Below are 119,528 nucleotides of genomic sequence, written 5' to 3'. Positions count from 1 at the left end.
TTAAAGATCTGAGGGGCAGGTTTATCACACGGAGAGCGCCAGTTATTTGGAACAAGCTGCCAGACAAAGTGGTAGAAACAGATACAATTACAGCATGTAAAAGGAGTTTGGACAGGTACAGAAGGGAAACGAGTCGAGTGATAACAGCATAATACAGGTAAACGGGAATAGCGCAGATAGGGATTACAGACGGCAGGAACAAGTTGGGCCGAAGGGCCTGCTTTTGTGGCAAACAGCTCTACGACCTCAGCCCTCCAAGAGTCTTGCATTCCTCCAACACTGTCTCACTTTCTCTGTCCATATTTGATGCCATGCTTGGACGGTAAGGTTTGGATTTCCTTCCTTATCTCTTTGATGAAGATCTTAGAAGAGAGGCTTGCATTTCTATAGCACCTTCACGATACCTTTGTTAATTCATGTTTGGACATCACCAACAAGGCCGGCGTTTACTGCCCATCTCCAAATACCCTCAAGAATTTGGAGGTGAGCTGCCTTGAACCTCTGTAGTCCTTCTGGTGGGGGTGCTACCACGGTGCTGTTGGGGAGGGAGTTCCAGGGTTTAGACCCATTGTTGATGAAGGACTTGTGATATGTTTCCAAGACTGGATGGTGTGTGATTCGGAGGGGGGCCTGGTGGTGGTGGTGTCCCCATGTTCTTCCCACCCTTGTCCTTCTTGGTCATGGTGGTCATGGGTTTGGGAGATGTGGCCACTGTGTACTGGTGGTGCATTGAATGTATGATGCATGGTGGATGTAACACTGGCTGCTTTGTCCTGGATGGTACTGGTATTGGTTTATTATTGTCACTTGTACCGAGGTACAGTGAAAAGCTTGTCTTACAAGCCGATTGTACAGGTCAATTCATTACACAGTGCAGTTACATTGAGTTAGTACAGAGTGCATTGATGTAGTACAGGTAAAAACAATAACAGTACAGAGTAAAGTGTCACAGCTACAGAGAAAGTGCAGTGCAATAAGGTGCAAGGTCACAACAAGGTAGATCGTGAGGTCAGAGTCCATCTCATCGTATAAGGGAACCGTTCAATAGTCTTATCACAGTGGGGTAGAAGCTTCCTTAAGTCTGGTGGTACGTGCCCTCAGGCTCCTGTACCTTCTACACGATGGAAGAGGAGAGATAATGTCCCGGGTGGGTGGGGTCTTTGATTATGCTGGCTGCTTCACCAAGACAATGAGAGGTAAAGACAGAGTCCAAGGAAGGGAGGCTGGTGTCTGTGATGCACTGGGCTACGTCCACAACTCTCTGCAGTTTCTTGCGGTCCTGGGCAGTTGAGACGTGTTACCTTACTTTTTTTCGGTACCAGGATGATAGTGGTCTTCTTAAAACAGGTGGGAACCCGAGCTTGAAGCAGGGAGAGGATAAGTATGTCCGCAAATACTCCTGCCAGCTGATCAGCACAAGATCTGAGCACACAGCCAGGGACACCATCTGGGCCAGGTGCTTTCCTCGTGTTCACTCTTCGGAAGACTGATCTTATGTCGTCCGCTGTGATCACAGGTTCAGCTGCATTGGTGTTGAGCTTCTTGAGAGCTGACGGTGCTGCACTCTTCCAGGAAAGCGGAGAGTATTCCATCATGATCCTGACTTGTAATTGGTGGGAGAGCCTTGAGGTGCCAGGAATGAGTCACTTGCCACAGGATCCCCACCCTCTGACCCACTCCTGTGGCCATTATCAGTGGTCCAATTGAGTTTCTGGTCATGGTAATGCCATTGAATGCCAAGGTATGTGGTTAGACTCATTCTTGTTGGAGATGGTCATCCTCTGGCAATATTGTGATGGGACTGTCCGCCCATGCCTGAATGTCGTCCAGGTCTACTGCATGCAGACTTGAACTGCTTCCTTCGCTGAGGATTCTGAATGAAGTTGAGCATTGTGCAATCATCAGCAAATATCAGCAAGTCTACAAGTTTGCAGATGATACCACCATAGTGGGCTGTATCTCAAATAATGATGAGTCGGAGTATAGGAAGGAGATAGAGAGCTTAGTGACATGGTGTCATGACAACAACCTTGCCCTCAATGTCAGCAAAACAAAAGAGCTGGTTATTGACTTCAGGAAAGGGGGCGGTGCACACGCTCCTGTTTACATCAACAGCACTGAGATTGAGAGCGTTGAGAACTTCAAGTTCCTAGGAGTGAATATCACCAATAGCCTGTCCTGGTCCAACCACGTGGACATCACGGCCGAGAAAGCTCACCAGCACTCCTACTTCCTCAGAAGGCTAAAGAAATTTGGCATGTCCCGTTTGACCCTCAGCAAATTTAATTCGGGGATTTAAAATGGGCAGCGCGGACTTGTTGGGCCGGAAGGGCCTGTTACCACGCTGTAAATAAAAATTTAAAATTTTATGGATGCACCACAGAAAGCATCCTGCTTGAATGCATCACGGCTTGGTATGGCAACTGCTCTGCCCGAGACCACTAGAAACCGCAGAACGTTGCAGACACAGCCCAGTGCGTCACGGAAACCAGCCTCCCCTCCATGGACTCCATCTGCAATTCTCCCTGCCTTGGTAAAGCAGCCAACGTCAAAGACCCCTCCCACCCCAGACATTCTCTCTTCTCCCCCCTCTGATGGGGTAGAAGATACAGGAGCCTGAGGGCACGTACCACCAGGCTCAAGGACAGCTTCTATCCCACCGTGATGAGACCATTGAACGGTTCCCTTATACAATGAGATGGACTCTGACCTCACGATCTAGCTCTTTATGACCTTGCACCTTATTGTCTACCTGCACTGCACTTCCCTGTAGCTGTGACACTTTACTCTGTATTCTGTTATGGTCTTTACCTGTACTACGTCACTGCACTCTGCACATTAGGTCATTAGACGTGCTGGGAGATCATTAAAATAGGAATAATTCATGGCATAATTCATTGGCTCTGAATTGCATTTGGGCCCACTGAAAGGCACCAAGTTGATGCAAGTTCCTTCTGAGTATTCAAGGTAAGACAAACACATGCAAATGAGAAATAAATAGAGAAACTGTTGGAAAAACTCAGCAGGTCAGACCCACACTCAATGATTAGGGAACAGCTTCTTCCCCTCCGCCATCAGATTCCTGAACGGTCCATGAACCCATGATCACTACCTCGTTAATCCATTTTTTGCACTATTTATTTATTTTTGTAATTTATTGTAAATTTTATGTCTTGCACTGTACTGTTGCTGCAAGACAACAAATTTCACATCATATGTCAGTGATAATAAACCTGATTCTGATTCTGACTCTGATTCTAATTCCAACGAAGGGTCATTGACTTGAAATGGTGACTCGGAAGCTGGGATATAGCAGGTGAGCAGAATGATCTTTGACCTGGGTTGCCCAGCCCAGCCCAGCCCAGCCTTTTTCCTCTGATGTCTGCTGACATCGTAATTCCTGAGATTCAGATTTGCTTATAACACTGTGTCAACAAACAATCAGTCAGCAGCTATAAACCTTGCGGAAGTGACAGCCACATCCACAACCTTTGAACTTACGGGAGATACCTATGACATGCTCAAATAAGGATTCTTAAAACCTTGAAGTCCAAAATAACTGGCACCTCACCTCTCTCTGTTACAAACTTCAACATAGTCGAGTCATTGAGTTCAAAAGCTAGGAAGTTATGTTGCAGCTTTATAAAACCCTGGTTATGCCATATTTAGAGTATTGCATTCAATTCTGGTCATCTCATTATAGGAAGGACGTGGAGGCTTTGGAGAGGGTGCAGAGGAGGTTTACCAGGACGCTGCCTGGTTTGGAGGACATGTGCTATGAGGAGAGGTTGGACAAGCTGGGGCTGTTTTCTCTAGAGCGGCGGAGGCTGACGGGAGATTTGATAGGAGTTTATAAAATTATGCGAGGCATAGACAGAGTAGACAGCCGGTATCATTTTCCCAGGATTGAAATGTCTAATACTAGAGGGCGTGTATTTAAGGAGAGAGGGGGAAAGTTCAAAAGAGATGTGCGAGGCAAGATTTTTACACAGAGGGTGGTGGGTGCCTGGAATGCACTGCCGGGGGTGGGGGTGGAGGCAGATACGATAGAGGGGTTTAAGCGGCTCTCAGATAGGCACATGAATGTGCAGAGAATGGAGGGGTATGGTCAATGGTGGGAAGTGGGATTAGGTTAATTAGGAGTCACTGGTTTAATTAGTTTGGCACAACATGGTGGGCTGAAGGGCCTGTCCTGTGCTGTACTGTTCTCTGTTCTATATACGGAGGAGACCTGGTGAAGCACAGTGATGAGAACATTGAGGAAGAACGGAAAGAATTAGAGAAACCAGCATTGCAGCCTGGAAGAATTCCACTGCTGACAATTATTGATAACTGGCTCCAGCAATTCCGGACTTGGTTATTGCAGAAGAATGCGAGATCTCATTCCGACCAGAAGTAAGGTTCTGCTGCAATATGACTGTCATCTCCCTGTTATCAACTGTAACCCATATTATTAGCTACAATCTTATTACAGGAAGGGTGTGGAGGCTTTGGAGAAGGTGCAGAAGAGGTTCACCAGGACGCTGCCTGGATTAGAGGAAGTGAGTTATAAGGAGAGGTTGGACAAATTTGGGTTGTCTTCTCTGGAGCATCAGAGGCTGAGGGGGGACCTGACAGAGGCTTTTTTTAAAATTATGAGAGGCATAGATAGGGGAGGCAGTCAGAGTCTGTTCCTGAGGGAACAAATTTCATATGTCAGTGATAATAAACCTGATTCTGATTCTGGTTCTGAAATGTCAAACACGGGAGGATGTGCTTTTAAGGTGAGAGGAAGGATTTTAAAGGCAACATGAGGGGCAAGTTTTTTATGCAGAGAGTGTTAGGTGCCTGGAATGGGTTACCAGGGGTAGCAGTGGAAGCGGGCAGCTTGGTGGAGTTTAAGAGGCTTTTAGACAGACACATGAATATGAAGGGAACGGAGGGATGTGGATGATACACAGGAGGAGGACATTTAGTATAAATCGGCATCAAGATCAGCACAACATTTTGGGTCGAGTGGCCTGTCCAGTGCTGTACTGTCCTATGTAAGACCTTTCCAAGGAAGCAGTCTATACCAAGGAGATCTAAGAGTGTTGGAAAGTGATGTGGGGAAAGATTCTCACTGACCCTGTGATGTGACTAACCCATTCAGATTCAGAATCAGATTACTTTATTGTCATATATACACCAGGGTGCAATGAAATTCCTTGCTCGCATGATGCTCACAGAGTAAACAGTGTACATGGTAATGATAAATACAGCAATAAATACAGCAGTGAGGGCAAAAGTAAGGAATGGTGCAAAGATTGTTAGTGCAAACTGAAGTAGTGGAAAAAGAAATGCTAACATGACGATAGCGGAATGACCAAGAGAGGTAGAATTAAGAGCCCGGGAATGTGGCAGAACCACCGGGAGGTGGTGTGAGAGAGGGGACTGGTTCAGGAGTCTGACAGAAGTGGGGAAGAAGCTGTTCTTGAGTCTGGATGTCGGGGCTTTCAAGCTCCTGTATCTTCTCCCAGAAGGTAGAAGAGAGAAAAGGGAATGGCCGGGGCACCAGGTATCCATGACGATACCGTCAGCCTTCTTGAAGCAACACACGGTGAGGAGGGAGTGCATGGAAGGAACTGACGAGCCTGTGACAGACTGGGCAGTGTTTACCTACAGGTTCTGTCAGTCCAGAGTAGAGCAGTTGCCATACCAGGCCGAGATGCAACCAATCAGGATACTTTCTATAGCGCATCTGTAAAAGTTCGAGGGAATCCTTGTGGACATGCCAAATCTTCTCAGACACCTTAGAAAGTAAATGTGCTGATGCACTTTCTTGAGCACCTCATCAGTGTGAAGGTACTTATTTTGTATTGGTGATTATACTAAGTCTGGGCCAACCTGTTTTTGGTCAGATCAAGCCCTTAAGGATTGGAGACTGCATTGTAAATCCCCAAGCAGCTATGTTTATAAAGGCAGTGGCTGCCTTTAGAGAAACCTAGTTCCTCTGTCAACTCTCCCCACGCAAGTATCTGGCTGACCTGCAGGACAGGCAGCAGAGGTTAAGGTGAGTGCAAATTGTAAGGTAGCCTGCTCCCATTACTCTTTCGAGCCTTGCAAGGACTGACAGTGGTAGATTTTAATAATACAGAGTCCAGGATATGAATAATCCTGTTCAGTGCATCTGTTGGGAGGCTGTGTTTGTGGGTAGAATGTGTCCTTTTGATCCCTGTGGTTTCCTTACAGACAGCAGTGAAGCAGCCACTTGTTCCTTGGGTCAGGTCTATTGAGAGGTTGAAAATAAACTGGGAAAACATTGATCTGAAATATTAATTCTCCTTCTCTCTGAGATGGACTTTCTTTTGTTCTAATTATCTTTCATGTAAAAATTGTGTATAATTTATGTTTATCTTGTCAATGCTGCTTATATGATGCTATGTGTCTGTGATGCTGCTGCAAGTGAGTTTTTAATTGCACCTGTGCACACATGTACTTGTGCATCTGACAGTTTGGTTTGGACTCCCCACAAGAGCTGCCGGACCTACTGAGTAACACCTCTCACTGTCTTGGTGAAGCAGCCAGCATAATCAAAGACCCCACCCACCCGGGACATTCTCTCTTCTCTCCTCTTCCATCAGGTAGAAGATACAGGAGCCTGAGGGCACGTACCACCAGACTTAAGGACAGCTTCTACCCCACTGTGATAAGACTATTGAACAGTTTCCTTGTACAGTGAGATGGACTCTGACCTCACGATCTACCTTGTTGTGACCTTGCACCTTATTGCACTGCACTTTCTCTGTAGCTGTGACACTTTACTCTGTACTGTTATTGTTTTTACCTGTACTACATCAATGCACTCTGTGCTAACTCAATGTAACTGCACTGTGTAATGAATTGATCTGTACGATCGGTCTGCAAGACAAGTTTTTCACTGGACCTCGGCACAAGTGACAATAATAAACCAATTTACGTACTGTGGAGGCAAAAGGCGTAGATTGACACTTTGGGTCAAGGCCCTGCATGTGGACTGGGAAAAGCAATGATGTAGTCTGAAGAGGGATGGGATGGAGGGTAATACATAGGGTGGTGGTAATACATCTTCTGTTCTGTTTCAGCTTCTCAGCATCTGCAGTTTCTTTTTGCGTTTATATGTCCACCCCTCAAAGGTCAGCCTTCTAAAGTATTTCTTAGATTTGCTTCAAAATTAACAAATAATTTTGAAGGCTGAGCGGTGCAGTTCGCCGGTGACCAAATGAAGCCCAATTGATGAAAAGAAACTCCAACTGGGAGCTGGGACAATGCATTCCAGGAGAACTACATCTCCCAGAAGCCCCGGTCCCCACAGGACGCATGCGCATGAGGGTGGGCGGGAGGGGGCGGGCCCTGTCGGCGGTGACGTCACGGCCGTGGCTCAGCAACCAGCGGGTCCGGGGAGGTGGTTGGTGGCTGAGCTCGACCCCCGGCCCGTTCCCGGGGCAACGGCGGCGATGGGCGGCAGCGGCGGCGGAGTGAGGCGGCGGGGGCAGAGTGGCGGGAAGGTGTCGCGGACCCTGAGCCACAAGGATCTGAAGGAACTGGAACTGAAGGAGGAGGAGGAGGAGGAAAACCGGGAGTCGTACGGGCTCAGGTACCGTGGGCGCGGGGTGCGCCCGGTGTCACCCGGGTCCGCGCCCCCCCTTCCCGGGGTCAACCTCCCCTCCCCCTCCGGGGGTCAACCCCCCCCCCTCCCGTGTCAACCTCCCCCCAAGCTCCTGGGGTCAACCTCCCTCCCCCTACTCCCCCTCTCCCTCCCTCCCTACTCCCCCTCTCCCTCCCTCCAACCCGGGGTCAACCCCTCAACCTCCTCCTCTCCCCTCCCCCAGCCCTTCACCTCCCCCCTCCCCTCCCCCCCCTCCCCTCCCCCACTCCCCCTTCAACCCAGGGTCAACCCTTCAACCCCCCTCCCCGGGGTCAACCCTTCAACTCCTCCCCCCGGGTCTCCCCTCATCCTCCCGGGGTCAACCTCCTCATCATCCTTCCCCCCCCCCATCCTCCCCTCCCCCCTCATCCTTCCCCCCCCCCTCTCCAGGGTCAATCTCCCCCTCCCCTCCAACCCGGGTCAACCCCCCCTTCCCTCCCGGGGTCAACCCTCCCCTCTCCCTCTTCAATCTGGGGTCAACCCACCCCCTTTCAATCTAGGGTAATCCCCCTCCTAACCCAATCCTGCTGCCGGGTCCTCCCCTTTTCCCTCCCGGCGTGAGCCCCCTCCTGATCCCAGATCAGTGCCGGCGTGAGTCCGATCCTGGATTCATCCCAGTTCTGCCGCAGTGTAATCGCACTCAGGGTTCTGGTTTCTGCCCTCTTCCTTTCCAGTCCTGATGAAAGGTCTTGACCCGAAACGCCCACTGTTTATTTCCCTCCGTAGATGCTGCCTGACCCGCTGAGTTCCTCCAGCATCTTGTGTGTGTTAATCCCACCCAAAACCCAGTGCGTCCCAAGACACTCTCTGTGTCTACCCCTCCAGTTATGTTGTATTAACAGCTGGGAAATGGCCTTAGCAGGCAAAATCTCCACAGTTTTAGGATTACCTGAGTAGTGGAAAATGGGAACATGGAGTGGGCATTGTTAAATGTCCTAAAAAGTGCCATGTGGGATTAAACCGGTTAAAGTCTACTGCACAAACGCTCTGTATAACTTCACTGAGAGTTTATGTAGCAAAGAACCATTCATAATAACTTGCATAATTCTCTCCAAGTACTTAAAAGTAAGCAAACACTTTTCCTAGTAGTCGGTATTTTAATGTATGTACATTGTAAATCTTAGGCATATTTAAATGAACAGCACATTAATTTCTAATCAACAGGACAAGATGAGCATTGAGAATTGAACACTATCAGAATAGAACGTACACTTGTATGTTGAGCTGAGGAAGACAATCTGGCTGAAGAAATACATATGTTTGGTCTTATCAAATCACTGTTTAGACTCTAGTTAAACAATGAGTTTAACTCGATGGCTAATGAGTTCATTTCTGCTCTGCACACTTTAGGGACACTGACCTTGTAATTATGAGGGGCATAGATTGGGTGAAGGCACACAGTCCTTTTCCTAGGGAAAGGGAATCAAACATTAGAGAGCATAGGTGTAAGGTGAGAAAGGAAAGATTTATAAGGGACTTGAGGGGTAATTTCTTCGCGCAAAAAATGGTGAGTATATGGAACGAGCTGCCAGAGGAAGTGGTTGAGGCAGGTACAACAACAACTTACAAAAGACAATTGGACGGGTACATGGATAGGAAAAATTTAGAGGGATATGGGCCAAACGCAAGCAAATGGGACTAGCTTAGATGGGCATCTTGGTCAGCATGGACAAGTTGGGCCGAAGGGCCTGTTTCCATGCTGTGTTACTCTGACTCTAGGAAGATGTTAAGCCCTTGGTGAGGGCGCGGAAGAGAGATATTACAGAAGTCTTCCAGGATGAGGGTCGTGTGCTCTGAGAAGAAATGGGGATTGTTCTTTTCAGAGCTGTTTAACTCGTGAATCATCTCAGTATTGATTTATTGTCACGTATACCGAGATACAGTGAAAACCTTTGTGTGCCATCCAGGCAGATTGTGCCATACAGAAGTATATTGAGGTAGTGAAAAGAAAACAGAATGTGGAATATAATGTAGCTACAGAGAAAGTGCAGTGCAGGTGGACAAATAAAGTGCAAGGGTAGGTTGGGAGATTTTCATCTTTTAGCATTCAAGAGTCTGATAACAGTGGGATAGGAGTTGTCCTTGAGCCTGGTCATGTGTATTCTCAAGCTTTTGCACCTTCCGCCCGACAGAAGAGGGGAGAAGAGAGGCAGTGTTTCCAGTATCTATGGAGGAAAATAAACAGTCAACGTTTTGGGTCAAGACCCTTCATCAGGACCCGAACTGCCGACTGTTTATTTCCCTCCACGGATGCTGCCTGACCTGCTGAGTTCCTCCAGCACTTTGTGTTGTTGCTCCAGATTCCAGCATCTGCAGAATCTCTTGCTTCAGTGTTTCCAGTGACAGGAAGATGACAAATTTTAAGATGATTCACCAAAAAAAATCAGAAGTGATTTTTAAAAAAAAATTTCTGCACAGCAAGGTGCCGTGATCTGAAATGCCAGAATCATTAATAACATTCATAAGGAAGTGAATGGATGTTTTAACAAGACTGAGGATCAAGTAGGGGAGTCCCCCGGATTCTATGCAGTCATAATGGCCAAATGGCATTCTGATGTTGGTCATTAATGTCTTAGTTGCAGCTTCCAGGATTGTTTGGCTTGGGAAAAGAACCTTTTGTCACAGGCGTACGTGTGCCATATATGAAGGGGAGGGAGAAAACACCTTTAGTTGAGAACTGTAAGACAAGATTGTGTCGACTGTTAGGAATACAGCCATTTTGTATTCATTAGCCACAGTAATTGCTATGTGCCCGTCTGCTGGAAATGAAAACTAATATATCTGTTTGTATTACTATACCACAGTTATAAACTGGAGAGTGGAAGAGAAAAGCAGAGTGTAACCAGGCCAGACTCAAATGGAAACGAAGGGAGAGGTGATGCTTAGCGACAGTAATGAGAGAGAAGAGTACAAGCACATGCCACCGTGCGTCAGTAACCGCAGAGAGAGAGAGAGAGACCCCCAGCAGTGAGCAAGAACGGCCAGTCAGAATGATCAGGCAAAACAACGAGGCAGAGAGTGCTCTCCTTATTACTAAATAGTTAGCTTGAGAAGAACTATGTGAAGAGGAAGTCTAGGCTGATAATTTCACGAGAGGTGTTCTCGTGACACGAGTAGTAGGGAATGGAAGGAATTCAGGTAAGTGAGATTCTTCAGTGTTAATGATGTTGTCGCATGGGAGAGGACCAAGTTTGTGCTTGGAGCCACTTACACCGACTTTGTGGAAATAAAGATAAAGCTTCAGGATAGAGGACCACTGGTCATTCTCTCTTCTCTCCTCTTCCATTGGGTAGAAGATACAGGAGTCTGAGGGCACGTACCACCAGACTTAAGGACAGCTTCTACCCCACTGTGATAAGACTATTGAACGGTTCCCTTATACAATGAGATGGACTCTGACCTCATGATCTACCTTGTTGTGACCTGGCACCTCATTGCACTGTACTTTCTCTGTAGCTGTGACACTTTACTCTGTTCTGTTATTGTTTTTGCCTGTACTACCTCAATGCACTCTGTACTAACCCAATGTAACTGCACTGTGTAATGAATTGACCTGTACAGTCACTATGCAAGACAAGTTTTTCACTGTACCTCGGTACAAGTGACAATAATAAACCAATACCCCTTTAACCTGCAATCTAGCAGAAAGAGCAGTGGTATCCTTCGGCTAATGTGACTGGTGCATTACAAGAGTGGGCTGCAATATCACCCAGTGTTGCTTTTGTGCACTGCAGTAAAATATCCTTTCCTTGCCACCTGTTGTGCAGGAATCCCTGCCCTGATAAATTTGCTTTCCAATCTGTAGCATAGTAAATGCAGAAGGTTCCTTGAGAAAGTTGTCACAGTTCCTGAGTGTTCATTTACTGTAGCCTTTTGGAAGGAACATTCAACGAGAAATGTAGAACTTTACTGCCTCAGTCCTACGTGATTTAATTAGTTGTAGTGGGATGCAGTTGTTGGTTTGCAAGACAGTGCGGAGATGTCTCTAATAAAACAAAATGGCACGTGATTAATGGATGAAAAATTACTTTGGCAGTTTATTTTTGAAAGGAAGGGGAGAAGTGCAAATGTTCTCATTGTCGAGAATTTAAAGTTATGCTTTGTCTTAAATTATATAATCCTGCATTGCCCTTACACCTCTGGAACCCCGTTACTGTATCCATCCTCTGCTGTTCTGTTCCTGAGTGAAACGTTTTTGAGTCAGCGTCGGTCTTTTGAACAGGGTCCACAGCACAAAAAAACACTGTGCAGGAAAGACTTTACTGTTAGACACCTCCAATATTTGGTTGTCTAAAATCCAAAGCTACTTTTGGTTTGATCAGAATATTCTAAAAGCACTACATCAGCATTGATTTCCCCTGCTGTCAGTTGCGAAAAAGAGTGGAAAAATTACTGGAGTTAGTTGGAGATTGTTGCAGAGTTTTTGGTTCCAGTCAGATGATATCAGCTTGGGCCCATTCCCAGCACTGTAAACATGTGGTCAGAGGCTGCAGTCTTTTTTCCAGTTTACTCATGGAATGCTGGCGAGGTTAGGATTTGTTGCCATTGGGGTGATCTGAGCCACCGCAGTCCTCGTGAAGACAAAGGGAGACTGCAGACGTTGAATCTGTAACGAACAAACAAAATGCTGGAAGAACTCAGCAGATCAAGCAGCATCTGTGGAGGCAAAAGGTGTGTGCCTAGGCAGGCTATCTTGTTGCTTACTGTTCATCTTTAAGGAAATGGCATATAGTTGGTTAAGGCACTCTTTCATGCCAATTTCTGTGACCACCTGTGGTCACCCATTTTGATCACCTATTCTAATATGGCTTGCTACCAAGTTTACCAAGGTCGCACCTCTTGGGAAACAAGGACATAGCCTGAGTTCAAGGTATTGCAGTCATCAAGAGCATGATTTTCCTGCCCAGTGAAGAGCCCCTCAGGAACACAGCATCATGTAAAATGAAGCTACAGAGGATGGACTAAATTCAATTGCATGGTCCTCTCATGGTAATGGTTGGTGGGTGTGTCCTGGATTTAGCAACCCAGAGTTTGTGTTCAGATACCACATCTATTGATGCTGAAGCTGATTTTAATAATTGGACCAGCATAAATAAACACCTTGCAATCCTAGCTGATTTAGCCATAAATCCTCAGTGTTGCACATTGTGGTTACCATTTAATGCAGTAATTGCAGACCAGACACCGCCACCCACGTGGGAAGGAAAAAGGAAGGCCTAGCTGCCCATACGGAGCTTTTAAGAGGCAACAGCTGGTGTTGGACCTGCTGATTTAAGCTGCCTCCAAAGCATACTTTCTAATCCCTTGGATAAGGTTACTGCTTACCTATTACATCAGCTGTAGTCTACCATTTAAAGGTTGCTGCACAAGCAGCAGTGACATTTAGATCAGTGATGACCTACTGATCAATGACAGAGTGCTAACCTCTTGTTCTTGGTTTATTTAAAAATACAGGAGTGGATAACTCTGTGTGTGTTTTTAAAAAAAGCAGTTAGAGTCTTAGAGCAATGTGGCATGGAAACATGACCTTCGGCCCAACTCATCAATGCCGACCAAGATGTCCATCTGAGCTAATCCCACTTGGCCCATATCCATCCAAATGTTTCCTATCCATGTACCTGTCAAATGTCTTTTTAAATGCTGTTATGGTACCTGCCTTAACCACTTCTGGCAGCTCGTTCCACATACCACACTCTGTGAAGACCCTCTGTGTTGACCCTCAGGTCCCTTTTATGTCTCTTCCCCCCTCACAAACCTATGCCCTCCAGTTCTTGATCTCCCAGCCCTGGGGGGAAGAAAACTGTGTTCATTCACCTTTATCTATGCCCCTCATGATTTTATACATCTCTATATTTTGGAAAAGTTGAGCTTGTGGCTACTGACGAATCAAGTTGTGCTCTAATTTATTGACCCAGGGTGCTATAGCACCCATATCAACTTCAACCAGCACTTTTACTGTGGAAAAATGGTTCATAGGAATTTTACAAAGAACTATGTATGGAGATACTAAGGCAGGTGAACGAAAGCTTGACCAGAGAGAAAGGTTATGGAAGGGAGACACATGAAGGCATTTACAAATGGTTTTCCACATCTTAGGGGTCCTGATAGAAGTGATAATTATGAGGGGTGCAGATAGGGTGGTAGTAGGAAATGTTTCACAGTAGAACACTACAGCACAGAAAACAGGCCATTCGACCCTTCTAGTCTGTGCCAAAACTTAATTCCGCTAGTCCCAATTACCTGCACCTAGTCCATAACCCTCCAGACCTCTCCCGTCCATGTATCTATCCAATTTATTCTTAAAACCTAAGAGAGAGCCCGCCAGATGGCAGCCCATTCCACACTCCCACCACTCTCTGAGTGAAGAAGTTCCCCCTAAATCCATGTCCTCTCGTACTTATCTCTCCCAGTCTGGGTGGAAAGAGCCAACTCGCATTAACTCTGTCTATGCCCCTCATAATTTTGTAAACCTCTATCAAATCTCCCCTCATTCTTCTATGCTCTAAGGAATAAAGTCCTAACCTGTTCAATCTTTCCCTGTAACTCAACTCCTGAAGACCCGGCAACATTCTAGTAAATCTCTGCACTCTTTCAATCTTACTGATATCCTTCCTATAGTTAGGTGACCAGAACTGCACACAATACTCCAAGTTTGGCCTCACCAATGACTTATACAGCCTCACCATAACATCCCAACTCCTATACTCAATACTTTGGCATCCTGGCATTCATAAATCAAAAGCCTTTTTTTTTACAACCCTGTCTACCTGTGATGCCACTTTCAGGGAATTATGTATCTGAACTCTTTGTTCCTCCGCACTCCTCAGTGCCTCACCGTTTACTGTTCACCAGTCCAGAGGTATCTAAAACTAGGAAGCACAGATTTGGGGTAAGGGAAAAGAGGTTTAGGGGATCTGAGGAAGAATTTTTTCACAGAATCTGGATTGCACTGCCTCAGTGTGAGACACTCTTCTAACATTTATGAAACATTCAGACAAGCACTTGAATAGCCAAGTGCTGGTAAATGGGATTTGTGTAGATAAATGCTTGATGGTGGGCATGGACATGTTGGGCCGAAGGGACTGTTGTATGACTCGGTCTCTCGGGGCTTTGGCAGCTGGAGCTAGTGGTAGTACACCAGTGGTAGAATGTAAATATTAGGTGTGTGGAGAAGAGCAGAGGTTTAGATGGATAATAGATTACAGAGGTAATGAAGTTTTTAAATTGTTAATCCAGTTTCCTCCCCATAACCAGGGCAAACAACTAATCTCCAAGATGCACCCTCCCAAACAAAGGGACAAATAGCTTTAATAGGGATGGGGAAGTCTATATTTTTGATATTGATGTGATACATTTGTAGTTATTAATTTGTCTTTAGAGGGATTAATTGTTACTGGACTAGCAGCTATAGTTCTGGACCATCAAACAGGAACATGAGTTTCAATCCCTCCAGTTGGGGAACTTAAATTTAGGCAATCAAATGAATAAGAAGCAACAAACAATCTGCTGGAAGAACTCAGCGTGTCGAGCAGCATATGTGGGAGGAAAGAAATTATTGACGTTTCAGGACAAAACCTTGCATCAGGAGTGGAGAGGGGAGATGGCCAGCAAGAGAGTCTTTCTCCTTGTCTGCCTCCATCCATCATTCACCTGCCACTATCTCCGAACCACCCCCACTCACCTCCCCTACCTGGTAAACCTGCCCGTCATCTTGCACCCCTCCTCAGTCCACCAATCGCCTTGGACTCCTTTCTTACCACACCCCTTCTTCTCTCTATACCAGCCATCTTGCCTCTCCACTATCAGCCCTGATGTAGGATTTTGACACGAAACTTCGACAGTTCCTTTCCTCCCACAGATGCTGCTCGACCCACTGAGTTCCTCCAGCAGGTTGTTGGTTACTGTAAATTCCAGCATCTGCAGTCTCATGTGTCTCCAAGTGAATAAAGAATTTAAACTCCGTAACAGAGACCATGAAACTTCTGGATTATCATAAAAACTCATCCAGTGGCTTAAACCTCCGGATGCCCTATGTATGACTCCGGACAAAATAATGTGGTTGCCTCTTAACTGCCTCCATGTCTCAGGAGCAATTAGGGATTTGCAACAAAATACTGGTGTTGCTAGCGATGTCTGCACTTTATGGACTGGTAAATTAACAAAAAAAAATTAATGAGGTTCTTTGATTGAAAACCTTTGATTTGAACCCATGTTCCTGGCTCTTGTGACAGTGGGAATTTTTTTGGGTGGGTGGAGTGGACAAACATTTGAGATTAATAGAAAGGTAAGCCAGATGGGGGAAAAATAGTCATCCCATGACAGGTATGTTGGGAGTACGGTGTTGGTAATACAAGTTATCCAACCTGCACAGAGCCAACTCTGCCACAGGTCCACCCCACTTATTTGATCTCCTGAAGGAGTTCTGCATAAGGTGCTTTCAGATTGCATGAAGAAGGATAAAATAGTCCTTTCACTCTGGCTGCCTGCTTAAACAAGAATCTGACTTGGATTTAGGAAGGGGTCATCATCATGTCCCAGTGGATCTGAAGGGAGGGGTTGGACTGTTTAAAAAGAAGTGGAAGTCTCTCCTGAAACAGAGCCCGAAAACCCACACTCAACAAGTCAGGAACAGCTTCTCCCCTCCTGCCATCGGATTTCTGAACGGTCCTTGAACCCATAAACACTACCTCATTATTCCTTTTCTTTGCGCTATTTATTTATTTTCATAATTTATAGGTTTTTATGTCTTTGCACTGCACTGCTGCCACAAAACAACAAATTTCTCATCACATGTCAGTGATAATAAACCTGATTCTGAAGTTGGAGAAGGGAAACTTTCACATTACATGCAAGGTCACATCTACGAAAAATGTTTTGCATGCTTGCATCCCCATTCATCCTTTTATGATGCCTTTACTGAAAATTTACTGTCTGGTGAAAGGTTACTGCATAGCCCAACAGATCAGCATCTGGATACAATTTAGTAATGTGTATATGTGTCACTGTCTGGGTCTCTGTGCACACTGCTGTACTTATTCATAGGTGTCTATGTACATTGACTTCTTGCGGTTGAAGAATAGTGTGCCACACTGGGAAAGTTTCTGCACAAATACTTCTTTGTGCCAACCAAGGCTTCGAATTAAACATTTATAACACGCAGCTCAAGAAAATTATGGTCTCCCTACCTAGGGAGGATGTACTTGTGGAGGGAATGCATAGAGAGTTCACTACATTGATTCCTGGGACAGTGGATTTCTTGTATATGGTGAGGTTAGCCAGACTGGGTCATGCTTGCTGGAGTTCAGAAGAATGAGAGGTGATCTCATTGAAATTTTTTAAATTCTCCTGGGATGTGACAGTAGATATGTTGCTATTTCCTGTAACTGGGATGAATAGAACCAGAGGTTGTGGTCTCAAAATAAGGCTATTCAGGGGTGAGTATAGTGACTAATCAGCCCCTCAAACCTGCTCCACCATTTGCAAATGCAATCTTATCCTCAGCAGCATGTTTCTGCTCTTTCACCGTACCCGTCAACTCCCGTGTAGTTCCAATGTCGGTCAGTTTCAATAAGGTCAGTTCTCATTTTTTTTAAACTCCAATGAGCATAGCCTTAACCTTTCTTCATCTCAGGAAGTAACCTAGTGATCCTTTTCTGAACTACCTCCAAAACCAAAATCATAAGCAGTACCCCAAGTGTATTCTTACCAGTGTCCTGTAAAATTGTATCAAAGCCTCCCTATTTTTATTGGCAGTACCCCTTGCAATAAAAGCCAACATTCCATTAGCCTTTCTAATTAATTTCTGTACCTGCATGTCAACACTGTGCCTCGGAGTTATACAGCACGGAAACTGCAACTGGTGCATGCTGACCAAGTGTCTTCCTGAATTAGTCCTATTTGCCTGCACTTAGCCCATATTCCTCTAAACTTCACCTATCCATGTACCTGTCCAAATGTCTTAAACATTGTACTTTTACCTGCCTCTACCACTTCCTCTGGCAGCTCGTTCCATGTACTTACTGCCCTCTGTGTGGAAAAAAACTTGCCTCTGTTCCCCTTTAAATCTTTCCCCTCTCACCTTCAACCAATGCCCTCTAGTGTTAAACCCACATTACCTGGGGGGGGGGGGGGGGGTAAGAAAACTGACTGTGATCATCCACCTTATCTATGACCCTTGTGATTTTATAAATCACTATAAGGTCATCCCTAAGCCTCCTTTGCTCCAGGGAAAACAGTCCGAGCCTCTCCATTCCCGACAACATCCTTGTAAATCTTTTCTGCAACTTCTCCAGTTTAATCACATCCTTATAGTGTGGTGACTAGAACTGCACACAATACTCCAAGTGCAGTCTCACCAACGTCTTGTACAGCTGTAACATGATGTCCCAACTCTTGTACTCAGTGCCCCAACTGTTGAAGACACGTGTGCCATTGGGTATATTCATGACGCTGGTATGCCTAACCAGTGATTAAGTGGATATGGGATTAGTGCAGCAAAGTGATGCTGAAACAAAAGATCGGCCATGATCTTATTGAATAGCAGACCAGGCATGAGGGTCCAAATGGCCTACTTGTCCTAATTCATATGTTTATTTGAGAAGTCCATTCATTACCTTCAATAGTATCCTTGACTCAAGTTAATGTATCATTGAGTGGGAAGAATGGGGATTCACATCTCATTACAAAGACAGTCTTGCAGTGCTCAGGGCCAGTTACATTGTCTGAAGTACTGTCTTTTAGATTGGACATTAAGCAAATGGTCCACTTACCCTTTGACTGGACGTAATAGATTTTTTGGCAAGCAGGCAGGTTGATCTCCCTAGGTCTCTTCAAGAAGCGAGCACTTGGAACCAGCTGTTTCAGTGGAGGGAGCTTTAGAATAAGGAATAAGAATCGGTGGAAAAGTGGGGGCTGTGCAATTTGACTGAAGTAGGGTGTTATGTAGGGCACTGGTTCGATCACATCTAGAGTGCTTTGTACAGTATTGGTCTCCTTATTTAACGAGGGATATTAGTGTGTTGGAAGCAGCTCAGAGGTTTACTAGACCAACAGACAAAATGCCAGAGGAACTCAGCGGGTCAGGCAGCATCTATGGAGGGGGATGGACAGTCATCGTTTCAGGTTGACACCCTTCATCTGGACTGGATTGTTGAAAACATCTTCAAAGTGGGCATACCTTGAGGAGACCTCACAGTGGGGTAGCAAAATAGAGACACGAGACTGCAGATGCTGGAATCTGGAGCAACAAACAATCTGCTGGAGGAACACAGTTGGTCGGGCAGCGTCTGTAATGATTATAGATCTGTAACAGATGTTGCCTGATCTGCTTCCTTTTAAAGAATTCTCTTCTCTCTTTCTTAAAACCTCGCCTGTCAGGTGAAACCTTCAATCACCAGTCCCAATTTATGGTTTGGTATCAACTTCTATCCAATAACACCACTGTGAAATCCTTTGGAGTGTTTTACTACATTAAATGTGCTATATAAATACAAGTTGTCATTCAGTTGTGCCCTACACAACAGTACAGCTTCAAATCCAACCGCTTCTAGCTAGGAGATGAGTTTGATCAGGATTAGATGACATTACTGATGACGGTACAAAGATCTGATCAAGCCTTTTTATTTTTTTACAGTTGATTAGAAAGGATCCAAGTACGGAATTACTTGGCAAGTTAAACAGCTTTTCTGTAATTAGCTAGGAAGGACAATAAGTTGAGTAATAACCTAATACCTTTAATCTTTGAACAGGACAAATGGGGTTGTTACAAAATAATTAAATGCTGTCCCTTTTGAAGCATACAAGAGCAAAAAGTAACAGACCATCTTAGTTGTGGAATGGAGAGAGATGGAAGTCATACTAACTGTGTGAGGCAGGTTGTGTGGACTAGGCTTTCATTCTCTTGAGCATAGATGTTAAGGATATTCCAATTAAAGTGCTTCGTGATTTGATGGGTAGAAAGCAGGAAACTTTCTTCTGATAGAGAATGAGATCATAGAAAATATTGGGGTAGGCTATATGTCTTCTCGACCGTGTTCAACTGATCATTATTATCCTTCCTGATTTTTCTGCCTTGTTTACTCTCCTGCTCTATCCATTTATTTCTTGATCACTGGTTTCCAAACACCTTTGGATTGCAATCTTCAATATACTCAATGACTGAGCATCTGCAGCCCTCTGTTGTGGAGCATTCCAAAGACATATAACCCTCTAATTAAAGAATCTTCTGTTCATTTCAGCTGTAAGTAGGCCACTGCTTATCCAGATGTCATGCTCCCGGTTTAATCTTCTTCAGCCTGAGGAAACACGCTGTCAATCATTTATTTGCCATCCCGCTCCCACTCTGATTTGTTTGTTATGTGATACATGAGACCCAGCACAATCTTAAGGAACAAGACCTCATTCTTCCCTCGGGGCACTTTGCAATCTTTGGACTATGTACAGAATTCTCCAACCTTAGATAATTTTCTCTTTCCAAACACTTGTATAAGACAGGAAAAAGTACTATCCCAATAGGCCAGAACCACATCAGCAATGTTACACAATCATAGCAGCTTTGTCTGACCCTATCTGCCATAAGAGGAACTTCCCTTGTTCTTTCCACCCCCCTCCCCCCCCCCACCCCCTTATTGCTGCTGCCTAGAACATAGAACAGCACAGAAACAAGCCCTTCAGCCTATGATATCTATTCAGACCTGTGCTGCCTGGACTAACTAGTCTCTCTCTTCCTTGGGTCTGTTGAAGGGATCCTGAAACATTAACTGTTTCTCTTTCAGCAGATACTGCCTGAACTGCTGAGTTTTTCCAGCATTTTCTGTCTTGCTATCATGTCAGCTCACTTTTTCTTATCCTACTGGCAGGTCCCACAACCTCGTCGTAATCAACACATTACACAGACGTGCTGGTAACTACTCCCATTAAGCCATTTCAACTCGCCCTATTATAGACATTCCTGTTGTACAACACATCCCTCCCCCATCTTCTCTCCTAACTTGTATTTCTCTCTTTCCTAGTTCTGATGAAGGGTCGCAGATTGGAAATATTGACTGTTTTTCTCTCTTCACAGATGCTGCCTGACTTGTTGAGTTCTCCAACCTTTACTGTCTTTTTTTTCATATTTCTAGTATCTGCAGTTTTTTTTACTTAGTTTATCAATGAGACCACCCCCCATTGAGGAGCATTTGATGGCTCTGGGCATGTACTTGGATGGAGTTCAGAGGGATGAGGGGGGATCTCATTGAAACCTACCAGATACTGAAAGGCCTGGATAGAGTGGACATGGAGGGGATGTTTCCATTAGCAGGAGAGTCTCGGATCCGAGGGCACAGCCTCAGATTAAAGGGATGTCCTTTAGAACTGAGATGAGGAGGGATTTCTTCAGCCAAAGGGCGGTGAATCTGTGGAATTTGTTGCCACAGAGGGCTGTGGAGGCCAAGTCATTGGGTGTATTTAAGGCGGAGATTGATAGGTTCTTGATTGGTGAGGGGGTTAAGCCTTATGGGGAGAAGGTAGGAGAATGAGGTTGAAAATAAATTTTTATCAGCCATGATTGATGTTAGAGCAGACCCGACGGGCCAGATGGTCTAATACTGCTCCTGTATCTTCTGGTTTAGTCTTTTAAACCTAACTGAGTTTAGGCACATTTTCCACGATCTCTCCACAGGAATCAAATTGTTGATTCCACATTGCACTGTTTTGAAGTTGAGACTGTTCGTCCTTGTATACACAGTGTCATAGGGTACCTTCCTTATCCTTGTACTCCATTCCTCTTGCAATCAAGTCCACATTACCACTTGCCTTCCTAATGGCTCCATGTACCAACAAGTTAACGTCTTTTTTCCTGAATCAGCACACTAAGACCCTTCATTTACCAACATGTATCAAGAGTCATACAGCCTGGAAACAGGCCCTTCAGCCCAACTCATCCATGCCGACTGTGTTGCCCAGCAAGCTAGTCCCATCTACCCACGTTTGGCCCATAGCTCTCCAAACCTCTCCTATCCATGTACTTATCTAGGTGGCTTTTAAACATTGCAAATATGCCCGCCTCAATCACTATTTCTGGCAGCTCATTCCAAATACGCACCACCCTTTGCGTGAAGAAGCTGCCCCTGATGCCCCTTTTAAATCTCTTTCCTCTGATCTTAAATCTATGCCCTCTTGTTTTTAGCATCCCCTCGCCAAGGGAAAAGATTCTGTGCTTTCACCCTCTTGCCCCTCATGATCTTTACACACCTCTATCAGGTCACCCCTCAATCTCCTATGTTCTAGGAAATAAAGTCCTAGTCTACACAACCTCTCCTTGTAACTCAGGCCCCCAAATCCAGGCAACATCCTGGTAAATTTTTTGTACCCTCTTTCTAGTTTAATAATATCTTTTCATATAATGGTGACCAGAACTGTATACAATACTACAATTGACTAGACTTTTTAATATACTTTTCCTTCTCCACCCCTCCTCCCACCCCCCCCCCCCCCCCCCCCCACCGACATTATCTCCCATCTTCACATCTTGACCTGTCGATAGTAGAAGACAGACTCTGGATCCCTCTTACAGCTCACTTTTAGTGATAACTTTGCATTATCAGCAAGTTCAGTTTTCTATTTCCTCTGTGGTCTGGTTTCCGTGCTGAGCTGCCGACTGCTGGCATGGATTAGAACCATAGAACACTACAGCACAGAAAACAGGCCATTTGGACCTTTAGTCTGTGCCGAAACTTTATTCTGCTAGTCCCATTGACCTGCACCCAGTCCCTAACCCTCCAGACCTGTTCCATCCATGTATCTGTCCAATTTATTCTTAAAACTTAAGAGTGAGCCTGCATTTACCACGTCAGATGGCAGCTTATTCCACACTCCCACCACTCTCTGGTTGAAGAAGTTCCCCCTAAACCTTTCCCCTTTCGCCCTAAAGCCATGTCCTCTCGTACTTATCTCTCCTAATCTAGGCAGAAAGAGCCTACTCACATTAACTCTGTCTATACCCCTCATAATTTTGTAAACTTCTATCAAATCTCCCCTCATTCTTCTACACTCCACAGAATAAAGTCCTAACCTGTTCACTCTTTCCCTGTAACTCAACTCCTGAAGACCCGGAAACATTCTAGTAAATCTTCTCTGAACTCTTTCAATCTTACTGATATCCTTCCTATAGTTAGGTGACCAGAACTGCACACAATACTCCAAATCTGGCCTCACCAATGTCTTGTGCAACCTCATTTGTTCTGTGAACTTTGACAGCGGGGATTGTCTGCAAGGAAGTGGGAACAGAAAATGCAGGCCAGGCAGTATCTGGGGAGAGAGGCACTGAAACTCTTCAGTCAGATGTCTTTTCATTGGAACTGGAAGAAGTTGAAGATGTGGGGATGGAAGGGTGTGAAGGGAAGAGAACGATGAAAGGAAAGGTCTGTAATTGTGGGAGATAAGGAAGACACAATGACATCTTAAGGCATCTATAAATGACTAATACATACATTACCAGCATTGTACACATCACATTTTTGGCACAGAATGTTCTGCACAAGTTGTTGTGGGAATTATTTTCTGATCATCCTTTCATTTTTTTTCTAGTTGCCATAAGCTCCAGGAGTCCTTGTTAAGCTCAGCAAGTGGATACAGCAATTACAGAGGAATTCTCAACTGGTGTGTGGTCATGCTGGTGAGTCCCAGTAGAAACACAAGAGGCTGCAGATGCTGGAATGTGGAGCAACAAAGAATCTGCTGGAGGAACTCAGCAGGTCGGGCAGCATGTGTCAAGGGGTGGGAGGAACTGTCGACGTTTTGGTTCAAAACCCTGCATCAGGTCTGAGAGTGGAGAGGGGAAATCGATGGTATAACAAGGAGAGGGGGAGTGGTGAGAGCGAGGCCAGAGGTGATTGGTGGACAGAACGGGGTGTGTGGAAGGTGGACAGGTGGGGCTGAGGGGGTGTAATAGTTGACAAACAGAGGTGGAGGGGTGTGGGGGGGGGGAAGGAAGAGGGGGTATGGTTCTTCTAGTCTTGGTCTCACCACTCCCCCTCCCTTTATACTAGCTATTCCCTCTCTCCACCCTGTCCTGATGCAGGGTTTAACCCAAAACATTGACAATTCCTTCCCTCCACAAAAGCTGCTTGACCTGCTGAGTTTCTCCAGCAGACTGTGTGTTGAGTCCCAATGGAGCTGCTTATAAATGTATATTCTAGTTCATCCAGTTGTGCAGGAGAGGAAAACACCCTCAGCAGAAGAAGGGTTTTCAAAAGAAATCTTCAAAGCAGTGCACCACTTCAAAAATTGAAGTTAGTTGATGTTGAAAGCAGTTTTTTGTCAACATTATTATTGCCTTAATTTCTCTGCGCAATAGACCTGTGCACAGTCTGCAGCAGGCCAAAGGTGGTTCAGTCAATCTGATGTTGTAAACGTGGAGGTTAAAGTGCGATTGCTCCCCTAGTTCACACTCAAAGTTTGTGCAGAAGATCGTAACAAAAAATTGTACATATTACCGAGGCTGCATCTGGTCAAAAGCAATTTTTTTTTTGTTGGTTTCTGCCAAAGTTTCTGTGGAGTAAAATATTGTACCACACCCTCTGATAGAACAAGCTGCTGTGACTAAAAGCAAGCTCCCAAAAGGGTGGATATCAAGAGCTGCAATGAAAGATGTTATCTGGATGATGATGCCTGTGGATATCTCTCACTGCTGGATGACCATATAGGGGGAATTGGAGAGATTTCCTATCAAAGTTCTGCCAATCTAATGTGAATGTAATGTTTGTTGACATTACCTGGCACTCAGCCACTGATAAGACCAAGTCCCAGTTTATTGTTGTAGGCAGTGATCCACAAGGTACCAATGCCATGAGAGTTAGCTATTTGCAGCAGCAGCACTGTACATTACAAGATGAGGACAGATGCAATTAACGTAAACTTAAATTAGCATAAATTATACATAATTTATGTCTTATGATAGGTTGAGTGAGCTGGGGCTTTTCTCTTTGGAGAGAAGGAGGATGAGAGGTGACCTGATAGAGGTGTACAAGGTGATAAGAGGCATAGATCGAGTGGACAGTCAGAGACTTTTTCCCAGGGGGACAATGGCTAACACAAGGGGACATAATTTTAAGGTGATTGGAGGAACGTATAAGGGAGATGTCAGGGGTAAGTTTTTTTACACAGGGAGTGGTGGGTGCGTGGAACACACTGCCAGCAGAGGTTGTGGGGGCAGGTACGTCAGGGACATTTAAGAGACTCTTAGATAGACACATGAATGATAGGGAAAAAAAAGGGGGCTACGTGGGAGGGAAGGGTTAGATTGATCTTGGAGCAGGATAAGATGTCGGCACAACATTGTGGGCTGAAGGGCCTGTACTGTGCTGTAGTGTTCTATGTTCTAACTTGCACGTGTGCCAAACAAACAACAAAATGAACAACGGCACAAATACATGTTTTCTTTACAGTGTGGGTTACTTTATTGGGAGGTTCCAGAGAAGGTCCAAGGTACAGAATACTGCCAAGAATAGAGAAGGTGAGGAACTTGCATTTAAAAAGCCTGTAATTGCCTAGTTCAGGATGGTGTGATTGTTTTGCCTGCATTCACTGGTATGCAAGCAAACGCAGCCTCTACAGGACAGTCCCAAAAAGCAGCAAATAGAAGTAAACTGTTGGTTCAAGAATGATAGTTCGGCAGAAGAACATCACTGTTACGTCTCTGAACATTCAATCTAAATTTCTTTCAGATAGCTTTTACAAGTAAGTCCTCATTCCCAATGAAGAGTTTCACACTGAGCGGGTTGCTCAACCCCTTGACCCTGCTCTACCGTTAATAAAGTCACCCACTGTGTCCACCCCCATCTGGTTCTGGTTCTATCTGTCCTTCACCTCTCCCCTAATGGTTCCCATTATCACCCTCCTTGCTTATTGGATTCTAACACCTGGTCGCCTTTGTGTTCCTGGTTATCACCCTTCCAGCTGTCTCCACCTTCACCCTCACCTCCTCACACCTGACGCCATCTGCCTTTTGTTTAATCTGTATGTATTATCCAACTGCCTCTGTCTCCCAACTCCACCCATCCCCTACCTAGTTTGACCCTATCCATCATCTTTCACTCCTCCTCAGTCCACCACTGTCTCATCACTCCCCCGTATCTCTTTATACCAGCTATCTTCCCTCTCCACTCTCAATCCTGATGCAGGGTTTCAACCTGAAATGTCGACAATTCCTTTCCCCCCCAACAGATGCTGCCTGACTGGCTGAGTTCCTCATGCAGATTGTTTGTTGCTCCAGATTCCAGTATCTGTAGTCTCATCTCTCCAGTAGTAAAGACATGACTGATCTGATTGCAACCTCAACTCTGATCATCCCTAACCCCTTGATTATCAAGAACCCATCTATTTCTGCCTCACAAATATTCAAAGGCTCTGCTTCCACTGCCCATTGAGGAAAAACAGCTTCTGGGGAAAAATTGTCGCCTCATCATTGTCATAAATGGGCAACTCTTTATTTCTCCCACAAGAGAAATCATCCTCTCCACGTCTACCTTATCAAGATTCATTGGGATCGGAGAAGGTCTCTAATTGTACATATCGAAAAAAATGAGTTTTTGGTAAACTGTATTTAGTTGACAATTGTTCAAAGGAAGAGAGATTTCCTCCAACAAACAGGTCCTGAAAACAAGTACACACATTTCCTATGTGAGTCCTGATAAGAACTTACTAGATGTAATTTCTAATTTGAAGCCTTTCTATGATGGCTTAATATCTAATATTTATAGCAGGTTACTAGGAATGAGTAAGGCTCCTATGGATAAAATTAAAAAGGCTTGGGAACAAGACTTGCAGATTTCAATTTCTGAGGAACCTTGGAATGAAATTTTAAAACCGGTCAATACTACTTCATTATGGGCCCATCACTCTCTCCTTCAATTTAAAGTGGTCCATAGAGCTCACTTGTCCAAAGACAAGCTATCTCGTTTTTATTCGGATGTATCTCCTTATTGTGATAAATGCAATAACAAAGATTCATTGAGAACTTGTACTTCTTAACCTCTCACTCTTCAGAACTACAGCATATACAAGCCTGGCCTGTCCAACCTTTCCTTAGAAGACAGTCCGCCCATTCTAGGTGCAGTCAATCTCTGAACTGCTTCCAGTACATTACAATCCTTCCTTAAAAAAGGAGCCTAGTGCTGTGCCCAGTACTCCAGATGTGGTCTCATCAATGTCCTATATAACTGCATCATAACCTTCCTACTTTTGTGTTCAATCGCCCTAGCAGTAAGCAATAACATTCTGTTAGCTTTCGTGATTACTATTGTACCTGTGTACTAGTCTTTTGTGAATCATGCACTCGGACACCCAAACACCTCTGCATCTCGGACCTCTCCAGTTTCTCACCATTTAGATAATGTACTGTTTTTTCCTTTGCCAAAATGGGCAGTTTCACTTTTTCCCACCATTTGCCAGATCTTCGCTCACACTCTTAACCTTTCTTTGTCTCCCTCTGGGCTCATAAGTTACTTTTATACCTTTTTGTCATCAGCAAATTTAGCATCATACCTTCTGTAGTCATTATATAAGTAAAAAATTCGAACTCCACCACCGATACCTGCAGCACATCACTTCTTGTATCTTGCCAACCAGAAAAAAGCCAACTTCAGACTCCTCTGCTTCTTATTAGCCATTCTGTTTTTTATCGTACCAATACATTACATGCTGCACCATTAGTTTTAACCTTGTGGCACCTTATCAAATGCCTTCTGGAAATCTAAGTACAGAACATCCATCGATTCTCCTTTATCCACAGAACATGCTACTTCTTGAAAAAATTCCATTAAATCAGTCAAACAGTATTTTCGTTTCACAAGGCTACATTGACTATGCCTGATTATCTTGGATTTTTCTAGGTGCCATGCAATATCATCATTAATAATGGCTTACAACAACATTCTTGCTATAATAGACGTTTTGCTAATTGGCCTGTAGTTTCCTACTTTCTGTCTCCCTTTTTGAATGAAGGAGTTAATCTTTGCTATTTCCTAATCTAAACAAACCTTCCCTAGGTCCAGTAAAATTTCTTAAATTACAAGAACACAAGAAAATAGGAGCAGGAGTAGACCTCTCGGCCCTTCAAGACTGCCCCGCCATTTAATATGATCATGGCTGATCTGTACTGGTCTCAACTCCTCTTCTGTGCCAGTTCCCATCACCCTCAATACCTCAACCTTACAAATATTTATCTGTCTCCACCTTGAGATAGTTGGGGGTGAGGCAGAGAATTTCCAGAGTATTGGTATTGGTTTATTATTGTCACTTATACTGAGGTACAGTGGAAAAACTTGTCTTGCATACCGATCGTACAGATCAATTCATTACACAGTGCAGTTACATTGGGTTAGTATAGAGTGCATTGAGGTAAATTTAAAAGTGTAGAATGATCGTAGTAAGCGTAATGAGTAGATCTGTAGAGAGCAACTTGCAACGAGTCGCCACGCTCTGGCGCCATCTTGCTTGACCACCACCCTCACCACTCTCTGACAGATGACATTTCCATGCAGCCCACTTTTAAATGACCGCCCCCTTATCTTGTAGCTGTGTCCCCTTGTTCTTGACTCCCAACATCTACTCTGTCAAACCCCCTCAGGATCTTGTATATTTGAATAACACCACGCCTCATTCTTCTAAATTCCACAGAATACAGACCCAAACTGTCCAGTCTGATAGGATAACACACTCATCCCAGGAATTAGCCTGAGAAATCTCCTTCGGACCGCCTCCAATGCTACTATATCCTTTTTCAGATAAGGGGACCATAACTGTGTGCAGTATTACAGCTGTGGTCTCACCAACACCCTGTACGACTGGAACAGAACCTCCCTATACTTAAGCTACAAACTTTTTGCAATAACGGCCAAAATGTTGCTTGAGTTCTTAACTATTTGTTAGACCTGGCTGCTGACTTTTTGTGGTTCATGCACTAGAACGCTTAGATCTCTCTGAACTTCACTCATTTGCAATCACTCTCCATTTATATAATAATCCATCTTTTGATTCCTCTTACTGAAGTGCATGACCTCACACTTCTCCCTGTTAAACTCCATTTGCCAAGTTTTCACCCAATCACTCAATTTGTGCGGAGGAACAAAGGGATCTGGGAGTTCAGATACGTAATTCCCGGAAAGTAGAGTCACAGGTAGACAGGGTTGTAAAAAAGGCTTTTGGCATCCTGGCATTTATAAATCAAAGTATTGAGTATAGGAGTTGGAATGTTTTGGTGAGGTTGTATAAGTCATTGGTGAGACCAAATTTAGAATATTGCGTGCAGTTCTGGTCGCCGAACTACAGGAAGGATGTCAGTAAGATTGAAAGAGTGCAGAGGAGATTTACTAGAATGTTGCTGGGTCTTCAGGAGTTGAGTTACAGGGAAAGATTGAGCATGTTAGGACTTTATTCCTTGGAGTGGAGAAGAATGAGGGGAGATATGATAGAGGTTTACAAAATGATGAGGGACATAGACAGAGTTAATGCGAGTAGGCTCTTTCCACCTAGATTAGGAGAGATAAGTACGAGAGGACATGGCTTTAGGGTGAAAGGGGAAAGGTTTAGGGGGAACATTAGAGGGAACCTTCACTCAAAGAGTGGTGGGAGTGTGGAATGGGCTGCCGTCTGATGTGGTAAATGTGGGCTCGCTCTTAACTTTTAAGAGTAAATTGGATAGATACATGGATGAGAGAGGTCTGGAGGGGTATGGGCTGGGGGCAGGTCAATGGGACTAGCAGAATAATGTTTCAGCACAGACTAGAAGGGCCAAATGGCCTGTTTTCTGTGCTGTAGTTTTCTATGGTTCTATCCGATCATGTGGCAGAATCACAACGTCCTCATTCACAACATCCTCTCCCATCTATTTTCATATCATTGGTAAACTTGGAAACTTTACATTTTGTTCCCTCCTCCTGGTCATTAATATAAACAGTAAACAATTGAGGGGCAAGGATTGATCCCCTAGTTACTTCTCTCCAGCCTGAAATCAAGGCATCAACTCTCTCACTAATCACATCTTTTAAGAACCTGGAATAAAGTATGTAGGAGATATCCGCTCACAGCTCCAGCAGTTTGCTAAGTACCACTTTCCTGGTGATTGTAGTTTTGCTGCATTCCTCGCTCTGAGTTCCTGATGTACAACTGGGATGTTACTTGTATCGTTTATAGTGTAGACTGATGTAGAATACCTGCCAAGTTCATCTGCGATCTTTTTGCTTTTCATTATTAATTCCCAGACTTGCTTTCTATATGGCCACTTCTTACTTTGACTCTTTTTTTATATAGAAGAAATCTATAGAAAATCTGTAGTTTACAAGGATCTTACTGGGACTGGAGGGCTTGAGTTACAAGAAGAGGCTGGATAGGCTGGGACCTTTTTCCCTGGAACTTAGGAGGCTTGAGGGGTGACCTTATAGATGTATGGGCTTAAATAAGGTGGATGGCCACAGTCTTTTTCCCAAGATAGGGGGGGGGGGTCTAAAACTAGAGGGCATAGACTTAAGGTGAGAGGGGAAAGATTTAAAAGGGACCTGAGGGGCAAGGTTTTCCACACAGAGGGTGGTGGGTATATGGAATGAGCTGTCAGAGGAACTGGTAGAGGCGGGTACAATTACAATGTTTAAAAGACATTTAGGCAGATACATGGATGGGGGAGGTTTTGAGGGATATGGGCCAAACTCGGGCAGATGGGACTAGTTCAGATAGATTCAGGATGGATGAGTTGATTCGAAGGGGCCCATTTCTGTGTTATACAAGTCCATGACTCTGTGTATTTCTACTCTTTGTCAATCAGTTCATTAAGTTCTTACTCATTCCTACCAGAATAATGCGGTTAGTTCCACTCGCCCATTCTTTTACTTCAGGTTCCTATCCCATTGTGTATTCACCACCCTTATTGCAGATAAGAAAAGATTTTTTTTTTGTTAGTCACATGTGCATCGAAACACACAGTGAAATGCATCTTTTGCGTGGAGTGTTCTGGGGGCAGCCCACAAGTGTCGCCGCACTTATGGTGCCAACATAGCACGCCCACAACTTCCTAACCCCGTACGTCTTTGGAATGTGGGAGGAAACCGGAGTACCTGGAGGAAACCCACGCAGTCATGGAGAGAACGTACAAACTCCTTACAGGCAGCAGCTGGAATTGAACCCGGGTCGCTGGCACTGTAATAGCGTTATGCTAACCGCTACACAGTTTGAGATCAAACTGTTCTCTGTTTAACAAACAAAAACTTTTCCCTCGTATCTCCTTTGTGTCCCTTGCCTGTATTTTTAAATCTGTATCCCCTGAACCAACCACTAGTGGGAACATCTTGCCTCAGGCCACCTTTATCTAAACTTGTGCACCTCTTGCCTACTTAAACAGCTTATTTTCCCATTTCCAATATTTCTTGGAATGTAAGAACATAAGATATAAAAGGAGAAGCCATTCAGTTCCTTGTCCCTTCTTTACCATTTAATAAGATCATGGAACATCCTTTGCCTCCATGCACTAACCCCATACCCCTTGATTTGCTTAATATCCAAAAATATGTTGGCATTTGTCTTGAGTGTATTCAGTGACAGCCTCCACAATATTCTTGGGTAGAGAATTCCAGTGGCTCATTTCCCTCTGTGTGAAGAACTTCTTGCTCATCTCAGTTCTGACTGGTTGACCAGTTATTTTGAGACCATGACCTATGGTTCTGAATATCCCAGCCAAAAGAAACATTCCTACAAATACCCTGTCAAGCCATGTCACAATTTTGTATGTTTCAATGGGATCACCTCTCAGTTTTCCAACTCATTCTTGCTGAGTTCGAGAATTGAGGAGTTACACTTGGAGTATTGTGTTCAGTTTTGATCACCCAGTTATAGAAAGGATGTGATTAAGTGGAAAGAGTGCAGAGGAGATTTACAAGGATGTTGCCAGGACCCGAGGGACTGAGTCATAGGGAGAGGTTGGACAGACTAGGCCTTTACTTGGACCGTAGGAAACCGAAGGGTGATCTCATCGAGGTATATAAAATCATGAGAGGCATAGATAGGGGAGCGGTCTTTTTTCCAGGGTTGAGGAATCAAAGGCTAGAGGACATAGGTTTGAGGTTAGAGGTAAAAGGTTTAATAAGAACCTTTATAGTTTCATAGGCTGCCCAATAGTGACAGGGTTATTGGGGAGCAGATAGGGAAGCAGATCCTAGAAAGGTGTGAGAATAACAGTGTTGTTGTGATGGGGGAATTAATTTCCCAAACATTGACTGGCATCTCCAGACAGTGAGGGGTTTAGATGGGGTGGAGTTTAATGGGTGTGTTCAGGAAGAGTTCTTGACACAGTATGTAGATAGACCTACAAGAGAGACCTACAAGAGGAGAGGCTGTGCTTGATTTGATATTGGGAAATGAACCTGGTCAATGTCAGATCTCTCAGTGGATGAACATTTTGGTGATAGTGATCATAATTCTATCTCCTTTACGTTAGCACTGGAGAGAGATAGGAACAGATAGACTAGAAAAGCGTTTACTTGGAGTAAAGGGAATGATGAGGCTCTCAGGCAGGAAATTGGAAGATAAGATCGGGAGCAGATGTTCTCTGGGAAAAGTATGGAAGATATGTGGCAAATATTCAGGGGGTATTTGTGTGGAGTTCTGCATAGACATGTTCCGATGAGACGGGAGTCACGAGAGGATACAGGAACCGTGGTGTACTATAATAAATCTAGTCAAAAGGAAAAGAAAAGCACACAAAAGGTACAGAGAGCTAGGTAATGTTAGAGATCTGGAGGAGTACAAGGCTAAAAGGAAGGAACTTAAGAAAGAGATTAGGAGAGCCAGAAGGGGACATGAGAAGGCCTTGGTGGGCAGGATTAAGGAAAACCCCAAGGCGTTCTACAAGTATGTGAAGAGTAAGAGGATGAGATGCGAAAGGATAGGGCCTATCAAGTGCAGCAGTGGGAAAGTGTGTATGGATCCGGAAGAAATAGCGAAGGTACTTAATGAATACTTTACGTCAGTATTAACTACGGAAGAAGATCTAGGGGATTGTAGTGGGGACTTGCAGTGACCTGAAAAGCTTGAGCATGTAGATATTAGAAAAGAGGTGGTGCTGAAACTTTTGGAAAGCATCAAGTTAGATAAGTCGCCGGGACCCGATGAGATGTACCCCAGGTTGCTGTGGGAGGCGAGGGAGGAGATTGCGGAGCCTCTGACGATGATCTTTGCGTTGTCGATGGAGACGGGAGAGGTTCCAGAGATTGGAGGGTTGTGGATGTTGTTCAGTTATTCAAGAAGGGGAGTAGGAATAGCCCAGGGAATTATAGACCGGTGAGTCTTACCTCAGTGGTTGGTAAGCTGATGGAGCAGATCCTGAGAGGCAGGATTTATGAACATTTGGAGAGGTATATGATTAGGAATAGTCAGCATGGGTTTTGTCAAGGGCAGGTCCTGCCTAATGAGCCTGATTGAATTTTTTGAGGATGTGACTAAGCACATCGATGAAGGGAGAGCAGTAAATGTAATGTATATGGATTTCAGCAAGGCGTTTGATAAGGTACCCCATGCGAGGCTTATGGAGAAGGTGAGGAGACATGGGATCCAAGGGGACATTGCAGTGTGGATCCAGAACTGGCTGGCCCACAGAAGGCAAAGAGTGGTTGTTGAAGGGTCGGATTCTGAGTGGAGGTCAGTGATCAGTGGTGTACCTCAGGGATCTGTACTGGGACCCTTACTATTTGTGATTTTTATAAACGACCTGGATGAGGAAGTGGAGGGGTGGGTTAGTAAGTTTGTGGATGACACGAAGGTTGGGGGTGTTGTGGATAGTTTGGAGGGCTGTCAGAGGTTACAGAGGGACACAGAAAGGATGAAAAGTTGGGCTGAGAAGTGGCAGATGCAGTTCAACCCAGATAAGTGTGAAGTGGTTCATTTTGGTAGGTCAAATATGTTGGCGGAATATAGTATTAATGGTAGGACTCTTGGCAGTGTGAAGGATCAGAGGGATCTTGGGGTCGGAGTCCATAGGACGCTCAAAGAGGCTGCGCAGGTTGACGAGTTGTGGTTAATGAGACATATGGTGTATTGTCCTTCATCAAGCGGGGAATTGAATTTAGGAGCTGAGAGGTATTGTTGCAGCTACATAAGTCCCTGGTCAGACGCCACTTGGAGTAGTGTGCTCAGTTCTGGTCGCCTAACTACAGAAAGGATGTGGAAGCCATAGAGAGGGTACAGGAGAGATTTACAAGGATGCTGCCTGGAATACGGAGCTTGCCTTATGAAAGCAGTCTGAGGGAACTCGGCTTTTTCTCCTTGGCGAGACGGAGGATGAAGGGTGACCTGATAGAGGTGTATAAGATGATGAGAGGTATTGATAGGGTAGATAGTCAGAGGCTTTTCCCCAGGGCTGAATTGGTGGCCACAAGAGGACATAGGTTTAAGGTGCTGGGGAGTAGATATAGAGGAGTTGTCAGGGGTAAGTTTTTTTTACTCAGAGTGGTGAGTGCGTGGAATGGGCTGCCGGAAACGGTGGTGGAGGCAGATACGATAGGGTCTTTCAAGAGACTGTTAGATAGGTACATGGAGCTGAATGAAATAGAGGGCTATGGGTAAGCCTAGTAATATCTAGGGTAGGGACATGTTCGGCACAGTTTTGTGGGCCGAAGGGCCTGAATTGTGTTGTAGTTTTTCTATGTTCTAAGAACCTGAGGGGCAACTTTTTTACACAGTGGGTGGTAGATATATGGAACCAGCTGCCAGAGTGAGTGAGGCAGGTACATTAGATACGCTTAAGAAGTATGTGGACAGATATATGAATAACAGGAGTTTTAGAGGGATATGGGCCAAGTGCTGGGAAATGGGATTAGTTTGAATATTCATCTTGGTCGGCATGGACAAGTATGGGCCGAAGGCCCTTTTTCTATGCTGTACAGCTCTGTGACTGTAATTCAGGATCAATCTCCTAGAAATCTGAAGGGTTGGGAACCGCAACTGATGACAATCTTAGATGAATGTAGAGCTCATCGAAGCATCAAGTTGAAATTTCCTTCATGACCGGGCAGCATCCCAGAATGCTGCTTGCACAAGGAGTAATTTTGGTTGAAGGAAGCAGTGGAGTTTCTAAATTTCTGCATAGTTCATAGATGTATTCCCTCTTCTACAGTGCTAAGCCATCCATGCAGGATGGGTATGTATTTATAAAGCTGCACGTGCGGCTTGTAATGTGATACAGTGAGGAGCCAAGCATTACTGATTCCTGTAATAACTGTTTCATCAACTAATTGCGTGAAATGGAGCACATAAGCCAAATGTACAATGGAGTTAATTCTGCACAGGGATTTTTGTTCTACAAGCAAACATTTCCTTTGGTTTTTGTAAGCTTGTATTCTCGTTTGACAATGTAAGTACTAAAGGTCAACTAGATAAAATTACCAGGAAAATAAAACTAGTTTATACTCTGCCTGTTTACCAGAATAGAAGTTATACTGGTTGATGGTACCAAGGTTTGTCTAGGCAGATGCTTTCAGAAATGTAGTTTCTGTTCCTGACCATTTTTGGATCGCTTTCATTTGTAAATATAATTTGAGAATAATAGTTCAGGCAATTAGAAATAGAAAATGCAAAGGAAATTTTCTGCTTCTTCCTTCTGACCAGGCTGGAAATCTACTTGACTGACAACCTTCTTGCACCTGGTAACATATGCTTAACATATGAGGAGCATATGATGTCTCTCGACTCGTACTCGACGGAGTTCAGAAGGATGAGGGTGGACCTCATTAAAACCTACTGGACACTGAAAGGTCTGGATAGAGAGGATGTGGAGAGGAAGTTTCCATTAATAGGAGAATCTGGGATCTGAGGGCACAGCCTCAGAATAAAGGGACGACCCTTTAGAACTGAGATGAGGAGGAATTTCTTCAGCCACAGGGTGGTGAATCTGTGGAACTTGTTGCCATAGAGGGCTGTGGAGGCTGTAGAAGACAATGGGAAAGGAACTCTGGTGAACAAAGGGTTACTAGTTATTTAACTGCTGTAATAGGCAAAAGCCATCTGCTTTCTATAGAATGTGGAGTGATTAATAAGAAATTACTGAGCTATGAGGCCTCAAGGAAACAGGGTTGTGACCAACTGTGAAAGATGTGTTAACCTGTCTGGCTGCACACAGCAGCCTCGGCTTGACCAATGGCAGCGTGAACTGGCCAAGCATACCCAAATATGGGTATCCCTGTGCAGTAGGTGGACACCCGCCAGAGAACAATGTATTTAAGCTAAATTAGCACCCTATATTCCTTGAATCAGGCCACGTGCAGGGAAGAGCAGCACTGACTGTTTGCTCCTCCATGTACCCCCACTCCCGCTAGTGTTAAAATAATAAAGCATTAATTGTACGCTCCTTGGTTCTGCTGTTGTCTGCTTTATTACGGCGCGAGTCGACTTTCACAAGGCCAAGTCATTGTGTATATTTCAGGCAGAGATTGATAGGTTCTTGATTGGTAAAGGGGTTAAGGGTTGCATAGAGAAGGCAGGAGAATAGGATTGAAAAAAAATCAGCCATGATTGAATGGCAGAATAGACTTGAAGGGCTGAATGGCCTAATTCTGCTCCTATGTTGTATGGTAACATTTCATAGCTATTGGATATCTAGTTAACTGAAAGCCAAAAGCATCTAGTTAAACAAGATGCAGTACATAATGGAAACACCTAGCAATCACTCCAATTATAAACAATGTGTCTTCCAACAAGGTTTTATTTTTCTTTTTAGTCTGGATCTAAAACTCTGGTTAGGCCACATTTAGAGTATTGTGTGCATTGGTATTGGTTTATTATTGTCACTTGTACCGAGGTACAGTGAAAAGCTTGTCTTACAAACCGATCGTACAGGTCAATTCATTACACAGTGCAGTTACATTGGGTTAGTAAGAGTGCATTGATGTAGTACAGGTAAAAACAGTAACAGTATAGAGTAAAGTGTCACAGCTACAGACTGCAGTGCAATAAGGTGCAAGGTCACAACAAACGAGATCATGAGGTCATAGTCCATCTCATTGTATAAGGGAACCGTTCAATAGTCTTATCACAGTGGGGTAGAAGCTGTCCTTAAGTCTGGTGGTATGTGCCCTTAGGCACCTATATCTTCTACCTGATGGAAGAGAGAAGAGAGAATGTCCCAGGTGGGTGGGGTCTTTGATTATGCCGGCTGCTTCACCAAGACAGCGAGAGGTAAAGACAGAGTCCCAGGAGGGGAGGCTGGTGTCCATGATGTGCTGGGCTGTATCCACAATTCTCTGCAGTTTCTTGCGGTCCTGGGCAGAGCAGTTGCCGTACCAAGCTGTGATACATCCAAATAGGATGCTTTCTATGGTGCATCGGTAAAAGTTGGTGAGTCAAAGGGGACAAACCGAATTTCTGTAGCCTCCTGAGGAAGTAGAGGCACTGGTGAGCTTTCTTGGCCGTGGCATCTACATGATTTGACCAGGACAGGCTGTCGGTGATGTTCATTCCCAGGAACTTGAAGCTCTCAACCCACTCGACGTCAGCACCATTGATGTAGACAGGTGCATGTACACTGCCCCCTTTCCTGAAGTCAATGACCAGCTCTTTTGTTTTGTTGACATTGAGGAAAAGGTTGTTGTCATGACAGCATTCCACTAAGCTCTCTATCTCCTTCCTGTACTCCGATTCATTGCTGTTTGAGATACGGCCTACAACGGTGGTATCATCCGCAAACTTGTAGATGGAGTTCGAGCAGAATCTGGCCACACAGTCATGAGTGTATAGGGAGTAGAATAGAGGGCTGAGGACGCAGCCTTGTGGGGTACCAGTGTTGAGAATGGTCATGCCTGAGGTATTGCTGCCTATCCTCACTGATTGCGGTCTGTTTGTTAGAAAGTCAAGGATCCAGTTACAGAGGGAGGTGTTGAGTCCTAGGTGTCGGAGTTTGGTGGCAAGCTTGCTTTGGATTATTGTATTGAAGGCAGAGCTGTAGTCAATAAACAAAAGTCTCACGTAGATGTCTTTACTGTCCAGATGCTCCAGAGCTGAGTGTAGGGCCAGGGAGATGGCATCCGCTGCAGACTTGTTTCAGCGATAGACGAATTGCAATGGGTCCAGGTTGTCTGGTAGGCTGGAGCTGATGCGTGTCATGACCAACCTCTCAAAGCACTTCATGATGGTGAATGTCAGAGCCACTGGTCGGTAGTCATTGAGGCATGTTACCTTGCTTTTCTTTGGTACTGGGATGATAGTGGTCTCCTTAAAACAGGAGGGAACCTGAGATTGAAGCAGGGAGAGGTTGAATATGTCTGCAAATACTTCTGCCAGCTGATCAGCACAGGATCTGAGCACACGGCCAGGGGCACCATCTGGGTCAGGTGCTTTCCTCAGGTTCACTCTCCGGAAGACTGATCTTGCGTCCTCTGCTGTGATCACAGGTTCAGCTGCATTGGAGGCTGTCAAGGTGGATGTTGACAATCCACCTCCCTTCTGTTCAAAACGTGCATAGAATGCGTTAAGTTCATCAGGAAGGGATGCACTGTTGTTAGCTATGCAACCCGACTTCGTCTTGTAGCCTGTTATGGCATGTAAGCCCTGCCATAACTGACGGCTGGTCAGGGATTCTATTTTGAGTTGGTATTGCCTCTTGGCATCCCTGATAGCTTTCCAAAGGTCATACCTCGATTTCTTGTACAGATCAGGAACACCAGATTTGTGTGCAGCATTTCTGGTCACCTCACTATAGGAAGGATGTCGAGGCTTTAGAGACGGTGCAGAGGAGGTTTACTAGGATGCTGCCTGGATTAGAGGGCATGTGCTATCAGGAGAGGCTGGGCAAACCTGGCCTCTTTTCTCTGGAGCAGTGGAGGCTGAGGGGTGATCTGTTGGAAGTGTATAAAATTATGGGGGGCATAGATAGGGTGGACAAGCAATATCTTTTTCGATTATTGAGCAATCCAATACCAGAGTGCATGCATTTAAGGTGAGAGGGGGTAGGTTCAGAACAGATGTGAGGAGTAGTTTTTTTTACTGAGAGAGTGGTGGATGCCTGGAATACGTTGCCTGATAGGCAAATTCATTGGGGGCTTTTAAGAGGGGCTTGGATGGGCACACGAATGAGAGGAAAATGGAGGGATATGGGCATTCTGTAGGTAGAAGGGATTAGCTATGTTGGCAAAAAATTGTGGGCCGAAGGGCCTGTTCTGTGCTGCACTGTTCAATGTTCTATGTTAAAAGTTGATTCAAGCACTCCTATGTAAAAGCGAATAATTTGGGTTGACTGGTAGTGTTGAGTGGACATTGTCAGAGCTCTCTACTTGGGATACAGGTCAAGCCCAAGTTTGAATGAATGTCAGTACAATGAGACAGCAGGGTGTTTTTTCCTGATGTCCTTCTCTCCTGTAAGATCGTCAAGAATAAATTGGCTGAACAGCAGAAAAACTGCCGTGCTGAAAATCTGACATATAAATAGATGATACAGTACAGGAAATAGACAATAGACAATAGGAGCAGAAGTAGACCATTCGGCCCTTCCAGTCTGCACCGCCATTTTGAGATCATGGCTGATCCTCAACAATCAATATCCTGTTCCTGCCTTGTCCCCATATCCCTTGATTCCCCTATCGATAAGAAACCTATCTAGCTCCCTCTTGAAAGTGCCCAGAGAATTGGCCTCCACTCCACTGCCCTCTGAGGCAGTGCATTCCACAAATTCACAACCCTCTGGGAGAAGAAGTTTTTCCTCACCTCTGTCCTAAATGGCCTAGCCCTTATTCTTAAATCATGCCCCCTGGTCCTGGACTTCCCCAACATCTGGAACATATTTCCTGTCTCTATCTTGTCCAATCCCTTAATAATCCTGTATGTTTCAATCAGATCCCCTCTCAATCTTCTCAATTCCAGCGTGTACAATCCCAGTCTCTCCAACCTCTCAGCATAAGACAGTCCCGACATCCCCGGAATTAACCTCGTAACTTTCAGTGACTGATGAACAAGGACTCTTAGATCCCTTTGTATTTCCCCCTTACCTAACTCCACACCATTCAGATAATAATTCGCCCTCCTGTTCCTGCTCCCAAAGTGGATAACCTCACACTTATCCACATTAAACTTCATCTGCCAAGTATCTGCCCACTTACCCAACCTATCCAAATCACCTTGAATTCTCCTAACTTCCTCTACACATGTCGCATTGCCACCCAACTTTGTATCATCAGCAAACTTGCTAATGTTATTCACAATGCCTTCATCTAAATCATCAACATAGATCATAAACAGCTGAGGTCCCAGCACCGAGCCCTGTGGCACCCCACTAGTCACGGCCTGCCATTCTGAGAAACATCCATTCACCCCTACCCTTTGTTTACTTGGCAAGTCAGTCAGCATCGGTGGGGAGAGAAACAATTTATGATTCAGGCCATGACCTTTCATCAGGCCTTTGGTCAGAAATTAACTGATCAATTTCTCTCTTGGTAAATTCATTTACAAAAATAGATAATTTAACAGATGTGATGTAGGTAATTTTGAGTTGTGAAACAGCCACTATATACAAAGCAATGGGGAGTGGCAAGGACATTGACTTAGAAAAAAATTCCCATCTTCTTGAAGTGGAGCACAGAGCTCCTTTTGCAACTTGCTATTTATAAACTTCTGTTTCTAAAATAATCCTTTTCGGTGCGAGAAGCACTTGCTGTGGTGAGAGATCAGACTGCTTCACCTTGTCCAGGATAACTGAACAGAAGGCAATTTTCCCCTCTTGATTGAGAGCAAATGGGAGTTCTCATGAGTAACTGGTCAATCTGTGGAACTGTCTGTCTAAGGAAACAGATAGTGCTAATTCATTCAAAACTAAATTAGATTTCTTTCAAAAATATTTTGGGATCCTGTATATCAATAACTTGATACATGATCTGTGTGGTAAGTGTAATGTGGGAAGAGCAGGTGACTTTGGATTGATAATTCACAAAGCTCTGCTGTAGACTAAGTAATGGAGATCGACTAATTAGCCAACAGCACCATCATTTTAGTGCAATGCAGCTAACGGCTTGAGAGATGAATTGGATGTTTTTTTATCATCTAGCAAATTCCTGTGTCTTGCCACAAATTCTGTTCCTCTCTTTGGAAGCTATCTGAAGGTGAGTCTTTGCAGCCTCTGTCATGCTTTCCACGGGATGAGCTTTCGACCACATCTGTGCCATCACCGACACTACCTGCAGCCTCTTTCGTAAGTTGGCCAAACTCTGCCCTTGCTCCCTCATCCTTGCCTCAAGACTTCTGACCTTGACCCTTCCATTGACCCGGTTCCAGCTTGCATAAACTTGACATTGTTTTCAAGTCCCTCTGTGACCTTACCTCTTTTTTTCAGCCCTACGAACTTTGAAATCTTGCTGCTCTTCCTGTTCCTGCTTCTCTTCACGATCATGCCTTCAGCTACTGATACCTCAAGCTCACCCCTGCCAACTTTACTCCTCAAAACCTGCCTTGTTCTTCAAGCTCTTGGACATTTGTCTGAAAGTGACTCAGTGTTTGGCATCTGTCCAAGAAGTGATTGGGCCTATTTTGTTAGGTTATAGGGGCTAGATTAATGTCAGTCATTGCGCCATGCACCTATTGGAATGGAAAATAAAGAACTAGAAATCTGGAATAAAAACAGAAAATTCTGGAGACACTCAGCAGGTCAGGCAGCATCTGTGGAAGGAGAAACAGAGGTATTGTTTTGGGTCAAGGACTCTTCATCTTCAATCTGAAACGTTAACTTGAGTCTTTCCACAGCCGAGGTTGCACTGTTGAAATGTTCTGGTTTTGACCTTTTGCCTTCTATCTCTCATAACCATTTATGGTCCAACTGTAACTCTGTGTATTCAGTCATTTTTGATCCAGGCCAATGTGGGGAGGTTTTTAAGATAAGATTAAGACTGAGTACATCTAAATTGCCTCTTATAGAGTCGTAGAGTAATACAGCACAGATACAGGCCGAATCGATACAGGCCAACCATGGTGCCCACCCAGCTAGTCCCAATTTCCTGCGTTCGGCCCATATCCCTCCAAGCCCCGCCCCTCCGTGTACCTATCCAAGTGCTTCTCAAACGATATTGTTGTACCTGCCTCACCCACTTCCTCTGGCAGCTCGTTCCATATACTCACCACCCTCTGCGTGAAAACGTTGCCCTCAGGTCCCCTTTAAATCTTTCCTCTCTCACCCTAAACCTATGCCCCCTGGTTTTGGACTCCCCTACCCTGGGGAAAAGACTGTTACCGTCCACCTTATCTATGCCTCTCATAACTTAAAACCCTTCTATAAGGTCGCCCCTCATTCTCCTATGTTCCAAGGAATAAAGACCCAGCCTGGCCAACTCAGTGAAGACTCCACGAAGAGTCTGTTTCGTGGGGCACTGGATAGCTTTATGTTGTGATATTGTATACCAGTATAACATGGTGCCTAAGTGTCAGGTGATATTAATGTGACAATTTCGTACCTAGCCATTATAATGCCCTTTAACACACACAAAGTTTAAATTTCAGGAGTAAATAGCAGGTACTCCCTATTGCTTTATGCTGCCTCAGTTTGATGCTGCTCCATCCCCTCTCTAATTCCTTAATCAACTAGTTTGCAGCATTGCTTCCCATTGTGTGACACTGTGCCCCTAATCACTGGTGCTGATTACACTAATCAAGGTAACCATTATGCTTACATAAAATCTTACCTACAGCTAATTACCAGATTGCACCTGGGACGTTAATTGCTTTTGAAGCACATCTTTATTCTGTTCGGGTTCTGAGAACTTTTGGTACTTTTCCTGAAGTGTTTGCTTCAGAATGTTTTCTCACCCTCTTATGAAAGGTGAGCAATCTTGTTTTGTTTCTCTTAAACTGTTTAGTTTGGACCACCTCCCACGTGCATTGTTGGTAGTAGAATTTAGAGATCCAGTGACTGCGATACCAGAGAGCGGAGAAGCAGAGCAGGCCATCACAGGTAGACAGGGTGGTTAAGAAGGCTTATGGAATGATTGCATTTATTCATCAAGGTATTGAGTATAGGAGTCAAGAAGTTATGATGCATCTCTATAGAACTCTGGTTAGGCCGCATTGAAAGTATTGCGTGCAATTCTGGTCACCTCACTATAGGAAGGATGTCGAGGCTTTAGAGAGGGTGCTACCAGGATGCTGCCTGGATTAGAGAGCATGTGCTATCAGGAGACGTGGGACAAACTTGGGCTCTTTTCTCTGGAGCGGCGGAGGCTGAGGGGTGATCTGTTGGAAGTGTATAAAATTATAAGGGGCATAGATAGGGTGGACAAGCAATATCTTTTCCCCATTATTGAGCGATCCAATACCAGAGGGCATGCATTTAAGGTGAGAGGGGGCAGGTTCAGAACAGACATGAGGGGCACATTTTTTACTGAGAGAGTGGTAGATGCCTGGAATGCGTTGCCTGATAGAGTGATGGAGGCAGATTCATTGGGAGCTTTCAAGAGGGGTTTGGATGGGCACATGAATGACAGGAAAATGGAGAGATGTGGACATTCTGTAGGTGGGAGGGATTAGTTATGTTGGCACAAGATTGTGGGCCGAAGGGCCTGTTCTGTGCTGTACTGTTTTATGTTTTATTATCTACTAATGTGCTTTCTATGGGTGATCCATACATCATTTCCCAGCCTTCACTTCGTACACCTTGACATTGACTATCAACTTCCATCTTGGCAAAATACAATTGATTCAGCATCCACAGATTTTGGGGATGGTAGTTCTGGATTTACACTGCTCTTTTGTGGCAGAAGTGACGTCATTCCTAATGGATCATAGTAAATGTTTTCTCTGTGCTTCTATGTGGAGTTTGATCCACCAATGCAGATCCAGTCTGGCATCCATGACCTTCAGGACTCGGCCAGCTCAAACAGCTATTAAGCCTAGAATCAGGCGGGTTGTACAACACAGAAATGGGCTCTTCAGCACAACGCATCCATGCTGACCATGAAGTCTATCTATGCTAATCCCATTAGTACCCGTCCAGATGCATTTTATCTGCATCTGACAGCTTGCTCCTTAAAATCACCACCCTCTGTGTGGGGGAGAAACCTCGTCCTTCAGATCTCCTGGTGATGGAAATTGAAGTCCCCTGCCTGAAGTATTTTGTAAGTCCTAGATGTTCTCAGTGCTTCTTCCAAATGCTGTTCAACATGTAGGGGTACTGATTCCACAGCTGAAATTGGGTACTCGGAAGTTTCCTTGCCTATATGTGACCTGATGTCATAAGATTTGACAGAATGATTCTTGGAGCCACTTTCTTCTGACTGTAGACCTATAGTGGTGGTTCTTTTCCATTGATGAGACAGGGCATAGCCAGAAATCATGGTGGATAGGTCAGGGTTTGCACAAATTCAAACTGATAGGCTTGTTGCTTGACTGGTCAATAGGGCAGATCACCCCATTTAGGTGCAGTTCCCTGGATATTTGTGTGAAGAACTGCAAAGTTGAATTGGGTTGTTATTGTCATGTGTACCAAGGTACAGTGAAAAACTTTGTTTTGCAAGCCATCCATACAGATCGTTTCATTACAACAGTGCATGGAGGTAGTACAAGGGAAAAGCAATAACGGAATGCAAAATAAAGTTACAGAAAAATGCAATGCAGGCAGACAATAAGGTGCAAGGGTCATGATGAGGTTGGTTGAGAGGTCCGTTCAAGAGTCTTATAACAGCAGAATAAAAGTTGTCCTTGAGCTCCTTTACCGAGGCAGCGAGAAGTGTAGACAGAGTCCACGGAGGGGAGGCTTATTTCTGTGATGTGCTGAGCTGTGTTTACAACTCTGCAGTTTCTTGTGGTAGAGCAGTTGCCATACCAAGCTGTGATACATATGAATTGGATGCTTTCTATGATGCCTTGATAAAAATTGGTGAGAGTTGACGGGGACATGCCAAATTTCTTTAGCTTCCTGAGGAAGTTGAGGCACTTGTGTCTATGTGGTTTGATAGTGTCTCCTTGTTTACAAGATAAGATTTCTTTATTAGTCACATGTACATCGAAACACAGTGAAATGCATCTTTTTGCGTAGAGTGTCCTGGGGGCAGCCCGCAAGTGTCGCCACACTTCCGACGCCAACATAGCATGCCCACAACTTCCTAACCTTTAAGTCTTTGGAATGTGGGAGGAAACTGGAGCACCTGGAGGAAACCCACGCAGACACGGGGAGAACATACAAACTCCTTACAGACAGTGGCTGGAATTGAACCCGGGTCGCTGGAGCTACAGGTCATAGGGCCAGTAACAGAACATATTTTATCTAAGGAATAAAATATCCAGGCCACAAGGAGAGTTTTTTTTTGGATACATCAAGTAGATAGAATCTGGAATGCATTAGAGAGAGCAATGGAAGCAAATTCAATAGCAACTTCCAAAAGTGAATCAGAAAAATAGTGGTGTCAAGAGCCAAATTGCTTCCTGCAGTTGCTCGGTTCTTTATAGTGGTTGCAGTTTAGTTCTTTGTCATCGCATCTTCGCTATTCCCATCTTGCGGCTGCGTGGTAACGTGCTGAACTGAAATAGAAATAGAATTGATTGGGGAACAGAAGAAAACTGATCTGTAATTGTATCCAAATGTGTGATATGTTCATTGTGGACAATCAAAACTGCTATGAGGAGAAGTTGGACAAGCTGGGGCTGTTTTCTCTAGAGCGGCGGAAGCTGAGGGGAAGCTTATAAAATTATGAGGCATGGGTAGAGTAGACAGCCAGAATCTTTTTCACAGGGTCAAAATGTCTAGTACTAGAGGGCATGTATTTAAGGTGAGAGGGGGTAAGTACAAAGGAGGTGTGTGGGGCAAGTTTTTTTACACAGAGTGGTGGGGGCCTGGAATCTGCTGCCAGGGGTGCTGATGGAGACAGATAGCACAGGAGCATTTAAGAGACTCTTAGACAGGCACATGAATGTGCAGAGAAGGGAGGGATGTGGTCAATGGTGGGGAAGAGGGATTAGATTAATTAGGAGTCATTGGTTGAATTAATTCAGCACAACATTGTGGGCTGAAGGGCCTGTCCTGTGCTGTACTGTTCTATAACTGGTGCAAGAGACTTTAAGTACACAGAATGTTATGTAGCATGATGATCAAGTCAAGCCAAATTAGCTTTCTCCATTTTCTTCTTCCCACCCCCCCCCCCCCCCCACATTTCATTGCTTCTAAATCAGAAAGATTTAACCAGAGAAGTCTCAAAGGCTTATTAAATCCTACACAGCCACCAAAGCCCCCCTTGACCAGATGTAATGGGTAGACAACAGAAGTGCTCTGTAAATAATGAATTGGATTGGCCGCCTAACTTTCCCCCATCAAATCTCCCCGTGGGAAATTTTCTTGTCTCTGTTGATGCAGTCATCATGGTTTCATGCCTGGGTTTGCTTCCATTGAGAGAGAGTTGTGAACACAAGCCCGAGTTCTCAGTGCCAAGGCAGTTGCATTGTAGGAGGTTTTAGGTTTTTTTTCCCGCAACAAGTACTCTGTGAGTATTGTAGGTTGCTCTGGCAACTGCCTGACATTTTGCTCTTTTGATCGAAGGGAAAGTATTTCTTTTGAGAAGTTGCTTTGGGAATTGGAAGTAGATTTTGCAAATAAATCTCATATGTTTCAGGAGCCAAGATTTTGGTGGCAATGTGAGCTTCTGGCTTGTTTCTCATGGAAATCTATTATTAGATTAATTATTTTTGGATGCATTGCTAGAGAAATGGTAATAGTCAACTTAAAGTAAGAATTAGATTGGGCAGAGTCACCATGGATTTTTGAAAGGAATATCATATTTGACAGATCTGTTAGTGTTTTTGAGATTGCAACTAGCAGGATGAGTAAAAGGGAATCAGTGAATGTAGTGCACCTGGAAATCTAGAAGACTTGCATGGTAACTAGAAGGGCCCTGGAGAGTGTTGTAGAACAGAGACCTAGGGGTACAGGTACACAGTTCCCTGAGAGTGGAAACACAGGTAGACAGGATGGTGAAGTAGGCATTTTGCACACTTGCCTTCATCACGCAGGGTAGGAGTTGGGGTGTCATGTTGCAATTGTACAAGACTTTGGTGAGACCACAGTTGGAGTACTGTGGGCAATTCTGGTTGCCCAGCTATAGGAAGGATGTGTTTAAGCTGGAAAGGGTGCAGAAAGGATTCACAAGGATGTCACTGAGGCTGGAGGGTTTGAGTTATAAGGAGAGAATGGATAGGCTGGCACTTTTTTCCCTGGAGTGCAGGAAGCTGGACCTTGTAGGATGATATAAAATCATGAGGGGTACAGATAAAGTGGATGATCAGTCTTTTTCCCGGGGTAGGGGAGTCTAAAACCAGAGGACATGGATTTAAGGTGAGGGGGGAAAGATTTAAAGGGGACCTGAAGGGAAACCTTTTCACACAGAGGGTAGTGAGTATATGGAATGAACTGCCAGAGGAAGCTGTAGAGGCAGAATGTTTAAAAGACATTTGAAGAGGTACATGGTGTTGGTTTATTATTGTCACTTGTACCGAGGTACAGTGAAAAACTTGTCTTGCATACTGATCGTACAGGTCAATTCATTACACAGTGCAGTTACATTGAGGTAGTACAAAGTGCATTAATGTAGTACAGGTAAAAACAATAACAGTACAGAGTAAAGTGTCACGGCTACAGAGAAAGTGTAGTGCAATAAGGTGCAAGGCCACAATAAGGTAGATCATGAGGTCATAGTCCATCTCATCATATAAGGGAACCGTTCAATAGACATCACAGTGGGGTAGAAGCTGTCCTTAAGTCTGATGGTACGTGCCCTCAGGCTCCTGTAATTTCTACCCGATCGAAGAGGAGAGAAGAGAGCATGTCCCGGGTGGGTGGGGTCTTTGATTATGCTGGCTGCTTCACCAAGGCAGTGAGAGTCCACGGAGGGGAGGCTGGTGTCTGTGATGTGCTGGGCTGTGTCCACCAGTTTCTTGCGGTCCTGGACAGAGCAGTTGCCGTACCAAGCTGTGGTGCATCCAGATAGGATGCTTTCTATGGTGCATCAATAAAAGTTGGTGAGTGTCAAAGGGGACAAACCGAATTTCTTTAGCCTCCTGAGGAAGTAGAGGCACTGGTGAGCTTTCTTGGCCGTGGCATCTACGTGATTTGACCAGGACAGGCTGTTGGTGATGTTCACTCCCAGGAACTTGAAGCTGTCAACCCTCTCGACCTCAGCACCATTGATGTAGACAGGTGCATGTACACTGCCCCCTTTCCTGAAGTCAATGACCAGCTCTTTTGTGTTGTTTTGGATAGAAGGATGCGAGCCAAACACAGTGAAATGGGGCTAGTTTGAATAAACATCTTGGTCAGCATGGACGAGTTGGGCCTGTATCCATGCTGTATGACTCTGTGGTCTTCGAGGATGCCAGGTAACAGGTTATTCAACAAACTTGGGAGTGCAAGATGCTGTGGGTAATATACTGGTATGGATTGATGATCAGTTACCAACAGAGACCAAAGAGTAGGAAGAAATGGGTCATTCTTTGACTGGGAGGCTGTACCGGTGGGATACAGCAGATATTGGTGCTGTTTATATCAGTAGTTTGGATGAAGGGCATCAAATGTAATACATCCAAGTTTGCTGATAGTACAAGACTAGATAGTGTGAGCTTTAAGGCAGATGCAGGGAGGACTTTGGGGGTATAGGCAAGTGAAGTGAATGGGCCAAGACATGGCAGATGAAATATCATGTAGAAAAATATGAAGTCATATACTTCGGTAGAAAAAAATTAGAAAGGGCATTTTTTAAAAATCGTGAGAAATTGAAAAGTGTTGGTATTCAGTGGGTCTTCTGTGTCCTTGTATAAGAATCATTGAAAGTTAGCATACAGGTTTAAATAGAAAAGCAGAAACTAGGAGCAGGAATAAGCTATTCAGCCTTTTAAGCCCGCTCTGCTGTCCAGCATGATCAGGGCTGAGCGTCAAAATTCAGTGACCTGTTCCTCCATTCTCCCCATATCCCCTGATCTCTTTAGCCTCTATTCATGGAGTAAGGTATGGTATTATATTTAATGAGGAGGCCTCAACTACCTTCAGTGTGGAGAATTCCACAGGTTCACCATCTTCTGGATGGTGAAATTTCTCCTCCTCCCAGCCCTAAATGGCCTACCGTATATCCTTAGCCCGTGAAACCTCCTACCTCCTACCCTGGTTCTGGACTTCCCGCCATCAGATACATCCTTCTTGCATCTTGTCTGTCCAGTCCTGTTGGGGCTCTAAGTTTCAATGAAGTCCCAACTTGTTGAACTTCAAGCAAATGTAAGCCCATTCATCTCAGTGTTTCTTCATACATTTCTGCCATGCCAGGAACCAGACTAGTGTATCTTCGCTGAACTCCCTTCAAAGCAAAAGCATCCTTCCTCAGATTAAATTGCACACAGTGCTTGAGGTATATGGTCTCACCAAGGCTCGGTACAATTGCAGCAAGATATCCCTGTACCTGCAGTCAGTTCCTCACGCCACGAAGGCCAACACATTGGGACAGTGGGTTTGTCAAAGGAGGAGAGATTAAGCAGGCTGTGGCTATAGTCTCTAACATTCAGAAGGTTGGGAAATGATTTAATTGACACAAAATTCTTAAGGGGCTTGACAGGGTTCGTGTGGATTTCACCCTGGCGAGGGTGGATGGAACCTGGGGTCACATACTCAAAATAAGGAGTCAGCCATTCAAGTTTGTTGTGAAATGTCTTCACCCAAAGAATGGGGAATCCCTGGAATGCTCTATGCAAGAAAACAGTAGAGGGTTAGTCACTGAGTGTATTCAAAACTGATTGATGGATTTTTAGATATTAAGGGAATCAAGGCATGTACCTTTAAGTTACAAGAGGGGATTCTGAGGGATAAGGTATACAAGCATTTGGAAAGACAGGGTTTGATTAGGGATAGTCAACATGGCTTTGTGCAAGGGAGATTAGGTCTCATGAATTTGATTGAGTATTTTGAAGATGTAACCAAGAAGGTCGATGAGGGCAGGGTGGTAGATGTGGTCTGTGTGGACTTCAGTAAGGCTTTTGATAAGATTCCGCATGGTAGGCTGCTGTGGAAAGTTAGATCGCATGGGATCCAGGGAGAGCTGGCTAATTGGATACAGAATTGGCTTGATGTTAGGAAGCCAAGGGTGATGGTGGAAGGTTGGTTTTTTGAACTGGAGGCCCTGAATAGTGGTGTTCCCCAGGTGCTGGTGTTGGGCCCATTGCTAATTGTTATCGATATCGATGATTTGGATGAGAATGTTCAAGGCACAGTTAATAAGTTTGCAGATGACATTAAAATAAATGGTAGAGAAACAAAGGACTGCAGATGCTGGAATCTAAATGAAGAACACTATGATGCTGGAGGAACTCAGCAGGCCAGGCTGCATCCGTGGAGAAAAGCGTTGACCGCCTGCTGAGTTCCTTCAGCATCATAGTGTTAAAATAGCTGGTGTCGTTGACAGTGAAGATGGTTCTCAGGAATTACAATGGGATCTTTATCAGCTGGATAAGTGGGCCGAGGAATGGCAAATAGAGTTTAATTCTAATAAGTGCCAGGTATTGCACTTTGGGAAGACAAATCAGGGTAGGACTTTCATAGGGAATAGTAGGGCCCTGGGGAGTGTTGTAGAACAGAGGAACCAAGGAGTAGAAGTACATGGTTCTGTGAAAGTGGTGTCACAGGTAGACAGTGTGGTAAAGAAGGCTTTTGGCACACTGGTCTTCAGTCAGGGCACTGAGTATAGAATTTGGGATGTTCTGTTGCAGTTGTACAAGATGTTGGTGAGGCTGCATTTGGAATACTGTGTTCAGTTTTGGTCAGTCTGCCATAGGAAAGATGCCATTAAGCTGGAAAGAGTGCAGAGGTGATTTACGAGGATGTTACAGGGACTCAAAGGACTGAGTTATGGAGAGAGGTTGAGCAGGTTGGGGCTTTTTTCATTGGAGCGAAGGAGACTCGTGAGTGATCTCGTAGAGGTGTATAAATCATGAGGAGCATGGGTAGGATGAATATGCACAATCTGTTTCCCAGGGTTAGGGAATGAAGAACGAGAGGGCATAGGTTTTAGGTGAGAGGGGAGAGATTTAACAGAGGCCTGAGGGGCAACTTCTTCACCCAGAGAGTGGTCAGTATGTGGAATGAGCTGCCAGAGGAAATGGGTGAGGCAGGTACATTAACAACAATTAAAAGGTACTTGGACAGATAAATGGATAGGAAAGGTTTAGAGGGATATGGGCCAAACCCGGGCAAATGGGATTAGCTTGGTGGGCATGGACAAGTGGGGCCGAAGGGCCTGTTTCCATGCTGTATTACTCAATGATTCTGACTCTAATGTCATCCTTTCCTGCCATACATCACACTTTACAGTTTTAACTCCTTCCAGTCACTAAATGTAAGTCTTATGGGTCATTCTGGCAGTAACAGAAGAGCCACTGACCCTAATGTAAGGAACACAGCAGAACAGGCAAGTGGGACTAGTTCAGATGGGAATCTTGGTTAGCATGGACCACTTGGGCCAAAGGGCCTGTTTCCGTGCTGTGTGACTCTGACTCTAAGGGATGTTAGCCAGGAAAGTGATGCTGAGGTAAGACATCAACCATAATCTCATTGAATGGTAGAGTGGCAACAAGGGGCTGAAATGGCCAAATCCTGCTCCTATTTGTTATGTTCATATATGAGCTGCTTGTTGTGTTCAATGTTATTTACTTGTTACAACACAGGAGGAGTTCATTCAGTCCATCAGGTCCATGCTAGTTTTCAGTAGAGCATTCCCATTTGTCCTCCTCACTCCTTATCTTCTCAAGTTCTGTAAATTCTTTTCTCTTTCACAGGCCTTTCAACTCCCCTTTAATTCTTTTGCCACATACCCGCAGCGAGGGTTCATTTACAGTAGCAAATTAAACCACTGGCTGGTCTTTGGATGTGACAGGAAACCATAGCACCCAGAGGGAAACCCATAGTCACTCGGGAGAATGTGCAAACTCCACACAGCAACTGAGGCAGGGCTTGAACCTGGGTCCCTAGAACTGCGGGACAGCTGCACTAACGTCTGTGTCACTGAGCTGACTTTCATTCCCGCTAACCCACAGCTGTTTGGAGCACTCTTGCAGGAAATGAGCCAGTTTTTAAATTGCAACTCATCTGACAAAATGTGTTCTCAAAACGTGTGAGCTGCACATAATGACTAGCTGTGACTAACGCAGTTCTCCTGCAATACCCAATAAGGAGATGATGCATTCTGTTACTGATACTGGGCTACCTTGTGAACAGATTTAGGTGAAGGGTAACGTTGCTGCTCTGCAGCTGCTGGTATGAAGTGGCTGATGAATCACAACTTTGGGTGTGAGACAAATAAATATATTGCTAACTAGAATGATTACACAAGTCAGGAAATTTTGCAATAATTTTAGTGAGCATAAAATCTGCAGCTTAAATTGCACCAGCAACCACTTTAATTCCATACCATAGAATCATAGATTCCTCTCTTCCTCAATTGAATTGCTCCACAGTAACTGAGGAATCTGGCTCTTGACTTTCACCAGCATGGTGGGTGAGCTAGCTGCAGCAGAAGAAGATACCGCCTTACTCTTTTACAGACAGGATCAACTGCATGGAACATGTTCTTCCAGGTGCAATCAACTTGTAGCTCTAAACCATGATCAGGATCCGTAGTTTTATGAATTATTTTATGAATAATGCTGTAAAACTTCTTTCCCGCCCTCTACTCCTTAAAGTCCAGCACCTTGGAGGATTTCAGTGGCTCAGGTTTTGCTCTAAAACATCTTCACAGACTGTGATAGTTTGCAACATCCAACCTGCTCCCAAAAGACTAGCTGACATCTTCTGTGTCTTGAAGACATTGTGGCAGAGTACACGGTGGTAGCAACTTGATCCTTTAATTTAAAATTTGGGAAGTTTAATCACACAACAATGCAAGTTGTAGCTGTTATGAATCAGCTGCCCTCCCATCTCCATGCTTACTGAGACTTGATCTGTACCTGACCTTCCCCAGGATTCTCATTTATTCGCCTGTGGAATATTCCATTTGTATATGGAATTATATGCCAGAAAAAGTGGTTGAGGCTGGTACAGTAACAACATTCAAAAGAGATTTGGATAAATTAATGGATAGGAGGAACTTGGGGGGATATGGGCCAAACGTGGGCAAATGGGATTAATTTGGTGGGCACCATGGACAAGTTGGGCTGAAGGGCATGTTTCCATGCTATATGAGCTATATGTTTGAAATTATTTGCAAGAACTCTCAGCTGATGTACTAGTTACATTATCTAGGCTGTATTGGTTTATTATTGTCACTTGTACCGAGGTACAGTGAAAAACTTGTCTTGCATACTGATCGTACAGGTCAATTCATCACACAGTGCAGTTACATTGGGTTAGTACAGAGTGCATTGATGTAGTATAGGTAAAAATAATAACAGTACAGAGTAAAGTGTCACAGCTACAGAGAAAGTGCAGTGCAATAAGGTGCAAGGTCACAACAAGGTAGATCGTGGAGTAATAGTCCATCTCATCGTATAAGGGAACTGTTCAATAGTCTTATCACAGTGGGGTAGAAGCTGTCCTTAAGACTGGTGGTACGTGCCCTCAGGCTCCTGTATACTCTATTCGATGGAAGAGGAGAGAAGAGAGAATGTCCGGGGTGGGTGGGGTCTTTGATTATGCTGGCTGCTTCACCAAGACAACAAGAGGAGAAGACAGAGTCCAAGGAGGGGAGGCTGGTGTCCGTGATGCGCTGGGCTGTGTCCACAACTCTCCGCAGTTTCTTGCGGTCCTGGGCAGAGCAGTTGCCGTACCAAGACGTGATACATCGAGATAGGATGCTTTCTATGGTGCATCGGTAAAGGTTGGTGAGAGTCAAAGGGGACAAACCAAATTTCTTTAGCCTCCTGTGGAAGTAGAGGTGCTGGTGAGCTTTCTTGGCCATGGCATCTACATGATTTGACCAGGACAGGCTGTTGGTGATGTTCACTCCCAGGAACTTGAAGCTCTTAACCCTCTTGACCTCAGCACCATTGATGTAGACAGGTGCATGTACACCGCCCTCTTTCCTGAAGTCAATGACCAGCTCTTTTGTATTGTTGACATTGAGGGAAAGGTTGTTGTCATGACACCATTCCGCAAAGCTCTCTATCTCCTTCCTGTACTCCACCTCATTTCTGTTTGAGATACGGCCTACAATGGTGGTATCATCTGTAAGTAGGCAAACCAAGACCCTGATTTTTGTAAAGATTTTGTGTTCTTATTGTGATGTCCTTATTGTAGATCTAAGGTCTAGATAATCAGAGAAAGACTTGCATTTAGAATTATAGAGTCAGAAACAAACAGGAACAGGTTCTTCAGCCCACCATGTGTATGCTGACTATCAAGTACCCATTTATACTTATCTCATTTCCACAACTTGGTCCATAGCCTTCTGTGCCTTGGCAACTCGTGCTTGTCCAGGTGCTTAAATATTGCGGGAGTATCTGCCTCCTGCACCACCTCAGGCAGTGTGTCACAGATACCAACCACCCTCTGGATGAAAAAGTTCCCCTTCTGAATCTCTCTCAGCCTCTTACTCCTCACCCTAACCTATGAGGAGTCTGTAATGGGGAAGAATTTCTCACTCTCCACCCTCTGTTTGCTCAATTTTGTGTATCAAATCTCACCACCACCACCACCACCCCACCCCCCCCCAACCAGCTGCTGATGACAAACAACAGTGGACCCAACACTGATCCCTGTGGCACACCACTGGTCAAAGGCCTGAAAAACAACCAATTGTTTGACTTTAAGAACGTATAATAAATGCTAATTGTTGAGCTTAGTATTTTTCATAATTATATAACTTGCTAATAGTTTATTAATAACTATATTGGTCTGAGCATAGTGTAATAGACTCGGGGGAAAATTGCCTTTAAATTTTGATATTTAAATGCTTGAGTGCTTAATTACAGTAATGTATTCTGAACCTCTTAGTAAAGGCAATGAGTTTTTAATGGGTTTAAAATATGTGCCAGAGCTATTAGGCAGTTTGTTTTGAAGTTCAGTAGTTAAGCTATTCAGTTATTTGACTGAGCTCGTTTTGCTCAGAGGATATGAATCTAGCTCTAATACCTCATACCTTTTAATATGGTTTCAAGAGAATTCCAAAACCCTTAATAAATGTATTAGAAGCAAGAGGGTACCTAGGGAAAGAGTAGGTCCCCTCAGCAACCAAAGGGGAAGTCTTTGCGTGGAGCCGGGGGTATGTGTGGTGTCCTGACTGAATGCTTTGTGACAGTATTCACCAGGGAGAAGGATGGGGCGCATGGAGAGTTAGGGGAGGTGTATGCTGAGACTGATTAAGGGGAGTCAGCATGGTATTGTGCATGGGAAATCCTGCCTCGCAAATCTGATTGAGTTTTTTTGAGGAGTTACTACAAAAATTGATGAAGGTAAGGTGGTAGATCTGGTTTACATGGACTTCGAGGCTTTTGACAAGGTCCCACATGGTTCGCTGGTCCACAAGCTTAAGGAACAAGGGATCTGTAGAATTTTGGCAAACTGGATCCATAATTGGAGCAACAAACAATCTGCTGGAGGAACTCAGCGGGTCAAGCAGCATCTGTGGAGGGAAAAGGAATTGTTAATGATTAGGGTCGAAACCCTCTATCAGGATGGTCCATAATTGGCTGTGTGATAGGAGTCAGAAGGTAGTGGTGGATGGGTGTTTCTCTGACTGGAAATATGTAACAAGTGGTTGAAAGGATTGGTAGAAAGAGTGCAGAAGAGATTCACCAGGATATTGCCTAGAATGGAGGGCTTTAGTTACAAGAAGAGATTGGATAGGCTGGGATTATACTCACTCGAGTTCATGTTCAGCCCAGCTCATAGTTACTGAATTGCAATACTACAGTAAAAAGATTTACGAGGATGTTACCGGGACTGGAGGGTTTGAGTTGTAAGGAGAGGCTGGGACTATTTTCCCTGGAGCGTAGGAGACTGAGGGGTGACCTTATAGAGGTTTATAAAATTAATTAAGGTATTGATAATTTAGATGGTCACAGTCTTTTTTCCAAGGTAGGGGAGTCTAAAAATAGCATTGGCTTAGGGTGAGGGGGTAAGATTTAAATGAGATCTGAGGGGCAAGTTTTCCCACACACAAGGTGGTGGGTGTATGGAATGAGCTGCCAGAGGAAGTGGTAGAGGCAGGTACAATTAGTGTATAAAAAGCATTTGGACAAGTATGTGGATAGGAAAGGAATAGAGGAATATGAGCCAAATGCAGGATAATGGGATTAGTGTAGGTAGGCATCTCACTCAGCATGGATGAGTTGGGCCGAAGGGCCTGTTTCCATGTTGTACGTCTATGACTCGACCAGTTTGCAGAAAATTTGTGTTGCAGGGTCAATCCAACTGCTCCCATAGTACTCTGTATACAACTTATTGGCTTGGATGTTGTGCTGTAGGAGATTGAGCTTCCTGTGCCATTAACTGTTCCCGGGTTTAGCAGTTCCAACACAGCTTTGTCCTCATTTGACCTGCAAATCTCTCATTAGGTGCTTTTTGGCACAGACGTGTGTCTCAACCATGTTAAACACACTGATAATACTGTTTTTCTTGTCATTTCCTCTCCGGTCCTGTTTTGACTGAAATTAAATTTATCCAGGGAAGTGCAGGTGCTGATGCTTCAGTTTGGACCTGGGTGGTAATAGCAAAGCTGATAATTGCCCATCTCCAGTTGCCTGGGGGCATTTAGGGGCAGACAAAGATATGTGGAGCCTTATGTACCAGGCAAGCTGTCAGATGCCTTCCCTCAAGGACAGTTGTTTCTAAATTCAGTTTTGGATCTTGCCCTGGAAGGATGTGAACTTGCAACTTCTGCTTTGATGGTCCACCACCAAAGCTAGAGGGTGACCCTTCTAACAGTAGCTCTGTAGCTCGCTGGTACCGTGGTTTCCAATCTTTTTGAATAAAAGTTTCACTTGTTCACAATCAGTAAAATATCCAACAACTATCCCCAGCCCAATGAGTACCTGATGATATCACAGGCAACTCCCTAAAATGAAGGAGTTGGGGCTCACCCAGACTTGCTAACAGCCCCAATGATGAGGTGGATAATGTACCAAGTACTTATTTCACTCTTCTGTGAGCTTGCTAACTGAATATATAGGGAATGGAGGGATATGGATGGTAGACAGGAGGAGGCACTTAGTATAAATTGGCATCAAGATCGGCATAACATCATGGGCCGAATGGCTTGTCCAGTGCTGTACTGTTCTATGAATTGCCTCAATATTATTAAACCCTCAGAGACCCCCTGTAACCTCTGAAACACACCCAGGACAGGAGTCAGTGCACTAGTAAGTACAGGCTGTCCCTGGATAACGAATGGGCTCTGTTTTTACATACATGCATAAGTTCATTTTGACGTGTCAGAAAATACACAATCTCTTCATATGGTAACCATACCTCCACAGTATTGTAGTGAATGGAATCAAAAGCACAAGACTGATAACAAAGAGCAATTACTAAAAGTGGGTGGAGAGAGAGAGGAAATTAGTTTTGCCATTCATAGGAACGAACATATGTTCATATGTAGGGGTGTCCACGTCTGGTATTAGTAACCTGGGGATAGCCTGTATTCCGTTGGCTTGGGGTTAATGGCTCTGCTAGAGGGTTTATTCTTTTGAATGTCGAAGGGAAGGATTTGGTTAGTGAGAATGGCGGAAGCAGTGAGGATATTGGCTACCAGTTTGTGCCAAAGCAACTCTGCAGTACTCAATCTTGTTGGAAGCAGTTTCCTCTCTGCTGTAGTACCACAGTGCAGGGTGTCAGCATGCAAAGGCAAAGTCAAGTTTATAATGTACATGTGTGCACAGGTACAATGAAAAACTTAGTTGCAGCAGCATCATGGACACATGGCATCATATAAGCAGCATTCACAAAAAAAAATAAATCAAACATAAATTATACACAATATTCACAAGGAAGAACACAATTAGTCTATTTTAGTGCAGTGGTCATAGTGTTGCTATAGTGAGGTGGTGATTAGGGATGTGCCGGTTGGTTCAAGAACCAATGGTTGAAGGGAAGTAGCTGTTCTTGAACCTGGTGGTGTGGGGACTTCAGGCTTCTGTACCTCCTGCCCGATGGTAGCTGCGAGAAGATGGCACGGCCCGGATGGTGGGGATCTTTGATGATGGATGTTGCCTTCTTGTAGTGCCTCATGTAGATACTACCGATGGTGGGGAGGGATGTGCCTGTGATGTATTGGGCTGAGTCCAATACTCTCTGCAACTTTTTGCATTTCTGCATATTTGAATTACCATACCAGACCATGATACAACCAGTCAGGACACTTTTAACAGTACATCTGTAGAAGTTTGTTAGTGATCACTGACAAGCTGAACCTTCTTAATCTCCTAAGAAAGTAAAGATACTGGTGTGCCTTCCTTGTGATTGCATCTATGTGCTGGGTTCAGGACAGGTGAGCTTGGCAACATGGGAGCTTGATGCTATCCCAAACGTTCCTCTTCCATTTCGAATAGGCATGTTACACTTCTTCAAGGAGGACTTGAGGACATCCTTGAATTGGTTCCTCTGGTCCACACCTTGCAAATGATTTAATTCGCTGTACAGAACTGACTGTGTCTAATTATTGCCTCAGTGCTGGGAATGTTGGCTTGGGAAAGGACATTGAAGTTGGTTTGCTTATTCTGCTGATGGACTGGAGGGTTTTGTGGAGACAGCATTGGTGGTGTTTGTTCACTGCACTTAGCTGCTGTTGATATCTTCATCAGATATGAAAGCTGGAAAAGATGAGTCTGTAGGTATGTCCCATGTTATTGTGAAAGAAGGTTGGAGTATTAATTCCTTGTCAATTGTTCGGCTTCTTACTGAGGCTACAATATTGTTAGATAAGAGAGGTTCAAAGAGTAAAGGGCAATGCACAGATTTACTCTCACTGATTGTTAAATTAATAATTGATGAAGATAACAAGGAGGGTAAGTGCTGTGTAACTAAGGAAATGATAAAGAGCAGTGAGGTGATTGATCGTTAGTGTGGTCGACGCAGCAGTGTGGCAAAAAAGATGGAGGGTAAAAAGTAGTAGGGCAATGACACGGTTTTGCTTGACACCAGTCTGTGTGGAGACAGTCCTTTACAGACCTGCTTGGTTAAGGTCACAGCCTGCATATTGTTATATATGATTGATTACTGAAAGCCAGATTTGAAAAGGATGGTCCACACTCCCCCGGGTTGACAGAGAAACTTCCTCAAATTTGCATAGCGGGTGGTCCTGCACCTTGCATTTCTCCTTGGAGCTGAGTGAAGAGCGTATCCACCGTGTCTCAAGTTGGATAGAATCCACATTACCTTTTTATTCCTTTTCTTTTGCACTATTTATTTATTTTGTACTTTATGGTACTTTTACGTCTTTGCACTGTACTTCTGCCACAAAACAACAGATTTCACATCATATGTCAGTGATAATAAACCTGATTCTGTGCCTCAAAGAGCCCCAGACACTGGGAGGAAGTGGTTGAGGTGGACCGTGACTTTCCTTGTGGTAGACAGCAGGTAGATCCTCTCCTTTCTTTAGGATGGTCATGATTACAGCATCTGAGATCCCCGGTACATCCTCATCTTCCCAGATGTGGGAGATGAGTCGGTAGATTTGTGACGGTTGTTCCTCCCCAGCAGATGTTAGAACTTCAGGGATATTGTCTACTCCAGTAGCCTTGTTCTTTCTCAGTTGGAATATTCCTTTCTGATGACATCATTCTGTGGTGAAGCTGAGTCTGGACCAGATGGTGTGTTGAGGAGTTAGATACTCGTGTCAGAGTCAGAATCGTGTTTGAGGAGTTCCTCTTAGTGCTCCTAGCAGAAGGCCCTTACTGCCTCTGGGTCCTCGATAAATTCGCCTCTGTCCATGGCTCTCATTGGGTGTTTAAGCCAGAGATGATTTTGATAGTGCCAAAGAATTTGTGAATGTCATAGTAATCAGTGAGTTCCTGCACCTCCTTTTGTCCACATTTTGTACAAGGTATTTAGATGTGTGTTTGAAAAACTGGACGGCTGCCACAGATCAGGTGCATAGCCCTTTTATTGACTGGCGTGTACGTGATGGGCCAAATGTCCTTGTACTTCCCACATTTTCCCTTGTATCATTGTTATGAGTGAGAAGACAGATTTGGAGGATCTCAAAAGTAAAGGACTCTGAACACAGTCTGGCAGGAAAGGATTTTATTTACAAGGGAGAAACGTGGGAAAATAGTAACGGGAATGACAGACAGACAGACAATCAAAGAAAAGCAATATGATACCCGCCACCCCTTGACTCAGTGCAGGCACGGCTCTGTGCTACAAGGGACACTGACCAAAACGCTCCCAACCCTTAAACAGTGCACACCCCACCAATGATGTCTCCAGCGCCATTTCACGGTCCTCGGCCTGAAGTGAAGCAGGGTGATCCCTCGAAGACAAAAAAGAGAGAGCCAAACACGTGGCGCTCTTTATAGTGCTGGAGGGCTGGGGGGTCCAGCCCAGGTAATTTACAAAGGCCAATGGCCCAAGGCCAAGTTCAAAGATGCTTAAAGGAACCAATGGTCAGGTGTGTGCTGATGGGTGGGGCGGGGCCAAACCTTGATTGGCAGTGGTGTGTCTTTCGACCAGGTTATGGGCAGTGCTGTCACGTGACAGCCACGACCCTCCACAATACAATCATATATACTGTGGGTGACTCAGCAACAGGGGACAACCCTTAATTGGTTTCTGAATTAGTCCAGCAAACCACATTGGACAGCATAAACCTGGAAAATGCTGGAAATACTCAATTGGTCAGGCAGCATTTGGGCAGAGAGAAACAAGGTTAACGATTCAGATTGATGGTTGTTTTTCAAAATCACCGACCTGAAATGTAATTCTATTTCTGTCTCACAGATGCTGTCTGATCCACTTACCTGATCCAGCTCCTTCTGTTTTTATTTCAGGGTTCCAATATTTGCAATATTTTGCTTTCCTAATAGTAAATGCTGAGCTTTTAAGGAAATATTGTCACCATTCAAAGACGACTGAGCAGTAAGGCGAGCCTGCAAAATTTATAAAGGTCACTGGGTATAAATTCCTGCTAGCTTGTCCCAACAGAAAAAGGAAAGCAGTGTGGATCCTTTCCAATATTACATATTGGGCATTCCCATTCCCACTGGAACCTCTGAGCTAAATGTGGCACTATCATTTATGAAGGTGGTTTAGAGCAGCACTGCCACAAAAGCAGATTTGTTTTAATTGATTGCACAATCCAGAATGTCTACATTTAAAATGTTTGGGGTGATCTTGCTGCAGCTTTTCGTGGGTATGAGCCCGACTACTATCGCCAATCCACTGGGTAGTTAGGTGTAAAACAGCAGGGGTGCTGGGCTAGTACTTGCGTGAGCTCGTTGTTCTTCAGCTGCACATACCTTTCACCCTCGCCCTATTTGAGAGGGTGGGGAATCTGCCAAGCTTCTGATAAAGGGAAAAGTTTAAAGGAGAATATGTGGAACAAAGAATTCAACGCAGAGTCGAATAGGGTAGGGTCGACTGTCACTGTACCTTTCGAGTAGATGGGGTTCACAGTCAGAATCTTTCTCCCAGGGTAGAAATGTCAAGTATTAGAGGATATGCATTTAAGGTGAGAGGGGGAAAAGTTTAAAGGAGATGTGTGGGGCAAGATTTTTTTTAACACAGCGGTGGGTGCCTGGAACAGGCTGCCAGGGGTGGTGGTGGAAACAGATACAATAGTGCGGTTAAGAGGCTGTTAGACATGTGAATATACAGGGAACAGAGGGATGTGGATCACATACAGGCAGAAGAGATTTAGTTTAATTTGGCATCGTGTTCAGCACAGACATGGTGGGCCGAAGGGCCTGTTCCTGTGCTGTCCTGTTGTATGTTCCAATACAGCCTCAAACCAATCATCTTGGTTATAGATGGAAGGGAAGTGTGCAATTTCGTAATGTCTTTCAGAAATTCTTTTCAGAAATTCCCAAAGCACTTTACTGTTAATCAAGTAATGTTGACATTTAGGCACTCTTGTAATAAAAGGTTCCTTTTTCCCACCTTTCCCTGAGGAGCAGAATGAGCAGTGCTATAAATATCCCCAACCTATAATGTGCTTCGCCTTTTTAAGTTTGACACAGCAACACTCCTCACAGCTCACTCCACCCTTGCCTCACTCCCTGCTTTGGCAGTGAGCTTGCGACAAAAAGGGATTAACCAACAAGTCAACTTCAAAAAGCATTGGGTTGAATTCCCCTAACCTTTGGCGTGGCATAGTTTCATAAGCAAGGCAATGCTTGCTTAGCCTGTACTGCTTTTCACTGGTGCGCACAGAAACGGTACATCAGTCCAGCTGCACAAGTGAACCTTTAGCTGTTGTGTTTGCTGAGGATTTCCCAACTAATTGTGCTTGGATTTGTACACAAGTCAAACCATTCCCCCTCCCCAAAAAAAAGCAGCTTAATGTCATAAAGTGAATTGATTTTATTTTGATTTTAATAAAACAGTTGAACGAACTGTTGGTTTATAATCTTCAACGACTGGGTTCTGTGACATTTAAAAGCTTAAGATTTTCTTCTTCCTTCAACCCCCTCCTCACCACAGCCTTGAGTTGCGAAGTGGGTGAACCTGAAGTGAAATCTTCAAGTACCGGCTCTCCCCAGGTTACGGCAGGGTTCCCCACCTGTGAACTGTTCGTAACCCAAACAGTTCGCAAGTTGGAATTGCAGCCACGAAGCGAGTTCCCACACAGCAGAAGTTGCCTACAGCCCCACAGCAGCCGGCAAATCCATCCCGCTGGTATGGTAGTGTAGTGGTTAGTGTTAACGCTTTACAGCACAGCAACCCGGGTTCAATTCCAGCCATTGTCTATAAGGAGTTTGTATGTTCTCCCCATGTCTGCGTGGGTTTCCTCCAGGTGCTGTGGTTTCCTCCCACATTCCAAAGATGTAAGGGTTAGGAAGTTGTGGGCATGCTATGTTGGCGCGGAAAGCGTGGCGACACGTGCGGGCTGCTCCCAGAACACTACGCAAAAAGATGTATTTCACTGTGTGTTTTGATGTACATGTGACTAATAAAGATATCTCTCTATCTCAATCTCCCAAACGCTAGCTCGTAGGTACGGGCTGTACATAAGTTGGGTGTTCGTAAACTGGTACTGGGAGAATAGAACAGTACGGGCCCTTCAGCCCACAATGTTGTGCCAACCTATATAAACCTACTCCACGATCAATCTAACCCTTCCCTCCTACACAGCCCATAACCCTCCATTTTTCTTGCATCCATGTGCCTATCTAAGAGTCTTTTAAATGTCCCTATTGTATCAGCCTCTACCACGGCACCGGCAGTGCGTTCCAGGCAGCCACCACTCTCTGTATTTGGGGAAAAAAAACTACCTCTGACATCACCCCTAAACTTTCCTCCACTCACCTTAAACAGATGTCCTCTGGTATCGGCCATTGCCACCCTGGGGCAAAGGTGTTGGCTGTCCACTCCTTATACGTGTTAAGTGTCATGGAATTGAATATATAATTTAAGGTCACATCAGATTTTTGCCCAAAACTAGTCGTGATATGTGGAATATCTTGGGATGTCAATAATGGTTCAGGATTATAGAATGTATAACTGAATAGGGAGCTGGGGTGTTGTGGAATTGAGACCATGTTGATTAGTTGGGGTTGACTCTGAAAATGATAGACCCATCTGGCCAAATGGTATTTTCTCTTTCTCAGATTTGGAGTCATAGAGTAATACAGCATGGAAACATGCCCTTCGGCCTAAAGAAGTATACTTGTTGCAGAGGGGAATGGCCACAGGGGAACTGACTGCATACTCCCTTTATCTTTCCTGGTGGTTACCCAACTGCCTACAGCCTGCACATTAGGTGTGTCCACTTCACTAAAACTCTTGTCTATGATGCTCTCAGCTTTCCGGATGATCTGGAGTGCATTCAGTTCCTTGACTTAGTCAGCCAGGAGCCACAGCTGGGCGCAAGTCCCACAGGTTAGAGTCACACAGCACGGAAACTGGTCCATGCTGACCAAGATGCCCATCTAAGCCAGTCCCATTTGCCTCCATTTTTCCCATATCCCTCTAAACCTGTTCTATCCATTTACCTGTCCAAGTGCCTTTTGAATGTTGTTATCGTACCCTCCTCGATCACTTTCTCCAGTGGCTCATTTCACATATGCACCACCCTCTGCGTGAAGAAGTTGCCCCTCGGGTCCCTTTTAAATTCTTCACTTCTCACCTTAAACTATGCCCTCTAATTTTTAGTTCCCTGTCCCTGGGAAAGAGATGATGTGCGTTCACCCTGCTCTTGTTGCTCTTTCCTGCTCTTGCAGATGGGGAGCTGACACCTTGTTTCCACTCCTGTTCCCAGATGCCGTAGGGAAGCAAGCATTCAGACTTTTATATACAAGTGCATTTGGGTTTGTCGTGGATCGAGTCTGGTGGCGTTGGTTGCTCCTGAATGATGCCTCTCTTGTACTTCGTGGCAGGGACATTAACTATCAATATTTATACAACAAGGCCAGTAATCTGACACCCACAGACCTGCCACCACTTTTACAGCACCAGTTACATGGAGTCCCACAGTCAAGAGATGGCATTCCTCACAATATTTAAATGAGACACCCACAGTGCAGTTTTGAGACCTCTGGTTTTCTTGGGACTTGGGTTACAGACTAGACCAATTGCACTAAACAGCTAAATGTGTTCTTTAAAGCCATAGAACGATACAGCACAATACAGGCCCTTTGGCCCACCATGTTGTGCCGACCTTTAAACCGCGCCTAAGACTGACTAACCCCTTCCTCCCACATATCCGCCTATTTTAAATTCCTAAAATTATTTCTTGTACAATTCTTGTGTATTGGTTTATTATTGTCACTTGTACCGAGGTACAGTGAAAAACTTGTCTTGCATACCGATCGTACAGGTCAATTCATTACACAGTGCAGTTACATTGAGTTAGTACAGAGTGCATTGATGTAGTACAGGTAAAAACAATAACAGTACAGAGTAAAGTGTCACAGCTACAGGGAAAGTGCAGTGCAATAAGGTGCAAGGTCACAACAAGGTAGATCGTGAGGTCATAGACCATATGTATAATTTATATTTTTTGAATTTTGTGCCTCTAATACTATGTGCCAGTAATGCTGCTGCAAGTAATTTTTTCATTGTATATGTGCGTACACGTACTTGTGCACATGAGAATAAACTTGACTTGACTTGGCTTAGATCACTGCTTGTGGGCCAGAAGGAGCTGAAATGCCCATGCAGACACTCGGGCAAGCCGTCTCCGTGATTAGCCAATCATATCACCAAATCACATTTGCAAGAACACAAGAAAATAGCAGCAGGAGTTGGCCACCCGGCTCCTCAAACCTGCCCCACCATTCAATGTGCTCATGGCTTCTCATAGCCCCCAGCTCCTATGTTTCCAGTGAGACCTGATAATACACTGATCATTGAAATCCGATTTTAATTATATGGGGCATCATTTATATTGGAATTAGAACAAAGAACAGTACAGCCCCTTCGGCCCACAACATTGTGCCAAACTAATCAAGCTAATAGTGTCTTCACACTAATCCCTTTTGCCTGCACACAGTCCCTATCCCTTCCTTCTTTGCATATTCGTGTGCCTATCTAAGAGCCTCATAAACACCTCTACAGTACATACCTCCACCACCAGCGCATTCCAGACACCCACCACTCTCTGTGTATATAAAAAGAAAACTTGCCCCGCACAGCTCCTTTAAACTTTCCTCCTCTCACCTTAAGTGCATGCCTTCGAGCATTAGACATTTTGATCCTGGGGAAAAAATTACTGGCTGTCTACTTTATCTATGCCTCTCATAATTCTGTAAAAAAAAAATTAGTGACCATGGATTTTAATGCTGACACACCATTAATAAAGACCAACAACCAAAATAGCAACAGAATTATCTAACCAATTTTTAATTTTGTTACAGATTTTGAGCAATGCGCGTCTTTTCCTGGAGAACCTTATTAAGTAAGTATCACTGTTGCTTTTATGAAGTACATCGCTGGGATTGTGGGGTAGATGGTGGTGAGCTTGTAAATGGCCAGGGAGAGTTAATCAGTCCAAGGACTCGGGTGTTCTGCAAAGTTCTGCTTGTATTTCTCAGTTCAATACCTGGTGCATCACCAGATGTGAACCCGACTCGGTACACCCTAACCAACCAATTTATTTGACAACCAGGCAAAGCATTTCCAAATGCCCATGTAAGAAGAAAGCAACACATGCAACTACTCTAGCTGTGGCCTAATATTGTGCACAACTGTATAAAGTATTAGGCTGCAGTTGGAGTATTGTGAGCAGTTCTGGTTGCCCCACTATAGCAAGGATGTGATTGCACTGGAGAGAGTGCAGAGGGGATTTACCAGATGCTAGAGGACATGTGTACAAGGTGAGGGGCGGAAAGTTTTTCGACACAGAGAGCAGTGGGTGCCTGGAACGGGCTGCCAGAGGTGGTGGAAGCAGATACCGTAAAGGTACTTAAGAGGCTGTTAGATAGACACACGAATATGCAGGGAATGGAGGGATGTGGATCGTGTGCAGGCAGAAGGGATTTAAGTTTAATTTGGCATCGTGTTCAGTGCAGACATTGTGGGCCAAAGGGTCTGTTGCTTTACTGTACTGTTCTGTGTTGCTCAGGATGGAGTGTTGTGGCTATGAGGAGAGAATGGAGAACTATGTTTTTCTTGGAGCAGAGAAGGTTGAGGGGGGACCTAATCTAGGTGTGTGTGTGTGATATATGTATAAATAAAAAAAAAAGGGGAATAGATAGGGTAGCTGGCAAAAACTTATCCCTTAAACTAGAGGGGACAGGTTTAAAGTAAGGAGTGGGACATTTAGGAGGGAATTGAGGAAGAACTTTTTCACCCAGAGGGTGGTTGTGATGTGGACTGCATGGCTTGAGGGCTACTGGAGGCAGAGATTCTCACCACCTCGAGTGTACAGCACAGAAATGGGCCCTTTAGCCCACCACGTCCAAGCCAACCTTTTTGCCCAACTACAGTAATCCCATTTTACTCAATTGGTCCATATCCCTCTACACCTTGCCTATGTGTGCCTGTCTAAATGCCTCTTAAATGTAGTAATCATACCTGACTACACCAACACTTCTGGCAGCGAGTTCCAGATATCAACCACTCTATGTGTGGCGAGAAAAAAGAGCTTTCCCCTCAGATCCTCCTCAAAAATCTTAAACCTATGCCCTCTTGTTTTTGATACCTCTACCATGGGAAATAAATGTTGACTATCTACCCTATCTATGCTACTTATAATTTATTTTATATCTTGATCAAGTCACCCCGAGCCTCCTTTGCTCCAGAGAAAATATCCCAACCTGTCCAATCTCTCTCCATAACTAAAGTCCTCCAATGCGGGCAATGTCCTGGTGAATCTCCTCTGCACGCTCTCCAGCTCAATCACATTCTTCCTACAGTGACCAGAAGTGCACACAATACTCCAACTGCTGTCTAACCAGTGCTTTGTAAAGTTGCAACATAACCTCCCAACTTCTATATTCTCTTCCCTGACTTACGAAGGCAAGCATGCCATAACACCTTCTTCACCACCCTGTGTTGCCAGTTTCAGGGAACTATGGATGTGAACCCCAATGTTCCTTTGTTCATTGGCATTCCTTGACACTCTACCATTTACTGTTTATGTCCTACCTCTATCTGACTTCCAAAAAGGCATCATATTACACTTGTTGGGATTAAATTCCATCTGCCAATGCTCCACCCAACTTGCCATCTGATCTGTATCCTGCTGTAGCCTTAGACAACCTTCCTTGTATCCACAACACCATCGACTTTCGTGTCATTTGCAAACTTAGTAATCGTGCCTCCTACATTCACGTGCAAGTCGTTGATATATACCACAAACAGCAAGGGTCCCAACACTGATCCCTGCATTATACCGCTAGTCACAGACTTACAATCAGAAAAGCATCCTTCCACCACTATCCTCTACCTCCTACAATTTCGGATCCAATTAGCCAGCTCCCCTTGAGTCCCCTGTGCCTTAACCTTCTGGACCAGCCTGCCTTGTCAAATGCCTTCCCAAAGTCCATATAGGTAATGTCTACCACCCAACCTTCAATCTTCTCAATCGCCCTCCTCAAAAAGCTCAAATCAAATTTGTGGAGCAGGATTTCCCCCTCACTAAGCCATGCTGACTGTCCCTGATCAGCTCCCACCTTTCCAAATGTACATAAATCCTGTCCCTTAGATCTTTTCCCAATAATTTCCCTAATAGTGATGCAAGGCTCACCAGCCTGTACTTCAGTGGCTAAACCCACTGCCCTTAAATAAAGGAACATTAGCTTTCCTCCAATTTTCTGGCAACTGACCTGTGGCTAACAAACCTAGCATCAGGGCCCCAGCTATCTCCTCTCTCACTTCCAATTCCATCTAAGTTGCCAAGGCATTAAAAAAACTATGGGACAAATGATGGCACTAGATACTTGATGGTTGGCATTGACATGGAAACAGACTCTTGGCCCACTATGGATACATAAGAGACTGCAGATGCTGGAATCTGGAGCAACACGCAATGTACTAGAGGAACTCAATGGGTCATACAGCATCTGTGGGAAGAAAGAAATTGTCAACGTTTCGGGTCGAAACACTGCATCAGGACATGTTGATGTCCTGACGTAGAGTTTCGACCTGAATCTCCCATAGATGCTGCATGACCTGCTGAGCTCCTCCAGTACATTGGTTGTCGCTCCTTGGCCCACTGTGCTCTGACACTGAGAGTCCATGACTCATTCATGGGTGTGAGAATCACTGGTTAGATTGGTATTTTCTGCCCGTCCTTAATTACCACTAAACTGAGTAAGTTGCTCGCTATTTCAGAAGCAAAAACAGATCAGACAACACCTGTGGAGAATGAAGACCTCTGAGAAAGAAGTCACCAGTCTGAAATATTACCCGTTATTTTCCTCTCTGCACAGATGCTGCGTGATATGCTGAGAATTCCCATCAATTCTGCTTTTGTTTCAGATTTCCAGTGTGAGAGCAGTTTTTAAATTATTTTTCTTCCAAGGCCATTTCAGAAGCCCTTAATCCTAACTCGCCTCCAGCTGCCCTTTTCTAGTCTAATGCTAAATTACCTGCCCTCAACTCTCCTCCTCCTCATCATCTCCACACAGAGAAGTCTGTAAACAGCCCAGCACAGGTCCCAGTCTTTGTGTAGGCTGCCTTGAGACAAGACGTTGCCTCGACTGCCTGTTTATTGTGCAGGTGTAACCCTGCTGATTTAACAGATAAATTTCAAAGCACTGTGGCTTCCAGTCGTATGCTGGTCATCATCAGTGTAAACAATAGAGAGCAGTGTTCCTGCAGAGTACTTGTTCTGCTTACACAACTTCCTCCAGTCATCCTATGGATGATTGTAGGAGGTTGTGCAAGCAGAAGCCCATCTGATTGCCAGGGCTCAGAGTGCACGTAATGGAGGATTATGCAAGGACTGCTTCCTTCTCAAATTATTTACTTTGTCTTCTGCCTACCCCTAACTCTTCCCCTTTCTCCTCAGCCTTCTTCTCCCCCCCCCACCCACCCTTACCCCCTCCTCACCCCCTCCCCCAGTCTCCCCCGCCCCTTTCCTCCTTCCTCTGTTCCCTCCTCCCCCCATCCTCTCCTTCTTCTCCCCATCCAAAGCTCTGCCTCTTCCTCTCTTTCTCCCCGTCCCTCCGTTCTACCTCTTCCTTCGTTGCCCCCTCGCTATCCTTTCCCCTCCTCCCTGCTCTACAGCTGCAGGTTTCAGTCTTTTAAATACAGAATTCTCATATGACCCCAGTGGGACCTAAACTCGTTTCTTTGATCGCTGGTCCTGGCTTCTGGGCATAACATTCCTGTACCCATGTAATTGAAACTGAGAGCTGCTCTGGAGAAGAGCTCACTGTATGTAATGGAGCAGCAACCTGGCAGATGAAGGGTTCTTTCAGATGTGAACTGAGCAAAGACTTCCTAGTTTATCTTTCTGTTTACAGAGAAAGACAGTTTTACTATTTCAGAGTGAAAATAATACAAATACCATTTTAAATTGCCTCAGTTTATTATCCTTTTTAATTACAGGTATGGCATTTTAGTGGATCCAATCCAAGTAATCTCACTTTTTCTGAAGGATCCCTACAGCTGGCCTGCTTTGTGTCTCATTATCGGTGGGTATCCCTCACTGGGAAGTGTTTTGTTCCTCTGAGCCTGTTCCATTCCCTTGTGGTTTCTAGCACTCCAGTGGTAGGTTAAACTAAAGTCGTTTGCTGTTGGTTTGCCCAGAGGAACACTGTACTGACAGCTCTTGGCTCATTCAGTTCTCATTACGGCACGTATCTTTGAAGTTTTTAGATGCCAAGGTGACCACTTATCTCTCAAATCTATTTAAATTATCCTCATAACATCCTTCACTGGTAGCTTGTTCTGCAGCTCTATTAACCTTGTGGGTGAAAGTGTTCAGTCTGACTTCCCTTCCTACTTCCAATGCTCTAATTTTGAACCAGTCTCCTGACACCTTCAGTCATTTAAATTGCTAATTCCTGGGATCCTCTTTTGAATGTTAAAGTTATATGTGATTAGAGCGCTACTTTTATATTTGCATTGTGCCCCTCATTCCTGTTACATGATGTCCTCAAACTTCCCTCATGCCACCTTAGTAAACTCCTGTTTGTTTTGCTGTTCTGCTGTGTTCCTTACGTTGGGGTCAGTGGCTCTTCTGTTACTGCCAGAATGACCCATAAGACTTACATTTAGTGACCAGAAAGTGTGATGTATGGCAGGAGAGGATGAGAGTCAGAATCATTGAGTAATGCTGCATGGAAACAGGCCCTTCGGCCCCACTTGTCCATGCCCACCAAGCCAGTCTCATTAGCCTGGGTTTGGCCCATATCCCTCTACACCTTTCATATCCATGTATCTGTCCAAATGTCTTTTAATTACTGTCAGAGTACACAATGTTATCTACAAGCTTGTATCATTTATTCTCTGTCAACTGTTGTGGTTTAACAGAGCTTTTGTTTTCAATTCCCCAGCCTCGAATTTTTTTGTAATTGTGACACTGCAGATTGAGAGGCGAATGGCCGTGGTGAGTTTGTAGTCTCCTACTTCCGCGGGGATAGAGATTGGTTGTATTTTAATGTTTGGTGAGTCGTTCGTGTTGGAGACACAAGAGACTGCTGATGCTGGAATCTGGAGCAACACACAAAATGCTGGAGGAGCTTGTTGGGTCAGGCAGCATCTACGGAGGAACATCTATCAATTAGCGTTGGCGAGTTTGTGGAAGAAGCTGACTGGTCAAGCTGGGCTTGCAGACCGCTTCAGGGGACAGGACCTTCACCTCACTGGTGCTGCCAACCCATTCCCCTCTAATCCCTGAAAAGTACTTCCATAGAACCATAGAACCATACAGCACAAAACAGGCCCTTCGGCCCACCATGTTGTGCCGTCCATCAGACCACCCTCACACTACCTAACCCCTTCCTCCCGCATATCCCTCTATCTCACGTTCCTCCATATGCCTATCCAACAAGCTCTTGAACCTGTTCAATGTATCTGCCTCCACCACCACCCCAGGCAGCGCATTCCATGCACCAACCACTCTTTGGGTGAAAAACCTCCCTCTGACATCTCCCCTGAACCTCCCACCCATAACCTTAAAGCCATGACCTCTCGTCTTGAGCATTGGTGCCCTGGGAAGGAGGCGCTGACTGTCTACTCTATCTATTCCTCTCAATATTTTATATACCTCTATCATGTCTCCTCTCATCCTCCTCCTTTCCAGTGAATAAAGCCCTAGCACCTTAAGCCTCTCCTCATATTCAATACTCTCCAATCCAGGCAGCATCCTGGTAAATCTCCTCTGCACCCTCTCCAACGCCTCCACATCCTTCCTATAATGAGGCGACCTTACTTTACCCCATCTCTCCCGAGGCTTTCAAATACAATTCCGCTCTGTCCACTGACATTGGACACTCTCGAGTACTTAACACCAAATGGACCTGTTTATTATGTACAACCTGAGCCCACTAAATATAGACGTGCTCTTAGGCTGGAGTAGCAAACAATCTGCCGGAGGAACAGAACAGGTCGAGCAGCATCTGCGGGGGGGGGGGGGAGGGAGGAATTGTTGATGTTTTGGATCGAAGTCCTGATGCAGGGTTTCGACCCTAAATGTTGATAATTCCTTCGCGCCCCCCCCCCCCCCCACAGATGCTGCTCGACCCGCTGAGTTCCTCCAGCAGATTGTTTGTTGCTCTAGATTCCAGTGTCTGCAGTCTCTTGTGTCTCCGTGCTATTTGACTGTGTGAGGCATCGCAGCTGAGCTTGATCCCCCGCAGCATCCTTACAAACACATACACTTTGGGCCAGGATTGCTAGATAGCAACAAAAGAAATCTTACCCCTTCCCTTGCACGCGCTGACGGCAGGTGGTTGTGGTACTGGGTGAGTTACAGAGGACATGGGATAAAGTGTCAGCTGTAAAACTGAAATCAGTAAATCTGATGATGTTTGACCAGGAACAAGAAGCATTCACCCACGAGAGCTGCTGTTTGCACCTGTTTCCTGTTGCTGGCTGGACCCGACCCACTCTGCAGGACAACCTGACCCTTTGCACCAGTTGAAATATTCAGCTGTTACACATTTATATGGTTGCTGCAGTTCAAAAGAAGGATCATCTCTGCTTTCTGGGGACAGCAGAAGTTACAGAATCATCACTGATGGCCAATTATCCTCCATTAAAACTGAAAAACCATAACCTAACACTGCAGTTCTGGTCACTCCCATTAGCAGGAGGATGTGGAGGCTTTGGAGAGGGTGCACAAGAGACTCATCAGGATGCCGCCCAGATTAAAGAGTATGAGCTATAAGGAGAAGCTGGATAAACTTGTGCTGTTTTCTCTGGAGCGACAGAGGTTGAAGGGAGATCTGGTAGAAGTTTATAAAATTATGAGATGCATAGATAGAGGTAGACAGAGTCTTTTTCCCCAGAGTCAAGTACTGGAGGACATGCATTTAAGGTGAGAATGGGGAACGTTTAAGGGAGATGCGTGGGGCAAGTTTTTATACACAGAGCGGTGGGTGCCTGGAACAAGCTGCTGGGGGGATTTGGTGGAAGCCCATGAGATAATGGCGATTAAGAGCCATTTAGACAGGCACATCAACGTGCATGGAATGGAGGAATATGGATCGTGTGCAGTTAGATAGATATAAGTTAACGGCATCATGGTCAGCATAGACATCATGGGCCAAATGGCCTGTCTCTGTGCTGTATTGTTCTATGTTCTAGCTCATTGTTCTATCGCACAGGCTGGGTATTGAACCTGTATCGGCACCTGAGTGGAACCATTTCTTTTACGATGTATTTTTTAATATATAATTAGATTAAATATTTAGTTGATTGATGCCATTCACATCGGCCTTTCCCAGCAAGCTGGGTTGCAAGTAACATTCTACCTAGGCCACAGACCATGGATTAATTGAACAAGGCTAATTGTGTCGGGTCTGCGGATCCTGTGCAGTATAGACCACTCCAGGGAAGTCAGTTACTGCAGAATTGGTTGGACAGGGAAATAAAAGGACCTGCCTTTCTCTAGCGCCTTTCACATTCCTTTTGGGATATCCAAGACCCCCTGTTTCAGCCAGTGAAGTACTTGTGTAACATGGAGGCAAGAGACTGCAGGTGCTGGAATCTGGAGCAACACACAACCTTCTGGAATAACTCAGCAGGTCGAGCAGCATCTGTGGGAGGAGAGGAATTGTCAATGTTTCGGGTCAGAACCCTGCATCAGTGCTGCTCAACCCGCTGACTTCTTCCAGCATTTGTCTGTTACTTGTGTAACATACTCATTTTTATTTTTATAATGTTGGAAACTTGACAGCCAGCTCGTGCATCGAAGGAGCCCACAGCAGTATTGCAGCAATCTGCTTTCAGTGGCACGATGGGATAACTATCACATTGGCTACCATGGAGAACTTCCCCACTTTTCCTCCTCTTCAAAGTAATGGCTTAAGATCCTTTACATTCACATGGCAAAGCAGGTGAGGCTTCAGCTTCAGGACCTTTTGAGAACACAGGGATTGGTAAGGCTTTCATTCATTCACTCAAAGTCTCTACTCCACAGTGCAGTAAGATGGGGAACTGGGCAGGGAGCAGGGCTGAGAACAAGTACGTCAGAAATCTGTGCGCCAGGCAACATGTTCTAAAACTGGACCTTCCAGTGGAAGGTTTGGCAGGTGACAACCTATTTCACAGCCATCATTCCTTGGCAGAGAATAAACTGATTGTTTTTGTTCTAAATAAGCTGTCTATATGTTCAAATATGTATTATGATTTGCCATTTTATTTGCAGGAGTTGCATTGATATAGAGTGGGGATTTTAACCTGTGCTGTGCCTGAGGTACTGGGCACAAGCAGGAAAACCTGGCATTATTTTGCTTTGATGGCCAACCTTGATGGCGTATGGCATACTGGCCTTTATTAGTTGAGGCATTGAGTTGATGAGTCGGGAAGTTAAGCTGCAGCTTTATAAGACTGTGGTTAGGCCGCATCTGGAGTATTGCATTCAGTTCTGGTTGCCCCATTATAGGAAGGATGTGGAGGCTTTAAAGGGGGTGCAGAAGAGGTTCACCAGGATGCTGCCTGGATTAGAGGGCATGTGCTATAAGGAGAGGTTGGACAAACCTGGGTTGTTTTCTCTGGAACATCAGAAGCTGAGGGGAGACCTGATAGAGGTTTATAAGATTATGAGAGACATAGATAGCGTAGACCAGTATCTTTTTCCCAGGGTCGAAATGCCTTATACCAGATGGCATGCATTTAAGGTGGGAGGGGGTAAGTTCAAAGGAGATGTGCAGGGCAATTTTTTTTACACAGAGAGTGGTGGGTGCCTGGAACGCACTGCCAGGGCTGGTAGTGGAGGCAAGTACGATAGGGGCATTTAAGGGGCTCTTAGACAGGCACATGAATGTGCAGAGAATGGAGGGATATGGACCTTGTGTAGGCAGAAGGGAATAGTTTAGTTAGGCATTTTATTACCAGTTTTACTAGTTCAGCACAACATTGTGGGCTGAAGGGCCTGTTCCTGTGCTGTACTATGTTCTATAAGTTTTGCACAGTCTACTGATCTACTTATACTAAGTATAAGGATTTATAAACGATTGGCACGTGATGATTAAATTCATAGGTGAGGATTTCAGTGTCAATTTGACCCCTAGTTCAGGCAGAAGGGATGGTTCTATATGACCCATTATCTAGTCCTGTCTTATCTTATTGAGCAAGAATCCCACTCTTTCTTGGCTTAAGGCCTCATTGTTAGCAATCCCCATTGGAGTACCTGCAACTAAGTTGGACCTTGGTCCAGATAGATGTTGCAGAATTCTAAAGGAATGCAGCAGATGTAGTTTTTGACTTCTATTCTTGTACTCCTTTCATGGAGAGGTACCTGGTATGCTCTGTCTCTGCCACAGCACAGACACCAAGACTTTTCAAATTCTCCCTATCACCCTGTTGCTGGGATCCTCTTGTAAAATGTAATCCTGTGATTTTTCCTTGTCGCAGTGTGGTGCCTGTTGTTGGAGGGAAGGGAGTATTCCAAGGAGGGAAACTGCAAAAGGAACTATCGTTCTGCAAATTCTTATTTAGTGCCTTTCGCAACCTCTGTGTGTACCAAAGCACACTTGAGGCAAGTGTAAGTTCTGCTGCAAAGGAGATACTGTAGTCACTTTTGTACACAGTTCCCACCAATATCAATGCGGTAGTAATTGAAATAACCTACTTTGGTGATGCTGGTTAATACCAGCAGGAACACCACTATGTGAGAGTGTCAACTGAATGTCTCATCTGAAAGATGCCACTTCTAGTAGCCCGGCCCTCCCTCAGTACTGCCTGTTGTCCTGGCCCGAGTGCTCCAGTTACTCACATTCTTTGGACTTCGTGTCTCACCACGGATTAAAGGCTGCCACCTAAAGCATGATTCACTGGGATATATTCTTAACACACAGCTTCTTCTGAAAGTAATTTATAAATGCTGTCAAGAAACAAATTACTGGAGGAACTCAGCAGGTCAGGCGGCATCTGTGGAGGGAAATGGGCAGTTGACGTTTCGGGTTGAGACCCTTCATCTGTACTGAAAGAGCAGAGGGCTATCTCCCCACTTTTCTCAGTCCCAGTGAAGGATCTCAACCCAGAATGTTGATTGGTAAGTTGGTTTATTATTCTCACGTGTACCAAGGTACAGTGGAAAGACTTTGTTTTGCATGCCATCCGTACAGATTGGTATTGGTTTATTATTGTCACTTGCACCGAGGTACAGTGAAAAACTTGTCTTGCAAATAGATCATACGGGTCAATTCATTACACAGTGCAGTTACATTGAGTTAGTACAGAGTGCATTGAGGTAGTACAGGTAAAAACAATAACAGTACAGAGTAAAGTGTCACAGCTACAGAGAAAGTGCAGTGCAATAAGGTGCAAGGTCACAACAAGGTAGATTAAGAGGTCATAGTCCATTTTATCGTATAAGGGAACCATTCAATAGTGTTATCACAGTGAGGTAGAAGCTGTTCTTAAGTCTGGTGGTACGTGCCTTCGGGCTCCTGTATCTTCTACCCGATGCAAGAGGAGAGAAGAGAGAATGTCCCGGGTGGGTGGGGTCTTTGATTATGCTGGCTGCTTCACCAAGACAATGACAGTCCAAGGAGGGGAGGCTGGTGTTGGTGATGCACTGGGCTGTGTCTACAACTCTCTGCAGTTTCCTGCGGTCCTGAAGAGCAGATCATTTCATCACATCAGTACATTGAGAGAAAACAATAACAATGTAGAATATAGTGTTACAGTTACAGAGAAAGTGCAGGCAGACAATAAGGTGCAAGGTCATGACAAGGTAGATTGTGAGGTTAAGAATCAATCTTATCGTTCTAGGGGACCATTCAATAGTCTTATAACAATAGGATAGAAGCTGTCCTTGAGCCTGGTGGTACATGTTCTCAGGCTTTTGTATCTCCTGCCCGATTGGAAGAGGGAGAAGAGAGAATGTCCGGGGTGTGTGAGGTCTTTGATTATGTTGGCTGCTTTACCGAGGCAGCAAGAAATGTAGACAGAGTCCATGGAGGGGAGGTTGGTTTCCGTGATGTGCTGAGCTGTGTCCACAACTCTGCAGTTTCTTGCTGTCCTGGGCAGAGCAGTTGCCATACCAAGCCGTGATGCATCCAGGTAGGATGCTTTCTGTGGTGCATCTATAAAAATTGGTTCAGAGGGGACATGCCAAATTACTCAAGTCTCCTGAGGAAGTAGATTGTCTACTTCCCTCCACAGATGCTGCCTGACCCGTCAGTTCCTCCAGCAGTTTGTTTTTTTTTTGCTCCAGATTCCAGCATCTGTAGTCTCTTGTGTCTTGATAAACACAGTTGCCTTTATCTCCTGCTTAGAAAACCAGGATTTGTGCTCATGCCTCATAGTAGTGAGTGCTTCTGCCATAGTTCCTGGGCTAATCAAATGCTCAACATTCAAGGAGAATTAATTTTATTTCCTTGGAGATGCTCCAAAATACATTGTGATTGAAATTACAGTCATATTAACAGTCATTGCTTCTCAGTTGATTAACTTTCTCTACAGGGTTCTATCTCTGAGAGACTTGGGTTCATCTTGCACACCATTAACCTGATCACCATTCTTACCTTCCCTGCCGCTGTGGTGTTAACTGTCCCATCAGTAACTCCAGGTGAGTACTTATTATGAAAGTTGGGGAGAGAAGAGGCTTCTCTTTCTTTGATCACATTTATGAACCCATGAAATTGAGCTCTGGTTTCCATGTTGAATTGGCAAAGTAAGTCATTCGGGGTGGTCTGTAATAGAGTTAGAGAGATCTCAGTCTTCGATAAGGTATTCCAAGGCTGGTAACTTGCCGTTCAAAGTAACTGCTCTTGTATTTCTGTGTATATATTTGAGCAACAGAATCTGGTGTTAAACAACCTTTAGAGTCATAGAGTTGTACAGGCATGGAAACAGGCCCTTTGGCCCAATTTGTCCATACTGACCTAGTCCCATTTGCTTGTGTTTGGCCCATATCCCTCTGAACCTTTCCGATCCATGTACCTGTCCAAATGCCTTTTAAATGTAATTGTATCAGCCTCTAGCACTTACTCTAGCAGCTCGTTCCATATACTCACCACCCTCTGTATGGAAAAGTTTCCCCTTAGTGTTCTAACCAATGAACGTAATATTCTGACTGATGGTCATCATGCTTTCTTCTCTGTCTGGAAAAGGGCTTAACCATTTCTAGAATTTGCAACAGTGCTAATCGATGAAATTAAATAGGATGTTTCTCTCATTGAAACTCAGACTTGCATGATGTCCTTCTCATTGTGCACCCAATCTTGTCTGTTCAGAGGTTTTATTTATTGATTTGAGTGCTGTGGTTGGTGTTGAGGTGTGTACTGGTTAAGTCCAATTTTTAAGGCACGATATACAGGCTGCCACAGTCTGGCATCTCAGTATCCACGAGCTGAATTTGCTTCTTGTTCTACAGTTGGCGCTGTGCTGGCACTCATGTGCTACACCATCCTCTTCCTCAAGTTCTATTCGTACAAGGACGTAAACAGATGGAGCAGGGAACAGTGCAAAGCCAAAGTGAAGACATTATCAAGGTCTTTGTCAGGTGAGGGTGTAAAAGACTTGAACATGTCCAGTGGTTTTCCTGACCTTTGTTTGTACAGGAAGTGCTGGAGGTTCCCAGTGAGTGGGGCAGAACCAGTCGAGATCGAACTGGTGGCAGCCTTCAAACATTGATCGGCAGGGCCACAGATTTCTCTTTCCTTGTTTCAACATCCAATTGTGACTGACTATTCCTCTGTGGAACAAGCTACTCATTCCTTTCTCCCTAATCATAGGAAATGGTCTTTCCTCATTTATTATTTAAAAATTCCATTAAATTGTTACAACAGCTTGGGTTGAAATAATAGCATCGCTAGTCTGAACTCATTAGTTTCCCATGACAAGCACTCAGCTGGTTAATCTGAGCTGTATGCTTTCAGTGGATTTAATGTTCATTTGTGAGGTGTCAGACAAGGCCCAAAGAGCAGCTACCTCACCAGAGTCAGAAGGGTAATCCCCACGCCAGAGACCTGATCAAAGGAAATAGAGGATGACGCTCAATTGGAGTTCCAAAGGACAACAACACGGTCAGTGGTGCCTCACTTTGGATGAGGAGCTAAACCAAGGTACAGTCTGACCCCTTTGGTGAATGTAAAAGATCCCATGGAGCCATTTCAGAGCAAAGTCAAAGTTGAGTTTATTGTCAGATGCACAAGTATATGCATGCACAGGTGCAATGAAAAACTTTCTTGCAACAGCATGACAGGTACTTTAATAGCATTCACAAGAAAAACATAAATTATATTTTTTTGAAAAGATGACAAAGGAGCTTGATGAGGGTAAGACAGTGGACGTTATCTACATGGCTTTCAGTAAGGCATTTGATAAGGTTCCTCATGGTAGGTTGATTCAGAAGATAAAGATGCATGGGATCCAGGGTGAATTGCAAGTTTGGATTCAGAACTGGCTTGCCCATAGTAGGGGTGGAAGGCTGTTATTCTGGCTGGAGGTCCGTGACCAGTGGTGTTCTGCAAGGATCGGTGCTGGGACCTCTGTTGTTTGTGATGTATATCAATGATTTGGATGGAAATGTAGATGGGTGGATTCGCAAGTTTATGAATGACACCAAGATTGGTGGAGCTGTGGACAGTGTAAAAGGACTATCAAAGAATTCAGTGGGATATAGATCAGTTACAGATATGGGCAGAGAAGTGGCAGATGGAGTTTAATTCAGGCAAATGTGAGGTGTTGCACTTTGGGAGGTCAAATGACAGGAGAAAGTATATAGTTAATGGTAGGCCCCTTAATAGCATTGAAGTACAGAGGGATCCTGGGGTCCAAGACCATACTTCACTGAAAGTGGCTACACAAGTCGATAAGGTGGTAAAGAAGGCATGTGGCATGCCTGCTTTTATTGGTAGGGGTGCTGAGTATAAGAGTAAGGAAGTCGTGCTGCAGCCATATAAAACATTAGTAAGACCTCACTTGGAGTATTGTCCCATTATAGAAAGATGAGGAGGCTTTGGTGCAGAAGAGGTCCACCAGGATGCTGCCTGGATTAGAGGGCATGAGCTATAAGGAGAGGTTGGACAAACTTGGGTTGTTCTCCCTGGAGTGTCGGAGGCTGAGGGGAGACCTGATAGAGGTTTTTAAAATTATGAGAGGCATCAATAGGGTAGACAGTCAGAATCTGTTCCCCAGGATAGAGATGTCAAAAAGCAGAGGACACGCTTTTAAGGTTAGAGGGGAAAGTTTAAAGGCAACGTGAGGTGCTAGTTTTTTACACAGAGAGTGGTAGGTGCTTGGAATGGGTTACCAGGGGTAGTAGGGGAAGTAGGCAGTTTCGTGGAGTTTGAGGCTTTTAGATAGACACATGAATATGAAGGGATATGGATAGTACACAGGAGGCCCCTTTGACACTCACCAACTTTCTACAAATTTAGAATAAATTGGCATCAAGATCGGCACAACACCGTGGGCTAAGTGGCCTGTCCAGTGCTGTTCTGTTCTATGTTCTATGTATACACAATTTTTACAAGGAAGAACATAATTAGAACAAAAAAAAGTCCATTGTAGTGCAAAGTGGTCATGATGTTGCTATACTGATGTAGTGATTAGGGTTGTGTTGGTTGGTTCAAGAACCGAATGGTTGAAGGGAAGTAGCTGTTTTAAACCTGATGGTGTGGGACTTCAGGCTTCTGTGCCTCCTGCCTGATGGTAGCTGCGAGAAGATGGCACGGCCCAGATGGTGGGGATCTTTGATGATGGATGTTGCCTTCTTGAGGCAGCACCTCCTGTAGATACTCCCGATGGTGGGGAGGGATATGCCCGTGATGTATTGGGTAGAGTCCACTACTCTCAACAGCTTCTTGCATCTGAATTGTCGTACCAGACTGTGGTGCAACCAGTCAGGATACTTTCAGTAGTAGATCTGCAGAAGTTTGTCAGAGTGTTCGATAACAAGCCTACATCTTTAACCTCCTAAGAAAGTAAAGTCACTGTTAAGTAACCTCCTAAGAAAATAAAAGATGCATGAGTTGAGAGTAGTCATTGTCAGTGTTTATCCTTTTATCAGCATCACTGAAAGAGATTATTAGGTCAATATTGCATTACTGTTTGTGGGAGCATGCTGGTTATAAATTCACCTCAAAGCACTTTGAGATGGCCTGTAGTGATAAAGCCAGTTTATAATGGCAAATTCTTCTTTTTTGATTATGAGCACTGGGAAAATGTGTGCTCCTAACACTACTTAATGAAGGTTTTTTTATCAATTGGAATTGGTTTATTATTGTCATGTTTACCGAGGTGCAGTGAAAGACTTGTCTTGCATACCGTTCGTACAGATCAATTCATTACACAATGCATTGAGGTAGTACAAGGTAAAACAATACAGCTACAGAGAAAGTGTCGTGCAGGTAAACAATAAGGTGCAAGGTCATAACGAGGTAGATTGTGAGGTTAAGAGTCCATTTTATCGTACTAGGGGACCGTTGAGTAGTTTTATAACAGTGGGTTAGAAGCTGTCCTGAAGCGTGCTGGTATGTGGTTTCAGGCTTTTGTATATTCTGCCTGATGGGAGGGGGGAGAAGAGAGAATGTCCGGGGTGTGTAGCGGGAAGTAGAGACAGTCCATGGAGGGGAGGCTGGTTTCCGTGATGCGCTGAGCTGTGTCCACAACTCTCTGCAGTTTCTTGCAGTCACGGGCAAAGCATTTGCCATACCAAGCTATGATGCATCGGGACAGGATGCTTTCTATGGTGCATCAATGAAAGTTGGTGGGTGTCAAAGGGGCCATGCCAAATTTCTTTAGCTTCAAGAGGAAGTAGAGGCGCTGGTGAGCTTTCTTGGCCATGGTGTCTACACGGTTGGACCAGGACAGGCCTTTGGTGATGTTCACTCCTCGGAACTTGAAGCTCTCAACCTTCTCAGCCTCAGCACCATGGATGTAGACTGGAGCATGTGCACTGCCTGCCCACCCGCCCCACCCCCCTCCCCAAAATCAATGACCAGCTCTTTTGTTTTGCTGACATTGAGGGAAAGGTTGTCATGACACCATGTCACCAAGCACTCTATCTCCCTCCTGTGCTCTGATTCATTGTTATTTGAGAGACTGCCCACTACAGTGGTATCATCCACAAACTTGTAGATGGACTTAGAGAAGAATCGGGCCACGCAGTCATGAGTGTATAGGAGTAGAGTAGGGGGCTGAGGATACAGCCTTGCGAAGCACCATTGTTGAGAATAATTAATTCAACATTGCTTCTGTTTTTCTCTCTCTGACCCTGTTCAGCAAGCCAGAATTTCTGTTGGGGAAATAATTTGAGACCTTGTTCAATGTTGTCAAAAGTCAGAGTTACATAGAGTCATACAGCATGGAACTTGGCCTTTCAGCCCAAGCCGAGCAAGATGCCCATCCAAGCTAGTCCCATTTGCCTGCATTTGCCCCAAATCCCTCTAAACTTTTCCAAGTGCTGTCCAACTGTCTTTTGAAAGCTGTTATTGTACCAACCACTTCCTCTGGCAGCTCAATCCACATACATACCACCCTTTGTGTGTAAAAAAAAAGTTGCCCCTCATTAAATATTTTCCCTCTCACCTTAAACTTATAGAACCTACAGCACAGTACAGGCCCTTTGGCCCACGATGTTGTGCCGACATTTTATCCTGCTCTAAGATCTATCTAACCCTTCCCTCCCACATAGCCCCCTATTTTTCTATCATTCATGTGTCTATCTAAGAGTCTCTTAAATGTCCCTAATGTATCTGCCCTCACAATCTCTGCCCTCACAACCTCTGTGTAAATAAAAAAACTTACCCCTGACATCCCCCTTATACCTTCCTCCAATCACCTTAAAATTATGCCCACTTGTGTTAGCCATTGTCACCCTGGGAAAAAGTCTCTGAATGTCCACTCGATCTATGCCTCTTATCATCTTGTACACCTCTGTCAAGTCACCTGTCATCCTCCTCCTCTCCACAGAGCAAAGCCCTAGCTCGCTCAACCTATCCTCATAGACATGCTCTCCAATCCAGGCAGCATCCTGGTAAATCTCTTCTGCACCCTCTCTAAAGCTTCCACATCCTTTCTATAGTGAGGCGACCAGAAGTGAACACAATACTCCCAAGTGTGGTCTGACCAGAGTTCTATGGAGCTGCAACATCACCTCACGGCTCTTGAACTCAATACCCCGACTAATGAAGGCCAACTCTCCATACGCCTTCTTAACAACCCTATCAACCTGCGTGGCAACCTTGAGGGATCTGTGGACGTGGACCCCATGATCCCTCTGTTCCTCCACGCTGCTAAGAGTCCTGCCATTAACCTTGTATTCTGCCTTCAATTATGATCTCCCGAAGTGTATCACTTCACACTTATCCGGGTTGAACTCCATCTGCCACTTCTCAGCCCAGCTCTGCATTCTATCAATATCCTGTTGTAATCTACAGCAACATCCTACACTATCCACAACACCACCAACCTTTGTATCATCAGCAAACTTACTAACCCACCCTTCTACATCCTCATCCAAGTCATTTATAAACATCACGAAGAGCAGGGGTCCCAGAACAGATCCCTGCGAAACACCACTGGTCACCAACCTCCAAGCAGAATACGCTTCGTCTACCACCAGCCTCTGTCTTCCATGAGTGAGCCAATTCTGAATCCACACAGCCAAGTTTTCCTGGATCCCATGCCTCCTGACTTTCAGAATAAGCCTTCCATGAGGAACCTTATCAAACACCTTACTAAAATCCATGTACACCACACCCACTGCTCTACCTTCGTCAGTGTGCTTTGTCACATCCTCAAATTAAACTGACCCCATCTGCCTGCATATGTTCATGTGCCTGTTTAAATACCTCTTAAACGTTGATGTCATATCTGCTTCCACCACTTCCCCTGGCAGCCCATTCCAGGCACCTACAACTCTCTGGATAAATAAAAAAAAGCTTGCCTCACAAATCTCCTTTAATCTTTCCCCCTCTCACCTCAAATCAATGCCCTCTAGTATTTCACATTTCCACTCTAGGGGAAAAAGACTCTATCTATGCCTCTCATAACGTCCATCAAGTCTCCCCTGGGTCTGTGATGCTCCAGAGAAAACAATCTAGGTTTGTCCAACCTCTCTTTTATAGCTAATACCCTCTAATCCAGGCAGTAAACCTCTTGTGCACCCTCTCCAAAATCTTCCTGGATATATCATAACCTCCACATCCTAAATGTATCATAATTTTCTAAGATTAAGATTTGCATCTGGGGGATCAGCAGCCCTTAAGCTGTCGTCAGGGAAGTTTCATTTAATTTAGTTGCTGCAAAGATGTTATCTTTCAAAATGAGGAACTGTGATAGAGTTATACAGCATGGAAACAGGCACTTTTGGCCCAACACATACATGCCAACCAAGATGTGTATCCGAGCTAGTCCCATTTGCCTGTGTCTGGCCCATATCCCTTTAAGCCTTTTAAACATTTTTTGTCCATGATGATCTTTGACTCTCCTGGCAGTGTGCCTGTTGACTGATAGAGCGTAGTTCATTTCCTTCCCAGTCCTGATGAAGGATCTCAACCCGAAATGTTGACTGTTTATTTCCCTCCATGGATGCTGCCTGACCTGCTGAGTTCCTCCAGCTCTTTTTGTGTATTGCTCCAGATTCTAGCATCTGCAGAATTTTTTGCCTCTATTTACCAACCTCGGCAGGTTATTTGCAGAGACCTTCCCTGTTGAGATTACAGCCAAGTCCGCTGCTCTGAAGGGAAGTTTCTTGGGTTGGTGCAGGGCCAGAGGTGAGTCCACATACTTAGATCATTAAAGTATCATGGCCAATTAGAGAAAATAACCAAAGGGTCTGATGCAGTCTCACCTTTTTATAGACAGACAACTAGACTACCATGAGTTTCATGCGTAGCAGTAATGTTGCAACTATTCAAAGCATAACTCTGGGCAACGCACCTTCAGAAGGACCTTGTAACCTTCCAGAGAGTGAATTCCACATAGATTTCTGGCTCCAAGGGTTAAATTACAAGGACTGATCAGACAAATGTCAAATAGTAGAGGACATGGGTTTAAGGCGAGAAGGGGAAAGTTTAAAGGAGATGTGCAGGGTAATATTTTTACACAGGGAGCGGTGGGTGCCCAGAACGCACTGTCAGGGGTGACGGTGGAAGCAAATACGAAAGTGATGTTTAAGGGGTATTTAGACAGACACATGAAGATGCTGGGAATGGAGGGACATGGATCATGTGCAGGCAGATAGGTGTAGTTATAATTTGACATCCTGGTCGACACAGATGTTATGGGCCAGAGCCTGTTCCGATGTATACATTGTTGGGAATTCAACCCTACTACAGTTGATCAGAAGGTGTAAAGGTCCTGAAGTAAACTAATGAGCAATTTGGAGACAAACTATTGCAGCTGGTTAGGGAGCATAAGACTAGGGAACTTGGTATGAAAACTTAGAGCCAGACCTTCCAGCAGTGAAGGTAGGGAAAAAAAACAAACGGCTGGAGGATCCCGGCGGGTCAGGCAGCATCTGTGGAGGGAAATAGACAGTCGACATTTCAGGTTGAGACCCTTCATCAGTCCAGATGAAGGGTCTTGAGCCAAAACGTCGACTGTCCGTTTCCCTCTACGTGCTGCCTGACCTGCTGAGTTCCTCCAGCCGTTTGTTTTTGCTTCAGTTTCCAGCATCTGCAGTCTCTTATGTTGCCAAGATAGGAAAAGCATCTACACATAGAATGGTAGAAGTTTGAAGTGTTCCGAAGAGGATGTTTAATGGTTGGTGGAGTGTTTTTTGTAAATCTGAGACTAATGAATCTTTGTGAATCAGAAGCATTAAAGGAATACAGAAAATGGCAGGTATTTGGAGTTGGGTCATAGATCAACCATTGAATGGAAGAAGTTAAATGGGTTCCTCCTGTTCCTGGGCACAAGACCAGCAGCCTGACAGCAGGTCAAGTATTCGCATGCTCTGTTGGAGCGTGGTATATGTCACTGAAGCGTTTGAAAAATTGTTGGTAACATGAGTGGCTGAATGCTTTTGTGTTACTTCTCAGTTCGAGCAGGCAACATCATTGTCCAGAGCTGCCAGGAAACAGAAGTAACCTTTGCGGCTTTTGCACAATAAATAGAACAAAGGAAAAGCTCACAGTCATAGAGATTTGTGATATCCTCAAGACTTGTCAGTGTTGTTAAAAGGAGACAAAATTAATGGCCAATTCGCACAGACATTTGCATAATCACATTTTGTGTCGTTCATCTCTCTTTCTCGAGTGAGACCATGACATCTAGTCTATCGTGCAGCGATGTGGACAGAGGCGGCTGATTAGACCAATCTGGGTTCAGAAGTTCCTTTCACACAATTGACAGATGTGTTGGGATGCTGTTGCATCAGCAGTTCTTGACTTTCTGGATTTTCTTTCCCTCTTTGCTTTCTCCATTCTAGCTTCCTTGTGTGAGTGAGCACTGCTTTTTAATGTGGGTACGCCAAAAATGATGACCCAATGCTTGTTGTTCCCAGTGGTATGTGTCAATGTTGAAACTCTTCAGGGAGGTTCTAAGAGAGTCTTTGAATTTCTTTTTCTGTCCTCCACCTGATTGATTGCCCTTAGTCAGCTCTCCATAAAGTAGCTGCTTTGCTATTGATCATTTGAACAAATCAGGGCAGGGTCTGGGGGAACGGACTGACCTTGTCTAAATAGTCCTAAGGCATTCCATGTCTCCCTAACGGTAGTGTAGCAGTTAGCATAATGCTTTACAGCACCAGTGATCGGGTTCAAATTTGGCCGCTGCCTGTAAGGAGTTTGTATGTTCTCCCCATGTCTGTGTGAGTTTCCTCCGGGTGTTCTGGTTTCCTCCCACATTCCAAAGACATGCAGGTTAGGAAGTTGTGGGCATGCTATGTTGGCGCCGGAAGCATGGCGACACTTGCGGGCTGCCCCAGAACACTCTATGCAAAAACATGCATTTCACTGTGTTTTGATGTACATGTGACTAATAAAGAGATCTTAAGTGGCTTGGGTTAGTGACTCACCACAAGGATGAAAGTTAAAGTCAGGTTTATTGTCAGGTGCACAAGTCCGTGTGTGCACAGGTGCAATGAAAAACTTACTTGCAGCAGCATCACAGGCACAGAGCATCAGATAAGCAGCATTCACAAGAAAAACATAAATTAAACATAAATTATACACCATTTTTACAAGAAAAAAACAATTAAAGCAAAAAAAAAATACAAAATCCATTTTAGTGCAAAGTGATCAGAGTGTTCATAGTGTTACCAAAGTGCAGTGGTGATTAGGGTTTGCCGGTTGGTCCAAGAATTGAATGGTTGAAGGAAAGTAGCTGTTCTTGAACCTGGTGGTGTGGGACTTCAGGCACCTCCTGTAGATACTACCAATGGTGGGGAGGGATGTGCCCGTGACGATTCTGCCCGGGCAGAGTCCACTACTCTCTGCTGCTTCTTACATCCCTGTGCATTCAAATTGCTGTACCAGACCATGATGCAAACAGCCAGGATGAGATCTTTTGTAAGTTAAAAGCAAAAAGAAACTAGAAATCGGAAAGAACAGAAATACCCAGCTGGTCAGGAAGCATCTGTGGAGATAAATGGCATTAACGTTTCAGGTTGATAGCCCTTGGGACTGATGAAGGGTCACTGATCTGAAATATCAACACTATTTCTCTCTACTGAGATGCTGCCTGAAACTGCTGAGTGTCCCCAGTACTTCCTGTCCTTGTTTTACCTCGTACAAGGAATTGATTGTGGATTTAGGGAAGGGGAATTCGGGAGAACACACACCAGTCTTCATTGAGGGGTGAGCAGTGGAAAGGGTGAGCAGCTTCAAGTTCCTGGGCGCCAACATCTCGGAAGATATGTCCTGGGCCCAACGCATTGACACAACCATGAAGAAAACATGACAGCGGCTCTGCTTCATTAGGAGCTTGAGGAGATTTAGTAGGTGGACAAAGACTCTTGCAAATTTCTACAGATGTACGGTGGAGAGCATTCTGACTGGTTGCATCACCGCCTGGTGTGGAGGCTCCAATGCACAGGATCGCAAGAGGCTGCAGAGGGTTGTAGACTCATCCAGCTCCATCACGGGCACAACCCTCCCCACCATCGAGGACATCTTCAAGAGTCGGTGTCTCAAGAAGGCGGCATCCATCACTCGGCCCTCACCACTTGGGACATGCCCTCTTCTGGTTACTACCATTGGAGAGGAGGTGCAGGAGCCTGAAGACCCACACTCAATGATTCAGGAACAGCTTCTTCCCCTCCACCATCAGATTTCTGAACGGTCCACGAACCCATAAACACTAACTTTTTATTTATGTTGTAATTTATAGTAATTTCAATGTCTTTGCATTGTAGTGCTGCCACAAAACAAATTTCACATCATATAGGCCAGTGATAATAAACCTGATTTTGATTCAATTGACCTGGGATGGGGCTTGTGACAGTTTGACTCAATCCTCAATCTCAGGAAACCTCCTCTCACCATGTGTCATTTCCTTCTTTCCCCGATTAGTACTAAAGTTAATGCCCGTGTTTTCCCATGATCCCATGTAAAGAGTTGGACTGAAATTACTTAAAATAATTTTTCTCAAATTCACAAATCTTGCAGCCAGCAGAAGGTCAAGACTCGTTATCCTATCAGTGATTCACACTTGGATTCATTGGTGCAAGGATTGCTTTGGATTCGCTTTCCTGGATAGTATTATTTATTGCCTCAAGAAGGCAACGTCCATCATCAAAGATCCCCACCATCCGGGCCGTGCCATCTTCTCACAGCTCCCATCGGGCAGGAGGTACAGAAGCCTGAAATCCCACACCACCAGGTTCAGGAACAGCTACTTCCCTTCAACCATTCACTTCTTGAACCAACCGGCACAACCCTAATCACTACAGTTTAGCAACACTGTGACCACCTTGCACTAAAATGGACCTTGTTTTTTTTTGTTCTAATTGTGTTCTTTCTTGTAAAATTTGTGTATAATTTCTGTTTTTCTTGTGAATGCTGCTTAAATGATGCTCTGTGCCTGTGATGCTGCTGCAAGTTTCTCATTGCTCCTGTGCACACATGTACTTGTGCACATGACAATAAACTCGACTTTGACTTTAATATGTAGATCCTATTTAGAGCTGCATTCCTTGCATTGTAAAACCTAAAATACAGTTTAATTACTCAATTTTAAACAGCTGCCAATGGCGGCCAGATGTGAATGCCAAGGCCTGAGTGAGAGTTACAAAAATACTCTTCAGCAGTAGAACTGTGTGGTTTACCTGCGTGGATACTTCCTCCGATGTTAACCAAGCTTGTGTTTCACGTAGAATAACTTGGATTCTTTTCCTAGCGCCTGGGTTGAAGGAGAACGGAGAAGCAGTGCAGTCGGTAGTCATGTATCCAGGAAACCTGACGTACAAAGGTGAGAGGTTTTTATGAAGCCTGTGAGTTTTGGGTCTTACTGCTTGTTTCCTTCAGAGATCAGGGATGACCTTTGATGGGGAGATATTTGCAGGGACACAGAGGGAGCAGTGTTCTGATGAAGGTTCTTGAACCTGAAACGTTGACTCTGTCTCTCTTCCCACAGACCTGTTGAGTATGTTCAGCATTTCTATTTTTATTTTATGTTTCCAGTCGCTGCAGTTTTTGACATTTCAAGCAGTGGGAGTGGGGCTATTTGTTAGTGCCATGGATTCAGAACAGACTCTGGCATCTCAGAACTGCACACCCAGCAGGATCTGTGGACCATCAACAGCAGCAGATTTTTTTTCCACCACTAGCTGATGGCTCAACATATTCCCTCAAATGAGGGGACTGTAGGATCTGGTTATTTTCGAATCCACAGGTTCTTTCAAGCGTCCAGGAATGAGTTGAAAACAACTTGGTGCTTCACAAAGTTTTATTGGAAAAGTTTAAAACAAAGAAACAGACACAGAGCACACAGCACCAGCTTTACTACTGGGAGATGAGCTGAGGCAAAAGGAACTAAAGATGAGCTAGGGCCGGGGAGAGGGCGGGGGGGAGAGAGCAAGAGAGAGATTAACAAAAAATGACACATTTTATACCTGAGATAAGAGGTACTCCTTAGCTAACAGTAGTCCAATCAGGAAACCTATTAGATACTTGTGGCCAAACCAACCAATGAAAGAACACATATTCACCTGATGGACAAACCAATAAGCTAGTAAGCGGCCATTCCTTGTGTAGCCACTTGAGGTGTATTAAACACGGCCCATGTTTAAAAAAAACTAATTAAACAGTCGAATCCAACAGTACCAACTGTGGCTCGGAAAGGAGTCATTGAGTGGTATAGCACAGACACAAGCCCTTTGGCCCACCACATCATGCCGACCTTTTTGTCCATCTGCACTGATCCCATTTGTCTGCATTAGGTCCATAGCCTTCTCTGCCTTGTCTATTCAAGTGCCTGTCTAAATGCCTCTTAAACATAGTAATTGTAACTGATTCCACCATGACCTCTGGGAGCACGTTCCAGAGATTAAACACTCTGTGTATTTTTTTTTAAAAAGCCTTTCTCTCAGATCCTCTTTAAACTACCTTCTTGTTTTGATACCTGTAACATGGGGAAAAGATTCTAACTCTCCTCTGTGTTCTAACTCTTGTGTTTTTAAAAAAAACTTACCCCTGACGTCCCCCTTATACCTTCCTCCAATCACCTTAAAATTATGTTCCCTCATGTTACCCATTATCGCCCTGGGGAAAAAATCTCTGACTGTCCACTCGATCTATGCCTCATCATCTTGTACACCTCTGTCAAGTCACCTCTCATCCTCCTCCTCTCCAAAGAGAAAAACCCTAGCTCGCTCAACCTATCTTCATAAGACATGCTCTCCATCCAGGCAACATCCTGGTAAATCTCCTCTGCACCCTCTCTAAAGCTTCCGCATCCTTCCTATAATGAGGCGACCAGAACTGAACACAGTCCTCCAAGTGTGGTCTGACCAGAGTTCTAGAGAGCTGCAACATCACCTCGCAGCTCTTGAACTCAGTACCCCGACTAATGAAGGCCAACACTCCATACGCCTTCTTAACGACCCTATCGAGCTGCGCGGCAACCTTTAGGGATCTATGGACATGGACCCCAAGATCCCTCTGTTCCTTCACACTGCTAAGAGTCCTGTCATTAATTTTATATGCCTTTATCAGGTCGCTCCTCAGCCTCTTTCATTCCAGGTTAAACAAGCCTAACCTATCCTGGTGAATCTCCTCTGTGCTCTCTCCAAAACAATCACATCCTTCCTAATGTGGTAACCAGAACTGCATACAATAGAGCCATGGAGAGCTGTACAGCACCGAAGCAGGCCCTTCAGCCCAACTTGTCCATGCCAACCAGGTTGCCTAACTGAGCTAGTCCCATTTGCCTGCATCTGGCCCACATGCTTCTAAACCTTACCTATCCATGTACCTGCCCAAATGTCTTGTTAACGTTGCATTTGGTTTATTATTGTCACATGTACCAAAGTACAGTGAAAAAACTTTGTTTTGCATGCCATCTGTACAGATCATTTCATCACATCAGTGTATTGAGGTAGTACAAGGGAAGACAATAACATTGGAGAATAAAGTGTTAGTTACAGAGAAAGTGCAGTGCAAGCAGGCAATAAGGTAGATTGTGAGGTTAAGAGTTCATCTTATCATACAAGATGTCCATTTGATAGTCTTATAGCAGCGGGATAGAAGCTGTCCTTGAGCCAGCTCGACCACTTTGACAGCTTGTCCCATATACGAACCACCCTCTGTGTGCTAGAAGTTGCCCCTCAGACCACTTTTTTAATTTTTTCCCCTCACACAAACCTATACCCTCTGGTTTTGGACTCCCCCTACCCTGCCAAAAAGACAGTGCACATCAACCCTATCTCTGCTCCTCATGATTTTACAAACCTCTGAGGTCACCCCTCAGCCTCCTACACTCCAGGGAAAAAAGTCCCAGCCTATCCAGTTTCTCCTTATAACTCAAACCTTCCAGTCTCGGTAACGTACCCATAAATCTTTTTACTGCAGTACTGCAATTCCATAATTAAGAGCTGGCCTGAACATTTTTTCTCCTAGAATCACAAACGTTCCTGTCTTAAACCCGCTTGTAGTAGGAGAAGAATCTGTTGCAGTTTTCAACAAAGCAGTGGATAAATATTTTGAAAAGAAAAGCAGTTTTTCCTGTTAACTTTCCTGCAGCATAACCTGCTAATCTGCAACTTTTTCCCCTTTATCTGTACCTTTCTGGCACAGAGAAGAAGCTGCCTGCTTTGGTTTGATCATTTGCTCTTAAAATAAATTTCAATTCAGTCACCTTGAAACCTCCCCTTCAGAGCGGGTCAAACCCAATTTTGTAATATTTCTTCACGTTCCTGGCTGGTTGGCTAATGTTTGCCTTGCGGCACAACTTTCCAAGCAGATGGGCTGGGCTAATGAGTAATGAAGCAAGCTGTGAGTGTTGGAGCCGGCAATTAAACCTGCTCTGCCCTCTGCTGACAAGAAGCTGCAAGAACATGTGGAACTGGTATTGGTTTATTATTGTCACTTGTACCGAGGTACAGTGAAAAACTTGTCTTACAAACCGATCGTACAGGTCAATTCATTACACAGTGCAGTTACATTGAGTTAGTACAGAGTGCATGAGGTAGTACAGCTAAAAACAATAACAGTACAGAGTAAAATGTCACAACTACAGAGAAAGTGCAGTGCAATAAGGTGCAAGGTCACAACAAGGTAGATCGTGAGGTCAGAGTCCATCTCATTGTATAAGGGAACCGTTCAATAGTCTTATCACAGTGGGGTAGAAGCTGTCCTTAAGCCTGGTGGTACGTGCCCTCAGGCTCCTGTATCTTCTACCCAATGGAAGAGGAGAGAAGAGAGAATGACCCGGGTGGGTGGGGTCTTTGATTATGCTGGCTGCTACACCAAGACAATGAGAGGTAAAGACAGTCCTAAGGAGGGGAGGCTGTATCTGTGACGTGCTGGGCTGTGGTCCACAACTCTCTGCAGTTTCTTGCGGTCTTGGCAGAGCAGTTGCTGTATACAGTGGAAAAACATTGTTTTGCATACCATTCGTACAGATCACTTCACAACACCAGAAGATCAAGAGAAGAGCAATAACAGAATGCAGAATATAACATTAGAGTCACAGACAAAGTGCAAGGCCATGACAATGAGGGGAGGAAAAGACTCTGGAAAACAAAAAATTAGTGCAAACAAAAGAGAGCGCAATTAGAGACAAGTCCGTGGTAGTGCGAGAGGTGGTCGGTAGTGTTCCGTTGCTGAGTTGGGGTCAGGGTTGTGCAGGTCGGTTCAAGGACCTGATGGTTGTAGGAAAGTAGCTGTTTCTGAACCTGGTGGTGTGGGACGTCAGGTTTCTGTACCCCCTGCCTGATGTTAGAGAGGCCAACCAGCTATGGGAAGGATGTGATTAAGCTAGAGAAGGTGCAGAAAAAACTCACAAGGATGTTGTCAGAACAGGAGGGCTTGAGTTATAGGGAGAGATTGTATAGGCTGGGTCTGTTTTCCCTGGAGCGAAGGAGGCTGAGGGGTGAAATCATAGAGGTATGTAGAATCGTGAGGGGCATAGATAGAGTAGATAGCCAGAGTCTGTGTCCCATGGTTGGGGAGTTTAAAACCAGAGAGCATGCGTGTAATGGTTAAATTAACAGTTAAATTGTTTTGTTATTGTCGTGTGTACTGAGGTACAGTGAAAAACTTAGTTTTGCATATCATCCATACAGATCATTTCTAAACATAAGTACATTGAGGTAGTACAAGGGAAAAGCAATGACCGAACACAGTATATAGTGTTACGGTTACAGAGAAAGTGCAGGCAGACAATAAAGTGTAAGGGCCACAACGAGGTAGATTGTGAGGTCAAGAGTTCATCTTTAACGTAGAAGAGGTCTGTTCAGGAGTCTTTCAACAGCTGGATAGAAGCTGTCCTTGAGTCTGGTGGTGTGTGTCTTCAAGCTTTTGTCTCTTTTTTTCTCCTAAAAGCAAGTCGTACTTTATCCACTAACAGGGCTGTTTGGGGTGGAGTTTCAGGCAAAGTTGAGATGATAATTTGCATCTTCCAATAAATTTAGTCATCAGTGCTGTTTTCAGAAACAAAGGAAGTATTAAAGAACTTTCATATAGCACCTTCCCAGAGCTCCAGGCCCCTCTGATCTTGATAATGAGGAGGAATGTTCTCACTGGTGGATGGCTTGGTAAATGGGGGAGTTGGGAACAATGCAGTGAGTTAATCCAGAATGCACTGCCTGGAAGGGTGACGGAAACATATTTAAATAGTGATCCTTGAAAGCATATTGGATAAATAGTTGAAAGAAGATTTCTGAGAAAGGGCAAATAAATGAGATTGTTTAGAGAGCTGTCTCCCAGCCAGCATCGGCATAACAGGCGAAACAACCTCATTCTCAGCTGCTTGAATTTTGTTTCTTTATTACTTTCGTTGACTTCCCTTCATGTGATTATTTTTTTTTGTTTCTATTTTCTTCTAGACATGTATTACTTCCTGTTTGCACCCACCCTGTGCTATGAGCTAAATTTCCCCCGGTCACCCCGCATCCGCAAGCGGTTCCTGCTGAGGAGAATGTTTGAAATGGTGAGCGAATTTGGACCCAGTTCAACCTCCGAGCCTGTTAAGGGTGATCCCTCTGGGCTGGTGGACAATGGGAGGTTTGGTGGGGCAGTATTGCCAGAACCTGTCTATTCTGGAACTAATCCAACTAATCCACAAAGTGGGAACTTAGTTTATGTGAAAAAAAAACCAAAGTGTTGGAGGAACTCAGCAGGTCAGGCAGCATCAGAAGAGGGAAATGGGACGGTCAACGTTTCGGGTCGAGACCCTTCATCTGACAATGACATATAGGAGTCTAACCTCATCTAGGCAGAGACACAAGGATTGGCGACACACAAAAATTGGCATCTGGCAGCAAAATCCAAACTGCTGGAGGAACTCAGCAGGTCAGGCAGCATCTGTGGAGGCAAAGAGATGGTTGATGTTTTGGGTCAGAACCTGCTTCACGACCACGTCCTTTGCCTCCACAGATGCTGCCTGACCTACTGAGTTCCTCTGACGGTCTGGTTTTTCCTGCAGGTGAACTGAGTGCCTAAAGAGGGAAGGAAAGTAAAGAACCACAGGAGCTGCTCAGTATGTCCACCTACCCATATTCCCAGCTTTGGCTGCCTTAAACCAGCTGGCAATGGGAATCCTTGCTGCTTGCACCAACAGTGCTGCACTCAGGGTAATGCAATGTATAACCTTTTGTTGTGACAAGTCTAATACAGGCACTAGAGCTTGAATAGTTCACATCAAGCAGAACAGTTTTCCCCAGAATGTAGTCTTACCTGGAGCAAATCAAAATTGTTTTATTCACTCTAGCTAATGAGTAACTGGTAATTGGTTTATTATTGTAAAATGTACCGAGATACAATGGAAAACTTTGTTTGCCTGCCGTCCAGTCAGATCATTCCATACACAAATACATCGAGGTAGTACAAAAAGAAAACAGAATGCAGAATAAAGTGTTAGTTACAGGAAAAGTGCAGGTAGACAAATAAAGTGCAAGGGCTACACTGAGGTAGATTGGAAGATCAAGAGTTAAACTCTGTCATGTAAGAAGTCCGTTCAAGAGTCTGATAACAGCGGGATAGAAGCTGTGCTTAAGCCTGGTGGTACGTGTTCTCAAGCTTTTGTATTTTCTGCCGATGGGAGGGAGGAAACGAGAGAATGACCGGAATGGGAGGGGTCTTTAAGTTGGTTGCTTTCCCAAGGCAGCAGCCAGAGGACATTGGAAGGGAGGCTGGTTTTTGTGATGGACTGGGCTGTGTTCACAACTTTTTGCAATTTCTTGCGGCCTCGGGCAGAACAGTTGTCGTACTGAGCTGTGATGCATCCAGATAGGATGCTTTCTAAGGTGAGGGTCAATGGAGAAATGCCAAATTTCCTAAACCTTCTGCAGAAGTAGAGGCACTGGTGGGCTTTCTTGGTGTTGGTGCTTCAACCTTCTGTATGGTTCTGGTCCAACCATACTTTTACCACCAAAGTTGTAGGTGGGTAATCCAGACAGGTTGCCTAATGAATTCAATTTTACGTACACATCTCAGAGAAGGTTCCTTTTGTTTTATCCAGTTTTCAAGATCTGGACATTGGTAATGCCAGCATTTGATACCCAACCCTAATTGCCCTTCATGGTGGCTAGTCAGGCTATGTTAGAGGGCATTTAAGAGTTGACCACATTGGTGAGCCTGGAATCTCATCAGACCCAGGCACAGCTGGCAATTTCATCAGGACCGTTAGTGAGCCATTAGGGTTTTACGACAATTGGGTAGTTTTGTGGTCATCATTACCAATGACTCATGATTTTTTTTAACCCCAGGTTATTACACCCCAGGGATTTGAACTCTGATTTCAAGATTGCACTTGTAATTCCATTCTACCAAGACCATCAGACAAAGGAGCAGGTCGGCCATTCAGCCCATCGAGTCTGCTCCGCCATTCTATCATGAGCTGATCCATTCTCACATTTAGCCCTACCTCCCCCGCCTTCTCACCATAACCTTTGATGCCCTGGCTACTCAGATACCTATCAATCTCTGCCTTAAATACACCCAATGACTTTGCCTCCACAGCCGCCCGTGGCAACGAATTCCACAGATTCACTGCCCTCTGGCTGAAGAAATTTCTCCGCATCTCTGTTCTGAATGGGCGCCCTTCAATCCTGAAGTCGTGCCCTCTTGTACTAGACTCCCCTACCATGGGAAACGACTTTGCCACATCTACTCTGTCCAGGCCTTTTGACATTCGAAATGTTTCTATGAGGTCCCCCCTCATTCTTCTGAACTCCAAGGAGTACAGCCCAAGAGCCGTCAAACGTCTCCTCATATGTTAACCCTCTCATTCTGGAATCATTCCAGTGAACCTTCTCTGAACCCTCTCCAATGTCAGCACATCCTTTCTTAAATGAGGTGGGTATATTTAATGAGATATTGCAAATGACATAAAAATTGGTGGTGGTATTGATAGTGAGGAGGTTAGTCATGGACTTCTAAGATGGGCAGAACAATGGTCATAGAATCAGAGTTGTACAGCAGGAAAGCAGGCCCTTCAGCCTAACCTGTCCGTGCTGACCAAGTTGCCTAACTGAGGTAGTACCATTTATCCATATTTACCATTGGCCCATATCCCTCTACACCTTTCCTATCCATGTACCTGTCAAATGTCTTTTAAATATCATAACTGTACCCACCTCCACCACTTCCTCTGGCAGTTTGTTCCGTTTACACATCACTCTCAGTGTGAAAAGTTGCCCCCTCGGGTCCCTTTTTAAACCTTTCCCCTCTCACTTTAAACCTCTGGGTTTGGACTCCTGTACCCTGGGAAAAAGGACTGTGGCTATTCACCTTGTGTGCGGTGATTTGTGTCTGACTCCAAAACTTCCTCTGGCAATGTGTTCCAGATATCAACCACTGTGTGTGTATGTATATGTGTGTATATAGGTATTAAAAACTTATCCCTCAGATCCCCTTTAAAATTCCATCCTCTCCTCAAATCTATGCCCTCTTGTTTTCCATACCTCTACTGTGGGGGGGGGGGGGTGGGTGGGGGGTAGGTTGTTTGACTCTCTACTCTCTGGCCCTCATAATCTGATTATACTTCTATCTATGGTAAATAGAATTTAATCCATAATGAGGAGAAGCACTGGGAGGACTAATGAGGGTAGGACAGACACAGTGAATGTTAAGGCCCTAGGGAGATTTAAGGAAGAGAGGGAAGCTGCTGTACACATCAATGGATCCCTGAGGGTGGCAACACGGGTAAATCAGGTGATGAAGGTGGCATACAGGATACTTGGCTTCATTAGCCAGAGCATATGCAGGGAGGTTATGGTACAACCTTGTGAACGTTGGTTAAGCCACAGCGGGGAGTACTGTATACAGTTTCTGGTCACCACACTGATAGGAAGGACACGATTGCACTAGAGAGAGTGGCAGGGGAGATTTCCCCAGCATGTTGCCTGGGATGGAACATAGAACATAGAACACTACAGCACAGTACAGGCCCTTCGGCCCACAATGTTGTGCTGACATTTTATCCTGCTCTAAGATCTATCTAACCCTTCCCTCCCATATAGACCATTTCTCTCATTCATGTGCCTATCTAAGAGTCTCTTAAATATCCCTAAAGTATCTGCCCCCCACAACCTCTGCCGGCAGTGCATTCCATGCACCCACTACTCTCTGTGTAAAAAAAAACTTACCCCTGACATCCCCCTTATACCTTCCTCCAGTCACCTTAAAATGTCCCCTCGTGTTAGACTTTGTCACCATGGGAAAAAGTCTCTGACTGTCCACTCGATCTATGCCTCTTATCTTGGAACGTTTCAGTACCTGGAAAGACTGGTTTGGTTGGGTTTATTTTCCCTTGAGCGGAGGAGGCTGAAGGGGGACCTGAGGAGAGTTGTTATGAGGGGCATCGATAGGGTATATAACAGGAAACTTCTTCCCATAGCAGAGGTGTCTGAAACTAGAGGGCACAGTTCTAGAGTAAGGGCCAAGAGGTTTAGAGGGGTTCTGAGAGAGGGTGGGTGGAATCTGATGCACACTGCCTGAGTCGGTGGAGGAGGCAGAGACTCTCACAACACTTGATGAGCACTTGAATCACAAGGTAAGGAAGGCTGCAGACCAAGTGCTGGTAGTAGAGGCACTTGATGATCAGCATTAGACATGATAGGCTGAAGGGCCAGTTTCCTGTGTTGTATGATGATGATATACTGACCCATGATAGTGGATGTTCGGTTAAATTACAACATTTTTCTGCATTAAGTAGGCATAACCTATTCCTTTAAATTTTAGACGCTTGAGGGGTAGTCTTAGCAGGAAGTTAAAACTATCGAAAAGATTTCTTCAGAAATAAAAACAAAGTGCTGAAATACTCAGCAGAAGGGCAGTATCTGTTAGAGAGTGAAGCAGAGTTTTCTGTTTCAGGTCATCTGCAGATTTTCAGCATCCCGAGGAAGTGACCCGAAACGTTGACTGCCTGCTTTTCTCACGGATGCTGCTGGCCTGCTGAGTTCCTCCAGCGTCATCGTGTTTTTTCATCTCGATTCCAGCATCTGCAGTTCCTTTTGTTTACCTGGCAGATTTTTTGCTTCATAAAATGTTTTTCTTCTGTTGGAGAATCCAATATAAGGGAGCGCCATCTTATAAACTAAATCAAGGCCTGTTTACAGGTGACACAAAATGGTGGTGGAAATCTTGAACTCCAAGGGGCTAGAGTTTCCCGAGGTTGATGATTTTTTTTCTTGGGCAGATCTGGATATCGGCAGAGGTGAGTGAGTGGAGCTGAGATACATATCAGCATGGAGCAAAGGCTGAATGGCCTTCTGTTCTCGTGCTGTGGATGGAGCCTTGTGTCATTGCTCTTCAGCCTGTCCCCCTCATCCAGTTCTCCGGTGTAATGTCTGATCTTTCCTTGCAGCTTTTCTTCATCCAGTTACAAGTGGGGTTAATTCAGCAGGTGAGTAGGTCTGAACCTTTTGCTGCCTTCTGTCCTTCAATGGGACCATACTAATCTGCAAGTGTTTGACGAAGCTTTCTGTAGGCAGGAAGGTGAACTGTATCTCATCACCGTAACAGCCAACTGATTTTCGTGTTTTATCGTTTCTTTTGTTTTGTCAGAGGATAAACCTCCTGCTCTATACAAGTTCATTGTTGTCACAGGCATACGTATCCAGGGTATAAATGTCGTGAAAATTAGCTTTTGCAGCAGCAGCACAGTGCATTACAAACATAAACTTAAATTATATACAACCTACACGTGTGCAAAAATAGACAACAAAATAAACATAACAACACTACTGCAATATGAGAGAGAAAAGAAATACAGTCCAAGATAGTGTCAAGGTTTTTCAGGTCAGTTCAAGAACCAGATGGCAGTGAGGGAAGAAGCTGTTGTTGAACCATGAGGTGTGGGTCGTCAGGCTCCTGTACCTCCTGCCTGATGGCAGCATCATCATACTTTGAAACATTTTTTTTAGAAAAAAAGAGTAGCCCACTCGGCCCCTCATGCCTGCCCCACCATTCAATATGGATGGATCTATCCTGGCTTCAAGTCCTCCCCTGTGCCAGTTCCCATCGTGCTCAATTCCCCGATCTTCAAACATTGGTCTATCTAGTGAATCCGGCCTCCACCGCCCTCAGGGCAGAGAATTCCAGGCATTCACCATCCTGTGAGAAAAGACCAGATTTTGTTAACACTAAGTACGATCATCCATTGATCTAAAGAAAAACTGAGAATGAAAGGCTGGCATCTAACACAGCTGAAGGCAGCAAGGTGTCTTGCCAAAAACCCACAGGCACTCCCAACATCTTGGAGAAACCGTCTTTTGCTTCGAATCTTTGGTCTTCAGCCGGCTGTTGGCATTTTGGAAAATCTAGGATTTGACAGCAGCTCCCTAATGTCACTGGAGGGTGCCTCCACATCCCCGGTTATATTATATTTTGGGCCTATTTTTTGCACTGAATCAGAAAGACAAAAGCTTTCAACAGTACAACTTTGTAGTTTTTCATGATCTGGAAGTGCCAGAGTGCAATTAATTATTTTTGAGGTGATAATGCAGGGTAGATAGCAGCCAAATGGCGCACAGCAACGGTATTGGTTTACTATTGTCACATGTACGGGATGTGGTAAAAAGCTTTTATTTTGCATGCCATCCAGACAGATCATTACCATATATAAGTACATCAAGGTAGTAAAAAGAAATCAGTATGTAGAATGTAGTGGCTCCAGAGTACGTGGACAGGTACTTTATCCCGTATACAGTACATGGACATTGTGCAGGCAGGTGAGGTTAGTTTAAGTTGACATCGGCAGACACGGTGGGCTGAGGGGCCCAATTCTGTCCTGTACTGTAATATAATGTAGGAAGACATGATGTAATCCTCTTTGATAGAGAAAGTATAAAAAGACAGTACTTAAATGGTGAGAGGTGAAAAGGTGTTGGTTTTCTGAGGGACTTGTGAGGGGCATCCTTTTACACAAGTTAACAGGTTGAGAGAACTCGGCCTTTCCTCCTTGGAGCGACGGAGGATGAGGGGGGACCTGATAGAGGTGTATAAGATGATGAGAGGTATTGATCGTGTGGATAGTCAGAGGCTTTTCCCCAGGGCAGAAATGGTGGCCACAAGAGGACACAGGTTTAAGGTGCTGGGGAGTAGATATCGCGGGTGATGTCAGGGGTAAGTTTTTACTCGGAGAGTGGTGAGTGTGTGGAATGGGCTGCTGGCAACAGTGGGTGGAGGCAAGATACGATAGGGTCTTTCAGAGAGACTGTTGGATAGGTACATGGAGCTGAGGAAAAGAGAGGGCTATGGGTAAGCCTAGTAATTTCTAAGGTAGGGACATGTTTGGCACAGCTTTGTGGGCCGAAGGGCCTGATTGTGCTGTAGGTTTTTTCTATGTTCTAACATGGAGATACTGTAAGCAGTTAGGAAGTCAGACATTGCAAGCGAATGTGAAAACAACAGTTGTACAGGGCTCCAGTGAGGCAGCAGTTGGCCTGTTGTGCACAGCTCAGGTTTCCCTACCTACAGAACACAACACAGTACAGCGCAGGAACAGCCCCTTAGCCCACAATATGATAGAGGAGAGTGCAGCGAAGCTTCACCACGGTTCAACCGGGTTTGTGTTATGAGGAGGAATGAGGTAGACCGGACATATATTCTCCAGTTCAGTAGAGTGAGAGGTGACCTCATTGAAACCTACATAATTCTTTCCCAGGCTTGACAGGGCAGATGTGGGAATGGTGTCTGCCCTGGCTGGGTCCACAGGAACCAGGAATCAGTCTCAGTAAAAGGGGTCAGTCAAACAGGACAGGGAAGAGAGGTTCTTCAGAGGGTAGTGAGTCTTAGAACTTGCCCAAGAGTGCTGTTGGGAGGGTCAGTTGATTTTTTTTTAGATTTCTTTATTCGTCACACGTACATCGAAACACAGTGAAATGCATCTTTTGCGTAGAGTGTTCTGGGGCAGCCCGCAATTGTCACCACGCTTCAGGTGCCAACATAGCATGCCCACAACTCCCTAACCCATACGTCTTTGGAATGTGGGAGGAAACCGGAGCACCCGGAGGAAACCCACGCAAACACAGGGAGAATGTACAAACTCCTTACAGACAGCGGCGGGAAATGAACCCGGGTCGCTGGCACTGTAATAGCGTTACGCTAACCGCGACACTACTGTGCCTGCCCATAGTTGCTGAGACATATTCAAGACGGTATTGGTCAGCATGGACTTGATGGACTGAAGGGCCCATTTCTGTGCTGTATGACTATAGATCAATAGGTTTTTCAGTATTAAGGGAATGGAGCACAAGGGATTAGTGCAGGAAAGTAGTACTGAGGTAAATACTGTGTGCAATTCTGGTCACTACACTATAGAAAGGATGTGATTTAGCCAGGGTACAGGAAAGATTCACAAGGATGTTGCCAGGACTGGACGCCTTGAGTTATAAGGAGAGACTGGATAGGCTGGGACTGTTTCCCCTTGAGTGAAGGAGGCCGAGAGGTGACATGCTAGAGGTGTATAAAATTATGAGAGGCATAGATAGGGTAGATGACCAGAGTCTGTTTCCCATGGTAGAGGCTTCTAAAACTAGAAGGCATAGGGTTGAGAGGGAGAGGGTTTAAAAGGGATCTGAGGGGCAAGTTTTCCAGTGGGGTGATGAGTATCTGGAAGAGCTGCCAGAGGATGTGGTAGAGGTGAGTACAATTACAATATTTAAAAGACATTTGGATGGGTACATGGATAGGAAAAGTTTAGAGGGATGTGGGCCAAATGCAGGCAAATGGGATTAGCTTAGATGGGCATCCTGATCGGCATGGACCAGTTGGGGCGATGGGCCTGTTTCCGTGCTGTGTGACTCCATGAATCTAAATGTCAGCCATGACCTTTATTGAACAAAGGAGCGGGTTTGAAGGTGCCAATGCTTCTCAGGAGTGTTCGGAAATCCCCTGAAGAGGGATGTCCGGCAGCTCATTGAATGCCTTGGATTAAAACATTGTGTCAGCTGACAGCTTTTCTTTTGTTTCATCAGTGGATGGTGCCGGCCATACAGAACTCCATGAAGCCATTCAGAGTGAGTAACACAGCATCAGTCACTGGGCCTCTTGATTGTGTCGTTAGCCATCACTGCGGTACCTTGATTCTGGTGCGGGCCGAGGTGTTGTGGGCTAGGCTGGCACTCCTTGCCCATGAGCTCCAGGGCTGAGTGTGCCAACAGAGAATCTGACATGAAGCGGGTTTGGAGCCACAAACAGACCAGACCATGTAACGACAGCGGATCCTCCTCCCTGATGTAGACCAGTGGACCAAATTGGTCTTTACCACAATCAGATTGCTTAGTTACAGTTCACAATTGTGGTCTTTTTAATTCCAAATTGTTATTTCATTAACCAAACTCAATTCTCCAGTTGCCGTGGTTAGATTCCAACTCATCTCTTGTTTGGTTACGATTGTTCTTTTTTCCCCACTGCAACAGCAGAACGTACAGTATCTACCACTCAGGAATCATGACCTGGTCCCGTTAGGTGTGAGGTAAAGCTCTCTTTCTCTGCTGTCCGTCCCACCAGGCATTCCCAGGGCAAGGACAACGCAGGTTAGATACAAAGTGAACCTGCCCTCAAGTTGCTTTGAGCATTTATTTTTAATCCCATTCTTGTCAGCTGTTGTACACTGGGAGGATCTCCTGTCTCTGGAGCCCTGTCAGTGAGTGCATTGTGAACACGGATCTTCATTTAAATTTTATCACTTTTCATCCTTTCAGTTTTCCTTCAGTTTTTACAGTAACTCCTCAGTGCATACGTCTGTTTACTTTCCTCTGTATGTTCACACAGTTATCACGGTGCATGTTCATGGTGTTTATGTTATCAACATTTATATTTCCCTTCTCTGCGTACTAAACCTTAGTAAATTTTGATTTCAGGATATGGACTATTCCAGGATGATCGAGCGCCTTCTGAAGCTTGCAGTAAGTAATTTTCTTTCTTACAGAATTAAGTTTACGACAACCAGCTCTCCTAGAGCGCAAAGCTTGCTTTCTGATAGAACATAGAACAGTACAGCACAATACAGGCCCTTTGGCCCACAATGTTGTGCCGACCTTTAAACCTCGCCTAAGACTATCTAACCCCATCCTCCCACATATCCCTCTATTTTAAATTCCTCCATGTGCTTATCTAGTAATCTCTTGAATTTGACCAATGTACCTGCCTCCACCACCGCCCCAGGCAGCACATTCCATGCCCCAACCACTCTCTGGGTTTAAAAAAAACCTTCCTCTGATATCTCCCTTGAACTTCCCACCCATTACTTCAAAGCCATGCCCTCTCGTATTGAGCATCGGTGCCCTGGGAAAGAGGTGCTGGCTGTCCACTCTGTCTATTCCTCTTAATATTTTGTACACCTCTGTCATGTCTCCTCTCATCCTCCTCCTCTCCAAAGAGTAAAGCCCTAGCTCCCTTAGTCTCTCTAAACCAGGCAGCATCCTGGTAAATCTCCTCCGCACCCTTTCCAAAACTTGCACTTCCTCCCTATAATGAGGCAACCAGAACTGGACACAGTACTCCAAGTGTGGTCTAACCAGAGTTTTGTAGAGCTGCATCATTACCTCATGGCTCTTAAACTCGATCCCTCAACTTATGAAAGCTAACACCCTCTGATGCTCAGCATTCCAGGTAACCGTGCCCTAATCAGAGGATGGGAGTTGGGAATGGTGGTTGGTACAGGAGATTGCAGTAGCTCTGTCCTGTTCCACATCCCACCGTTGCAACCTGACATCTTACATTGGCAGTGACTGTGAGCCAGTCCCATCTTGGGACTCCACTTCTGCCTCCACAGTTGTACTGCGCTGGAGAATTTGAACAGGCTGACTGATGCATTGAATTCAGCACCAATCACAATTCGGCTCTTAAATCAAAAACATCTACAGAAAAGATTTACCAGAACGTTGCCAGGACTCGAGGCACTGGGATATAGGGAGAGGTTGGGCAAGCTAGGACTTTATTCTTTGGAACATAAGAGACTTGAGGAGTGATCTTATAGATAGTCTTTTTCACAGGGTTGGGGAATCTAGAGGGCATAGGTTTAGGGTGAGAGGGGAGAGATTTAATAGGAACCTGAAGGGTGGTACGTATGAGAGAGGAGCTGCTAGAGGAAGTGGTTGAGGCAGGTACAATAACAACATTTAAAAAGTATTTGGATAGTTACACAAATAGGAAAGGTTTAGAGGGATATGGGCCAAACGTGGGCAAGTGGGACTGTCTTGGATGGGCATCTTGTTCGGCATGGACCAGTTGGACGGAAGGTCCTGTTTCCGTGCGGTATGATTCTATGGCACTATGCTGGAAATCTGAAATAAAAACACAATGCAGGAAAAATGCAGGAGGTCAGGCAGCATCCATGGGAAAAGAAACGGTTAACATTTCAGGTCCAGGTCTCTGTCAGAACTCTTACTCAGTTGCCTGTGACCTGAGCCTTTCAAGGAGCAAGGCTATCGTAGTCCAGGAGAGGAAATGATCATCTAAATGATTTATGACACAGAAGGATTCCATTCGGCCCATCATTTTAATGCTGGCTTCCGACAGCGATCCTATCAGTCCCGTTCCCCCCACTTGTTTCTCTATAAGCCCTGTAACTAATTCTCCCTCACATGCCCATCACTTCTCCTTTGATTCTTTCGCCATCCATCTACTCAAAGGAGTAAGTTAACAGCAGCCAATTAACCTACCTACCTGCACGTCTTTGGAAGGAAATTGGAACACCCGGGGGAAGCCCACACGGTCACAGGGAGAATGGGCAAACTCCACACAGACAGCACTCGAGGTCAGGATTGAACCTGCTGCTGGAGCTGTGAGGTAGCAGCTCTACCTGTTACACCACCTTGTAGCCACTGCCTGCCGCTGGTCTGCCCTGTAAGGTTAACATTGAGCACCATGCAGATTGGCTGTTGTTCATCCATCTCCTCTGCTTCAGAACAATGATCTTGATCCCAAATTGGAAGAACTGGTTCCTTGAGGATTGGCAGAAGGTGAAGGAAGGTGTACAGTGCAAGATTGCTTGAATAGTTTTTCCCTTTTATGTAGAATTAACTAACCTCAGTGCAGAACGCTTGGCTGGGAATCCCTTCTCATCACCCTCGTGTAAAATTCTTCTTGTCTGAGGTTTAATATTTTGGGCTAGAGGTTTCTCAGCTGTAGAGTTTTAAAAATCCAACCATAACCAATTCAACCTGCTAACCAAACACAACCCTCCCCAGCCATCATCTGTGTGTAATGATTCAACCTGGTTTAAGGTGAGAAGGGGAGATTAACGAGGCAAGTATTTTTTTACACAGACATTGGGTGCCTGGAACGGGCTGCCAGGGGTGGTGATGGAAGCAGATACGATAGTGGGGTTTGTGTTTCTGTCTAACAGCCCCTCAAGCAGGCAGAGAATGGAGGGATATGGATCACGTGCAGGCAGATGAGATGAGTTAGATTGGCATTATGGTCAGTGCAGGTATTGTGGGCCTGTGCTGTACTGCTCTGTGTTCCGTGTAATTGATCTAAATGTGGATGAAACACCAAATGGAGACACAGTAGACCGCAGGAGTTGGAATCTAGAGCAACACAAGACGCTGGAGGAACTCAGCGGGTCAGGCAGCATCTGTGGAGGGAGATGGACAGCCGGTGTTTCGGGTCAAGACCCTTCCTCTGGACTGAAAGATAGAGGGGGAGATAGCCGGTATAAAAGCGTGAGGGGAAGGAATGGAGCAAGAGCCAGCAAGTGATAGAGCAGCAGAAAGTGCAGAGGAGATTTACTAGAATGTTGCTGGGTCTTCAGGAGTTGAGTTGCAGGGAAAGATTGAACAGGTTAGGACTTTATTCCTTGGAGCGTAGAAGAATGAGGGGAGATTTGATAGAGGTTTACAAAATTATGAGGGGTATAGACAGAGTAAATGCGAGCAGGCTCTTTCCACCTAGATTAGGAGAGCTAAGTACGAGAGGACATGGCTTTAGGGTGAAAGGGGAAAGGTTTAGGGGGAACATTAGGGGGAACTTCACTCAGAGAGCGGTGGGAGTGTGGAGCAAGCTGCCATCTGACGTGGTAAATGCAGGCTCACTCTTAAGTTTTAAGAATAAATTGGATAGATACATGGACGGGAGAGGTCTGGAGGGTTATGGACTGGGTGCAGGTCAATGGGACTAGCGGAATAAAGTTTCGTCATAGACTAGAAGGGCCGAGTGGCCTGTTTTCTGTGCTGTAGTGTTCTATGGTTCTAAATCATAGGGGGACGAGTGATAGAGGGTCTCACAGAACTTGCAGTCAAGCACAGAGATTGTGCAGTGATGGTCAGTAAATCATCCTGACGTGGTCAGTGTCAAGCTGGCTGGCACGGGTCAGTCCGATCTCTCACAATCCTCTCAAGTATTTTACTGGGGCATGCACCCAACCTGACCCGCCAGGCCTAACCCAAACCAGACACTTATAGATGGGTCCCATGGGGCTAAGGTTCCCAAACCGGGCACAGTTGTGGGCTGTTGGGACTGAGAGAATCCCAATATCTAGGATTACCTTGGAGTTGAGCTCTCTGCTCCTAATCAGCAAAACTTCTTTTTGTTTCAGTTGGCACAGCGGGGCTGCAGGTAGTACTGCCATCTCACTGCTGCAGCAGCCAGGAATTCGATCCTGACCTCCAGCACCATCCACATTCTCCCTTTGTCAGTGTGGGTTTCCCCCGGGTGCTCCCGTTTCCTCCCACCTCCCAAAGACGTGCTGGTTGGTAGGTGAAGTGGTTGCTGTACATAGCCCCTAGTGTAGTTGGGTGGCTGGAGAACTGTGTAGGTGTTAATGGGCATCTGAGATCAAAACCTGAAATATAAAAGAAGTGATGCAGTTCCTCTGTGCTGGCGTAGACTCAATGGGTTGAATAGTCTTGGTTGTTATAGAAACATAGAAAACCTACAGCACAATTCAGGCCCTTCGGCCCACAAAGCTGTACCGAACATGTCCCAACCTTAGAAGTTACTAGGCTTACCCATAGCCCTCTATTTTTCTCACGTCTTTTAAGAGACTTTTGGATAGCTCCATGTACCTATCCAAAAGTCTTTCAAAAGACCCTATCGTATCCGCCTCCACACCGTTGCCGGCAGCCCATTCCACACACTCACCACTCTCTGAGTAAAAAAAACTTACCCCTGACATCTCCTCTATATCTACTCCCCAGCACCTTAAACCTGTGTCCTCTTGCGGCCACCATTTCAGCCCTGAGGAAAAGCCTCTGACTATCTACCCGATCAATGCCTCTCATCATCTTATACACCTCTATCAGGTCCCCCCTCATCCTGCGTCGCTCCAAGGAGAAAAGGCTGAGTTCCTTCAACCTGCTTTCATAAGGCATGCTCCGCAATGTTATTATGAAATGAAAGTGATGCTTATGAAATGGTGGCTGATAAAGTTGTGCAGCAGTGAAACAGGCCCTTTGGCCCAACTCGTCCATGCCAACCAAGTTGCCTACTTCTTGCCAGTGTTTTGACACAGCATAATTACACCTGTGGTCCAGTATTGGAGTTGATCGTGGACATGGATTCACTGTGGGCCTTCAGTTGAGCTGGAATGTAACCCAGGTCCCGGGGACTGATCTCTCCATTCTTCACCTTCTGCAGGTTCCCAACCACCTGATTTGGCTCATCTTCTTCTACTGGTTCTTCCACTCCTCCATGAACTTCCTGGCTGAGCTGATGCAATTTGGGGATCGGGAGTTCTACAGGGACTGGTGGTAAGGAAGGTGGAGAAGAAGCTCTCTGTATCATAGAAGAGTACAGCACAATACAGGCCCTTCGGCCCACAATGTTGTGCCGACCTTTAAACCTCGCCTAAGACTATCTAACCCCTTCCTCCCACATATCCCTCTATTTTGAACTCCTCCATGTGCTTATCTAGCAATCTCTTGAATTTGACCAATGTACCTGCCTCCACCACTGCCCGAGGCAGTGCATTCCATGCCCCAACCACTCTCTGGGTAAAAAACCTTCCTCTGATATCTCCCTTGAACTTCCCACCCATTACCTTAAAGCCATGCCCTCTTGTATTGAGCATTCATGCCCTGGGAAAGAGGCGCTGGCTGTCTACTCTATCCATTCCTCTTAATATTTTGTACACCTCTATCATGTCTCCTCTCATCCTCTTTCTCTCCAAAGAGTAAAGCCTGAGCTCCCTTAGTCTCTCCTCATAATGCATACTCTCTAAACCAGGCAGCATCCTGGTAAATCTCCTCTGCACCCTTTCCAACGCTTCCACATCCTTCCTGTAATGAGGTGACCAGAACTGGACACAGTACTCCAAGTGTGGTCTAACCAGGGTTTTGTAGAGCTGCATCATTACCTTGCGGCTCTTAAACTCAATCCTACAACTTATGAAAACTAACATCCCATAAGCCGCCTTAACTACCCTATCCACCTGTGAGGCAACTTTCAGGGATCTGTGGATATGAACCCCCAGATCCCTCTGCTCCTCCACACTGACCAGAATCCTGCCATTTACCTTGTACTCCGCCCAGGAGTTTGTCCTTCCAAAGTGTACCACCTCACACTTCTCCATTCATCTTCATCGACCATTCACCTTCATTGTCCTCTGTATTCTCCAGTTAGTCTGCCACAACTATCCCTTCTGCACAAATCAGACTGTTGTTTCCTGACCTGCTGAGCCCTGTTCACTCCTGCCATTCTCACCTCTGTAACCTTGTTGAGATTCCCAGTCCAGCTCACTTGTCTCCCTTCCACCCCAAGCTCCAGTCTGATCCTGTTGATTTCTCAAGGCATTTTGCATCTTGTGCATTGTCTGCAAGTGCTGGTTTAAAGCCTAAAAGCCGCATCCACCGGTGTGGTTTCACCCCCTTAACTCCCTCCTGCAGCTGACTGGTGTTGCGCTGCACTCCTGTGATTGTTGGTGTCCTGATGTCCCTGTAGCTCGGTGCCCACTTGTACAGCAGAGCCTGTCACACCTGTCCAGGCTTTGCCCAGTGTCTACTGATGGGACCTTCTCAGGTCACTGAACTGCCACACAATGTGTAAATTGTGCTGTGATCTCTTATTCTTCCCACTCGCCCTCCACGTTAGAGAGGAATGCTGAAACAACCATGGGGGTGTATTGCTGCTGCTTATAGAGTCATACAGTATGGGATCAGGCCATTCCCAACCAGTCCATGCCAACCAAGAGTCCCCCATCTAAGCTGGTCCCATTTGCCTGTGTTTGACCCAGTTCCCTCTAAACCTTTCCTATCTGTGTACCTGTCCAAGTGTCTTTTAAATGTTGTTAATGTACCTGCCTCACCCACTTCCTCTGGCAGCTGGTTCCATATACTGACCACCCTCTGAGCAAAAAAGTTGCCCCTCAGGTTCCTATTAAATCCCACCCCTCTCACCTTAAACCTGTGGCCTCCAGTTCTTGATTCCCCAACCCTGGGGAAAAAGACTATATTGGTTTATTATTGTCACTTGTACTGAGGTACAGTGAAAAACCTGTCTTGCATACTGTTCATACAGATTGATTCATTACACAGTGCATTGAGGTAGTGCAGGGTAAAACAATACAGAATGCAGAGTAAAGTGTCACAGCTACAGGGAAGCGCACTGCAGGTAGACAATAAGGTGCAAGGTCATAACAAGGTAGATTGTGATTCATAACAAGGTAGGTTCACCCTTTTTATTTATGCCTCTCACGATTTTATGCACCTCTATAAGATCACCCCTCATTCTCCTACGCTCTAATGAATAAAGTCCCAACCTGCTCAACTTCTCTCCATAACTCAGTCCCTCGAGTCCCGGCAACATCCTCGTGGATCTCCTCTGCACTCTTTCCAGCTTAATGGCATCTTTCCTATAGCAAGGTGACCTAAACTGGACACAACATTCCAAATGGGCCTCACCAACGTCTTGTACAACTGCAACCTAACATCCCAACTTCTACACTCACTGCCCTGACTGATAAAGGCCCAGCACCACCTTCACCACCCCGTCCACCTGCCACCCCTCTTTTAGGTGGATTTACAACCAGCCACTGCTCAGAATTGGGATTGTTCTGGTCTGACATTTCAGCGTCATCGTCGCCTGTGTTGCCACAGACAAACTGCGAGAACATTATCTACCACGTCGGTCCCGTTCATAGTTGGAGGGGATGGGCTCGGTGAAGTGATGAAGCCCCCAGATACAGCGGCAGGTTTGTCGTTCTGGTTCATAAACTTCTGATCTGCTCCTGCCCTAGGAATTCGGAAACTGTGACCTACTTCTGGAAGAATTGGAATATTCCCGTCCACAAATGGTGCAGCAGGTGAGAGCAGGTCACTGCTTCCCGTGCTCCCGAGCTTCAGTGAGATAAGTCTAACCTCATTCAATGTGCCTGGTGGTCTTTGATCTGACATTAGCTGAGATTTATAAAGCCTCTTTCCTGTGTAGGAGTGGGGAGAAAATGCTCTCAGTGGTTTGCAAAGGTCCAGGAAAGATGACCTAGGGGAGAGGAGAAGCTTCTGAGTTCAGAGGCCATTCGGCCCAGCCAGGCTGGTACTGGGTTTCTGCTCCAACATGGGGTTCCACCCTCTACTGTGACGATAAGAGAGATGGAGGGGTTGTGGGGGTGGGGGGTGGGGATGGAGAAGGGGGACTGGTAGCTGGAGGGAGTTAATTATGAAATCACATCATATAGACTACAGGACAGTACAGCACAGGAGCAGGCCCTTCAGCCCATAATGTCTGTGATGCTCACGATGCCAATTTAAGCTAATCCCATCTACCTGCATGTGATCCATATCCCTTCATTCCCTGCCTGTTCATGCGCCTGTATAAATACCTCAAGTGCCACTATCGTATCTGCTTCCACCACCATCCCTGGCAGCCCGTTCCAGGCACCCACCACCCTGTGCAAAAAACAAACTTGCCTCGTAGATCTTTAAACTTTCCCCTCTCATCTTAAACCTATACCCTCAAGTATTTGACATTTCTACCCCAGAAAAAAGACTCTATGCCTCTCATAATTTTATAAACTATCAGGTCTCCCCTCAGCCTCTAACGCTCCAGAGAAAACAACCCAAGATTGCCCAACCTCTCCTTGCAGCTAAAATCTTCTATACAAGGCTCTGGTAACCAAGGATGGAATTAGGGAATAGGAAGGGGTTTGTGACTCTAGTGGGACATGCGTAATCCCTTGGGAGCAGCTGTGAAGTGGTAGAATGTATAAATGCAGAAGTCAGACCAACACAACATCAGCAGTGTCGTTTAATGCAGATGCAGGTTCCTGTAGAACTCTCTGCTTCACCTCTGTTACAATGAAAATTCTTCACATCCACTCTAAATGACCTTTAAACGTAGGTGTAGACAGACACTTAAGTAGGCAAGGGACTAGAGGAATACAGCCCTAATGTGGGAATAGTGTGGATAGACTAGATTGGCATAGACGTGGCTTTTGACAAAGAAGGCGGCTTTTGGCACGCTGGCCTTCAACAGTCAGGACATTGAGAATAGAAGTTGGGATGTTACGTTGCAATTGTACAAGACGTAATGAGTCCGCACCTAAAGTTCTGTGTTCAGTTTTGGCTGCCCTACTACAGGAAAGATGTTATTAAACTGGAAAACGTGCAGAAAAGATTTACAAAGATGCTGCCAGAACTTGTGGGATTGAGTTACAGGGAGAGGTTGGACAGGCTGGGACTTTATTCATTAGAGCATGGGAGACTGAGAGGTGATCTTATAGAGGTGTATAAAATCACAAGGGGCATAGATAGGGTGAATGCACTCAGTCTGTTTCCCAGGGTTGGGGAATCAAGAACTAGCGGGCATGAGTTTAAGGGGAGAGATTTAACAGGAACCCGAGGAGCAACTTTTTCAGAGAGTGGTCAGTATATGGAACGAGCTGCCAGAGGAAGTGGGTGAGGCAGGTACATTAACAACATTTAAAAGACACTTGGACAGGTACCTGGATAAGAGAGGTTCAGAGGGACATGGGCCAAACGCTGGCAAATGGGACTAGCTTGGATGGGGCATCTTGGTCGCAAGGACCGGTTGGGCCAAAGGGCCTGTTTCTGTGCTGTACGACCCCATTACATGGTGGGCTGGAGGGTCCATTTCTGTACTGCACAACTCAGAACTAATTCCTTCAACCACGCTCGCAATCTCGCCACCTCCCACAGGACCTACTCAGGATCCGTGCCCACCTTGTTGGATTATGTTTGTGGATTGATAAACAACTGAACCAACTCTGTTCTTTCTCCCCCCCCACAGACACTTCTACAAGCCCATGCTGAAACGGGGCGTGAACAAGCCAATGGCTCAGGTGGCAGTCTTCCTCGCTTCTGCATTCTTTCATGAGGTCAGGACATGGAGCTTCTGGGTTTCCTCTGGTGCCTCCCAGGGTCACACTCCCAGCTCTGCATTGGTGCAGTGTGGAGCCAAGGACCTGTCTGTGTGTTGGAGGATAATGGTTATCAGGAACACAGAGCAGGTTCTCCTGCCCTTCACAATAGCCTCGAGGGAGCTTTGACATTCATTGAAGAGAGTCTTGGGCCCCTTATCTTAGGAAGGATGTGCTGATGTTGGGGAGGGTTCAGAAAAGATTTATGAGGATGATTCCCAGAATGAAAGGGCTTACTTATGATGAGCGTTTGTCAGCTCTTGGACTGTACTCACTGGAGTACAGAAGAATGAGAGGGGACCTCATAGAGACATTTGGAATGTTGAAAGGACTGGACAGAGGTGGTTAAGCTGTTTCCCTTGATGGGTGAGTCCAGGACTAGAGGGCACAGTCTTAGAATTAGAGGGTACCCGTTTAAAACAGAAATGAGGAGAAATTTCTTTAGCCAGAGGGGCATGAATTTATGGAATTTGTTGCCACGTACAGCAGTGGAGGCCTGATCATTGGAGGTGTTTAAGGAGGAGATTGATAGGTATCTAATTAGTCAGGGTATCAAGGGATACGGGGAAAAGGCTGGAAATTGGGGTTAGATAGGAATAGTTTTAGTTTAGCTCATGGAGCAGACTCGATGGGCCGAATGGCCTACTACTGCTCCTTTGTCTTGTGATCTTGAGAGTTGATCGAGTACTGGCCTAATGTCAATAATTCAATTCTGGTCGCCCATTACAGGAAGGATGTGGAGGCTTTGGAGAGGGTGCAGAAGAGGTTCACCAGGATGCTGCCTGGATTAAGAAGGCATGTGCTATGAGGAGAGGTTAGACAAGCTTGGGTTGTTTTCTCTGGAGCAGCGGAGACTGAGGGGAGATTATGAGAGGCACAGATAGTGTGGACAGCTGGTATCTTTTTCCCAGGGTTGAGATGTCTAATACTACAGGGCATGCATTTAAGGTGAGAGGGGGAAAGTTCAAAGGAGATGTGTGGGGCAAGTTTTTTACACAGAGCACGCTGGGTGCCTGGAATGTGCTGCCAGGGGTGGGGGTGGAGGCAGATACGATAGAGGCGTTTAAGAGGCCCTTAGATGGGCACGTGATGTGCAGAGAATGGAGGGGTATGGACATTGTGTAGGCAGGTTAGTTTAGTTAGGCATTTAACTACTAGTTTAGTTAGCTCAGCACAACATTGTGGGCTGAATGGCCTGTTCCTGTGCTGTACTGTTCTGTTCTGCATCTCACCCATGAACGGCCACCCTGTTGGAGCCAGACTGGTTTAAGTTCTCCCCTTCTGCAGTGGCTGTGAACCCATATAGAGAGGCTAAGTGAAGGGCCAAGGTCATGGCAAATGGAATGTAATGTAGTGATTCCCCACTGTGGTAGAGAGAAAAAAAAGCAGAATATTTTTTAAATGTTGAGGGGTTGAAGTTCAGGGAGAGCTGTATATCCTTGTACACCTGTCACTGAACGTTACCAACAATTAGGAAGGCTGTCATTCCGAAGCTGCTGTTATTGTGAGAGGAATTAAGTACAAAGTAGAAACATCTTCCCCCATTACCACTGGGCCCTGGTAATACTGCATCCGGAATGTTGTGCACAGATCTAGTCTCCCCACCTACAGAAGGTTATATGTGATAGAGGGTGTGCATCAGAGATTCACCAGACTGATTCCCTTGGCAGTGGGTTTGTCAGATGAGCAGAGATTGAGCCAACTGGCCCTACACTCTGAATTGAAAAGAATCTGAGGTGATCTCAATGGAATGTAGAAAATTGTTCTGGGGCTTATCAGGGTAGATATGGAGTTGATGTTTGCCTTTGTTGAGTGTCACAACCCAGGGCTCACTATCTCAAAATGAGGGATGGACTACTGAGGGTAGAGATGAGGAAGAAGTTTCTTCACCCCAAGGGTGGTAAAGCAGTGGAGTTCTTTACCCAAGGGGTTAGGAGGCAAAATCATAGAATATACTCATGGCAAGAAAGAAAGTGAGAGAGAAAGTGGTGTAGAGGCCAAGACTGGGCCTGCCATGATCTTACTGAATGGTGAAGCAGGCTGCTCCTTCTGCTCCTAGCGCTTTGGTTCTTATGTGGGGTTGGTGTAAAGCTGGGCCAATGGCGGGGCAGGCAAGGGGCTGTTGCTGTTTCGGATGTTCTTGTGTTCTACTTCATACTGACTGGGCTGCCTTACTCCTCCAGTACTTGGTCAGTGTACCTCTGAAGATGTTCCGGCTCTGGGCGTTCATGGGCATGATGGCGCAGGTGAGTCATTGATGGGGAGGGGAGGGGAGAATTTTGCTGCTCTGGGGCTCTCAGTGGGATTGGGGTTTGTAGAGGACGTGAGAATTGATGGTGTTTTGGATAGCAGGGAAGGATGTCTAATGCTACAGAAGATCGATCAGATGGAAAGTTGGGTGTAGCGTTGGCAGATGGAATTTAATTCCAACAAGTGCAGTTGTACAGGACATTGGTGAGGCTGCATTGGGAATATTGTGTTCAGTTTTGTTGACCCTGCTATAGGAAAAATGCCATTAAGCTGGAAAGAGTGCAGAGGAGATTTACGAGGATGTTGCTGGGACTCGAGGGACTGAGTTATGGAGAGAAGTTGAGCAGGTTGGGACTTTATTCACTGGAGCGCAGGAGAATGGGGTGATCTTACAGAGTTCTGTAAAATCACGAGGGGCATCGATAGGGTGAATGCACTCAGTCTCTTTCCCAGGGTTGGGGAATCCAGAACTAGAGGGCATAGGTTTAAAGTGAGAGGGGACATTTTCACCCAGAGGGTGGTCAGTATATGGAACGAGCTGCCAGAGGAAGTGGGTGAGGCAGGTACATTAACAACATTTAAAAGACACTTGGACGGGTCCATGGATAGAAAAGGTTTAGAGGGATATGGGCCAAATGCGGGCAAATGGGACTGGCTTAGATGGGAATCTTGGTTGGCATGGACCAGTTGGGCCGAAGAGCCTGTATCCGTGCTGTATGACCAAGTGCGAGGTGATGGATTTTGGGAAGTCAAATAGGGGTAGGACATAAACTGTACATGGTAGGGCACCAAGGAATGTTAATGAACAGAGAGACCTGGGGGTCCAAGTTCATAGTTCCCTGAAAGTGGCCACACAGCTTGATAGGGTGGTGAAGAAGGCACATGGTGTGCTTACCTTCCTAGGTTGGGCCATTAAATATAAGAGTGGGCACGTTATGTTCCAACTTTACAAAACACTAGTTAGGCTGCACTTGAAGTGTGGGGAATGGGCTGCCGGCAACGGTGGTGGAGGTGGATACGATAGTGTCTTTCAAGAGACTGTTAGATCGGTATATGGAGCTGAGTGAAATAGAGGGCTATGGGTAAGCCTAGTAATTTCTAGAGTAGGGACATGTTCGGCACAGCTTTGTGGGCCAGAGGGCCTGAATTGTGCTGTGATTGTTCTACGTTCTATAAGTACTGCGTGCAGTTCTGGTCACCACACTATCAGCTATGGTTGTGCTGGAGAAAGTGCAGAGGAGATTCACCAGGATGGTGCCTGGATTGGAGGACTTCAGTTATGGGGAGAAATTGGAGAGGCTGGGACTGTTTTCCCTGGAGCAAAGGAGGCTGAGGGGAGACCTGATGGAGGTTATTAGATTATGAGAGGCACATATAAGGTAGTTGGTCAGAATCTTTTTCTCATGGTTGGGGTGTCAAAAACAATAGAACGTGGGTTTAAGGTGAGAGGGAGGAGTTTTAAAGGTGATCAGAGGAGAATTTTTCTTTTTCACGGAGAGTGGTTGATCTCTGGGACCCACTGCCAGAGGAGGTGGCAGAATCGGATGCAATCACTGTGTTTAAAAGACATTTAGACGGGCATTTAAATAGACAAGGTATCCAAGGAGTGTAGGTGGGCAAAAGGTTGGCATGGATGTGATGGGCCGAATGGCCTGTCCCACTCTGTGACTCTCTCTGACTGTGTAAGGGCTGGAGGGGAGGTGGAGGAAGAGACCCAGAAGGCAGATGCCCCCGCCTGCATCCTGTTACACCCGACCATCACTGTGGTGCTGAGCCTTGTGGTGAGGGTGTGTGGGGGCTCTCTGGGATTTGGGAGTTGGTCACCTCAGAGGGGGATGTTCCTTGGAAGCCCCAAGGATGTTCCCTCAGAGGACAGTCCCCCCCGTGGTGAGCCATTTCCCAGAGTTTCAATGTCACCGTCCCCAGGGTCAGCAGGAGAGCCTCGAGGCTTGCAAACTGGCCCATTGAAGTTAATGCCCCCACTGCCCCGTCCCTCCCCACCCCTGTCCGCCCCTCCATCAGACCTTGAATCTCCCTCCGTCTGCCCCCCCCCCATCCGCCCTCTCCCTCCCCCCCCCCCCCCCCCTGTGTTCGCCTCCCGGTGGGGTAAGGGGTCGGTGGGAGGCGGAGGGTTCTCGGTGAGGACACGGTGTCCGAGCCCCGTTGACTCCGGTCCCTTTCTGCCGTGCAGGTGCCATTGGCCTGGCTGGTGGGGAGGTTCCTGAGCGGGAATTACGGGAACGCAGCAGTGTGGCTGTCCCTGATCATTGGGCAGCCGGTGGCCGTGCTGATGTACGTCCACGACTACTACATCCTGAACCAGGAGGGCAGCCTGTGACAGCGGCAGCCCCATCACATCCACACGGGGAACGGCCGGGAGCCCCGCGTGTTGGAGTCAGTAACTTCTGGGGGGGAATCGTCACTGTTCTTTCACCTGGGTGAGAGTTTAATGCCTTAAAGGGAATGTTTGAGGGACAGGAAGCTGGACCCTTGAACGATGAGTGGGATTAGTGGGGGTACCATGTGTAGGGGGAGGGACGTGTGTGAATGGGGAGATCTGGGTGCCTGTGTGTTTGAGTCCCAGCGACCGAGGGTGCTGGGGTGGGGGTGTAACATGCTCTCCCCACCCAGGGCTGGGGACGTGACCTCTGGTGCCCATACCTTGGGGTCTGGGTTGGACAGTGCCCACTGGATGCGCTGTCCCGGGACAGCAGGGAGAGCAGCCACCGGCTCCTTCCCCCACCCCACCATTCCTTCCCCAGCGGGTCGGGGTTCTCTGCTCCCGCCCCAGGCCCCTTCGCCCAAATCCAGTGGCGGGCTCTCCTGCTCAGACCCCCAGCCGCGCTGGGGCAGTGGGTCGACACGGTGTGGGATCCAGGAGCTGCTCAAGTGCAGCCTGCTGAGCGAGTTGATGGAGCTAAGGTTTGTTTTCTCCCTCCCCCCCCTCTCTCTCCCTCCCCCCCTCTCTCTCTCTCCCCCCCCCCCTCTCCCCCCTCCCCCCCCCCCCCCCCCCCCTCCCCCCCTCCCTCCCCCCCTCTCTCCCTCCCCCCCTCTCTCCCTCCCCCCCTCTCTCCTCCCCCCCTCTCTCCCTCCCCCCCTCTCTCCCTCCCCCCCTCTCTCCCTCCCCCCTCCTCCCTCCCCCCTCCCTCCCCTCCCCCCCCTCTCTCCCCCCTCCCCCCCTCCCTCCCCCTCCCTCCCCCTCCCCCCCCCTCCCTCCCCTCCCTCCCCCCTCCCCCCCCCCTCCCCCCCCCTCCCTCCCCCCCTCCCTCCCCCTCTCCCCCCCTCCCTCCCCCTCCCCCCCCCTCCCTCCCCCCCCTCCCTCCCCCCCTCCCTCCCCCCCCGCTCTCTCCATCCCCCGCTCTCTCCCTCCCCCCGCTCTCTCCCTCCATCCCCCCGCTCTCTCCCTCCCCCCCCGCTCTCTCCCTCCCCCCCCGCTCTCTCCCTCCCCCCCGCTCTCTCCCTCCCCCCGCTCTCTCCCTCCCCCCCCCGCTCTCTCCCTCCCCCCGCTCTCTCCCTCCCCCCCGCTCTCTCCCTCCCCCCCGCTCTCTCCCTCCCCCCCGCTCTCTCCCCTCCCCCCCCGCTCTCTCCCTCCCCCCCGCTCTCTCCCTCCCCCCCTCTCTCTCCCTCCCTCCCTCTCTCTCTCCCTCCCTCCCCTCTCTCTCTCCCCCTCTCCCTCCCCCCTCTCTCTCTCCCTCCCCCCTCTCTCTCTCCTCTCCCTCCCCCCCTCTCTCTCCCTCCCCCCCTCTCTCTCTCCCTCCCCCCCTCTCTCTCTCCCTCCCCCCCTCTCTCTCTCCCTCCCCCCCTCTCTCTCTCCCTCCCCCCCCTCGGTGGATGGGCTGTTAACCAGTGAACAATGTAGCAAGGACCTGCCTACCCCTCGTTGAGGCAAAGGGGGGACGGTTGATATTGGCTGCCCAGATGGTGTGCCCCTGGGGGGAGGTGAGGGGGTTGGGAGCCCACAGACACACAAGGGCAGCTCGCTCCACCGTTAGCTGGTGAACAGGTTCCATTCCCCACCCAGCTGCAGCTCCCCCACCGAACCACCCTCCCTGGCAACGTCCGTCGCCGATGTCTGTCTTCATGTGGTGGGGGGAG

The 119,528-nt window shown here is 45.5% G+C and overlaps 1 protein-coding gene across 1 annotated transcript; it reads left to right on the top strand.

Moving 5' to 3' along the window:
- Positions 1 to 7,381: 7,381 nt before the first annotated feature.
- On the top strand, positions 7,382 to 118,396 carry dgat1a (diacylglycerol O-acyltransferase 1a). The gene is made up of 17 exons (XM_052016118.1): positions 7,382 to 7,594; positions 23,213 to 23,300; positions 65,597 to 65,637; positions 69,738 to 69,823; positions 70,688 to 70,740; positions 77,268 to 77,373; positions 78,181 to 78,309; positions 89,097 to 89,168; positions 94,246 to 94,349; positions 99,228 to 99,266; positions 102,841 to 102,882; positions 103,729 to 103,773; positions 108,449 to 108,561; positions 111,045 to 111,110; positions 113,054 to 113,141; positions 115,367 to 115,429; positions 117,625 to 118,396. Exons 1-17 carry the CDS (start codon positions 7,455 to 7,457, stop codon positions 117,769 to 117,771), a joined length of 1,422 nt encoding a protein of 473 aa, XP_051872078.1. The 5' UTR covers positions 7,382 to 7,454; the 3' UTR covers positions 117,772 to 118,396.
- The last annotated feature ends 1,132 nt before the right edge of the window (positions 118,397 to 119,528 follow it).

Source organism: Pristis pectinata, chromosome 5 (assembly GCF_009764475.1).
Source record: "Pristis pectinata isolate sPriPec2 chromosome 5, sPriPec2.1.pri, whole genome shotgun sequence".
NCBI lineage: Eukaryota > Metazoa > Chordata > Chondrichthyes > Rhinopristiformes > Pristidae > Pristis > Pristis pectinata.
Note: the sequence above shows the minus strand (reverse complement) of the source record. Positions and strands in the feature narration are given on the sequence as shown.

Bases quoted from the DNA above. Each gene is read 5' to 3' on its own strand.
- dgat1a (XM_052016118.1), top strand. From the start codon at position 7,455: ATGGGCGGCAGCGGCGGCGGAGTGAGGCGGCGGGGGCAGAGTGGCGGG. The intron at 65,638-69,737 runs GTAAGTATCACT...TTTTAATTACAG, and splicing joins TTCCTGGAGAACCTTATTAA to GTATGGCATTTTAGTGGATC. The intron at 99,267-102,840 runs GTGAGTAGGTCT...TTGTTTCATCAG, and splicing joins AAGTGGGGTTAATTCAGCAG to TGGATGGTGCCGGCCATACA.